Here is a 117383-nt window from a genome sequence, read left to right as displayed (position 1 = left end):
CTTTCCCTTATTTGAAAAAAGATGGATCTGAATCTAACTTTCTTTACTGATTTCAGCACATACAGAAGTATGATGTTCTGAGTACTCATATATTCAGATGTGAGTGTTCATAGATTCAGATACTTTTTTATGTGAACATTCTCTTAGCCGCAAACAACTCTATATGAGGATATAAGGATGACGAGACCTTTCTAGCTATCATACAGTAAAGGTATATGTACCTGCTAAAGTTTAGACTTGTTATCCAGGTTGAGTTTTCCTAAAGCATCCTTTTTCTGTAAGAGAAACCTCTTCAACTTTTCAGCTTGACCTGCACAATGGTATGTGACATTTTAAGTATGGTTTATATCTGACACACCTTTATTTGAGTTTTTGTGGATCCTGGATGAATTATGATAAATCATGGAAATCTTGGTCTGTTGCAACAGGAAAGTCATTGGCTGAATACTTGAAAAAGATTAGCTCTCTTGATCTGAGCATACCTAATATTATCTAAATTTTTTCAAAAGGTAATCAGGTGTGGGCCTGAATTGGAAACATTTATAAAAAAAAACCCGAAATAGGATAAATGAATGGGATGGGTGGTAATGAAGAGCAAGAATACAGAGGCTTCAGAAACAGGGCTCTAATGTGAACTGTTTGGTGCTTCAATAAAATATTGCGGTTGAAAGAAAGATAAACAAAACCATATGATACCTGGAAGATGAAAGGATGGTTACTAGACACTTCTCAGTTTCCACATAGCTCAGCATGGATTATGGGTCATATAAGGCTATTTTCACACAAAGAAAGAGAAGAAGAGTTGAAATGGTTTCACGGTCCTCATCTTGAATACTTGATAATCATCAAACAGCAGTTTTGGTAAGAAAGCACAGTAAAACACTTTGAGAGTTTTAAAGTTTCTCATCTGTAATGCTCTGCTCACTGGTCAGACTTGTCTCAATATGTAGCTCATTCTTGGAGTGTTCTGATCCCCAAGAATGGTACTGTCCACTTGCTGCTCCCTTTGAAGTGATTCTGTAACCCACTGTAGTGCCAGTGGTCCAGGCTTCATTAAGATCTTTGGTTTGATGGCAGGACTTCTGAATATGCAGTGCCTCCTCCTAGTACTCAGGTGAATAAATACATGCATAAACCCTATTACCTCTGGGATATTAACAGTAAAGGGAATCTAGGACCAACTGATCAGAAGAAGAAACAAATAACTTAATAGGGGAAAGGACAGAGCTAAATTAAACTGAGACAGGAGCAAGTGGACAGAGGGGGTCCAGGATCTGTTGCTGCAGCTGGTATCGTGCCAGCCCCGAGGCAACTCATCAGGCCGAGGGCCCAGAAGTAGGAACAGGGCCAGGGATACCACTCCTGCTGGCAGCTGGGCCAGAACTTGGGGAAAGGCAGAACCGAGAGTGGTTCCCTGGCCAAAGGAGCAGCACAGGCCCCCCTTACCTCCAGGGGAACAGCAGTGACCCCAAAGGCCTAGAGGCCCTCTCTGATCCCCACCCCTTTGCCTATTCTTAAATCCTTTCATCTCCATGTTAGCTATTTTTGGAAGGATGGGGGCCTCAGTTTCAGATTTAGTCCCAGATCCTCCAAATCTTCTGTGTGGCTCTATCATCACTGGGGAGATACAATTCCTACAGTGACAGAAAAACCCCTTCTGTCTCTGTAGCCTGTATCTACACTATCTGGTTATGGCAGCATAGCTATGGCACCATAGCCATGTTGCTGTAGCACCCTGTAGTGTAGACACGGCTAGAAATGCCAACAGGATTGGGCATGTAACAGCACAGAAATCATAATTCAATGGGAGCAGGATTGGGTCCAAACCTATATGCAACAAAAACATTAATAACTTCGTTTAATTTCAATTTACTTTCTCCAAAAATGGCCAGTACAAGATTTTACAAGGCAATTTCACTGTTTGGAAAGTTTGTAGGCAAAGTAACAAACCAATTTTGAGCTATTGGGAAAAGTTAAGCAAATATCAAAACTTCAAATCAGAGAAACATTTTACTGACCAATAACTCAAACACTGCATGCTTGGTTTTCTTCAAATTCTGCAGAATTATTCTCCTTTTCCATCAAATTTGGTAATTTTCATGCAAAACTGGTTTTCCAAGGCAAAGTTATGGGGGGGGGGGACGACGGACGGACGGACGGACGACGACGAAATCTGGACTTTATAATGAAAGTTGGTTGCAACCCTAACTATTAGAAAGGCTACTGCCTGTCTATAATCACCATATAGTAAATGAAGTGTAGAACAGATGAATGTTCTACCTACACCTAGGATGAAAGTGCTGCCATGGGAACAAGCAAACTGAAATGTTAATGCTTATCTCTACTTAATTTTAGACTTGGATTTTAATAGTCATGGAAAAGTACGTTCAGCTTCCTTAAATTTTCTTAGTTGGATTATGTATTTATTTGAGTGGCTTAATATTGTTGAATCTGAAAACAAATAATTCTTTTGAATTGTTCCTATAGGTCTTGGCAAAAACTGTTTCTCACTGCGTGTATGTATAACATAAACTGTGCATCCCTGATCTTGGTTGGGACCTCTAGGTATTAACCTCACGCTAATTAGTATTGAAGATATTTGAATGGTAAAAAAAAAAAACTGGGAAAAAAGTGATTTTTAAAACAAACAACCTTTCAGCCATTCTTTATTTAATATTAAAGTAACAAAAAAGGGCACAACCACAGCTATATAAACCCAGAAGTTTGAGGGTTTATTTCCCTTCCAAACCTCATGTATATACATATACACAACCCCAACTATTTTCGTTTACTGAACTCTTTTAACATATACAAAATTAAAAGGCTTCATTAAAGTAATCTTAAAACGGGTAAGAGTAAGTTAATTTGCATAGGTAAATTCTTTTTCTTCACTGTTTCAGTAACTATTAGTCAAATTATACACCACCCCCTGGGCACCTCCAAAAACTGATACTTCCCCTCCCTCTCACAATTACCTAATTTGCATAGATAAGTTCATTTTCTTTACTGTTTCAGTAACTATTAGTCAAAACCATATGGCTTGTATTGCTACTACATAAGTCTTTTCAGCAGCAATATATAAGGCTATTCCTAAACAATTTTACATGATACTCTAACATTCCCCAGTATAGTTGAAAAAAGTTGATAGTGAATATGTAGTGGAAAAGATTACATTAATTCTTCAAATGGTTTTAAAACTATCTAAAGCATTTAGATGGGTATCAATATAAAACCCTGAATTACAGAGTATAAAATCTGGAAGAGAACCAATGTGCCATGTCATGTATTGTGTATGTTTTAATAGCTGGTATGACTATTTGTATTTATATTCCATAAGTCTTATACTGAGTTTGGTTAGTTAATATAACATACATAGGGTTATATATACTCACACATTTAATTTAGCAGTTGGTATATATTTTATATGCAACAAAATGGTTTTGATGTTTGACTAGGCAATTTGTTTGAATTGATAAGTGGTAACTTCAGTTTAATGTGGAAACATCCAGTTCATATTTACAAATCTGTTTCAGATGTATCTAGTTCAATAAGTAATATTTGTGAATTAGTAGATTATAAATGTGGTTGAGAAAGCAATATATCAAAATCAGTGTACATCTAGGAGTAATACTCATTTCAATTCAATTACTTAAAATAACATTCCAGGCTATAGATGTGTCACAGTATTTTTTAATTTTAAGGAAATTATTCTTCCTCATGTAACCCTTTTGCTAGCTGGAATCAGCAGTAACAAAGGCTGGGTTCAACATTTAGGGGTTCTTTCAACAATACAACACAAATCTGGCTCAAGCCCCAACCCAGTCACCTGGGAAATTATATGCCACGCCCCTGGGCACCTCCAAAAACTGATACTTCCCCTCCTCTCGCAAGCCCAATGAGTGTAGAAAAAAAAATTAATAAAAGGAGGGAAGTAACTCAGTATTAATTTGGGAAAACAGCACAAGCAGGATTCATAAACATAAAACCATGAGCAAAACCCCCACTCCAGAGTATGTTGGGCAGTGTCCTTTGCCTCTCCTTTCTTTCTCCCCCACATCCCGCTCACAGTAGTTGTCCTTGGCTGGTGATGACCCAGAGTTCAGGGGTGCATCTGAGCAAATTCATCTCCCACCATGGCTATGGAGGAAGAAGGTACTCTGCTTGCCCCGCCGGCCATCACCACTGCGCCACTCACTGCCCACACCACCTGCGTTCTGTCAGCCACCCACCAGCCGTCCTGCTGCACACCATCGCCTTCTGCTACCACCTGCTTCTCCATTATGAGCTCTGCAGGTCAGTCTCTTGAGGTTCCACCCACCGCTCTGATTGTCAGTGCTCAGTGATTTCAGCTCTTAGCAATTGTTGGTGGGTGAACCTCAGTGTTGAAGCTGAGCAGGAGCACTGTCCTACAGTAGATGATTTCAGCTTTGGCAAGCACTTAACAAAAGATTCCTAATAGAATCTTAATAAGCTCTATCTTTGAACAGTGGGAGAAGAGATTAAACCATGCCTGGGGCTCTTAAAGCAGAGCCCACATTTTCAGACAGGAATACTTGTCCCCACTCCCTATCAACCTTTACAGGGGTCTGGCATCTGAGCCCCTTGCTTAGCCAGTTCCGTTCAGATCAGAACAGGCCTTTAAAGCACAGTTCTATTGCCCTTTGCTCATACCATAAAGAGAACATTTCATTACCCCCGCATTGAAAACTAGAGTGATTTGTAACCCAACACCAGCCAAAGGGATCATTTGGGCAAAGTAGTCCCATCATGCTGGGCACCTAAGCAGGTTGGGTGTGCTCATGCAAATACAGTCTGGCCCTGATGTCCTGTTCCCCTCCCCCCAGCCAGCTTGGCAGGGGAGAGCTCATTCAGACCTTGCTTACACTTACATTGCATTGAAAGAAACTCAATGTACTTTGAAGAAGTTCTCAGTTTTGTATTTGTCTTAGAGATATGGGCAATATTGACTCATCATGGAAACTGCTCCATAGAGCACTATGTGACAAAGTCAGACCTGACAGTTCTATGGGGGGGAGGGGGCGGGTGAAAGCAGGTATATCAGTGGTTGAATGATTAAAGCAGTTTTTCCTATGAACTGAAAAGAGGTTACCTCAGGTTAATTATGGACACCTGAGTCCAATTAAGGGCAACCAATGATCTTTAAAAAGCATCTGGGTTGAAGGCATGCAGAGACAGTGGTGCCCCTGGGTAACCAGTCCTACAGGATAAACTTTTGCCAGAGGAGCAGGTGTTACCTCAGGAGGATATTTTGGCTGCTGTTAACCTGTCATCCTCCTCAAACTTTGCATTTATTTAAGGATTCTCATGCTACCCTCCTCTCATGCAACACTTCATCCAGCTCCCAAAAGACAACAACATAGCCTCCAAATAGCAATAGTACTACAGGCAATCCTTTTATACCTCAAGGCAGCATGATTTTTCCAGGGGAAAACACAGGTGGAGGACCTCAATAGTTTGCTATATGTCAGATGCTATACCCGAGTTATGTAACCCTGAGGCTCTTTTCATCGTTATTGCACAGGCCATCACCCTAAAAGAAGCATCCACCACAGTAAGTTCAGACTGGAGTGATGCCATAGGCACAAAACAACTTTCCACCAGAAAGCCTTAAACTCCTCTCTTGCACATTCAGGAAGTTTGTCCGTAAACTTGGACATAGTATCCCTGTTCACAAAATCGTATTTAGCTAACAGTGACTGCCAGTTCACTATCCACATCCGGAAAGAGCAAGTGAAATAAATTTTTCTCTCCAACAAATAAAAAATCTTGGGCTCTTTTTTTTTGGGAGTTGATTTAAATCTCTGTTGACATGACCTTTCATTGGCAGCTGTAACTACTCGGAAGTTTGGGGAAGGATGGGAATAAAAGCACTTAAAGTCTTGCATCAGGACATGGTAAAATTTGTCCCTGCACTTAGCTGAAGGAGCTAAGTGGCTCCAAAAGGCCTTATTAATAGGGAAGGAGACCCTGCCAGGGGCCAGTGCCTGAAGAATGTCCAACAGCTCAGCTTGTATGCCCAAAGCCACAGCCATTCTCCTGAGCAGGTCCTCATAGGTTTTAAAATCCTCTGGTACCGGAGGAGCCTGAGGTCACAGAATTGTCAAGTCAACAGGATAGGCAATCCTTTTATGCTTCAAGACAGTATGATTTTTCCAGGAGAAAACACATCATCTGGGGACAGATTCTCTCACTTCCTCAGTGCTTGGGAAGCCATAATGATGAACAAGCAGGTTCTAAGCACTGTGAGATTGGGATACCATGTCCCTTTTCAGGGACTCATTTAATTAATCAGTTCTCCTTCAAGAAGTTTAGACTCTGCTTACTCTACAAGCTATAGAAGAAGTTCCCCTTCAACATTGTGATCTCCAGTCTAAGAGAGGTCTAAGACCCATACTGGACCTTTGGAAATGCAACAGTTAATCAAATACATGAGAATTTGAAGAGTTCCTTTTGCATCGATTCTTCCTTCCCTGGATCACAATGACTGATTTGCTGCCCTTGAGATTTGGGGCACATACTTCCATGTGGTAGTGTTGCCAAGTCACAGGAAGTTCATAGACCACCAATATCAGTACACAGTACTTCCTTTTGGCCTATAGGCCCGATGTATACTTACAAAATGCATGGCCATTGTGGTGGCTTTTTTGAGGAGTAAGAGACTTCATGTCTTCTCTTATCTGGATGATTGGCTGTTGTAAGGCAGATCCGAGCATCAGGTTATTTAATGTGTCCAGTTCGTGGTCAGACTCTTCAATCATCGGGGACTTATTTTAAAAAAGGAAATCAACTTTGGTTCCTGCACAGAGAATTGAGTTCATTGGGGTCCTACTCAGCTATACAAATTCGATGGCCTTATTGTATGAGCAAAGGGCAGCAGAACTGTGCTTAGCCTGTTCTGATTGAAGGATCACTGTCATCTGAACAGAAGTTAGAGACTAAGCAAGGGGCTCAGATGCCAGAGCCCTGTGAAGATTGATAGGGGCTAGAGACAGGTGTTCCTGCCTGGAAGTGTGGGCTCTGCCTAAAATCCCCAGGCATAGTTTAACCTCTCCATCCCATTGTTCAAAGATAGAGCTAATTAAGATTCCATTAGGAGTCTTTTGTTTTGTTAAATGCTTGCTATAACTGAAATCATCTACTGTGGGACAGCGCTCCTGCCCAGCTTTCCCACTGAAGTTCTTCCATGCTCACCTCAGAAATATTTATTGATTAACTCTCTAATCATAGGGATGTAAGAAAAATGTTTTCTGTAAGTCATAGCTGCTGAGAGATCATAACTTTCTTTTTCAGTATGCCATTTCAGTATGCTGCACATTTTCAAGGAATGGGGGCATAGCTGTCTCCTGAGTACAGCATATAGGTGAAAAATACGCTTTCTGAAAACTTTAATGCATGAGAAAAAGGAAATGGTGTTTGGGAGCCATTACAGATTCTGGTTTAAAGCTTTATCCTTGAATTACTGTTGTTTTATGATGATACTGTGGCATAGGAGAACTAAATTGAAGTCTGAAAGATAGCTCTTATGCCAGGATATTTTTCCTTAAAAACTATTTTTAATCCTTTGGGTCTTTTGGGGGGTTGAAGGGGTGGGTTAGTGTTGCCTGAATAGAATGTTCCCACTCACTTTTAGTTCATGAGTTTTTAGATCTTTGCCCCAGCCCAGACATACAGTCAGAGACTACATATTTTAAAACAGTAGGGCTTGACCTGGAGGAGGATATAGGTGAATATGAATGCTCAAACTTTTCTCGCCTCTGCCATTTGAAAAAAATAATTGCAACCCCAGTTAAAATAAATTCTGAGAAAAAGTAGGAGCATATAATCTTTTTTTCTTTCAGTCTAAGGACTAAGGAGATAGGAGTCCCAAATCTTGATTTATATCACTTATTATCCTTTTTTAGTCCAAAATTTGGCCCCAGTCATGCAGAGATATACACAAGTAGGCTTACTAACAATTAAAAAAATCTGAGATTTTCCTGCATTTATTTAGCAGGTCATAAAAGATTTCCTGACTCTGTCCCTTTAAAAACTCAGTGACCTTCCTTAGCAACCTGGTTGCTAAGATGGTCATTTTCATTATGCCAGACTGTTGACTGCAACTTTAGAAGTACTGCCTAGAAAACCCAGGTATGATTTAATTCCCTTTTGGATCTTTTTAAAATCCCTACATTCTCCATTTTTCATTAAAGAGGGGAATTTAAGAAACAGAAATCCTCAAAGTGACTCTTATAAAGGATTCTCAAGGTAATTAAGAGCAGTTAGTGATACTCCAGTGTGCTTCTACCTTCAGCTGTAAATTGTTTAGAGACAGACAACCCAATGCTACTGAAGAGCTTTTCATCTCTTGTATTCTAGTATAGATAAAGGCATTCAATTATGTGTTATAATTTTTTTTTAATTTCTGCTATGGCATTTAATTCCTCAAGAAATATTAGAAAACAGTTCTGGTAAGGACCTTTTTATATAAGATATTCCCCAGTCACTTGCACCTACACACTGAACTATTTGAATTTAGTTTTCTAAAGTGATATTTATGTGCTATATATTAAAATGCTATTACTTTTCAATGTAATATTAGTAGGCCTTGAAATATTATATGATGAGAGTGGTACAAAACAAAGAAGTTGCAGTTTTTAATTATGCTATTATGCTACTATAGAGGGAATTCATCTCTGATCTGGTGTTCAGGTTTATGCAGAGATGGAATGGGGTACAGTTTGCAACCATCTCTCATTTGGGTTTAAAAGTGCCTTAAACAGATTTAGCTGAAATTGATTCCTTGTTTGACATAAGCTAAAATTGGTATTAGGAGTTCGTAAACCAAAATAGTAGTCACCACACAAGAAGGTTGCACCCGTTTAGCTAAATCATTTTCTAAACAGTTTGAGTTAAATCACTACAACTTCATGGTGTATATAAATCCCTAGCCACATCTGTAAATTTCAGATTTGGCAAGAGTGAAATGCAAAATGAATCCAGCTGAGAAGAAAGGGGCGCCAGTCTTGCAACAGACTCTATATGGACCAACAATGGGCAATTTGTATTTGATTTACAATAGGCAACTTGCATACAATTTATATGTCAACTTGATTCACTCATAGGGAATTATTAAATAAACTTGCAGATATATTTTGAAGATCATGTGAATTGGCTACAAATAGCAGGAAATTATTCAGTTTTCAAAACAGTAAAACGGTTTTTGAAATGTTAAATACTTTAACATATCACTTTAAGTTAATATGATTCACACAGGTGCAAAGGTGTGCCTATGTGGAGTCTGTTGCATGACCAGTGCATAAATATAAAATGTGTACATCTAATTATAACTAATAATTCCTGTATTACTTATGACAGCCAGGTATCGATTGCTGCAAACATGAATTTCAGTGAAGAATCCCAGATGATGGCTATGGAGGTTAGTCTGGTTAGTTTAACTATTAAGGCAAAGATGGATTATGGGGCTTTTTTTTCTTCTAAAAATTATGATAGGGTTTTGTTCATATCACATTTTTGCCAATTACCCAATTGTAATATAAGGGTCTCTTAATATAGAAGTTCATTGTCCCTTAGGGTACATACAAGTGACTTTTATTCTAATTGATGGGGATTATACACAGCTATTAAGAAGAGAAAAAAATTCTGTGCAAATCATAAACATACACAGACAATATATTATAAACTTTGTAATGTATGCCAGTTTTTAATTATGTTGCTAAATCATTGAGCATAAGATGCCTATGCTTTTTATATTATTACATTATTAATTATTGTAGTGCCTGCTAAATGCCAAACATTTTCCAAACACTCAAAAAGGACAGTCCTGGCTCTGAGGAGCTCACAGTCTAAGAGCAAACAAGTACCATAGACAGGTTAAGGGAAATAGAACTGGAATAACAATATGCACATTATATACAAGTCAACTTGATTATTATAGGAAATACATGTGCTTATACATTTTGATCATGTTAGTTAATTACAAAACCAGGAAATTGTTTTCAAAACTGAAAAACGGTTTTTGAAGCATTAAATGACTATTTTATTATGTAATTTTTGGCGGTAATACTTCACAGTAATATGAGCGTTGTGAGGCTTTTGCAGAAGGTCAGATGGTTTGTGTGTTTGAATAAATTGCATGCAGCTATCTTTGCAAGCATAGGGCAGCACACCATGTCAATAAAATGTAAGCGCAAACATCTTGCTGAATAAAAGCTTCTTGAGGTCAGATTGATAACCAGACATATTCAATAGATGAAGCACAGCCCAGCTGGGCCCCGATCCTGCAGACACTTCTGGCCATGCACACTTAGGGCCACTGAGGCCCATGGGCCTAGACACATGAAACAGGGTTGGCGGGACTAGGGCCTACAAGTGGCATAAACGGAACGGGACCCGCGATGCCTTGTTTGGTTAAACCGCTGTAACGCTTCCTCTCTGGGGCAGGGGCAGGAACCGGCGGCGGAAGGCGAGGAGCACGCGCCAGTGGGGACGCTGAGCGCTCAGCGGCGGCGAAGACAGCAGCCAGTGAGTCCATGGCTAGGCAGGTTCTCGGGGCGGCTAACGCGCAGGTTGGCGGGCAGCCAGAGCTGGGCCCTTTGAACTCAGCACAAGCGCAGTCAGTGGGCTTCGTGCGGGGCACCACGCAGGTCCTCAAGCTGAGGGAAAGCCGAGCAGAACGAGTGCGCATGCGCACGCGGGGAGGCGAGCGAGGGGTGGTGCCGCTCGGCGGGGCGGGGCGGGGCGGGTTGCGAGGCTCGGGCGGGTGAAGCTCTGCTGGCGGCGAGGGGGTCCGTTAGGGATGCTGCGCCTGCGCAATGCAGCTTGAGTGCCGGCTGTTGGGGGGGGGTAGGCGCGGATTGCATCCGGGTCACGGGCGGAGGGGTTCCCCTCCCCGCGGTGTACTGTTGTCAGTCTCCTCTGGCCCTAATGTGCGGTTCCCTCCTCCCCCTCCTCTCCCCTAGCTGCTGGAGGCTGCTGGTGCCGCGGGGCTGCTGGCGGAGGAGAGCCAGGTGGAGATGGCGGCGCCTGCTGCCACTGCCCGGGCGCCGCGCAGTAAGTGTGTCCCCGTGACCCTGCTGCCGGCCTGAGGCGGGGTCCCGTCTGGCCTCACCCTCCCTCGCGCCCCCCTCCCTTCGCGTGAGTCTGGCTTTCAGGCGTCCCGGAGTCGCGAAGCAGCCCGCTGGGGCCAGCCGCACACACCGGCCCCCACGGCTGCGGCCGCGCAGCGCTGGTAGCCCGAGGCCCACGCTCCTCTTGGAGTGGGAGGACCGTGTCGGGGACAGCCCCTGTGACTGAGCTTATGCCGCCGCCGGCAGCGGGCGCCGTCCCAGCGCTTGCCAGGGTGCGAGCCGGCCTTGGGGCAGCTGCGCTGGGGATCCCTTAGCGGAGTTCCCGGGGTGGCAGGTTTTAAAATGTGTGAGGAAAAAAGTGACATTTAAAACTGACGCTTTACAAGCCAGCTTTCAGCTCAAAGACTGTTTAACTGGCTTTGCAGTACAGCTGCTGTCCGCCTCAGCCACTCTCACCCCGGTTCAAAATAAATAATTTCTGCTTCATCATATGAGTGCACATGTCCGTTCCTCTGCAGGTTTGTGTGTGTCCTGTGCCCCAAAGGCAGCAATTTTTCCTTCAGTGATACCCATCACTGTGTTGTTGGTGGCCTCTGCTGCCCAGTGGTATAAAGCCGTGTTTCTCAACCTTTTAAGTAGCAAGGACCCCCTAACTTCTGAAAATTTTAATAAGTACCCCAACACTCAATTTTCCACAGGATTTTATATTTACAGACTAATGCGAGCCATATGTTGGAAGAAGGGCTGAGTATATGAGGTCGTGATATGACAGATGTCAGATCTAGCGTGGGTAGGGTTACCACCTTTACACCAGGGCTGGAGAACTCAAGTATGTACCTGGGCTAGTGGTGATGTTGGCCAAAGCTAGGAGGCTTTGAGCCCCATGCCAATGCTGGGGAATATAAAGTGCCGCATCAAATTTTTTGCCATAGATTTGAGTGGAGGAAGGGGTGAGAGAGATACGGAAGGAGAGGGAGAGAGACAGGAAAAGAGGGTAACTGGTGAAATCTGGGGCTGTCATAGTTGTCAATTTCACTGCTCAGCTAGAGCACTGAAATTGACAAGATTTCTGGGCACTGGGCTTTGAGCCAGGGAAGGGAGCTGCCACCTGGGCAAGTTGCAGGTGGCTGCTGTCTGGCTGCCAGCCCAGGAGGTTGGTGACTGCCGCCCAATCCGAGCTGGGGCAGAGGAGACTTCCGCACCAGCTGGGACCCAGGGAGGTGGGCAGGCGGCTGCTGCCCATCTTCAAGGTGGGGCGCTGGAGGCTGTCCCTCAGCTCGGAGCCGGGTCGCAGGTGGCTGCCACCCAGCTGCAAGCCCAGTTCGTGAGACTCAGGAGGCTGCCACCGGGCTCCCTCCTGGGAGCTGAGACCTGGCGGGTAGGGGGGGCTGCTGCCGCCTGCCTCCCACTCAGTTTTTCCCCAGGTACCCCCTGCCTGTGTCTCACGTACCCTCAGGGGTACATGTACCACAGGTTGAGAAACTATGGTATAAAGGACAGAGCGGCCCCAGGACCCCTCTGTTCTACCTTACTGCCCATGATTGGTAGTCAGAGCGCATCATCTTGCTACTGTGAGGTTTTTTTCCTCCCTCCTCCCCTCCCTATCTCGAGAAATTATCTTTCTTATGGTAAATAACTTGTGGTATTAATTAGATTAATATAGGTGTTCTTTGTTTAAAAAAAAAAATCTATGCTGGTGAGTGACCTGCATTCCACCTGCCTAAACTGCCTCTGAGAGGATCGTGTTAGAGATTGCTGCCAGATTTGCAGAGACTTCAAGACCCCGACAGACAAAACAAAAGGGAGACTGCGCTGCATCCTCATGTAAACTGCCTTGTGTCCACCTTCTGACCTTGAAAGGTCTTCTAGTCCAGTCACCTGCACTCAAGGCAGGACCATGCATTATCTAGACCATCCCTGGCAGCTGTCTATCCAACCATCTCTTAAAAATCTCCAGTTTTGGAGATTCCACAACTGCCCTAGGCAATTTATTCCAGTACTTAACTACCCTGACAGGAAGTTTTTCCCAATCATAGAAGATTAGGGTTGGAAGGGACCTCAGGAGGTCATCTAGTCCAACCCCCTGTTCAAAGCAGGATCAACTCCAACTAAATCATCCGAGCCAGGCCTTTGTAAGCCGCACCTTAAAAACTTTTAAGGATGGAGATTCCACCACCTCCCTAGGTAACCCATTCCAGTGCTTCACTACCCTCCTAGTGTAAAAGCTTTTCTTAATATCCAACCTAAACCTCCCCCTCTTCAACTTGAGACCATTGCTCCTGGTTCTGTCATCAACTACCACTGAGAACAGCCTAGCTCCATCCTCCCTTTAGGTAGTTAAAGGCTGCTATCAAATCTCCCCTCACTCTTCTCTTCTGCAGACTAAACAAGCCTAGTTCCCTCAGTCTCTTCTCATAAGTCCTGTGCTCCAACCCCCTAATCATTTTTGTTGCCCTCTGAAGGACTCTCTCCAATTTGTCCACATCCTTTTTGTAGTGGGGGGCCCAAAACTGGACACAGTACTCCAAATGTGCCTCACCAGTGCCAGATAGAGGGGAATAATCACTTCCCTCGATCTGCTGGCAATGCTCCTACTAATGCCGCCCAATATGCCATTAGCCTTCTTGGCAATAAGAACACACTGTTGACTCATTCAGCTTCTTCTAACCCCCAGGTTCTTTTCTGCAGAACTGTTGCCTGCCGGTTGGTCCCCAGTCTGTAGCAGTGCATGGGATTCTTCCATTCTAAATGCAGCACTCTGCACTTATCCTTGTTAAATCTCATCAGATTTCTTTTGGCTTAATCCTCTAATTTGTCTCGGTCACTCTGTACCCATCCCTACCCTCTAGGGTATCTACCATTCCCCCCACCTTAGTGTCATCTGCAAACTTGCTTAGGGTGCAATCCACCCCATCCTCCAGATCAGTAATGAAGATATTGAACAAAACCAGCCCCAGCACCAACCCCTGGGGCACTCTGTTTGTTACCAGCTGCCAACTAGACATGGAGCCGTTGATCACTACCTGTTGAGCCTGATGATCTAGCGAGCTTTCTATCCATCCATTCATCCAACCCATACTTTAACTTGGTGATAAGAATAGTGTGGGAGACCATATCAAAAACTTTTCTAAAGTCAAGATATATCACGTTCCCCACATCCACAGAGCCAGTCATCTCAACATAGAAGGGAATCAGGTTGGTCAGACGTCACTTTCCCTTGGTGAATCCATGCTGACTGTTCCTGATCACCTTCCTAATGTCCAACCTAAACCACCCTTGCTGCAGTTTAAGCCCGTAGCTTGTCCTCTCCTCAGAAGTTAAAGAGAAAATTTTTCCTTCCTTCTCCTTGTAAGTCATTTATGTACTTGAAAACTGTTATCATGTCCCCCTTCAGTCTTCTCTTCTCCAGACTAAACAATCCCAGTTTTTTCAATCTTTCCTCATAGCTCATGTTTTCTAAATCTTTAATCTTTAATCTTTTTTTTTTTTTTTTCCTGGCTCTTCTCTAGATTCTCTTCAGTTCGTCCATATCTTTCCCGAAATGTGGTGCCAAGAACTGGACACAATGCTCCAGTTCTCCAGTTGAGCCTAGTCAGCATGGAGTAGAGCAGAAGAATTACTTCTCATGTCTTGCTTACAATGCTCCTTCTAATACATCCTAAAATTATGTTTGCTTTTTTTGCAGCAGCATTACACTGTTGACTCATATTTAGCTTGTGATCCACTATGACCCTCAGATTGCTTTCTACAGTACTCCTTCCTAGGCTGTCATTTCTCATTTTGTACGTGTGCGACTGATTGTTCCTTCCTAAGTTGAGTACTTTGGATTTGTCCTTATTGAATTTTATTCTCTTTACTTTAGACCATTTCTCCTGTTTGTCAGATCATTTTGAATTTTAATCCTGTCCTCCAAAGCATTTGCAACCCCTCCCAGCATGGTATCATTCGTAAACTTTATAAGTATATTCTTTATGCCGTTATCTAAATCATTGATGAAGATATTGAACAGCACCAGACCCAGAACTGTTTCCTGCGGGACCCCACTCAATATGCCCTTCCAACTTTACTGTGAATCACTGATAACTGCTCTCTTGGAACTCTTTTCCAACCAGTTATGCACCCATGTTATAGGATCTCCATCTACTCCATGTAGGTTGTATTTCCTTAGTTTGTTGAGAAGGTCATGCAAGACAGTATCAAAAAGTCATACTAAAGTCAAGGTATACCACATCTACTGCTTCCTCTGCATCCACAAGGCTTGTTACCCTGTCAGAGAAAGCTATTATGTTGGTTTGACATGATTTGTTTTTGACAAATACATGCTGACTGTTTCTTTTATTATTATCTTCTAGGTGTTTGCAAATTGATTGCTTTATTATTTGCTCCATTATCTTCTGGATACTGAAGTTAAACTGACTGGTCTGTAATTTCCCGAGTTGTCCTTATAGTGCCAGTCTATAGAAAGGGGAATATTTCCCCTTTTCCAGTTCTCTGGAATCTTTCCCATCTTCCATGACATTTTAAAGGTAATCACTAGCAGCTCAGATATCTCCTCAGTCAGCTCCTTGAGTATTTTAGGATGTATTTCATCAGCCCTGGTGAATTGAAGACATCTAACTTGTCTTAAGTAATTTTTAACTTTTTCTTTCCCTATTTTACCTTCTGATCCTATCTCATTTTCACTGGCATTCATTGATAGATGTGCATTTGCTACTAAATTTTGTGGTGAAAACTGAAACAAAAAAGTCTTTTAGCACTTCTGCCATATCCACATTTTCTGTTATTGTTTCCCTTCCTCCCCACCCCCCACTGAGTAATGGGCCTACCCTATCCTTGGTCTTCCTCTTGCATCTAATCCTCAATGGAGCCAAGACTTAGCTCTGCTAGGTGGTCGAGGTCCTCGCTGCTGTTCACCAGCTTAAGAGAACTGGGGAGGAAATACTCTGAAAAGACACTGCATGCTTCCATGAGGCTGCTGCCTGTGAGTGCCCTTGAGATGGGACGTCCTTTAGTCTGTGTCCACAGCAAGTCATAGGCAGTGGAGCACAAGTTGGTTACAGCTGCTGCTGGGTGATGGCGTGGAAATGTCAGCTGCTTAGAAGCTTTTCAGGCCTGTGTTCTAGATTTGCGGGGCCTTATGTTACCCTTCCCAGGGATGCCCCCTGCCAGCCAATCCGGATTTGTCTGGATGGGCAGCTTGGGAGGCTGCCAGGAGGTTAGGGGCATGACTTGGGATGCAGGCTTCTATGATTGCTTTTCTGGGCCGTAGCCTTCACAGTCTACAAGATACCAGAGGAAGCCATGTTTGATTTTTGAGTCCCATCTCTCATGGCCTTTAGATTCATTGTGTCCACGGATCCACATCGGGGGGGCAGTGGTTGAGCTGGGTGAGCAAAAGGGTTGTCGATGTAGGGTTTTAGCAAGCATATGTGACCCACATCCCTCAAAATGCACCCAGTGCACTGGATTGATTACCTGGCCAATGGAATATGGCCTTGTTCCGACAGGTTAGTGATCCCCCAGAGTCAATAATGAGTCAGTTAGGGAATAAATGAGTTTTATTATAAACACAGGAGTAATAGAGATTTTTAACTAGTTATACTAATCTAAACAAACAATTAACTATAAAATATAGACTAATATAAAAGAATATAAAAACAATTAAGCACAAAACATAAATTGATATAAGAAAGTATTAAACAGGCAACTAACTATAAAGACCTAAACTAATATTAAACAGACAGTGGTTCCCTGCCTGGGAATCAAACCCTGGTCTCTCAGGTAGCAGACAGGGACACTTACTACTATGCTACACAGACAATTAGTTAATTACAGGGCACAGAAGGGGGGTCACACAGAGGGTTAACTACAAGGCACAAGAGGCAGTTAACTACAAGACAGAGTGCTTTTACACAGACACACACAGATTTCACACAGACAGTTAACTGCAAGACACAAACGGGCAGTTAAACAGACAGCGTAGCTGTGAAATACAGACTGATAGTTAACTCCTCACCACACAGACGTAGGAGAACACACAGGCTAAAATCCACAGCATTATTCGATTCGGCCGGCAAAACACGTTTCCCGCTCGGGGGGAAGGGGGGACACGTGAGTGGGAGAGTCGGGGACCAGATGAACAGGCTGGTTACGATGAGGCTCTCAGCGGGGGCTTGGGAAAGACCCCTCTTTATGGACTAAATGGGACATGAAGGGTTAATTGATTGGTCAAGGAATATGATATGGGCTTCGTGCCAGCACTGGATTGTCCGGGGGACACTTGCAGTTTTCCTGGTTGCTGTGGAGTTTCGTCTCCCATGGTCAGTTACATTCCTCATATATGACGTGGGAGCCAAAGGTGCAGCCAATTCCATGGTAACGCCCTAATAAGGTCAGGTCGTGGGTTGACTGTTAGCCCGAATGGATGGGGGGGGTGAGGAGTGGCCATGTGCAGGAATTCGTCCAGCAACAGGCCTGAGGTATTGGGGGTCCAATTTACAACATGGCCAGTTGGTGTGGAGGTTTTGGGCAGAGAGCCACACTTTTTGTCTGACAGTGAATGCTGAGCTTTCCTGGTGCTGGCAGTCAGTATACTGCTTGTAGTCTTCCTTGGCCTTGTCCGTATGGGTCTTGAGTCCTCCTTGGACTTCATGGGTCTGCTGCATTGAGTCAGCAGCCATGGAATTGGTAGAGTTGACAGGTATGGCCAAGTGGAGATGGCAGTGGAAGCCACTGTTTGCTTAGAACAGACTCTGCATGGTGGAAACATGGTCGGTGTTGTAAGCAAACTGCTTGGGGTAGGAGGCTTGACAAGTCGTACTGCTTCACAAATTTCCACCAGAACAACATTTGATTCTAACATTTCATTTGTTTGTTCAAACTGACCATCAGTTTGTGGGTGATAGGTGGTGAATGTGTAAGTGTAGACCCCGAGCAATCATAGGGTTTTGCACCAAAACAATGATACAAACTGCGGACACTGAGTTGTGGGTCGCTGTGAGAGTCCATGGAGACATGGCATGAGTCACCAGGAGCTGGGCTGTTTCTTCTGCAGAGGGCAGGTGCGCAGTGGAGACGAACTGGGCCATTTTTATCAACTGGTCAACCGCAGCAAGGGGTACAGTATGCCCATTAGACACAGGGAGCTTGATTATGAAGTCCAGAGTAATGGCTGCTCAGGGACTAGACGGGGTCTTGTAAGGCACTGGGTTACTGAGCAGTTTCAACGATGGCATCTTGGTGTGGGTGCATGTCTCACAGGAATTAACATATGCATGGATTGTTGTTTGCGTTCAGGGCCAACAGAAGAAGCAGTGGCCAAATGGCGGGTCTTGAGATGCTCCAGATGCCCTGCTAATAGAGAGCTCTTACAGAGCCTTAGTACCTCTAACTGGTGAGTGGGGCTGTTTGGTGGAACATACAAGCAGCCGCTGACATAGAGCAAGCCATCCTGGGCCTGGTGTTGCCTGGGCTTGCTGTCTCAAGTTTCTTGGGAAGGGGATCCTTCGCTGTAGCTGTGCAGATTGGTAATATGAAGTATTGGGGAATCATGGCATCCAGGAAGTTTCAGGGCTTAAAAATATATGGGGGCTCCTGGCTGGCAAGATATTCCCCTTTTTGGAACAAGGCATCAGCAGTCTTGTTCTGGGCCTTGGGTGGGTTGTGATGGTGAAATTGAAGCATATGAAGAACAGGCCCGGCAAAGCTGCCTCTCATTCAGTGCTTTGGCTCAGCGAAGATAATCCACGTTTTTATGATCCATGTATACCAGTACTAGGTACTGAGCACCCTCCAGATAGAAATGCCACTCTCTGAAGTCCGCTTTTGATGCCTAGAAGCTAGTTATGTAGAATTGCATAATTCTGTTTGGCGGGAGTGAGATTCTGTGAATAGTAGGCACAAGGGTGAAGGTGCTGTTGGAGACTGCGTTTTTGAAAGAATGTGGCCCCTGTTGCCACATTGGAGGCATCAATCTCAACGATGAAGAGCATGCTGAGTTGGGATGGACTAGAATCGGAGCACTGGTAAAGATCATTTTGAGCCTGTCCAATGCCTGTTGGGCTTCTGGGGAGCTGGTGAAGGTGGTAATTTTGTGGAGAAGCGCTGTCAGTGGGGCAATTTGGCCAGAAAACTAAGATAAGAAGATCCTATAAAAGTTAGCAAACCCCAGGAAGAAGAGTTGTAGCTCCTTGATATTTTGGGGGTCCACCCAGGTTTGAACTGCCTCCACCTTCTGAGGTCAATTTGGAGGCCATTAAGGGAAAGGATGTAGCCCAGCAACTCATTGAAGCACTGGTCAAAGCTGCACTTTTCCAGCAGACAACTTCATAGATGCTGATATGGCCCAAGCCCTGGGTATTCTAGTTCAACCAAAGACTGTCCCCAGCCTAGTGGAAACTATATATGGCTCACTCCTGTCATTGGGGCAAGTGACACAGGAGGTGGTGCCTGTGGAGTTGCCATTTGGGTACCAAATTTGAGTACCATAGGGAGTCCTTCAGTTTGGAACTTACCCGTAATCCTTGGCATTTTCTGGCTGGTAGCTTATGGTACTTTGGCATGAGCACCAATTTAGCTTCTGCTCTAAGTTCTATCAGCAAGTCTGCCTACGCACACTGTCTGACAAACCCAAAACTAAGACATGCCCAGCCTGGATCCTGGCTGTGGATCAGGTGGAATCTCCACCAGAGTTAACTCCAGCACTACCCCCCAATACAACAAGTAGGGTGACGTCTTTAAGAAGAATGCTGACACCCTACCATCACACTAGGATTATGACTGTCCAATCAAGCTGCATCCGGGGGCTCGGTGTCACCTGGCCATATTGATGCGAGTAGGAACCTGAGCTGACTGCCCTGTGTTCCTCTTGGCCTCTAATTGAGGGTAAAATATGTCCCTGAAATTAGAAGTTAGTTAACTATTCTTTTGGTGATGCATGAGCAGAATAGAATCCGTCCTACTCTCATAATTGTACTGGATCAATAGTGCTCAGAGTTAAAAATACCATGCTAGAAACTAATTTATCACTAAAGCAAGCATATGATTAAATGCACAAAGAAATCATCTCTATCAAGTAAAAAGATGGTATTTTCTTCTAGTCACTGTTCTGACCAGACCTGAACTTTAAATTTATTCTGAATTTTTTAGGCCCTAATCCTGCAAAAGGTTTTGCAAGTGTTTATGCATGGAAGTGCTATGGCCTGTGGTCATACAGGTCAGACTACATGATCACAATGGTCTCTTGTGACCTTATAATCTAGGAATTGACATCAGTGGTACTACTTGATCACTTAAAGTTAAGCATGTGTGCAAGTGTCTGCAGGATCTTGACCTTACTGTTGAACATATTCTGCTGCAGTGCAAATAAGGAAAATAACACAACATAAAGGTCTTGAAGCTGTGAAGAAGCCAACAAGAGATTGTCTGAAAAAACCAGAACTGTGATTAGCAAATACAATGGTTATCAGCTGTTAAATTTGATTTAAAAGGCTGAAGGTGAGTGTACTAGTGGGCCTCACTCCTGGAGCGCCACCTGGTGTACCATTGCAATTATGTCTCTGCCTCGGTTTCCCCCAGTGGGCTTCAATAAGTCCAATCAATTTTATATTAATTTAATTTTGGAAGACAGATCTAGCTGGGCTAAAGAAGTTCAACTGCTAGCTTACAAGGTTTGAAACAGGGAAACCAAGATTTATTTTTCATTGTCAAAATCAAGTATGTGTATCTTTTAATGTTTTTTCAGTTGGAGGTCATTCTATTGGAAACTGAAATTTCCACAACCTGTGAATATTTTGAATAGCTTTTATACAATTTTAGATTCTCCCACCAAAAAACACTAATTCTAGATTGATTGTGATTTTTCTGTTTCAGGCTTGCCTCCTGTTCCTTCTATCTCAAGAACAAGCTATGCAGAATTTTCCATTAGGGAACGGATGAGAGAAAAATTAAAAGCTGCAAGGGTGAGAATACATTTATAAAAGATTTTATTTTATTTGATTGATTATATTCTCACAAATCCTACCTTCCTTGTTTTGTGCTGCATATGATTGAATGAATTAAATTTGTCTTTGTAACTCTCTTAATATAATATTTTATATTTGTACAGATTAGTTCCTAGTAGCTGATTTCTCTGTTATTTTCTAAATAGTTAATTTGATTCTTGTTTGTAAAATAAAAAATGTAATTGTTGGAAAATCTAACCATTTTAATTGCGGGGCCAGATCCTGCCACTTTTATGTTGAGTAAGTACTACTTTCCATGCTGGGGTTTTGTTGAAATAATTGGGGCTATTTGTAGAATAATATTACTGTACAGTGTAATAAAGGGAAGCCAAATCTGTCTCATTTTAATAATTTAAAATGATTATACAGTTAAAGAATTTTTCCTTAATATTAAAATACAGTAAGACCTTGAATTTCTAGGAATTATTATAACATTACTCATATATTGTATAATGAAAATTTTTTTTTGGTTTTTCTTAGTCTAAAGCAGAAAGTGCTTTACTGCAAGATTTCCCCAGTCCACGACCAAGGCGCTTAAAAAGCCTGAGACAGAGGGAATCAGAAACCAGATGGGATAAAGAGGTGAGAAATACAGTGTGTACATGTGCATGCTCTGTATGCTGTAATTTAACAAGAAAGTAAAGGTACTAAAACTGTCAGCTGTTTGAAAGCCATTATGTAAGATCCTCTTTATTGCTCTTTTTGATATTGTCCGCTACATAGAAAGACAGACATCCCTCATTTTTAAAGAATTAGATAGTTAACAGGAACCTTTCCAATTAATGCATGTACATGCTATACATACAATATAAAATTTTCTTTCATTATAGCATAGACTTCAAGTGAAGCTTCTATCATCTACAGATTAGCCCTTTTACGTTCTGTGATCCAGTTATTTACCATGTTTTAAGATACATAAGATACTGCTATAATTGAACCCAAAAGAGTATTTTATGTATAAATGGTGTGCTTTTATTGTATTTCGGTGGGAGGTCACACAGATAAAGTTACTGCTTTACATAAAGGTACAAAGCTATAACAGCTAAAGAACTCTATCACTTTTTCATTGTATTTCTTTGTTAGTATTTTGCATCCTTTTTGATTCCTAACCCCTTTAGGATCACTTGATAAAGGGGCCGGGCTAACTACGGAATAATTGGTCTTAAAAAGCCAGTTCCTAATCCACCAGAGGAGGTAGCAAGCAGGGGAGTTTTGCGAGGCAGTTCTCCAGGTGAAGGAGGAGAGGCTATGTGATCCTTGGGGTAAATTTGTCTGTTAGTTTGTTGTCTGTTAGTATGTTTCTGCTTGCTTGCCATTTTCTTGCTTGATTAAATATTATAGTGTGGTGTGTTGTGGGGGCTGCATGTTGAGCCTAGTGGCATGCTCGACTAGGCTGAGAGCTCGCTAACGAGACTCTAATATCCTTTGATCCCTAACATATTTAGAATCACTTGACAAGCAGATGGGGTTAACTCAGGGAGAACTGAAGTTTAAAAAGCCAGCTCCTAAACTACCAGAGGAGCTAGCAAACAGGGAGTTTTGAGAAGGAGTGTGAGAGGCAGATACACCTAACTAACATACTCTAAACTTAGACCACTAACACCCACCCAAAAAAACCACCCTGCCCTAAAAGTGATGCAGGCAGTAGTGCAGCATCAGAATGTTTTGTAATAGTGACAATAATGTAAGTAAACTTAACTTCCTTGTAGGGGGAAAAACGCCAAAGAAGCCCACCACAGTAGCATTTCACTTCAGAAAGGAGAACTACACAAAAATGAGGAAGCTAGTTAAGGTTTCCTTTGGGAGGGCATTTGCCCCAATAACAATTATGTGGGTGAAACCAGACAATCACTGCATTCTTGAATGAACTCGCACAAGAAAATGATAAGACTAAACCACAATATTATCGGCAGGTGAACACTTTTTACAAAGTGAACACTATATCTGACCTATCAGTGCTCACTTTCAAAAGACAAGCCTGGAAGCTTAAATTCATAACTTTGCTAGACACTTAGCTCTAATCTACATTACAGAGTTAGGTTGATATAAAGCAGTTTGTCAACCTAAGTATAGGGGTGTCTGTACTATAATCTTCCTCCTGCTGCTGTAACTCGCCCGCTATGCCAACTCAATAAATCCACCTGAACAAGATGCATAGCACTTAGGTCAATGTAAGCAATGCAGTGTCTACACTGACACTGCATCACCCTAATTATGTCAACCCAAGTGGCCTCCAGGAGGTGTCCCACAATGCCCCACCATGGCTGCTCTGGTCACCATTTTGAACTCTTCTGCCAGGTGGCCAGGTACACAAGTGCACGCCCCTACCTTTTAAAGACCTGGGAACTTTTGAACTTGCTCTTCCTGTTTTCTCGGCGTGGAAAGCTAACATAGCAACTGCCCAGCTGACCATGCCAGCTCCATGCAGCAAACGCACTCTGCTCACCCTCCTTTGGCGCCTGCTTAAGTGCCTATTTTGACTAGTTGATCTAGATCAATGTTCCAGTTCTCTTTCTTCCTCCCTTGTTGTCTCCCTGTTCTTTTGGGGACAGGCTGGTCTGCTTTTACAATGCCTGGGTCTCAATAATGTCCAACAGTTGGGTCCTAGACGCTGTCCGATCGAGCTGTGCCATCCAATTCCTCTCCATGCCCCCTCCTCATCCCTCTTCAGGGACCCCTCTCATAAGACACTGCTCTTCGAGCAGGTCAGCTCTCTGCTAGCGTTGGGAGCAGTGGAGACAGATTTACAAGAACACTGGGGTTGTGGGTTTTACTCCCAGTATTTCCTGATACAAAATCCAAAGGTGGAATGAGGCCCATCCTCGACCTCCATGGACTCAACAAGTTAATCAAGTATATAATGTTATGCATGGTCACTATAACAGCTATCTTCCCTTCTTTGTCTGCTGCTCTGGACTGTCAAGACGCCTACTTCCATGTGGCCATTCTACCGAGTCACAGGAAGTATCTTTGCTTTATGGTAGGAGACTACCACTTTCTACCGTTCTCCCATTCGGCCTCTCTTCTGCCCCCTGGGTCTTCACCAAATGATGAAGGTCATGGCATACCTAAGGAGGAGGGGAATCCATATCTTTCCCCTATCTTGATGACTAGTTGCTGAAGGGCAGCTGGAGGGCGGCTCCAGAGATGAGGTTCTTGCCCACATTGACACCATGCTACACTTACTCAACCATTTGGGACTCATTCTGAAATCCACTTGGGCCCTCACTCAGCAAATAGAATTCTTTGGGGCCCTGTTAGATTCCACAAAGTCTATGGCATTCCTGTCGACTGACCACTTCTAGGTGATTTGACAGCTGTGCCTCAGTTTGCAGTCACTGCCATGCAGGACAGTCCACGTGTGCCTGAGCCTGTTGAGCCACATGTCTACTTGCACCCAGATGGTCCAACTCACCAGTTTGTGCCTTTGCCCTCTTCAGATGTGGCTCAGCACAATTTACAGCCCTGCCCTGCATTTTTTGGACAGGTTGGTTCACCTTCCTGTATTAGTCCTGGGATCCTTGCGCTGGTGAGAGTCCCCGCGCAATGTGTCAAGGGATCCCTTTCTGATGAAGTCAGTGGTTACAGATGTGTCCTTTCTGGGTTGGGGAGCACGTCTGGACTTGTTGAAGGTGCAGGGTCTGTAGTCAGAACAGGAGGCATTTCCTCGTGTCCTGGTCCTTCCCTAGGTCATCGCCAAGCTCAAGGCGGATTGAGCCAGATTCATCCTGATTCTCCTGACATGGCCAAGGCAGCAGTGGTTCTAGGACCTTCTTGCTTTGTCGGTTCAGCCTCCCATGCCACTTCTTCTCCTTCCCAACCTCCTTGCAGAGGACTGTGGCCACACCTTGCATCTAGTGACCAGCTCCCTGCACCTTACAGCATGGCTGCTGCATGGCTGAACGAGGAGGAAGGGAATTGCTCAGAGGCTATCCAACAGGTCATACTTATCAGGAGTAGCTATGCTGGCCCCACACAGTGTCCTGATTGGTAAACAAAGCGGGATAGCTGCCACTACCACAGGTGAATACTGTCTCTTTCTTCTTCAAGTTCCCAGAGGTCCTTGGTCTATTTTCTGAGTCCCTCATAGTGGGTCTTGGCTACCCCAAAGCTCTCTGGTCTTTGATCCCTTGTAGCAGGGTCTAGGTTACCTCGAGGCCCTCTGATCTCCCATCCCTCTTCTCTCCGACAGTATCACCAGCCTTCTTGGATATATGCTTGTATATAGAGATATAAATAAGAAAAGCTAGATATCACATGATCTTCCTAGTACTTATAGTCTCGTCTCAAAGAAGTCACATGTCCCCAAAATATGCTGTGCCATCATATTATCTGGCATATTACAATTAATTCATAATTTGGGAGGGGGCTACAGGGATTGGTTTATATTTATCTTTCATTAACTATTCCCAAGCACCTGATGTCACGTCATTCTATAGGTTCAGTTGATCCAAGTCAGCTAGCCCCAGATTCACCATTACACGCCTCCGCGTGTACACATCAGGCGAACTGGCCATTGGCTGACAGTGACCATTGGTCTTCCACATCAGCACAGCTGCTTTCACAGGGCCTGGACAAATATACACAGCTCCTGTCGATGCCAAGTGCGAATTTGGCCTTTTCAGTGAGTTTCCACTTTGTAGTGCTAAGAGACTCTGCACCCAGAATCCTCTAGCACTCAGGCTCACCAAACTTGTCCATTGTAATACACCTACCTCTCAGTTCCCTGAGAGTGCATTTGACAGCAATATCGGCATTTCCTCCACCTATCCAAGGGAAATCACTTTTTTCCAATGCCCAATGACAAGATTTCTGAAAAAACTTCTCCACCTGCATCCTCCAGTCAGGTACCCTTGTGGGACCTGGTTTTAAGGGATCTAATGTGGTCTCCATTTGAGTCCCTTACTTCCTGTCCACTGTCCCTCCTCTCTCAGAAAACTACATTCTTGTTAGCCGTTACTTCTGCCAGGAGGATGTGAGAGGTGGCTGGGCCTCCTTACATGCAGTTCTCCAGGGACAAGGTTATGCTTTGACTACATTCAAAGTTTGTATCCAAGGTGGTCTCTCAGTTTCATTTGAACCAGGTGGTGTATTTGCTTGTATTTTTCCCCAAGCCCTCATTCCTTCATGGAGGAATGATGCTTCCATACGCCTGATGTTAGACCAGAGGTCCCCAAATTGTGTGGTGTACCCCCCTAGGGGGGTTTGGAGGAACATTTGGGGGGTCATGGTGGGGTCTGAACCAGCCCTGCTCTGCCCCAGTTGTGGCCCTGTCCCTGCCCCCATCTGCAGCCCTGATCTCAGCCCTGGCTACCGCCCATTGTGACTCTGCTCCTGGCTCTGGCCCCAGCCACCCCAAGCCTCCGCCTGTGGCCCAGCCGTGATTCCTCTTCCGGCTCCCACCCGTGGCCTCTGCCTCCTGGCCCAGCCACAGCCCTGCTCCCAATCTTGGTCCCAACTGTGGCCCCTCTTCCAGCCGCGGCCCTGGCTCCTGGACCCAGCCCAGCTATGGTTCTGCTCCCGGCCACGGCACCTGCCTTGGTCCCGATCGTGGCCTGGTCACAGTTCCGCTTCCAGCCCCACTCCCAGCCCCAGACTCCCCTGGCCACAGCTGTGGCTCCAGCCTTAGCCCTGACCTCACCCCCTCTCTTCGCTACCAGCTGTGGCCCCAAACCTGCTCTGGCCCTGGCTGTGGCTGTGCTCCGAGCCCGGGCTCCTGGGGGGGCATAGCTAGAAATAAGGGGGGAGCACAAGATAAAAGGTTTGGGGACCACTGTGTTAGACACTGTCTAACCTTCTATCTGAACAGGACTGAACAGTTTTGTGCTTTGCCTTGCCTGTTCGTATCATGTGCGGATTGTATGAAGGATCAAGCAGTCTCTGCACAAACCATCTCTAGATGGATAATGTCTTGCATCAAGACTGTGTAAGAGATCGCATCGGCTATGCCTCCTCAGCAGATACAGGCATGTTTGATGAGAGTACAGGCAACGTTGGTGGCGTTCTTCAATGACATCTACATATTGGTTATTTGTAGAGTGGCCACATGGTCATCCATCCATACATTTACGGACCGTTACATGATCACTGCTTCTTCCAGAGCAGATGCTAATGTCAGAAGAGTCGTCCTCCAATCCTTATTGAGGTAGACTCCAAGCCCTGCCTCTGCATGGGGGATCTGTTTGCCAATCACCTACTCGAACTACACATCTGCATCGACATGAAGAAAAAGAAGAAACGGTTACTTATTATAACTGTGGTTCTTCGAGATGTGATGCAGATGTGTATTGCACGACCCATTCTCCATCCCCTCTGCATTGGAATCTTTCCCTGAACGTTCGGTGTGAAGGAACTAAGAGGGATCGGGGAAGTGCTGTCTCATATAGCCAGGGGAGGGACTACAGGCACAAGGCGTGAGCACCGTCCCGCAACGGCAGTGGTTCTCAACCTGTGGGCTGTGGGCCTCCTGCGGTCCAGTCAGCGCACAGCTGCAGCCTATGTGACAGCCTTTTCGGCCATACAAGTAGTATATATATTGGTGTGGATGAGGCCCACATAACACAGGGAGAGCTGCATATGCAGCCCATAATGGTAAATAGGCTGAGAATCACTGCACTACAGGTAGTGCTAGGCAAATGTCTCCAGCTCCAGCGAGAGTACACACCTACTTGGAATATATGTCTGCATCACATCTTGAAGTTACAGTACGTGACCATTTCATCTGAATAGGGCAGTTGAACTCAATAAACTCAGCTCATGTGTGTAAAGTTATGCATGTTTGTAAGAGTTTGCAGGATCAGGGCTAAGAATAGTATGAAATCATGAATAACATGTAACAACATGATCTTTGTTTTTCCAAATGGGAGTCTTGCCAGTGACTTCAGTGGAACCAGGATTTTACTCTTTGTTTTTTCATGTATGTGTTTCACTCATTTTTCTTTATTTTGAAAATAGCCAGTTGAGGAAAGATATGAAGCTGTTAGAAGTTTTGGTTTTCAAGTTACTATACAAAAATAGCCATTTTTATGAAAGCATGTGGTTTATGTTTTCACAATAGGTTATTGTAGAGAAAATGAGTCAAAAATGGATTTCCACTCTCCTGGTGATAAGAGATGTCAGAATGAAATAATCTTCCCATGAATGCTCAGGACCTGATTCAGCACTGTTACTCCAGTCTTACACTGATGTAACTCCATTGATTTAATAAAATGGGTAATATAGTGGAGAATAAGGCCCTTTGCACAAAGAACATTTGGACCTCTCACACCTCAGGGACGCTGGAACCGGGAGAGGGCCATGGCCCTCCCACTTTTTAACATGCGTATAATAGCCTCGGGCAGGTGCTAGAGTGCATGCCTAGAGGCAGGGGAGCTGATAAGGTGATCAGCTCCCCGCTGCAAAGCACAACCGGTGCTAGTGGTGCCAGCCTCTTCCTTTGGGAGTGGGGGCAGAGGTGGTTCTTTGCCCTGCTCTTCCTTTTCCCCCCGAGGACCCACCCCCTGGCCAGACTGGAAGCTGAAGCCAGCCTGTAGTAAGAGCTGCCCAGGGAGCCTGGATTGCTCTGAGGAGCCCCAGACTCTCCACCTGCCTTGGGTGGCATGCCCTGGTGGTGGGGTTGTGGGCAGGAGGCTACTTTTGGGTACCCCTGCCCAGGGCACATGGAGGGTCTGGGGCTCCCCACAGTGGCCTGGGCTCCCTGAGCAGCTCTTATCACTGCCCAGCTCCTGCTTATGGCCCAGCAAAGGGGCAGGGCCTTGGGGGGAAGAGAAGGAGCTGGACCACAGTTCAGCACACCGGTGGCCCCCCATTTTCCTCCCATTTGTTAATCTGCCACTGGTAAGGCCCTTAGTTTCTTTTTCTGTAAATCTTCTGTTTGAGGTTAGCTTTTAACAGGGTAACTCAGAAGTATTCAAGACCTGATTCTCCACTTCTTTGTATGGTGTAGGCCAGGTCCTTAGATAATATAAATCAGTATAACTGTGGTCAATGGAGCTATATCAGTTCAAACCACCTTAAAATCCGTTCCTCTATAAACATTTACACCTGTGCAAAGAGAGTGTATAATGCTACCGTTCTGATTTGGTAGCATTTTCCACCCACTTTACATCAACATAAACAACTACGCAAGATGGTGGAGAATATAAGACTTTCTACCTTTATATCCCAAAGTGGGCCATTCCTTTTTAAGTATAGAAACCTTGAATGTAGTATCCACTTATGGTATCATAAAATGTTGTTCTATCCCTGCTTTCATAATCAGTATAACACAAGTTTCATTAAATGGTTTGAGTAGTTTTGGTATGTTTTAGAAGAGAAAAAAGCTAACTGTAACTAGCAAATGCACCCACTTTCTAATGAACATTTGATCAGAATAAAATTTTACTGTGAACATGCAACAGTTAATCTGTACATTAACTACTCACCACCTTCATTTTAATGTGCATGTAAATAATCTGTATGATAACTTTAAAGATGTTTTTTATGCAGTCTGATAAAGATGACTCAAGACACATGCAAGAGGATGAATTCCAGATATCTTCTAGAGTCAAGTTTCGTGATTCTGTCAAAAAACTCAAAAATAAGTCACATGTAAGAATCATTTTCCTTCATTACAGTAACTTTTACTGACCTCAGTGGGACTCTGTGAGGCTGCAGGATTTTCACTGTGTGGAGCAGCTGGCAGGATTGGGACCTTAATTTGCATCATGCTCTCCCAATTGTCAGGGTGTTTAGGAGCTTAACAAACAATTAAAATATGATCTTCTTCATAAATACCCATAGCAAATCTGCAGACAGATATTAAAAATAACCACAAAAAAATCTCTGATTCAAAATAAAACTTGAATTGTGAAATGAGAGCCATGTGGTTGCTGGGACTGGGGCCCATAGGAGCTCTCACTTCTTATTAGACATTCCTCTCATCAATTAACAGCCACAGTAATACTCCTAAATATTATATGTGTATTATATTATATGGCAACAAATACTGTTATTAATTGTGGTCACTGGGTATAAATTTTAAAGATTAGTTCTGCCTATTAGGAGCAGATTCTGACTCTGTGCAGGGGCAGGAGAGTCCCATAACTTGTGCTTCTTGAGTGCAGGCACATGTGGCATCGTATCACAGCCAGCTGTGTTACATAAGGCAGAACAGGACAGTTTCTGCCCCCTACCTCCCCAATACTGTCTGGAATACTCTGGGGCCTTCAGCAGGGAAGACATAGAAGTCACTTTTCATTGTGCTCCTCTTAACTCCTCAAGGGCATTGTTCCTGCCTGTGTCTTCTGTGTGCAAAATATCTCTAGAAACTGCTGTTTGCATAATGCCCTTCTACCTCCCCCACATGTGAGACTTTGGTTTTCACAGCCACAACATAATCCAGGTCTCTATAATTTCCCAAGTATGTTTGTATTTAAAAAGATGAGTAAGTTAAAACTGAAGCAGCTGATATTTAAAAGTCTTACAATAAATGTTATTAAGTAGTAAATGTATTAATGATAAAAGAGTTTGATGTATAAACTATTTAACAGATGCATGATTTCAGTGTTTCAGTGTTTGTGTGATATATTTTTTTGAAATGATTCATAAACGTTGTTGTTACTCATGGAAATATATTTTTAGTTGTTTTACTTGTACTAAACAATATTGTAAACATGATTTTAAACAAATGATACCCTCTTATCTTATGTCCAGGCTGATTTTCCTTCTGCTGAAGAAACATATAATTTTTTTACTTTCAATTTTGATCCTGAGTCAGAGAACATAAAGGATGAAATTAAGAGCAAGACAAAGAGTGATTCAAATCAGGAGGAAGAGGAAGGGGAAGAACAAGAATCTATAATAAGCCATCAGCAAGAACAAACAGAGGATGAAATGGTACAAATCATAGACATAATTTTTAATATTTTATTCAGACTTTTTATGCTAACTTTTGTGTATCCATTTAATAAAAACTAACTTTTTTTTATAATTTATTAAAAAATAACTTTGGATTGCATTTTCAAAACACTGATATAAGGTAGATGTTAATTTCTTTACACTTGGTCCTTTTTCTTTAGTAGTGAAGTACTTCTTGCTTAACAATTATATAACAAATAATTTACACTCTTGATGCAGAAACCACAGGCTTCACAGGCATATATGAGAAAATAAGTTTCATAATAAACTTTGAACAAATCAGTAGACTTTGTATTAGAAGGTGTGAATTTTATCTGAGGCTGATATTGCATGTTCGTTAAAGAGAGAGGCTACTTTTTCCAAGACAATATGAAAGCAGGATGACAAGACATAAAGGAAAAGTGATTGTAGTTAATAATCCAAGGTGGTAACTGCAGGCCTGAGTCTTCCACTCTTTCTCACATTGAGCAGCATCTTCCTCCTCAAGTTGTCCCATTCATTCCAGTGGGATTACTTGCAGAGCAGTAAACTAGTCAATGTCAGTAAGGTGGTAGAATCGGTCCCAATTAACATATTTGTTAGTAAGCTGTACATCTTGTTAAAATGAAATGGAGTTTCTATTTCTAATACTCTAACATAACTTTCTGACATCTTGAGTAAACTGTGTTTATATTGATTTTGATCATTCCAGTGTATGAGTAAGAATAACTAGCTATACTAAATACAGTACAACCTCGCTGTAATGCCTTCATACAATCATAGAAGATTAGGGTTGGAAGGAACCTCAGGAGGTCATCAAGTCCAAACCCCTGTTCAAAGCAGGACCAACCCCAACTAAATCATCCCAGCCAGGGCTTTGTCAAGCTGGACCTTAAAAATGGCTAAGAATGGAGATTCCATCACCTCCGTAGGTAACCCATGCCAGTACTTCACCACTGTCCCAGTGAAAAAGTTTTTCCTAATATCCAAACCTAGACCTCCCCCACTGCAATTTGAGACCATTGCTCCTTGTTTTATCATATGGCACCACTGAGACCAGCCTAGCTCCATCCTCTTTGGAACCTCCCTTCAGGTAGATGAAAGCTGCTATCAAATCACTTCTCATTTTTCTCTTCTACAGACTAAATAAGCCCAGTTCTCTCAGCCTCTCCTCATAAGTCATATGCCAAAGCCCCCTACTCATTTTTGTTGCCTTCCGCTGCACTCTCTCCAATTTGTCCACATCCTTCCTGTGGTGGGGAATGCAAAACTGGACACAATACTCCAAATGTGGCCTCACCAGTACCAAATAGAAGGGAATAATCACTTTCCTCAGTCTGCTGTTAATGCTCCTACTAATGCAGCCCAAAATACCATTAGCTTTCTTGGCAATAAGGGCACACTGTCAACTCATGCAGCTTCTTGTCCACTGTAACCCCAGGTCCTTTTCCCCAGAACTGCTGCCTAGCCAGTCGGTCCCCAGTCTGTAGCAGTGCCTGGGATTCTTTCATTCTAAGTGCAGGACTCTGCACTTGTACTTGTTGAACCTCATCAGATCTCTCTGGGCCCAGTCCTCCAATTTGTCTAGGTCACTCTGAATCCTATCCCTACCTTCCAGCATATCTACCACTCCCCCCATCTTAGTGTCATCTGCGAACTTGCTGAGGGTGCAATCCATCCCATCATCCAGCTCATGAACAAAAGTGGCCCCAGGGGCACTCTGTTTGATACCGGCTGCTAACTAGCCATTGATCACTACCCGTTCAGCCCAACAATCTAGCCAGCTTTCTATCTTCCTTATAGTCCATTCATCCAACCCATACTTCTGTAACTTGCTGGCGAGAATACTATGGGAGATCGTATCAAAAGCTTTGCTAAGGTCAAGGTATATCACATCCATTGCTTTCCCCACATCCATAGAGCCAGTCATCTCATCATAGAAGGCAATCAGGTTGGTCAGGCATGACTTGCCCTTGGTGAATCCATGCTGACTGTTCCCAGTCACCTTCCTCTCCTCCCAGTGCTTCAAAATGGATTCCTTCATAACAATGAATCTTTGAACCTGGTCCCTGGATCCCACCTCGAACCCCACTGCTGTGACGGGCTGATATCTCCTTCTGCCCCTGCCGCAGCCCCAGGGATAGAGGAGCTGTCACTTCCTCTCTCCCCTGGTGAGTCTCTGTGCTATAGCGAGCCCTTGGCTATAATGAACAAATGGCTTGGATCCCAAGGGGTTCATTATAGCGAGGATATAACATATAGCATAATTTAAATAGAACACATTTTTCTGTTTGCATGCAAAATTGTGAGATTAATGTCATCCAGACCAGAATTTAATACTAAATAAAAGAACTAATAATTTTTTTACATATAAAATATAGGATGAAGAAGACCACCTTGTTAATGATAAAGAAGATTTATTCATTATTGATCAGATGGCCCACGATTTTCTAGTAATCAAACCTGCAGATTACGAAAGCTGCTCTGAGCGACTACAGAAGGAAAGAGAAATTTTGTTCACTCCCAGTATCCGAACAGGTATGAAATGCATTTTTCTTTTTTTGTTTGATTTAACGGTAATATAACATACTCTAACCTCTAATAGCACCTGTTAGCTGAGGATCTCTGTAGGTACAGCCAGAGGAATCAATGCCCAATCCCTGCTGTCTATCAGTAGCCAGACAGGTCTGTGCCTAAGGAGGGCTTGAAGCACAGAGACCTAACTAAGTTGTCTCATATGGTAGGCTTTTCATGTTGAGAGTCACTCTAAGCAACCTTCTAGGAGCTTGCTAACTTAGTGGTCTTGTTTCCCAAAATCCAGTGTTGAGGCTCCACTCACTAGGCCTGCTAAATCCTCAAAAGCTTTTGCTTGCCAGCCTCATTCTGCCTTCTCAAATTTGAGGAGGAGGAAGAAGAAATTGAACCATCAGTTTTTCAACTCTTCTTAAACCCAGTACTGGTATGTGCTAGCATTGCTATCTGGACCTTTCTCAATGTCAACATCTTTGACGTTGGTTTTCTCTTGTTCTCTGTTCTGGGTGCTTTGTGTCTGACTGGTTCAGCTTCCAGTGCCACAGTGTTGGCTACTTTATTCTTGATTTAGTAACGAAAACAGAATGATAATTGGACCTGTACTTCTTATATATACCCTGATATATATATCCCATTATATAGAAAGGTAAGGTGTGAGGACGTAGTTAGCGTGCACGTACAGCTACAGTGGGTGCTGCTATCTAGAAAGTTTTGAGCTGATGCCTCAGAGTGCATGCATCAGCTATACTGGGAAATAATGCAGGCAACCCTCAAAAACAAACAAACAACCCGAAAACAACACCACCAAAGCCAAGAAACACTTATTAATTAGCATAGTAATTATTTTCATGTTATTCATTAAAACTAAGTTACTTTAAGTATAAGTAATGAAATCTTTAGAGTAAATACCTAAAAAACATGTAGAATGTTGTCATAAATCTATATTATAGATTTGTCCTTATTATGGAAATAAGAGTTCCTTTGGTTACATATATAATCGATATTAGTTATTGCCATCGGGCACATTTCACAGACAGCATTTTTAGGGTATGCCTTTGCAGCAACAAAACATCAAAGTCGTTTTTAAAAGGCAGCATAGGTCCTTATAAAGCTGATCAATTATAGCTCCAGTTATAAAATATATTGAATATTTGTTTGCTCTTTAGTGCCTACGTCTCAGAAGGTACGTGAAAACATGCAGCCACGGTACCTAGAAGATGAGGGACTCTACACAGGAGAAAGGCCCACTGTGTCATTATCTAATCAAAACATTCTTGAAAACAGAATACTGAGACAGGAGCAGGTAAGTCACCACTACATTATTACTGGTGTTTGTTTCGTTTGAATACTCTTTTTACATCCCAAACAGGAGTGTTCAAAATTCAGACCCTTTGCTTATGATGTTATTAATGTTTTATTTGGTTACCCTTCAGGTGAAGCATTAATAATCAGGCTAGCAGATGGCCTATGTATATTTAAAAATCCAGTCTGAGAGCAGTATCAGAATTTTGGAAGGTTTTTATTAGAAAGTAAGCACCTTTTTGGGAATTGACAGTGCTTCAAGCCAGGTACCTCTCACTTAAACTGTATTTTTCAACAGAGAACAAAAATGTGCTTTTTTTTGTCTCTGAGAATGTTCTGATGGTATTAGTGCAATAACAGATTAAATCCACAATTATCTTAAAGAAAGCAATGTTAGTCAATGTGGCGTAGCAGATGGAGCATGGGACTCAGAAGATCTGGGTTCCATTCCCAGCTCTGCTAATATTGCCTGCTGGGCAACCTTGAGCAAGCCACTTTGTTGCTCTGTGCCTCAGTTTTACCATCTGTGAAATGGGGATAATGATAATGAACTCTTTTATAAAGTGTTTTGTGATCTGCTGATGAAAAGTGTTCTGTAAGAGCTGGTTATTGTTATTATTTATTAGAAAATTTAAGTAAATCAAAAGTGAGCAATATAACATATGTAATTTAAGATTTGCATAACATCTTGGTTAGACAGATTAAGAACATAAGAACGGTCATACTGGATAAGACCAATAGTCCATGTAGCCCAGTATCCTGTGTTCCAATAGTGGCCAATGCCAGGTGCTTCAGAGGGAATGAACAGAACAGGTAATCATCAAGTGGTCCATCCGCTGTGATCCACTCCCAGCTTCTGGCGCTCAGAGGTTGGGGACTCCCAGAGCACAGGATTGGATCCCTGACCATCTTGGCTAATAGCTACTGATGGATCTATCCATTAAATTTCTTGTCATTAAAATAAGCATGCAGTTTGCATCCTATGTCTTATCTACACTAGCATTTTTCTTAAAATGTGCAATGCTGGGAGATTAAGAAAAATGGTAGCGTAGGAAGGGTTCAGGCAGAGTCCTTAAATGTATTTCCTTTAGGTCTTGGACTTGTCAGTGGACTACAGTATGCTCAGAATTTTCTGTTTGAATCAGCTAAAACACATGGGGGACATCAGTCACAAGTTACTCATACTTAAATTGTTTTGCTTGTTTGCTTGCTTAAAGAAAAAGAATTAAAAGCTAAGCATCTACTGAAATGTGGGGTCTTATATTCTGGAATAATAGTATTTATGCACATCATTCCCAATAAAAATTACTGAAAACATTATCTCATTTTATTATGTATAGGGGAAAAGATGGTTTGGAGATGATGGCAAACTCTTAGCATTGCCTAGTCCAATTAAACAGTCCTCTACGAGACCTCCAATATTCTCATTGGAGGAAGGCATTGAACCAGAACTTGAAACATTGTATAGAAAGGTAGGTTGCATTTCATATATGTTCATATATGGCACAATTTAGTATTGGTTACTATACACTCAGGAATCCTTAATAATGAAATTTCATGATTAATTCAAAGATTTGTCTACAATGGGTGTCTTATACTGTTGTAGTTACACCAGCCCAAACCCCTAAATGTGGTGCCGTCAACTTGCAACTTGCACTGGGGTAAGCTGTACCACTTCAAGTGTCTTTTTACATTGGTGCAGCATTGGTGTAGCTACACTTGAGCAAAGAAAAAAATAATCTAGTGTGGACAGATTCAAATAAGCTTTGTTTCACTGTAATGACTCTCATTTCTTAAAGCTCTCCACCTTCTTTGGAGAAACCATGATACATTAGCATATAACAAGGCTACCTCTTTTTTTAGATGAAAATTCTTCCAACTGCTTCTGCGTTACCAGTCTGAAAGTTGCTTATCACCTGGTCCTAGTGACATTTACAAATACGTAATTCTCCATCACATCCAGTTCCACAGATCTATTAATGGGCCTGCACTGCAGAAAGAGGCAGAACTAAATCTATACTTCATTGGCAGGGCAAGACTAACCACACTCATCTGGAGATCTTTCCCAGTTTCATCTTTCCCTCCACAGTGCAAGCATACTGACTGGGGTAAAATTGCAAAAACATCTACTACTACTTCGAGTGCTTGCTCATGTCCATTCAACTATAGGTGTGTGCGCACGGTTACCCAGAACCTTTTTCCTCTTAGCAGATCCCATAGGGCCGGCTCCAGTGCCCCCTGGAGCCCCACGCACATGCCGTGGTATATGAGGCGCTGCCGGACCTACACCCCCTCAGTTTCTTCTTTCCACCCGTGACGGTTGCTGGAACTAGCCTTGCTCTCAGCAAGTACTATTCCCCTTGTTTGGACTTGTTTGATATTCTAAGGTAGTTTTTAGTTAGTTAAGTAGTTGTTAAGTGTTGTTAAGAGTAGTTAGAGATAAGGCAAGTACCTGCGGGGACTTCTCCGGTGCCTGCATCTCTGCTCAGGGAGCCTCCCCTGACTTCTGGGAGTGGGAGAGTGCCCCTGCCGGCGCCATCGACCCTGAAGGCTTTTTAGGTGGCAAGAGCCTTGTTGGCCTTGCCTATGCCACCTCCGCGCTCCCTCTGCCGAGGAAGAAGGGGTCAGTGTCACGGGGTAAACCTGCATTCAGTCCCCTTGAATGGCAGTGGAAATCCAAGGTACGGGGAGGAAGATCTGTTGCTGGACAGTCTCTGAGGGTAGAGCAGAGTCGCTCCCCCAGTAGTCGCTCCAGGTCAGTGTCATCAAGCTGACCTGCTCCGGCACAGGACATGGAGTCTCCCTCTTGGCGCCGACGTCAATCCCTGGCACCAGAGGCAGCACATGCCAGGAGGCAGCACTGATCGAGGTCTGCCAGGTGGCGCTCGGACAGCTCCCATTCCAGAGCCCCTGGCACTGAGGAGTTTGCAGAACCCAGTCGCCGTTGGAGGACCCGGCACTGAGGAGTTCGCGGTGCGGAACCCGGTCACCGGAGGAAGACCTGGCACCACGCAGTCCATGACGCGGAACCAGGTCGCTGGAGTCCAGCTCGGCACCAAGGAGTTCGGAGCGGTGCCGACCTTGGTCACTGAAGGTGTCTGCAGGGCCGCAAGGCAACAGTGGTAGGGGGATGCGAGGTCCAAAACACAGTCCCTAATGTCCTACCTTTGAAGAACTCATTTCACAGATCTCACTGGGCCTGACTAACATGTATTCCCCTGCAGCATTGTGGGGAAGCAAAGTCACTTTTTCACCACTCCTGGTCATACCAATATAACTAGAGGAAAAGCCACTCCTCCAGAAAAAAGTAGAGTACAACCCAAACCAATTGGCCAGGAAGAGATTTGGTGGATTTTCCTGTTCCCAATTCCCGCTCCTCCATATGGCTCCTTCAGTGCCCAGTCTGAACAAAATCTCCAGTTCAGAGTCAGACTACTTCATTTTTCAGGCTGCTAGCTATTGGCATCACAGGTTCATCCTTGAACCCAAAGAGAATTCCTTGGTGCTTCCTCTCCTGCCTGAAGCTATTCTTCCTCCCAAAGAGAGGCTGGCAAGCACTTGATATTAGCCATATCGAGTTGTTTAGGAAATCTAAGCCCCTCTTTGTGTTATGTCACTCAGCATCAAAGGGGTAGAAGCCTGTATCAGGATAGATCCTCTGGGCTGTTTTGGAGGCCCAGAGAGTAAAGTCTGCCTCTTCCATCTAATATCTGGGCTCATTTCCTAAGTGTCATGGCAGCTTCCTGGGCTGAATATTCCTTATGAGGAAATGTGTAAAGCAGCAAATTGGTTTTCCCTGTGTATGTTCACTGAGATCTATATACTGGTTCTGTGGACCTACATTTGAAGGCGAATAGGTAAGCCCCTACTTGAATTGCAGGATGATTGTGAAATAATTGCGGCTGAGTTGCAGGCAAGCCATGGAAAATTGTGGAAACATAATAGCAGAACTCATTATTTGTGGTAATAAAGCCCATTATTACTTTTCCGCTGTCAGCTGCCCGGGGCTGAAAATGGAGGCTCCCACTGCTGGCTGCCTGGGATTGAGAGCAGGGACTTGGGGCTGACAGTGGCTGCCCAGGGCTTCTGTTGTCAGCCCCGCACACATTGGGGCTCCCCCTGTCAAAATTGCAGTGAAAGCCTAATATTGTAGAATCAGCAATTTCTGCAATATCGCAAGTTAAGTGGGGCCTTATGAATAGGAAATTTTCAGCAAGCAAGAAAAATCCTCCTTTCTTCAAGAATCCAGTCCACATATTCATTCTACCCTACATTGATTGGGATGCAATTAAAATGTATTCGTATGTTTCTATTTAACTAGTTTGGCTGTGCCTACTTGCTCTGCACTAGGTTTATTGAATACTGTTTTTCTATGGTAATATTTATCATGGAACTTTTAATTAAGGGTAATTTAAGTTTTTGAGCAGGATCTTCAGGTGGATTTGGTTAGCCTGACCTTGCTATTGATGGACAAGTCCGGTTCTGCCTCTTTGTTTTACAGGACAGGGTAAAAGATCTGTTGGTTGATGTATGGATCTGGAGTCTCAAAGAAAGGAATTTTTTGGTTAAACAAGATACATTTTCCTGTTGCAAAAACTCAGGTACAGGTACATTATGGTTAGACACAGACAAGTGGGTTATTGCCTGTCACATGACCATCTTCACAAGCTCCAGTCCACCCATCAGTATAGTGTTACATCATGCATTTCACTTTTCTCTTTTCTTCATTTCAGGCAATAAAACCTATGCATGCCAACCAATATATTGTTGGATCTGGGGACCCTCATGGACAGTTTCAACTGGACATTGATATTTCTGGATTAATATTCACCCATCATCCCTGTTTTAGCCGTGAACATGTTCTGGCAGCCAAACTGGCTCAGTTGTATGATCAATATCTAGCAAGAAGACAGCGAAACCTTACTAAACTCCTTACAGATAAGGTATTTTCTAGCTTGCTGAGATACTCAGTAGCTAGTTTAAGGTTAAAACTGAATTTGAGTCTTCAAAATGTAGCAATGTAACTTCTAGCTTTGTGCCATGAATAATACTTTTGGTTGAAAATAATCCTGTTTTTCTAAAAAGTTTTAACTTCCCTGCTCCAAAATATTTGTTGTTCTTTGAGTTCTTGCTCATGTCCATTTCGTGCTAGGTGTGTATGCACGCCACATACACCAGTGCTGGAGATTTTTCCCTCCGTGGTATCCGTAGGGCTGGCTCTAGTGCCCTCTGCAGTGGTGTGTGTATGCACTGGTATAAGGGTGCTGCTGGCTCCCCTCCCACTCACTTTTTACCACCAGTGACAGTGCTGAAACATCCTTGCCTTGGCAAGCCTTTACCAGTGGTTTTCATCTGTAGTTTAGTGTAAATAGTTGTTAGTTAAATTTAAATAGTTAGAATTTAGTAATTTAGGTTAGTTGTATTTAGTTCGCAGATACTTAGCCGCAGGGACGGGACATGCCCTGGTCCCCAGACTTCAAACCATGTGCTTCTTGTAAAAAGCCCATGCCCGAGAATGACCCTCAACAGAGCTGCTTGAAGTGCCTGGCTGAGACCCATTTTCGGGACAAGTGCAGGATCTGCAGGAACTTTAGACCCCACACAAAAAAGGACTGGACATCAGGCTAAGAGCGCTCCTGATGGAGTTGGCCCTCAGACCAAACTTTGAGCCGGGCCGCTCAGATTCAGCACCCAGTACATTGGTGTGAAGCGCACACACACACCCCCCCTCCCCCCAGTACTGAGTTCATCCCGACACCAATCTCCATCCCTGGTGCCGAAGAAACGGCACAAGAAGCTACACAGCAGGAGAGGGCACTCTCTGGCCCTTAACAAGGACAAACAGGAAGTGGGGGGTGAGCCAAAACCCGTGGTGGGCCGATCATCCTCCCTGTAACTTGGGTTGGTTGTGGCCTCATCCAGCAGAGCTCTCAGTCCACCCCAGGACCCGCCTCTGGCCGCAGGCAGCAGTAGGAGTACCTGGCACCTTGCGGTACCATGTACGCCCAAGTCCTTTCAAGCAGCCAAGGACCTGTCCTCAGAGCACTGACGACGACAGCTGGACTCCCTGTACTGAGTCACAGAACCTTGACATAGGGCACCAGGGTCCTGGCACCAATCCCCGGAGCCACAACATCAGTCAGCAGAGCACTAGTACTGGTCACCAGAGTATCATCGACGACCTAGGGATGCTTGGCACTGATGGGCAGAACCCCAGCACTGCTCCCTGGCAACCCAGAACCACACCCACCAGTGCTCTGAGGAGCTGGAAACAAGGTCAGCACTGCCATGGTCTCCAGAGGAAGACCCCTCGGATTCAGAGGGAGAGGAGGTTGCCTTGCCTATGGTCCAGCAGTACCAGTTCTCCCCACTACCCCCACCCTACCACCACCACCAATGCAATGGCCGGACCATGGCAATTCTGGAACCCATGGGGATTCCCTACTGTCCCAGGGTCACAGCATGAGCGATGGGTCTTGGGAACCTCTGAGTGTGATGCCTGCCTCCGGACTTGGACAAAGAACCAGACCAAGCAAGGGGGGGGCTTCAGTGATTCTCCTTGAGGAGGCGACCCCAGCTATGGAGAAACGGTCGCCCACTCCTTCTTTGCCTGCCTGACTGACACCTGATGAGGCAGTAGCGGGTCCTTCTGCCGCAGTCCCACAAGATGCCTTTAGGGTCCACCAAGAGATGCTCAAAAGGTAGCTGCGAATCTGGGTCTGGAAGAAGAGGAGCTGAAGGAGCCGGCTGACACACTTTTTGATATTCTGGCAGCGGCAACCCATTCCAGAGTGGCCCTTCCTGTCCACGAGGGAGTTGTCAAGCTGGTCAAGGCCCGATGGCAAACCCCCTCCTCTCTGTCCCCTACATCTAAAAGGGCAGAGAAAAAATATCATGTGGTCCCCAAGGGGTTTGAGTATCCTCTACTCTCTCCTATCCCTAGGGTCGCTGGTGGTGTCAGCTGCCAATGAAAAAGATAGATGAGGGCAGTCAAGCTCACCCTCTAAAAACAAAGAGGCAAAAAAACCTGGATTTCTTTGGAAGAAAAATGTATTAATATATTATTTATTTTCTCTAGCTCCACATATCTAGACAGCAAGCCCTACTGGGGAGATATGACTTTAATATATGGCATTCCATGGCTAAATTTGCTGACTCCTTACCCCAGGAGTCTAAGCAGGAGTTTGTGGCTATCCTGGAGGAGGGCAAATCAATGGACCGAGCTTCTCTCCAAGCGGCCCTAACACAGCCAACTTAGCAGCCAGAACAATAGCATCAGAGGTCTTTATGCAGAAAGCCTCATGATTATAGTCATCTGACCTATCGGCGGAGGTTCAACAGTCTATCCAGGATCTCCTCTTTGATAGTGCGCACTGTTTTTCGACCAAATGGACGCCAGGCTGCACGGCCTAAAGGATTCTAGAGCCACATTCTGCTCCTTGGGACTGTACACCCCACCGGCTTCCAGGAATTATTTCAGGCCCCAACAACAGCAGCAGTTCGCAGGCTGGGTCAGGCCAGGAACGAGCCCTATAAGAAAAAACAAGGGCTATAAACGCCATCAGGGTCAACCAACTACCAGTGCTCCTCAGTCAAGGTCAGGCTGCTACTCACCAGGTGGAAGACAGGCCTTTTGAGGGGGCACCCGGGGGCAACCTAACAGTCTTAACCCCTTCTTTCTTTTCAAACCACCTTTCCCCCTTCCTTCCTACATGGATGACTATAACATCAGACAAGTGGATACGAAACACCACCGCAGTGGGGTACACCTTCCTGTTCATTTTGATTCCTCCTCAGCCCCCATCTCATTACTTCTAATCCCAAAGGCCAACGGGGGCCTGTGGCCCATATTAGACCTGAGTCACCTAAACAAATATCTCAAGAAGTTAAAATTCCATGTGGTCTCCCTAGCCTCTGTCATTCCATCCTTGGATCCGGGAGACTGGAATGCCGCCCTCGACCTGAATGACGCATACTTCCATATCTCCATATTCCATGTTCCACATTCCAAAATGCATGGAGGTGGTCGCAGCCTACCTCAGATGTTGAGGAATTCAGATGTACCTTTACTTCGATGATTGGCTCATCAAGGGTCGCTTGGATGCTCAGGTCCGGCACAATATCACGGTACTGTGAACAACCTGCCGAAATCTGGACCTGTTGGTAAAAGAGCAGAAATCTATGTTAGTATCTGTGCAAAGGATAGGGTTTGTCGGGCCAGTCCTTGACTCTATCCAGGGCAGAGCATTCCTATCTCAAGCTGGATGCCAAGCCTTGTCAGACTTGATCAACTAAGTCACAGCTCACTCACTCACCAAAGCGAGGGTTTGCCTCAGTTTACTGGGGCACATAGCAGCATGTACCTATGTGATGCAATATGCAAGGCTACGTCTCAGACCCCTTCAAACGTGTGGCTAGCATCAGTCCACTCCCTGACGAGACGCAGTTTGGACATGATCCTCATGATCCCTTCTGAATTACTGGCCTCAGAGGCTTTGTGGACAATTCCTGAACACGTAGGAGGAGGGATTCCCTTCGCAGCCCCACACCCAATGCTTTCCTTGGTTTCGGATGCCTCAGACTTAGGATAGGGGGCCCACCTCATTCCCTCAAGACCCAAGGCCTCTGATCTGCAGAGGAACTAGCATTACACATGAATGTCAGAGAGCTCAGGGCAATCTATCTAGCCTGTGAAGTATTCCTTCCCCAGATGTTGGGAAAGATGATGTACAGTGCTGATAGACAAAACAGCAGCTATTCACTATGTCAACAAGCATGGGGGAGCAAGATCCTCAGCCCTGTGACTAGAGGCGCTCACTCTGTGGGACTTTTGTGTAGGACATGCGATCCACCTAGAAAACGTGCATATCCTGGAGGTCAAGAACACACTAGTAGATCACTTCAGCAGGTCTTTCTCTTCTCGCCACGAGTGGTCCCTGCACCCGGAAGTGGTCAAATTTATCTTCCAGAAGTGGGGAACTCTCCAGGTTGACCTGTTCGCAACCAAACAGAACAGAAAATGTCACCACTTCTGTTCCCAGTCGGAACTTGACAGTGGCTCGCTTCTCAATGCTGTTCTCTTTGAGTGATTGGAAGGCCTGATATATGTCTTCCTGCTGATTCCTCTCATCCACAAAGATCAAGAGGGACAAGGTGAGGGTCATAATGATCGCTCCAGCATGGCCTTGCCTACACTAGTTCGTCATGCTGTTGGATCTGGCAGTGACAGCCTCTAGGACATTCCTGGTCCCTCCAGATTTGATTTCACAGGATCACGGTCGGCTTTTACACCGAGACCTTGCCTTTCAGATCTGGCAGCGTGGATGCTGCATGGCTGAACCCTGAGGAGCAAGCTAGCTTCACCCAGGTCCAGAAAGTCCTGTTAGAGATCAGAAAGCCCTCTACTAGAGCATCTTACCTGGCAAAATGGAAACGCTTCTCCTGCTGGGCAGTGGAACATAACCCTCCCCACTTCCCTACATTTTATTCTGGAATACTTACTCTACCTGAAACATCAAGGCCTGGCGTTACTGTAGATCAGGGTATACCTTGTGGCCATCTCAACTTTTCACCCATATATCCAGGGCAGATCAGTCTTCTCCCATGAAATGACAGCCAGACTCCTGAAAGTCTTGGAAAAGTCTCTCCACAGGTCAGAGACACAGTTCTTCCATGGGACCTCAACTTAGTTCTGTCCAGACTCACTGGGCCCCCTTTGAATCCATGGCGATCTACTCCCTTCTCCACTTGTCGTGGAAAGTTGTCTTTCTGGTGGCAATTACATCAGTGAGACATGTCTCTGAAATCAAGGCCCTAACATTGGAGCCTCCCTATACTATATTTTACAAGGATGAGGTCAGTTGTGCCTTCACCCTGCATTTCTACTAAAGGTGGTGTCACAATTTCATGTCAACCAAGACATCTTCCTGCTAGTCCTCTTTCCAAAGCCACACAGCTCTAGTGACGAGAAATGCCTTCACACCCTGAATGTCAAGTGAGTGCTGACCTTTTACATCAAGAGAACCTTCTGGAAATCCACTAAGGTCTTCATAGCGGTGGCCAAACGAATGAAAGTTCTGCCAGTCTCATCACAAAGGACTACTTCTTTTTCCTCCTGCATCCGTATTTGTTATGAGCAGGCAAAGGTTGCACCTCCTGCCACTCTGACAGCCCGTTCCACAAGAGCACAGGCCTTCATTGGTGTCTTTTGTAGTGCAGGTCCCAATATAGGACATTTATAGGGCTGCGACTTGGTCTTCGGTTCACACCTTCGTCACATTACACCATCATGCAACAGGCCCGAGACAATACGGGCTTTAACAGAGCAGTATTGCAATCGTTATGTCTGTGAACTCCTGGCCCACTTCCAGACGTACTGCTTGTGAGTCTCCTAGCATGGAATGGACATGAGCAAGTGTTCAAAGAAGAAAAGATGATTATTAGCCTTCTGTAAGTCTTGTTCTTCAAGATGTGTTGCTCATGTCCATTCCATGACCCGCTCTCCTTCCCGTCTGTTGGCATTCCAGCAAGAAGGAACTTAGAGGAAGGGGGTCCCGGCAGCACCCTTATACTGGCACATACATGCGCCACTGCAGAGGGACTAGAGCCAGTTGTACGGATACCACTGAAGGAAAATCTCTGGCACCAGTGCATTTGGCGCACAGACACACCTAGCATGGAATGGACACAAGCAACACTTCTCGATGAACAAAAGTTACGGAAGGTTAATAACCATCTTTTCTTTAACATCAGATCAAATGAATTTCAATTGAAAGCTGATTAAAACATGTCCAACAAGCATAATGAAACATTACTCCATGTTCAGTGCAGACCTACCTGTTTAAGGTTACTTATTTGAAATAAGATCTCTTAAAGGGATCCGAGGCCTTGTCTACACTAGGAAAAGAAGTTGACATAATATATGTCGACTTTCAGCCACCACTGTAGTTACTGTGGTGACTGATGCACACATTGCTTTCCTTAGGTCAATGGAGTGTGTCCTCACTAGAAGCACTTCCTCTGACCTAAGGGGCAATGTGGGGAACTGAGAAACCCATCTCTCAGCTCCCTGCCAGGAGCCCACAGGCTCCCTGTGGGCTGCCCCTCCCTGCCCCCTAATCCCTTGTCCCTCCCAGTCCCAGTTCAGAAGCGGGGCAGCAGCTGCCAATGTCCCACCCAGTCCCAGTTTCCAGCTGGGAGGCAGGAAGTGGGAAGGCAGGTGGCAGCCAGCCACTTTCAACCTGGTCCCAGCTGGGAGGCGGGCGGCAACTGCTGGTGTTTTGGGAAGCCGGGCAGCAGCCTCCAGCACCCTGGGTGGGAGCCTGGCGGCAGCCTCCTACACTCTGCAAGCCAAGGGGGAGCTGCCTGCATCCTTGCTCACAGCCAGGCTCCTGAGGTCGCAGCCAGGCAGTAGCCACCCACAGCTTACCCGACTCCTGGGCTCGCAGAGGGGCGGCAGCCACCCGTGCCCTGGCTTGCAGCCGGAAGGCGGCCTCCCGCACTGATTCGGAGCCCCTGCGCCCCAGGTTCGCCGGCAGCAGCCTCCTGCACCCCAGCTTGCAGCCCCCCTTGTCCCGAGCCCAGCTGCTTGCCTGGTCCCAGCTTGCAATCGGGAGCTGGGCTCAGCACCCGCTTACTTGTCAATTTCACTGCTCTAGGGGACACAACCCTTCCACTGCTCTAACACTGACTGCACTGACACTGTGTTGCCCTAGCTCTGCTGACAAAAAGCCTTATGCCTCTCGTCGAGGGGGTTTTATTTCGTCGGAAACATGGGGCAGTTTTGTCGGCGTGGAGGTGACTGTAGTGTGTACCCCAGCACTGTTTTGTCGACAAAAGCTGACTTTTGTCGACAAAATTCTCTAGTGTAGACCAGGCACAAGTCAGTATAATTGTTATAATACAGTAGAATTTACATAGTATCCTTTATTCAGCATATCAAAAATGTTTTGCAGTGAGTGGTAGATTAAAGTTATGGCTTTTCCGAGTTGTGTACAGAGACTCATACAGACAGAAAGGGAAAAGCAGCGTACAAAGATGGAGAGAGGTGAGTGAAGCTTAGTCTCAGTTCTAGGTGAAAAAGAATAAAATTATTATTTGTTTCCATTGTATTGACAAAAATTCCTTACCTTGGCATTTTCAAGAAAAACAGTCATATTATAAAAACTTGGTTCTATTAAAATAAAATTCCAGTTTCCAGCTTTATAGCTGTGATTAATATACTGATTTTATTTATATATTGTCATACTTAATATATTATCACCAAAAGCTGACGGTGTAATAAATGAAGACGTTATGGTATGAGAAGTTACCCCAGACATGAGAATGAGAAAATTTAAGATCAAGCATGAGGAATTTAAGGCACAGGATAATGATTTGAGAAAGTTACAATCAACTGAAAATAGGAAGTGCTTGTCCCATTCTTGTTTAGTACAATATCTGAAATTATCAAACTGATGCTTACTGTAGTTTTTTTCTGTTTCACCCATTGTGAAGGTTAGGGTGAAAGAAATCACCAGATAAAATTAATTTATTTGAGAGGAAGAACAGTCTTGTAGTTAAGACACTAGATGGGTATTCAGATTTAGTTCAGTCTGCCAAAACATATTTGAGTGACACTGAGGAAGTCATTTAATCTCTCTGTGCCTCAGATTCCTTTCTGTAAAATAGGGATAACAATAGTTCCCCATCCAGTATGGGTGTTGTGAAGAAAAATTAATCTTTGCAAGGTGCTTAGATACAAGCACAGTGGAGGCAAGGTAAGTAGATAATGGGTGTATGTCTTCACTTACAGCAGCAAATTCGGCTCCGCCAGATCGATTCTCCAGGATCGATTGAGCGGAAGTGAAGATTGATTCAATTGAAATTGATTCAATAAATCCACCCCCAGAAAAACAGTAACGCTGCATCACTGGGAGGGCATTTCCTGTCAGCGCAGCATAATGGGGATGCTGCACTAATTAGAATTTAGGAAGTCCAACGGGAGATATGCAAGCTACTCTACATAGCTTGCGTATCTCCTGTCAACGCCGAATTTCACGGTAAGTATAGACCAGGCCACTTTTGCATTTCTGCTGAGTATGAACAGATTTTTCATAAAGTGCATTTATTTATCATGTTGATATATTTAGCCTGTGCTATTTAAAGTGCATCCTTTGCTTTCAGTTGAGTAGTGAACATAGAACATTTTATCCATCAAGGAGATGTACGGTAGACAAAATGTTTACAAGAAGTTAAGTGATTAAGTTTCATCAGTGCATAAATGAGTGAAAGTGATCCTCTTTTGGATTGCAGTTCTATTGCCCTTGTTTCACAAGTTCATTCTTTTATCATGATTGTTGAACCATGAATACTGGTCTGTGAGGTTTCTAGTTTTTAATTTCACTCAATCTCTGAAATCATCATTTTGAGGGGATACAAAGTGGGTACAGAAACTAAATTCTTCATCTGTCTCCATTTACCTAGTTGGAGTATCAGTTTCCTGTCATATGGTAGCTAACTGGTTCATTTCAGGTTACATGGTGCGCATTACAGTTTCTGCCATACATTTTGAAACCATCTATGAATTGTTGGTTTGTTTTTGTTTAAGCTGCATGCTTTGAGGAACGCTGTACAGAATAGTTTGGACATCCATGGAACCAATGTCCCTAACCCTGTAGCACAACAGAGCGTAACTGAATATAAATTTGAAATCAGGTAGGTAGAGATTCACTGGATCACTTTTTTCCAGAATTTTACTCCTTTTGCTTTATTTTTGCACATGTATAGAACTACAAAACCATGCCAAACTTGACATTTTATTGTAAAGTATTAATGCGTGTGAAGTAAACAGCCCAGGCTACTAATAAAGAAATATATATACAAAATTATATTGTGCATTGTTTCACATTACATTCCAAAAATCTTTTTAATTTCATGATTTGATTTGATTTCTGGTTATTCTATTATTAATAGTAGTCCTATAAACCCAAGCAATGAAATTATTGTTTTTCTGTTTTTTCACTGTTAACTTTACTGTGCTCTTGTAAAAAAATTAATAGCCACAAACAACAGACACTACAGTTGTCAGCTATGCTACTACTATGCAGTGTGGAGAAATTCAGATTTCTTCCACTTGTGGAGAATCTCAGTTTATAGTAGTAAGGATGAAATCTTGGCCCCATTGAAGTCAGTGGGAGTTTTACTCTAATAATTTTTCTTCTTGGAAGGCCAACTACTAGAGGGCAGAATAATTAAAAACATGATCAAATCTGATTTCAGCCAACAGAGGCTGGTGTTAGATGTAGTTAGTACATTACATCCCAGTGAGATAAAGCTCATCGTGGAGTATGTGTGGTTTCTAAGGGCTGGTCTACACTACACAGTTAGGTTGACATAAGGCAGCTTAGGTAGACCTAATTTATGTCAGTGTCTACATTACAGCCCACCTCCCACCTATGTAAGTGTCCTTCTACAGTGTTTCTCAACGACCAGTCCATGGACCAGCACCAGTCCCTGAGATCTCCCTGACATAGGAATCCGGTCCCTGGTATCAAAAAAGTTGAGAAACACTGCCCTATTACACTGACATCATAACTCCACCTCCATGAGAGATGTAAGGCTCATGTCGGTGTAGGTAGGGCAACTCAGTGTCTGTGCAGACACTGCATCCTTTACATCAGCTGTCTTGTCAGTTTCACACCACAGCCAGGGGGCTTCTGCTACCTGCTCCCAGCTGGGAGCCTGGAAAAGAAACCTAGGTGGCTTCTTCCCCCCCACCTCCACTGAGAGGCTAGGAGCAGGGGGGGAACAGCCTGGGCAGTGGAACCTGACTCCCTCCTGTGCTCCCTCTGCCTGTGCTCCTAGCTGGAGCTGGGGTGGTTTTGGACCTCATCAGAAGCAAGACAGCCGTGTCAATTTCATGGCACAGTAATTACTGCTGTGACTAAGTTAACCTAACATAGGTCTACTTAGGGCTGTAGTGTAGACATGCCCTAGGAGTCTAAACCTGAATCAGAGACCAGTTTGTACTAAATCGTACAGGCCTCGTAGACATCCGCTAAACTGCACTAAAGTCTTATAATGTTGGTCACTCTTAATTGCCTTTATGTGATGAATTTGGGGAGGTCTGAGAGAAACATGCACTGATGTCACTAGTCCTTTGTGGATAAAAAGAAAGCTGTCTATAAGCCTGTCAATTTGGCATTTTTTATGAAGAGTCAAATAGACTAGCACTTTTCATGTGTATTAAATTGAATTAATTTTTTTGCACGTTGTACACTTTTGTGGGGACTTGGATTAATTTTAGATGTAATTGGTTTCAGTCTCCAATTTTACATGTAAAATTTACATAATTTTTATTTAGTTTGTGATAATGCAAAGTTAAATGGTAAATTTTCCTTCTGCTTGTTGTAAAGAATGATTTTTAAAATGTGTATTTGTGAAATTTGAGCATGTTTTATTGCTCCCAAAGGAGCAGTGTATTTCTGGAAAAGGTTTTGGAACATTTTTAGTTTTCTGACAGAATTGTCAATATATGAGCAGTATCTGTCATCAGTTGAGAACAGCTGTTATTCCCTCCTGCTGGGCCTAATTGTGGCAAGTTCAATTTTAATTCAATTCAAAAGGGAGAATTTTATCTTACATAGTTGGAGTCATTGCTAACTAAAGGGCCTGTTCAGCACTCCCTTCTCAGGGCCTTAAGCATTTATTAAGTACATTTTTGTGTTTAAATCAGTGTGCATTTGTGCAGATGAAAGAGCCTGCCTGCAGGGAGCTTGTAGAAGGATGAAAGCTTAGGCCCTCATCCTGCATAAGAATGCATCCCTCTCCCCACAAAAAACCCTGTTGAAGTCATTGGGGCTGCATCTGGGTACAGGGGTGCACTTGCATGTAGTGAATTGCAAGATTGATTCTTAATGTCTGTTTTGCACGTGGAAAATTTGCTTGCTGGCTATGAAAAGAAACACTAGAATATCAGCGTGGCTGTGTAATCCCCAGGTCTAGTTTATGTGCTAAAGTCTCTTAAATTATACTCCTTTTAATTAAAATATTTAACCCTGTAGTTTTAATTACATAATGATTAGCTCACAATAAAAGATTCCTAGGATTTCTGAATCTATTGAATACATTAAAAGAAATAGAGAGTGTACCATGGTCACCATTAAATAGTTCACATTTGCCAACAGTTACCATACTATTGTACCTGAGAGACTACAGTATTTCCTTCTACTTGTAATTAGGATTTAATGATGGTATCATAGATATCACAGTCTTGGTAATTGTTGACTTTTTAATGGTGATCACTATATTATATCTACTGGTTAAACTCAAAGTACTGGATGAAAATTGATTTCATACTGAAATGCTCACTCATTGTGAAACTGTCGGGAAAATTATTTGACCTCTGTCTCAGTCATCCTGGCTGTAAAACTGGATAAATTCAAGGTCTCATCTGGTTTTCAGTACCACATTAGACTTTATTTACTATGAACAAATACATTGCAGGGGGAAAAATCCCTTTGGCCATGGAATCCAATTTGTATTTGTGTCTTCTGTGGAAAAACAAATGTGCATGAAGGCATTTATTTAATGACTCTTTTTAGTCCCCCTGTATTATTTCACAGGAAAGAGTCATTGCAAATACTGGTCCTTGGTAACCACATAAATTAGATAAATTAACTGTTGCATGAACTCCAGTTTGTCCCTTGGATGCTTGTTCTTACTTAGAAGCATGTTGGTTTTTTACATCAGTAGATGACCAATAGTATCCTTCACTGAATGATAGAAAAGAGGACTTCCTTTTCGATTAGAAAAGTGTATTGTTCTGTCTGTCTCTAGGAAGCTAAGTGATTGCTGAAATACTTGCTATCAGTTAAGCTCTTAGAACTTTTCAATTTTGGTTGATGTCAGTGGACTCATTGAGTATGCTCTGGTTAGTTTCTCATATGTCACTGTTACTGCAGACCATATTAGATCATAGGACTATAAAGTGTAGTTTTATGCTGCAATAAGAGGTGTTTACTTTATGTCACAGGACCTTTCTACTTTTAAGTGTTGAATCATATTTAGCTTTTACATATACCCATATCAAGAGAATAATACAAAGGCAATGGTTAAATTAAAACTAAGCAGATTTTTTAATTGAATCATCCGTATAACTTAAACATTTTATTAAAGAAATATTGAAATGAAACTTAGGATACATCTATGCAGCATAAAAAGCCCGTGGCAGTGAGTCTCAGAGCGTGGGTTAACTGACTTGAACTCTCAGGGCTCAAGCTATGTGGCCAAAAATAGCAATGTAGACGTTCCCACTTGGGCATGTTAACAAATGCATTAAAAACAATCTAAGTTAAATAGGAAACTAGCCCAAAAAAATCCAAGAGATTGTGGAAAACAAATAAAAACACCAACAGCAACTCAGCTTCAACAAACAACACAGTAATAAACATAAACTAAAAAGGAAGATACATTTTGGTTCTTGACTGGAAACATGCCACAGACTTCTGGCGAACTGTGAGAGGAATACCACTGGAGTGTGGCAAGCCTTGATAGTTAGCAGTTCCAGTCCCAGTGAGCTCATTTGCCATATTAGTAAATAGGGCCTCTTGTGTAAGACATTGAATCATACTTATTATACAGAGCTTAAAGAAAGCCACATCCTGTCATCTTCAAGTTTGAGTTCGTTATACTATCTTGGATTTAAAACAGTGAAGTCATCAATCAGATTGAAAACGACACCATGTGGTTTTTCAGTATTATACGTTCTTGCTATATTGTTCCACCTAGTTATGCAAGTTTAAGTTTGTACATGTGTATATTTGTAGGCAAACCAGAAGACTTCGTGATGCTGAGCAAGAAAAAGATAGAACATTGCTGAAGACTATTATAAAAGTTTGGAAAGAAATTAAATCCCTGCGCGACTTTCAGAAGTTTACTAACACACCCATGAAACTCTATTTGAGAAAGTATGTTTTGATAACACTTTTGTTACTTCATGTGCCAACAGTGGGATTTTATTGCGCATTGCCATGTTTGTGAGTTCACAAGTAACATGCAAAAGGCACAAATATAAGCTTTAAGGTGATAACTGAACCTGCCACTATTCTTTTTTTTTTTTTTTTTTTTTTTTTTTAAACAACAAGTAATTACAATAATAGAAATTACCAGAGTATAATGTCTAAAGTCAGAATTGTTTAGTTCGTTATGTATAGTTACCATCTGCTATCAATTAGCATCTATCACAAATCTTAAAACTAACCTCACTCCTCACACCATTTTGAAGTCTTAGCACTAAATACTAGATGTAAATTGTTCTCAGAATATCTCACACATTTTATGCACTCAGTTAACTAGCTCTGTGTTCATTACAAAAAATATTATAACTTGCAAGTTAAAGACAGCAAAGGAAAGAGATTTGCTAATTACTGCTGACTATTAAATTGTCATAAGGAATAATGTTATGTCCTTCATTTATTAATGGTCATGGTCATTAATTAATCTAATTAATTAATTAATTTTTTTATTAATGGTCATGGTCCAGGACCCCATAGGGTTTGTTATTTCCTAATAAGTTCATTAGGATTCCGAAGACCTGCTTTGTCTTTAGAGCTTCAGAAATTCCAAAACTATAACTTAGTAATACTGCTGTATCCTATATGCTGAAAAATGTTTGAAAACCTACCTGTACATGAAAGAATAGGCTAAATGTGAATGTATTTATCAACAGAATACATTTTTGCTATAATGAAAGGAGCCAACAGTAGTGTACAATATATTTGTAAATTATAATTAACTGTTTTGAAGGGAAGAGGTTGACCAGAGATCAGATAAAAAAATCTATGAAACAGAGATTCAGGCTGAAATAAATGAACTATTAGAAGAATACATGGAGGAGTATGAAAGAAAAATGGAAGAATACAAGACTGAGCTACAAGAGTGGAAATCCTGGAAAAAGGCACAGGTTTGTGTAAACAACACAGCGTATAAAATTGCATTATTGGCAAGTGTATTTTTAAGATATCTCTTGTTACAGGAGAAATAGCTTAAAGATCAGTTTAGCCATCACAAATTAAGTGGAATTCAGTTGGATAAATTATTCATGTTTAGGATTATTACTAAATTAACTTATTAAATAAATGGTATTTAAGTTCACTAGCTGTACTGGAGGAGAGCAAGTTAAACTTTCTCTAAGAAATTTCTGCCTGATGTTGGTTTTCCAATTTCTTTGCTTACATTTCAGCATTTAAAAAGTTTAATTAGATTAGATTGAACAATTTTGCTGCATGCATGTTAAATTCATGTCCCCTGAGATTGCGAGTGTTTTTCTTTGTCACTTCAGGAGTTAGAATGAATATATTTCTCATAGTTAGCAATGAAGCAACAAGATGTTTCTGGTGAACTAGCAGTCAGTACTAAATGATGTGTAGTTACATCAAATAACTTTTTTAAACTAACAAACGCACTGAACTAGTGTATTAGTTTTTCACTTCTTCAGAGCTTTATTAATATTTGTCTTAAATACAAATTAAGGGCTCAGTTGTTTCTTGAAGATACAGCTGTGTAGGGGGGAGAGGGAGGGGGGATTCCAAGGTGCACAGAACCAACTGTGATAGCCAGAGATGATATGTCTAGAGCAGCCACAATACTTCCCAGAGCTTCCGGGCAGTGCAGCCACATTATTATTCTTTTAAAGAGAGCAATGTGTGCTCTTTGCAAGCTTGACCAGCTACGGTGCCAGAATAGGAAATGTCATGGCCTGCAGCGGGAGGGGTGGTCCAGCACCTGCTGCGACTGACAGCTCTGGGTCCCCCTGCTCCCCATGGCTGGTGGCTCGGAGCCCCGGAGCCAGTGTGACCCCCCCGCTGCCTGCCCTCAGAGCAGTGGGGGCTGCTACCCCAGGGCTGAAGCGGAAAATGTCATGGAGATCTCTGAAAGTCACAGAATCCATGAGTTACGTGACCTCCATGAGAATCTTATCCTTAATCATGTTATACCTGTCTCTGCTAGATAGAAGAACCCATTATCAAACATTTGTTCCCTATGTAGGTACTTACACTGTAATCAAGACACTCCTACATTTCTCTTTAAGCTACATAGATTGAGCTTCCTGAATCTTTCATTATAAAGCATATTTTCTAATCCTTTAATAATTCTCATGGCTCTTCTTTGAACCATCTCCAATTTAACAACATTCATCTTGAATTGGGGACACCAAAACTGGACATAGTATTCCAGCAGAGATCACACCGGTATCAAATACAGAGGTAAAATAACTTCCCTATTCCTACTCAATATTCCCTTGTTCATGCATCCAAGGATTGTGTTAGCCCTTTTGGCCATAGTATCCCACTGGAAGCTCATTTTCAGCTGATTAACCACCAGGACCCCCAAATCTTTTTCAGAGTCACTGCTTCACAGGATAAATTCTCCATGTTGTAAATCTGAGTGCTTCTGATAGCAGCAGAAATGATGGAGCACTGGGACAATCAGTAAGAACAAAGCTGAAAAATGATTGCACTTACTAGCAAAGGAGAAAAGAGAATGAAGAGCAGCCCATTGTATACATGATATCTAATAATAATAGTAATCACTTTTAAAATAGAAAAAATTGCTGGCTCAATGGCTTAGTGAAATACAGTTGCTCTGTGGAGATCTGGGTTCTGTTTCTTGTACTTAAGAACTGCAGTAGTAATTATGTCAGTCAAACAGCCAAATATGATCCTGGAAATGGCTGTCAGCCCTAACAGAGGATGAACTTGGTGGCTCAGGCTAAAGAGAAAGTCGAATGCCTCACAATGGCCGCTCAGGCAAAAATTCAGAATTTCTAAGTCTATTCTTTGAGGTGGTCAAGCTAAGCCTGTTGTTTATCTACATGAAAGGAGAAAACTACTAGCTGCAGAATAAATGAAGTAGGACCCAAGGGTGGGAAGACTTTACTTTTTAATATTCTTAAAGGATGACATCATTTCCAACTAACCGTTTGCTATGTGTGTAAGGAAAGTAGAACAGTCAGAAATAACTAAACTGTGTATATTTTGATCAAAACAAATGCAAGTAGAACACTTTGGAAGAAAACTCTGTATTTTCTATATGCAGAAGACCAAGAAGAAAAAGAAAACAAAACAAAGTCAAGACCAAGAGGAAGACAAAGCAGACGAGTCTGAGTATGGTGAGGAACCATTAAAACCCATCCACCCTAAACTGGCTGATAGGCTGGAGGTAGAGCAACAAGTTAGAGAAAAAACCATCAACATCAGGAGGAAACCTGGAGAACCTGTTTTAATTCCTGAGTTGAGCCTGACAGGAAGTGTAACTCCTAATGATCTGTGTCCCAGGTAAGATTGCTCAGATATTTATGGTGCTCTAAAAATTAGTTTGTCATTTATTATTTTACGTAGCTGAGGTAATATATTTTATTAGACCAACTTCTGTTGGTGAAAGAGACAATCTTCCATGCTTCACAGAGCTTTTCCTCAGGTCTGTGAAGCTTGAAAGCTTGTCTCTTCCACTAACAGAAGTTGATCCAATAAAAGATATTACCTCATTTACCTTGTCTGTCTCATATCCTGGGATTAACACAGCTGCAACACTGAAACACTTATTATTTTGTCATTGTCAATCTTCTGTTATATTTTTAATTTGAATAGTATTTATTTATATTTAATTTAAAGTAATTCAACTTTAGAAATACATGCTGAATACCAGCTTAGCCTAGCTATTGGAATGTTCAGCATCTTCTTTCTGAAGTTGAAATAATTTTAAGTTCCTTTGTAGATCACATTTACGATCATGCATATATTTTAATGTTGGGCAAAATCCTGAAGGCCTCCTCAAGGAGGACCCTACATGCAGTATAAGAATTGCAGTACCACTGGCACTAGTAAGAATAGGTGCAAAGTGGAGAGGCCATTCACTGAACTTTGGTAGCCCTTTACGTACCCTGGAGTCAAACTCTGTGACAGCTCCCTGTGGGAGTGAGGATGAGTATCTGTAGAGAGGCTGAGGAAGTGTCAAGTAAATGTAGTGTGTCAAATTGCACAGATCCACTGGCCATGAATCCTTTAGACAGGGTGGCACCATGGGCCATGATCACCTGCACAACTGTGAGCTGTTGTGATATATGTGGCCTACCTGCACATGTGAAAAACTTCACACATTCACATATCCCAAAACCCTATACAAAATCCCTTTGTCTCAGGCTCTGGACAAGATACCTAGGGACTGGTAGGGACAGATTCCTTTTCACCACCCAAAGTTAAAGGGCAAGGTGCAGCTGCATCTGTACTTCATGGAATGTAGCAGATGCCAGGGTATCCCATTCCATGGGAAGTGTGTAGATAGTCTTCACAGATTGTTGACCCTTTGGTTAGGTCGCGAACTCCTCCCCTCATATTTTCTTGTTCCTACCACAGCCCAATACTGCAGCTTTGTGTGGGGTTTTGGGAGGTTGTTTGGGACGGACAGCCAAACCAAAGGCAGAGTATGGTCAGCTGTGCAGCTGGGAGGTAGCCATTATTTTAGACGAAGGACTATACTGTAGTAACTGCATCTCCCTACTGCCAATTGAGTTTTGTGGCCAGTAGATACTTGCAGGCAATATCTCCTATTCCCTTGCTTGCCCACAAACTCCCACCACGTCCCTATGCATTCGTCTTCCCAGTCTCACTCATGCAGTGCAGCTACAGAGGTTAGTTTGCAATTTTGGGACTTTCACAGCCATTGAGGAGGTTGAAGAATTTCACCAAATATGAATGTTTTTTGTTTCCTTCACATCAGTTATGTATATAAACTACCATTTTTGCAGTTGATAGATGTTAAACTAAGGCTGCCTCCCTTCTCCATGGTTTAGGCCACCATGAGCGCATTACACTTGAGCCCCGGTCGCTCTATAGGTTCCCAGGAAGCTTTGAAAAGGGCTTTCCATCATAAGAATGACATGTACAACATTGACACTGCCTTCTGCCCAAAAACCTCCAGTCAATAAGTAAACAAAAAATTACCCTGAAAGACACCAACCTTTTTAAAAATTAATTAAATCTTAAAAATATATATAAATAATTTAAAAACAAGCAGACTTTTTACACCAAAAAGGGAGAAGTGTCAGAGACTCCAAGAAATCCACTAGGGAGTTCACGGTCACTATCAATTTTATGTGGAAGGTGCTCAGACACTATGTGATGGGCAGTAGGTAGAAAGAGAAGAAATTTACACACTTGTCAGTATTTCACAGTTTAACACAGATTATTTAATGGGTGTCAGTACCTTAATACTGTTCCATATCAAGATTATGCGGAAAATAGCTTTAACATAAACCATTCCTTTTGCTGTTCAGCTTTCATACTGCCAGGAGATTTCAGAATCCTGACTGCTTTTGATATAGTTAATAATTTGTTGGGAAAAGAATTCTCACTAGATAAATGTTTTCCCCTTACTGTCATATGCAGAAGCCTCAAATAGAGATAAAATCTAACCTGTTCATTATAAAATCTTTTTGCATGCATGAGAAATCAAAGTAACTGTAGAGTTCACAAGCCATTTTCTGTGTAGTGATGTTTCTATAGAGTGATCAACTAGCATATTTTTGGTTTCATCTCCTGCTTTCTTTTCAGTAATCAGACTCCTATAAAATACCCAAAAGAGTGAAGATACTTTGCACAAAATCTCTCTTTGGTACAATTTATGTTTAACATGTTCACAGGGCAGAAGTTTTAAGACGAGAAGATGTAAAGAAACGTTCAGTATTTTTAAAAGTTCTTTTCAACACGAAAGAAGTGTCGAGGACCGTCTCCCGGCAAATAAGCTCAGACTTCAGAGTTCACTTTGGACAAATTTTCAATTTGCAAATATTCAACTGGCCAGAGAGTTTGAAACTTCAGGTACAATTCTTTTGCAAAATTGCACTACATAACAAATATTAAAAAGACAATTTCAATCACTTGCTTTTACTCTCTCTTGTTTATAATCACAGCTAGAAGATTGTAAAGTGTAGGTCATCCAGGGCTTGAATTGTTCCCCCACCTCAGCTCTAAATGACAAAGATCCAACTTTGTCATTGCATTTTTAGCCATGGGCATGTGTTGGGAGGGGAGGGGACCAAGATTTGTCCATTATCTCTGGTCTGGCCTCTGTGAATTTAAGACTCAGAAGAAATCAAAACATCTTTTAAAAAATACATTTAAATTAATAGGTTCTGGCTGGATTCTAGGTTTTAAAAGGGAAATCAATAAACAATCAAATTGTATGTTTCAGTAGGGTAGTGGAGTAATCCTTTTACTTTCAGAGAAAGCTTTGGTTTATACCACAGATAAAACAAATATGATGAACTGCTCTACTCAGGAAACTTGTCCACACAATAAAACTACTGTACAATTTTAAAAATTTAATACTCGATCAAGTTGTTAACTTGAGTTATAGGGAAGAATGCACTCTGAATTCTGAATACTGCTTTCATTCACGCAGAAAATAGGATAATTCAATAATGTAAAGAAACAGATAACACACTTTTAAAATAACCCATTGTTAAAATGCTATTTCTAGGGGGGGCCTAATGCAACATTTATCATTCAGGTTGTCTTTTGATGGTACAGTTAAAGGTACACACTAGCCTCCTTTCTTCCATGCCCACTTGTGCCACCCACACTCTTGCACAGTGACAAGGTATAGCTGCAATCCCTGCTCTCAGTGTAGTGCTGAAACTGATCCTCCTAATACCTGTTTTGGTGCAAACCACCCCAAGGGGAGGCAGGGCCATTGCTTTGTCCTCACACATTGTTGGGATGATTTAGTTGGGGTTGGTCCTGCTTTGAGTAGGGGGTTGGACTAGATGATCTCCTGAGGTCCCTTCCAACCCTAATCTTCTATGATTCTATGGACCTGTGCAGCTGGCCAGGCACATTGAGGAAAATAGACTGCACTATCCTAAGGGCTGATGTAGTGTACATGTTCTCATTTGCTGGTAGCTCAGCAGAGAGTTGTATCTTATGAGACACAGTCACTCCAATAGCTTCCCTGGTGTGGGTGTCTCTGCCATCACCAATTTGATCAGTAGTTTCATATTGTGTAGCAAGGTAGTAAGGGATTTTCATTAACGGCTAAATTTTGCCCTAATGCCACCAGACACATTGGATGTCTTGTGAAAGGGACACTCAGCAGTCAAAGTTACCAAAAGGATTTTGTCTGAGTCAGCAAGGATTCCTCCTGGATATTTCCTTAGACTGTTATCATGTTCACTACTTAGCCATGTACATGTTTAAACATTTAAATTTTTAATTATCAGTCTTTTCCTCTACCTCTTAATCATGTTAGCTGCTTTTTTCTGCACACTCTCCAAGTTGCTTGTATCTTTTTAGTAATGAGGCCCACAGAATTGAATGTAGTCTTTTACTATTTGCTTATTTCAGATATATGAAACAATGGGACTCAGCAGCACTAACCTGTTAGCAGAAATGTTTATACCTATCCCTGAGACTACAGTTCTCACTGGTAGAGCTGTTACAGAAGAAATAGAGTTTAGTAGCAACCAGCGTGTGACATTGGACCACGAAGGAGTTGGGAGTGGTATGGATTCTTTCTTACTCTGTGATTCTTGGTTAGAATGTTTTACTCTTAAATTGATCCCACACTTTTACATGGTTTTAGCCAAGTAAATAAAATATATTTCCATCTGTTAAGAATGTTCTGCTAATCTCAGGGATAAAGCATAATTCAATCAAGAACATACAGAACCTCTGAAACTGAGTTATATAAAACTGTCCCAGTTCACGTTATTAGCTAACTTTGTGGTTGGATTTTTCTTTGACCTACTTTGTAAAATACTTTGTTTTTATATAATTAAAAATTATTTAAAAATATTTAAAAAGGAGCTCTATTTGTTACTTTTCACTATTTAAAAATAGAATCCACTCCAAAGCTTTGACTATAAGAAATATATGTAGTGGGGTAGTGTGAGCTGGTATAAATCGGCATAGCTCAACTGATGTCAATGATTTACACCAGCTGAGAACCTGGCCCTGTAAAATACATTTGTGTTTATTAAATTTTTACTCTTCCTAGTTAGTTTGCTTACATACTGTCAAAATGCTTTCTTTATCACTTTTCTTGACTTTCAACAATGTTAAATCCCAATACCTCCTTTCTCAGTTGGTTCCCAAAGTCCCAGCACTTCAGACTCCACCATTTCATTTTAATGAACATTTAGATTTTCCCATAACTTGGTGTTTTACAGATTATTTAGAGATTAACAAATGATTTTAGCCATGCACCAAGGAGTTTACAATCTTAAATTAGACAAACGTAACACATGAAGATAAAAGAGAGGAGTAGAAAAAGGGGGAATGAAGGTAAAAATAATATTGAGAGTCATATTGTGAAGTGAGTGACTCATAAGCTGCAGTATTTTGCAGTGGAGGCTAGGGTAGGGCAAGAGAACAGGAGCAGACTGTACTGGAGTGAAAGTCAATGGTGGAAGTCAAGGTGAAAGATGTGGGGTCTGAGGAGAAGAGAGTGAGTGGATTGAAGGCTACTGAGCATGCTGGATATACGTAAGAATGTACATCATGGTTCCTAGGGGCTGACCTTTCAACCTTATGTCTTTTGATTACCTTTCAGGAATGAAACCACCATTTGGAAAACTGAGAGCTTTCTAATAGTGATTCAGTGTTCAGTTAGGAAAACAATTTCTTCCAAAAGCAGGTGTTGGTGCTAGTTGGTGTTAATAAGCACATTCTTCTCACAGATCCTGAATTAGTGTTTCATAAATAATAATTGGATACTGCAGTTTTGAAACTTACAGGAAAGATCATTGTATATGTTGGTTTTTCTCCTTGATGCAGGTGTGCCATTTTCATTTGAAGCTGATGGTGGTAATAAAATTACTTTAATGACCTCTGGCAAAGTGTCCCATAGTGTTTCCTGGGCAGTTGGAGAAAATGGAGTACCCTTAATGCCTCTAGTTTCCCAGCAGAGCACAGGGATTCCAAGGTAATACGCTGCTGTGACTTGTTGAAAAACTTAATATATTATGGTATTTAAAAGTATTTAGAAAAGAATAAATGCCAGCTTCCCATACTGCCCAACTCGTGTGCTTCAAACCTGATCTGGAGAGATTACCTCTAGGAGTGAGAGGATATTTTTGGCTGTATATCCAGTCAGTGCTTGACCTCTGCTGAGACTTTGAAAAAGAAAGGCCAATTGTGGTGTGGGGGAGCGGGTCCCATTAAATTTGGGATGTCATAACTTTGCTCCTGAAAATATCAGCTTGCAGTGGAGCCAAAATATCTTATGGTCTTTCTGTATTGTATAGTCTGGAATGCTGTGGATATTTTTGTCTGAACTGGATGCTTAAAGAATATCAGAGTTTGTTTTTCCCACTGATGCCCAGTGTAGTAGGGTCAGCTGCCTCCTATGCACCCCTTGTGGCCAGTGGGATGTCTGCAGTAGCCTGTTAATTTCTCCCCTCTTCAAGGTTATCCCATTATGCTCCCACCAAATAAGCAGTCTCCATGGGACTTCTGGTCAGGCTTTAGTCTCCAGGCCCTTCTGGCCAGGCTTTTATTCCTTTTCCATTTTCCCAGTACATAAACCAACACTGAAAACAACAACATAATGAATACCTTGACAGTCTTGAGCTCTGTCCTCAGGGGTTTCTTTCTCAGCTTCCTGCCTAGCTTCCTGCCTCTGTCAGTCTCAATAACTCTCAAAACCTCCCTTTATTACAACTTCTCTGTCCCTCTTTCATTGCAGTTTCTTACTGCTGTTTTAGAGAGGAACCACCTGACTGAGACCAGGTGTGGCTCCTTCATAATCAGGGCTCACTAGCCCTTAGGCCAACCAGCCATTAAAGATAAAACACTCCATTGCACCAGGGTATGCTATGAAGATGCCCATACATACATTTAACTTCCATTTGTGCTACCTTGTTTCTTGTTGCACAGAGGATCTATGATTCCAAAAGGTAAAATATATTTAATTCCAAAGACTTTCATAAACCACCATTTTGAAAATTCAAAAACTTGATTAATTCCATAACAAAAAAACTTCATGGTATTGTCCTGGTAATTAATTTTACTGTCCCTTTCATAAAAGAAAATATTGTCTGTCCTTTTATAGATCATAAATATTTGTATTAAAAAAACACCTCATGTCACAAAGAGAAAAATGCCAAAAGCTTGCTTGCTCTCTTATTGCAAGTGTGCAATCAAATTTCATATTTTCAAGTGGCGAAATTAACAGTCCAAGTATTTTTTTCAAAAGATTATTCTTTGTTTGTTATATTGCACTGACAAAAAATACATCTGTTTTTTAAAATCAGAATCCTTTTGTATCAACTCTGTCATTTCAGTGCTTTAAAAAATATTGATGCCATTGCATCCATTGGCACATCAGGCTTAACTGACATGAAGAAACTAGCCAAGTGGGCAGCAGAAACAAAGCTGGATCCAAATGACCCAAAAAATGCAGATCTGATGCAGTTGATAATGGTGAGAAGGCTTTAATGAAACCATTGTGTTGAAATCTGGATTTTGCAAAAATTGTAATGACTTTTTAAAGGAAGTGAAGAAAATAATCCTGCTTTAAACACAAAAAGTAACAGCTGAATTTTACATGTAGTTGATTTGCAATTCTGTTTCTTATGTTTAACATGACATATTGGGTATTCCTAGCTAAATTTTCCATAAATTTAACAATAGTCACTAAATTAGTGGATTTTAGAATCCTTAAAAAAAATGTAAATCTTTTTTGTATCCTAAGCATTAAAACATAGATTTATTCAGTTACTTTAATTTGTATAACATTTTCATCCTAACTCTGCCCCTAAATGCTTAATGTAATTATATTAGTCTTGCTGAAAGCCGTATTTTGCTCCCATTGAAGTCTGTGGGAATTTTGCCATTCACTTCAAAGAAAATAGAATTGGGCTCTAAATGGCCATAACAACATACTCTTGTGTTTGTTTAGAGGTATGAGGTCATCAGCTTCATAATCAAAACCAGGGTGAAAGTAAACCTTTTCGTTCTTTTTAGATCTGTTTTAGTTTCCCCTCTTGGTCTTCATTGTTGGATTGTTTAGCTATGACTAATAAATCAGTGGTACTCTTCACCTTTCTCTTTCATTTAGAAAATAATCTCCCAATTGAGTTTTGTTTGTTTGTTTGTAGAACAGTCAAACATGACAGATCCCACATGTCATGACATTAGGAAGCATACATGTACATCTAGAGCCGCCTGGTCACTGCTAGAAAAAATGCCTAAGCTCTAGTTTTGTAGAGTTCAAGCCAGTCTGGCTGGCTCCTATGTAATCTGGATGAAGAGATGAGAGGAGAATCAAGCCTTTAAAATGTGTGGTTAGTTTTTACACCTCATCTTCAGTAGGAAGGTTCTTCAAGTTATGGTGTAGGGCTGACATTCTGTCTGCTTTATGGAGATTCTGAGTTAGTTGAGTTTCCCTGTGCAGGAGAATTAATTTTCCTTTATTCAATAAGATTTGCCAGGCTGGCTGTTTTCCCAGAACAGATCAATAGTTTGGTTAAAGAGATTTATCTTTAAACCATTGAACAGTAAATCACAATCTTGAAAATTTGATGACATAATTTGTGATTTTTTTTTAGACATTGATTTTCAAAAGTCAGGCACAATAATGTGCATGCAGTTGTGTGCCTTTGAAAATCAAGTGCTTAAAGCTGACATAATTTACCTTACACTTTTTAAAAATTTTGATGGCGTTAAATTAACAGTGACATTAATTATTTTTTTAAAAATAAAAGAATTTACCTCAGCACAATTTTGAAATGCATTCAGATGCTGAGCTGCATCTGATCAGACTGACCTTGCAGAAAGTATAATTGGAATTGCAACTCTCATGAAAAGAGAAAACAAAACCATTCATGAGAATGGAAAATATGAAACAGGATATTTCTAATAAATAATACCATCATGAATTTAATATTGGGCACTTGATTTTGAAATGTTAAGCTACTTTTGCATTGATGTAACCCATTGATTTCAGTGGAGTTACACTGATATGAAACTGATGTAATGGAAAAGGAAATCTGACCATATTTTTAAATTATATAAGTATTTATGTAGGACCAAATTGTGAACCCCTTCAACTCCTGGGGAGCAGTTGTTTACCTACATAGTCCTATTGGAGTGGATGACACTACTCAAGTGAGTAGTGGTTTATTAAAGGGAATGAAAGCTCTTAGCTACCTAAGGCCTCAGTCCTGCAAAGACTTAAATATATGCATAACTTTATCCATGTGAGTAATTTCAGTGATTTGGAGGACCTGGGATCTTTTTAAACATTGACTTCAATGAGACTACTCACTTTACTAAAGTTATGCATATGGCTATGTCTTTGCAAGATTGGGACTTAACTTATACTGTACCATAGTTTTCCTTTATATTTTGCTATACGTATAGCTTCAGTTGCCACTCTAACATTTTTTACAATTTTTTTTATTATATTTAAATTATGAATGAATTAAATTCCACTATTTTCTTACTAAACACTAAGAATTATTACAAGCCTTATTTTAAAATATAAAATATTTTGTTTACATTTTGGCATAGTCAGGCTGCAGTGAGGTTAGATGCAGGTTACAGTGAGGGTCTTGTCAATATATAAGTGAAACTAATGGAATTAGTCAACCCATTGAAAAATTATTTTATGGACATTTTTCACTCAGAATTGAACTTTAATATTAACCTTTCTTATTTAGGTTGCCACTAGCGGAGATGCTTGTATTCCTGGTTTCTTCAGACTGGAGCAATTGCAGCAAGAATTTAATTTTGTTTCAGATGAGGAACTTAACAGATCAAAAAGATTCCGACTCCTACAACTCAGAAACAGAGAGGTGGCTGAGTTCCGTAATTATAAGCAAGTCCCTTTACATGAAAGAGAAATAAATGAAAAACTCTTTGAGGTAGGAAGTTATCTGAAATTATTTAAATTATGGTCCTTTAATAAAATATTTATCAGTTTTACCTTCAGTAATATTTGGCTTGATAAAATCAGTTCCTCATCACTTTGAGGGCCAAATTCAATCCCATTTACTCCAAAAGGATTACACAGAGTGTAAATCAAAAAAGCACTTCACTTTAAATGTACCTCCTGTTACCTTAATCTGGAATTTGATTGTCTCTTTCCAAAGAAATAGTTGCAGGATCAGACTCTGGAGGAAAAATTTAAGTGGCGCTCCACTGCAACAATCTCCCCTGTCCACAAGTCTATTTGGAATCCTCTTTTAAAGGAGAATTCCAAATATGGAAGGTCAAGAGAGGTTGTGCAAAAGTTAATGCAGGCACAGATTTGATTAACATTTGTCCGACTTTTCGGTGGGGATTAAAGAAAACAATGCTATTGAATCAAATATTGGGGGAACAATCAAGCCTATAGTGGGGGGGTTTTCATGTTTTTTTTTAAACCATCTTTCTTCTTTGATACTAGTTTGATTCTCTGATGTCGTTTAAGGTTCTTTAGGTGGCCTCTGCACCTTCCCACTCATGGGATGCGCTGGTGGTGTAAATGACAGTGGAATATTTCGGAGCAGTGCCTGTTGGAGCGTTCTCCTTGCCCCTCTTTTTACTTTTCCTGAACCTTCTGACAATGAGGCTATAAAAGAGTTTGTGGCACTCCAGCCACCTCAGTTCCTTCCAAATGTGTTAGCAGGCAGACCAGGAACCTCTCTGGGCTGATCCAGCCTGGATCTAACCTCTTCAAAGACACTGTGCCTTAGTTAGATTTCTTAGTTAATTAGCATTAGTGTTAGAAATTTTAGCTTTGTTTATTTTAATTATAAAAGTTATTTATTTTATTAGTTCCCGTACCTCAGTTCTGGCTCACAGATCCTATGGTGGATCTGAAGAGGAAGATGCCAATATTTTAAGAGGTGCGCTTGTCCCGCTGTATTCCCCACTTCAGACTGGCAAACAAGGTTTGCTTGGTTGGGGGAAGGACATCCTTCACAGTTCATGAACTGCAGCATGCATCTTCGCCCAAGAGCTTTCAAGGAGCATTAGAACCAGCTCCAAACCTTATTATTTCAGGAGGTGCTAATGGCCAAACCCTCCAGTTCTGTAGCCACCAGTTTCATGAGAAGCCTGCAGTAGACCCTAACCCCTCAGGGAATAAAGAAAAGCTCAAGATCTCGAGGGTACTGTTGTCTATCCCTGGAGTGAAAACAAAACTTTTGGTATCTATTTCCAGACACAGTGAAACACTGCAGGTGTTGGCCTCTATTAGCATAGCCAATCCTAGTGAGAGCACCTCTTCAGATCTATCATCTCTCCTTCTGGATAAAGGTGTGAGATACAGCTCCTGTTAGCAGGGCCAAGGACTATTTTGGGTTCCTTTTAGTTCCCTCAAGATTGAGTCTGAAAATGCCCTCAGAATCTAGGTCAAAAGTTAAGGTCACAGCACAGGGTAAATCCCTTAAAAAAAGGGCTCATGTCCTTGATGTATTGAACATAGCTGTTCCAGATGTTGGTTCCAACTCCTTAGTGCTGTCAGCATTTGCTATAACGGTAGTTGCCCAGGTACATCATTTGGATCTGCAGTTATATGCAGATCTAAAGATTGTGCAGATACCTGCAATCCTCCAGGCAGATTGATAAGGGGAATAAAAGAAAAGCTGCGGGGTACTTCCTGCTCCAACTTTCCTGATGGACAGGAGACAAAAGGTCACAAAAGAGCAGATTCAGATTTTCCCAGATCTTTCACTCCTCCTTCCTACAACACCTGTGGGGTCACCAAGGAGATGTCTCCAACTTTTCAATTTTAAGAAAGCCAAGGCCACTAGTTTTCCCTTTACTTACTACCTCTGATCCAAGATTGAATCTACAATCTGACAGTGAATTGATGGGTAGGTTAATATACCACCTTATTTCTCATCATGTAAAAAGAAAGGGTACCAAAGCAAACACTATACAGATGCTCCACAAAGTTCAGAGACATAGACTCTACTCTTACCGCAGTAGGTATTGTGGTAAGGTATCCTGATACAGAATATTGGCAAGGATTTACCTCTTTACTGGCCCTCACCTAGATATTATGGGTATGTTGAACACACTTGTCCTTATGCAGATCCATCCACTCCGAGGGCTCAAGGAAATCCTCATATCAGAAGCAGTGCTCTTGGATCTATCTACATCACTGGGATATAAAGAGCACTCCCAGATGGTAGGCCCAGATACACTCTGTGAGTATGTCTACACTAAAATTAAAAACCCACGGCTGGCCTTTGCCAGCAGACTCTGGCTTGGCTGGCTTGAGCTGTGGGGCTGTTTAATTGTGGTGAAGATGCTTGGGCTGGGGCTGGAGTCCAGGCTCTAGGACCCGGTGAAGTGGGAGGGTCCCAGAGCTCAGGCTGCAGCCCGAATTCAAATGTCTACACTGCAATTAAACAGCCCCTTTGTCCAAGCCCTGTGAGCCTGAGTCAGCTGGCGCAGGCCAGCCGCAGGTGTCTAATTACAGTGTAGACGTACCCTTAGTGTCTCTGTGATTTCGTTCCCTAATCTATATGATGGGGATAACAGTACTGCCCTATCTCACATGGGTGCTGGGAGGATCAATACATTAAAGAGTGAGGTGATCTGAGGATACAGGAAGCATGTTTCTATTTCGCTTCACATCACAAAAACCTTCACTTCCTTGTGGGGAAAGATCAGTATTGGTATATGGTCCTTTCCTTTTGCCTTTCTGCAGCTCCTCATATATTTACAAATTGTCTGTGGTGGCAGCACATCTAAGATGGCAAAGTATATACATATATCCTTTTTTAGGTGACTGGCTCATAGGGGCATTATCACAAGAAGGCCTGACCAGGGCTATGATATACATGACTCAGAATAAATTGGAAAAAAATCACACTTACTCCCTACACAAAGATTCCCTTTCATTGGAGCAGTTTTGGACAAGCAGATAAAGATTCCTGAAAAGTCAATCAGCTATACTGAGACTTCAAGAGAACGCCAACGAAACAGTAGTGGTGTTTCTCAGATTGATGGGCCACCTGGCCTCAGCTACATATGTATAATTCCTTTGCTTGGCTCATGATGAGAGCTTTGCAGCATTGGCTATCAAAACGTTATCTGTCAAGCTCAGACAGCATGATCTTGAAATCCATTCTCCCAAGAGAAGTGCTCCTATCCCTTTCATGATGGACATAGCATCACAACATTCTGAAAGATGATAGCATTCAGCCCCCCCAATTCCATCAGCAACTGTGTCACCTCCCATGCTTCCAGTTTGGGATGGAGAACCCATTTCAACAACCTAACAGTTCACTGTCATTAGAACCATTTGGAGAAGAAGCTACATATTGGTATACTAGAATGGAAGGAAATTTGCTGGGCTCTTGAATCTTTTCTTCCTCACTTGCAAGATGAGGTTGTTCTAGTTGTTTATGTGAAAAGCAAGGAGGAGGTCATTCCACTCAGCTGTGCAAGCAAGTTGTAGCACTATGTGGCTGGTGCATCCATCACAGCATTTAACCATAATCCTCCATCTGGCAGGCAAAGACACCTTTTAGCAGATCAAGGGACAGGGACAGATGAGAATTGCACAAATGGTCTCTAAAGACATCAGTGATGGATGAGATCTTTGCTTTCTATGAAATAGATTTGTTTGCAGCAAGGCAGAATGCCAAATGCCTGAGGTTCTGCTTGAGATCAGGTGCAGACAGTCCATCTAGTTCAGCTGCAATCCTATTTGACTGGGGAACAGGCCTCCTATACACCTTTCCTCACCTCTCCTCTGATCCAAAGAGGAATAAGAAAGATGAATCCAAAATAATTTTGATTGCCCCAGCAAGGGTGGGACAGCAGTGGTTTCCAGACAGCCTTCATCTCTCCAGAGGAGGATGTCAACTTCTCCATGTGAGCACAAACCCATTGTCTCAACACAACAAGATTTATCATCTTTTACTCATTTACTGCATCTGACAGCATGGGCCATAAGATTCTGACCAATGTAGGGGGTGCAACATGTCTTGATAAATTCCAGAAAACAATCCTCTTGCAAGTACTATAACTTCAAGTGGAAAAGGTTTCAAATTTGGGCCTCCAATAACAATATAATCCTGACTTGAGCTTCAATACAATATATGTGTTACAAATACTAAGTGGGTTAAATTATGTATTGAAGAGAGATACAGATTAATCTCTTTCCCTCTCATATTAGGGTTAAATCACAAAGATAAAGGTGGTTGTCACAGTTCCCAAAGTAACTGCACTTCTGACTCCTTCGTGGCCTCCTTGAGGACACCCCACATAGGTTATAGATCTTTAGCTGTCACCTTTCTCAGGGTGGGATCCTATGATCCTGTCCCTCCAGCTGGGGAATTTTATGTTGCATATTTCTGTAATTCACTGTGATTATCTCAACAGCTCTGATCTTAGTTCAAAACTTGCAGTCCTATTCTCTCAGGGGCAGTGATAGGGTTAACCAATGACCAGCCAACTCTCATAAAGCTGTACATTGAGAACAAAAGCTCTGCAGAGAAAACATAAAAAAACACAACAGCTTATTTGTAAGTCTAGGTTACAAGGCACTTACCCATCTTCCACAAGGAGGTGCTGGTAATGTTAAAGTTCTTCTGGCCCTTTCCACAGTGTCTGTATCTCTTGGTCACAGTTTCATGTCAGTTTTTGGATCGGGTGAAAATGACCACTCTCCCCACAACAGGCTGGCCACTTTACACAGTTTACAGTTCTGTGTTTGCCAGGCATCTTAAACCAGATCAAATAGAATATGCAATTACCCCCAGGGCTGAAACTTCCCCAGGCTTGTTACCTGCCTTAGGGATTTGCATTCATTACCTCCTAGTTGTTTTAGTTCCTGCAAAAAACCCTGTAATTCCCCATGTAGCCAGGAATACAACCACAAATTAGCCCATAGTGATACATGTACCATAAAAATACTATAATAATCTTTGAATACTTCATGTGTTCATACCTGTGTCACAGTAGCCTCCTTGGCATGCCTTAGGCATATTCCCAGTGTAGAAATTTGCAATGCTGTTAAATGGAGCTCTGTTCATGCATTTACAAAACATTATGCACTAGATCTCGCATCCCAGTTGGGTTAATTAGATCTCCATGTCCCACCCTCCTCAGATGACAGCATTGCTCATCAAGCTATCCCATGAGTGGGTAGTGCAAAGGCCACTCATAGAAGAAATGAAGATTACTTACCTGTAACCGATATTCTTTGAGATGGACTCTGCACATTTACATTCTCTACCCACCTTCCCATCTTCCTCTGAGTCCTAATTACAATTCGGACCTGAAGATGCTGGGGAAGGAACTGAGGCAGCTGGAGCACCAAGCCCCCCTTTATAGCCTCGCCCTTGGAAAGAGAGGGGCAGGAGAGGTGTCAGAACGCTCTGACAGGCACTGCTATGAAACAATCCATTGTCAGAGCTGCACTGTTGGTACCTCCCCATAAGTGTTATGCAGAGTCCATCTTGTGGGTGAGTAACCTTCATTTCTATATTTCCCTGATTCCATATATCACAAATGTTTTATTAGGCCTTAATGCCATTCTGTGTATTTCTCTTTCTTTCCCTATTGTTACGTTTATTGATTTTTTTCAAAAACAGAATAAAAAATCTGAATAATTTTCTCAAAAAAAATGTGCAACCAGTGTAGTTACTTCCAGTCCATGGGATCTACATAAACTCCTTTGACTGAAACACATAAAACTTTGAATACATTTAGTTCGTGCACTTCTTCCCAGGAAGGCCTGTTGCATCACCAGTATGATGATACAGGTCTGCCCCTACTGTAACTGCCAAACCTGGCAATTCAGACAAGCCCACAACTACATTTTTCCACTTCAGATGAAATTTCAGTTTACACCAACAAATCAAAGTTTAACTCTGTATAGGAAAGGATAATAGAAAATTTTCAAAGCTATCCATTGTAGTTTGTCACATGACTGCTGTCTATATTACTGGCCTGTGCAACTGAATTGCTACATACAGCCTTAAAAATGTACCTCCTAACATCTGAAATGTGTTGGTTTACTTCGAGCCTATATGTTTATATTAATAAAATGGTTTCCATTTCCTTATGTGACACAAAATACTAGAAGGGACATCAAATCACAAACTAAATTTTCTTTATTTACTCTTAGAACTATGAGAAAAGGCTCCGTGAGAGGGATGTAATTGACAGCCAAGATCACCTAGATGCACACAGAGCATTAGTTGCCAAGTATCTCCAGAAGGTGAGAAATGCAGAAAAAGTCAGTATTGATCTTTCTTACTAATTTGTTTGTTACGACTCTATTTAAGGATTTTTAAAGTAAAATCCAAACACCACATTTTTTACTGCATTTTATAAGTCAAAAGTTGCAGATGTAATCACAAATTATATTTAAAAAATTGATATAAAGCGGAGTCCTCTGAATAGCTATAGTTTCAGCCCAGCAAGAGTTCTATTGGCATAATTCAAAACTTTTGAAAATAATAGAAATGGGGAGACATGTTTTATGAAACTATTTAGTATTGTATTAATACTATAAAGCAGTTACTATAATACAAAGGTATAAGGACCTTGGCAGGAAGGAATTAGGTGTAAAATTATAGTAAGAAAATAGTAGGACTCAGTATTGCAGACTCCATCACATAATTAATTATTAAGATAGTTCTTTAAGATGCAAATTCTACTAATTAGAGTGTGTGTCTCTCTCTCTGAACTCCCCAAGAAAACACCATCCATTCTTCTGCTTCAGTCTGCTAGCACAGGATTGTTTGTTCCACTGGAAACTGAAAGAATTAAGGAGTTTTAAAATATTTATTTTCTTGCAGATATAGTGCTTGAAAAAGGGCCTCATTGACAGGAGGTCAATGGAATCTGGAACCTGAAATCTGAAGTACTCTATTTAGCCAGAGAATTGATATAGCATAGATAGCAGTAGTGCAAGCTTCTTCACACTGTTTGATCGATGTGTTTCAACTCTCGCTTTAACTTTTTGTTAAGATATCCAAAAAAATGTCAATTTAGTGCCAGTTTTGTTTAATTTGTAGTGTGGACTCTTCTCCACTGCAATCTGGTGAGAGAGGACTTCTCTGAATATATGCCCTCTCATATTCTTCCATTTTCCCTGTCCAGATATACTGATCGAGGCCCATTAGTCTGGGATGCCTACCAAGACTGCTTCTAGAAGAGTAAAATTACTCCTAGAATGGAGTAGTACTTTGTGCTCAGGAAGTATATAGAGAAAGGGAATCAAGAATCCCTGAACATGCCCCTTCCTTTTATGATGGGGTTAAGAAAAATAGCCCTTGTTTTTAATAAATTGAACCACATGTATTTTCAGTGATTTTGGATAAGACATATTGGTTTTGTTTCCAGGTTAGAGAATCAGTGATAAACCGCTTCCTAATAGCAAAGCACCATTTTCTTCTTTCTGACCTGGTAAATGAAGAGGAGGTTCCTAATCTGGGGTAAGAGGAACATTTTTTTATCATATCTAAATTAAAATAACTAATTTTAAACTGTCCATGTTTCTAAGCTTACAATTATTTCTTTCCCACACAATTTTTAATGTTGTACTCCCTGTTTATTAATGTTATAAATTTAATGTAATGCTATATGATTCTGTAAGCACCTAGGCTTATCTGTGCCAAAATGCACAAGTGTCTAAATAACTGTATTAAAACTGTGCATCATAAATGTTTTAAAGGCCTGGACTATAGTGCCGGTGATATTCAGCGGCAGTTGACGGGAGATACACAAGCTATGCAGAGTAGCTTGCATATCTGCTGTCGACTTCCTCACTTCTTCTTACCGCGGCATTCCTACTATGCTGCACCAACAGGAAATGCCCTCCCGTCGACACAGTGTTACTCTTTTTGTGGGGGTGGATTAATGGCGTCGACTTCCGGATCGATTGAGCAGGTCTCCATTGCCGCTCAGTTGATCCCACAGAATCGATCCAACAGCACTGACAGTGCTGCCATTAGTATAGACATAACCAGAGTAATATACTATTTTCAGTAGAAGTATTCATTCACAGTGTCCCTTATTTATATGCTGCCATGTTACTTTAGGCTGTGACCAAATCTGACCTCATAAGCTTAAGGAGAGTACATCTTAGTATGCACCTGAATGATTGACTCCAGATAAAACCCAAGTATGGTAGCTTTCGTGGTTCAACAGACAGCACTCTTCCCACTGAATCAATGCTGAGCAAATGTCTCAGCATGGTGCTAAGGGGTCACTGTGAGGTTGGAATTGCATTGTTTCAGATCAGACCTAAATCTGTTTATCTGTATCATGGGAATTGGTTGAGCACCATCACCACAGTTTCTAATTGCTAAATCCACTAAATTAGATTCACTTAATGTTCTCCATAGAAAACCTCATAATGAATTCTCCTCTTCACCTCTCACAGGAAAGCTATATATATATAAAACCACAATCCTGATTATTTGTAGAGTAGACATTTTCAACCCCAGTGTAGTTTCTGCTGGCTATTATGTTCATTACTGCCCATTGTACACTGGTGTGTAATTTTGTTTTGAAGTATTGAACAGCTGCCACGTTTCATCCAGATGTAGCTTTACTGTGCTGATGGATTAAATAGTTCCTATTCTATGTGCATGTTGTATGTGTCTGTGGGAACATCTATGAAAGGCATATCTGAGTATGTATGTGTAAGTGTGTGCATAATATATGTATATAATTTTGATATTCATTTAACAGCTCCCCAAAATACGCTATGCAATTTTCACTATCCTGTCCACTCCACCGCTGATGGCCCGCCTTGACGCTCCTTTCATCTCCTTTCTTAAGATTATCTCACTCTCTTTGTCTGTGCTGATTCCAATGCTTGGAATTGTCCTCCCTAGCCCTGTTCACTGCCCTACCTTCCTCATTTTATTTGGTTCTCTCCTAAAAAAATCACTTCAGTCCTCATATCTACAAGAAATGTGAGGGGGAAAGAAAGGTAACAAAAAACTAAACAAATAAATAAAAAGAAATACCACATCATGTTAGTATTGTCCCCTGCATGCTTCGTATCTACGTCAGCCCCCTTTAATACAGTTATGATCCTCACATATTATGTCATGTTTATGTTGCTCTTTGGGGCTGGGGCCCAATTTTTATTTATTTTGTGAAGAAGCTAGCACGTTGTAGTGTTCTTGAATAACAATAATAAATAGGCATCTATATATGCATATATAAATATAGATACTAAGTTGTTTCTGGATGAAAGAAAGTATTAATATAAGTTATCATAATGTTCTTATGATCTTGATCTTAGAATTAAAGTTTGAAACACAGACAAGTAAAAAAACTGATCTTGAAAAAGGTGCTGTTTGGCCCTCTAACCTGTCTTGCTGCATATAAGGCATTTTGAGAAAAGAGTGAGCAGACCAGGGGGAAAAGAGAGGGGTGGAGGAGGATGTGCAGGGATAGACTGGAGAAAAGATGCAAGGAGATGCCCTGCAGATAGTGTGAAATCATTTTTAAAAGTGCATTTTTATTTACCTTGTGCCTTACATATCTCTCACCTTGTTGCTGTGCACCCTCATATGTCTCTTTACTTCTGCTCAACCACATTTTTGTCTCTGAAATCTCTTCTCTTTTCTTGCCAGAATATTATGTATGTATTTGTTTATCTTGTGACTGATTTTTTTTTACCATGTTTCCTTGCCTCCTGTATTTCAAGTCTTTCTCTGCATCACCAGCACATAAATGACGTTCATTAGCATTTGTTTGTTTTAAGTCTGTTTAAGCAGACAGGTAATGAATGACAATTGCGTTTCTTTGCTACTAGAAAATTTTGTTTACTACAGCATTGTGGCCTTAAGATATGATTTTAACTTTTGATTCAACAATGTAAACGTAAATAGTCCCATCTGCTGGCAGTACAGAGATTTGCTACCTTTCAACAAAGAAACAATTATTTTTGGTGCAGTATTTTCATGTTGCAAAATGAGAAACAACATAAACAAGATGGCGCACACACATTGATAATTAATTTCCCAGTTCGTTTAAAATGAAATTAGCTAAACTGATATAGATTCCCATATGATTAATACTGATTAGTACTGAGCATTGTTTTCAAATCAGATTATATTTTTAATAGATTCAAAAAATGCGCAATACTCTGCAACATGAAGAATATGTTGAGTGAATTTTCTTATGTAAAAAAAGTAATTCACCTTTTTATACTGTCTTTTTACAAGAATGATGCACTTTTTTAGTTGCATATTATGAGAAGTTGACCTTGGCTAGCAGTTACTTTTTAACATTGGTTCTGGAATACTTTCTATTATTAAAATATGATTGTAGAGTTAGTATCACTAAAGTATGTTTTCATACAAATCTGTTTTTATTCTTTTTCTGTTTTTTCTTTTTGTACTGCTTTGCCTTGTGTTGAAAGTTCTGAGGGCCCAGGGTATGTCATGGCACATTAATATCTGTTTCCCCTTTGTAGCCTACTGTTTGTCTTAGATAGTTCTGAACTTAGATGTTTTCTGATGTATTACATACATTGGATAATATCATCTAATAGACACCTTGTTGATATAGTTATAGTAGGTTACATCCATACTGAAGTTTTTTAATTAATTTTATTTCATATTCTCACCTAGTTATGATGTAATCCTTCTATACATTTGATTTAAAATTTATAAAAAACAAAATACAAAATGTTTCTGTGCTAATTAACAGTTAAACATATTTTGCAGTAAATGATACTGAGAGAATAAATTTCTCTGTGTCAAGGGAGTGTTAGAACTCCAAATCCTGTGTAGAAAAAATTAAAACTCTGTTTTATGATTTCTAGTATTTTAGGACTCAGTCTTTTTAAACTGGCGGAGCCAAAGCGACCATTAAAGCCAAGAAGAAAGGAGAGGAAGAAAGTTACAGCACAGAATCTATCAGATGGAGACATAAAACTTTTAGTGAACATTGTTAGAGCTTACGATATTCCAATAAGAAAACCTGTTTTAAGGTATGAACCTTTTAAATGACCTTTAGTTGGAAATGTTCTCTCTCTTTATAGCAGCTCTTTAATTATCTGTTTTAAAATCTTTTTCATACTGGAGGCTAAATTTTTTAATTTGGCTATATAAATTGCTCCTTGAAATTTGCATGCAGAAGCTGTGTTTAAATCACTGTTTTGTGCATGTGTCAGTAAATTATTTTAGCACAATTAAATAGCCAGTTTTGAACATTTGGCTTCATACGTGTTAAATGATATGATTGTTGTTATCCTCATGATAATAACACAAAGAGAGAAATTTACAAATACATTGGTGATGTTGTTTAATAGTACAGATATTGCTATTTTGCAAGCTCCTTAGAATCATGATACCTAGCAATACCTGCTAAGATCAAGAAAATCTGATTTATTGTGCATATTAGGCTGTCTGAGAAAAAATAATTGGAAGATAATTTGTGATTTTGAGAATATAAATAGCCAGGTAATATCAAACATACAATCCCTAAAACAAGTATAAATATCATGCCTTTTAATTATATCCAGTACTTATATCCCTTGTATTTATATTAAATAAGATTATATAAATTAGATTCATAAAAGAGATTCCAGATAATCTTTTCTACATACTATTAGTTATTATATGCACAGTAGAACCCCTGTGTTACAAACTAATTGGGGATTAAGAAGTTCATAAAATCAAAAAGTTCATAAAATTTAACATTTCAAAATCACAGTAGGTAAGGTGCATAAATTGCACTTCATAATAATCGGAGGTATAAGACATCCATCTAATCTGAACATAAAACAAAAGAAAATAATGCCTGCTCAAAAGCCTAACTGAACAGCAAGCCTTACATTGTGCTTGAAAACTTGCAAAAATCTCTCAGAGACAGATTGGAGTAATTTCCAAGTAAGACAAAAAATTTTAACTGCACCCAGAGCTAATTAGTGTTAATCAGTAACTGAACATGCAGCTTTGCTGTAACTGCAGCATTGCAGTAACTGAACATGTTGCCCTTCTGCTACTCTACCTACTTATCATAACTTATGTTTTATTGGTCTTTCATAAATTCTCTTTTATGAATAAGTGTAAAGTATAACTTCATGATTATGATATGGTAAAAGTTTGAGAAGGTTTTTGATGAGAAGGAAGAGAGAGGCTTATTTTAAGCTAGTTATCCACTTAATCTGTTTAATGTGCATTAAAGTGACTCTTCCACTTAGTTCTCTTCCACTTTGGAACTTACAACGTCTTCGAGTGCTGGTCCCTATGTGGATTCCATATGTGGGTGTGCATGTGCACAATGCGCCGGAGACTGGAACTTTTTGGAGCAGTCTCCACCAACCTGCGTGTGCGTTGTGCATCGGCCATAGGGTGCATCCGAGGTCTTATGAGACCACACAGGTCGACGCGCTCTCAGCTACCTCTTAATGCCACATGACCAGAGCTGGAACCCCTTTCCTCCTCGTTTTTTAACTGTATAGCAAAAAAAAAAAGTTTTATTGTTGTATAAAGTTCTTTTAGTAGTTGATAGTTAGCAGTAATAGTATCGTTAGCTTCCCGTCGTTCTACCACCTGGGGCATCCTACTCGCTGTGGGGAACTATGCCCAGACAAGCCAGTTTTAAGAACTATGCTTTGTGCCCGTGCTCCTTCTCAGTGAATAATGAGCAGCAACGTTGTCTTTACTGTCTCGGGGAGACCCACATTATTGCCCACTGCTCCATCTGCTGCTCCTTCCCATCACGAAGCCATGAGACCCAAGAACTCAGACTGCATAAGTACCTCCTGGATGAGGTGTGCACACTCAGATGTGGCACCGATGAACCCACCGGAGCTCACAGCCTCACCGCCATTGAGCACTTCACCCGCTAGGGTGGCACTGACGGTACCTACAGCACTGACAAAAACCCATGATGCTCATAAGAAACACAGCCATGGGCATAAGGGCAAATTCCTGAGAGGGACCGCCTCCGAATTCAGCGTTCTTCTTCGAGTGATTGTTCATGTCAATTCCAGTTAGGTGTGTGCGCGCCTTGTGCATAGTTGTTGGAAGGTTTTTCTACTAGTAGTACCCATAGGGTTGTCTCTGGAGCCCCCTGGAATCTCTCTGCTGACTCTCCGCCTTCTCAGTTTCTTCGTTCCACCTGTGATGGTTGGCTGGGATATGTTGCCTCTTGCTCAGCAAAGGTCCTTCCTTCAGTGTTGTCCTCTCTTTTGTCTGTAAATAGTTAAAGTAGTAGTAAAAATAATGTTAGTCATTAGTAAGTAGTTAAAATAGTTGTATTAGTAGGATCTCCTTAAGGGATCATTGCCTCCCCTCCAGGGGCTGGGACATGCCTCGGTTCCCTGGATTTAAACCGTGAGGGGCTTGTAAGAAGCCCATGCTTAAGAGTGACCCGCATACCACATGTCTTAAGTGTCTTGGGGAGACATACCAAAGGGATTGCTGCAAAATTTGCAGAGACTTTCATCCCTGCACATAGAAGGAAAGGAGACAAAGGCTAAAGTTCCTCCTGATGGAGGTGGCTCTACCTCCATCCCTGAGTCCATTGGAGCCAGGACCCATCAGACATTTTCTTCATCCCCTGATCGGGGCATATGTTCTGCACCTTTCCCCTGATATCTCAGGTGCACAATGTCCTTCCGAAGGTCAGGAAGGACAAGTCAACAATGATCTTGAGAAACCACAGGGCACCATCATGCCCCCAGCACCGCTGGAACCACTGATTCCAGCCGGAGCCTTGTCATCCCCAGATGAGGCACTCATCCCTCCCGTCCCTCCTCCCCCGGATGACCGTGGTCAGTATCAGGACCTCCTCTGTCACATGGCGACAGCCCACAACCTTACAGCTTAGGACATAAAAGGACAAATTCCTGGACATTCTACCATCAGTGAGTCCTTTACGCACTGCACTCCCTATCCACAGTGCACTAATCCAAGCAGCCCAGGCCGTCTGGCATGGCCCAGCATCATGTACCATGACACCTAAACGAGCTGACAGACGTTACTTTGTCCCAGCCAAGGGCACTGACTTCCTTTTCAAACACTCACAACCCAATTCTCTCGTAGTACAAGCGGCAACAGAATGCTCCCAACAGCAGCAGTTTAAGACCACTCCTCTAGATCAAGCGGCCAAAAAGCTTGACTTGATTGGGAGCAAAGTTTAATTGTTGGCAGGCCTGCAATTCCATATTGCCAGCTACCAAGCTATACTGGCAGAGTATGACTTCAGATCGTACTCTAAATTGGCGGAATTTCAAGCTTCAATTCCTGAGGATAAACAAACAGAATTTAAGTCCCTCGTTGATGAGAGTAAATTAGTGGCCAAGGTCTCCCTCCAGGCAACAGTCAATGCAACAGATGTGGCATCACGCTCCCTGGCATAAGATGTGGTTCTTTGCATAAACTCCTGGCTCCAGACTTCTTGTTTCCCTAAGGAGGTCCAAACCACCCTTGAGGACCTCCCTTTTGACAATCAGAAACTCTTCAGTGATAAGACCGACGAGAGTCTTCTCTTGTTCAAAGACTCTCATGCCATGGGCTTCTATACCCTGGCTTCAACTCGCTGCCAAAGCTGGGCTTCTTTCCAACCCTGATATTCCACCCGACCCACCCACCAACCCTACCCTCCACACCAGCAAGAACAGCCCTGCCGCTGCCAATGCTTCCAACAACCCAGATTTTCCACCGCCTCCACCTCTACCTCCTCCAACTTCTCAGTGTCCCTCCAGACAACCCTTTTGACTCTTCCCTTGAGAACTGCGAACCCCTCCCCACTCCTCCTCTGGTCTCCCCAGTTGTCTTCAGGGGCCGTTTTGCTCGCTTTGCCCACAATTGGAGCAGGATTAACACCGATCGATGGGTATTAGACATCATCCACTGGGGTACCTCATACAGTTTTTCACCTTCCCCCCTCATCACCCTCCCCATGGGGGCCATGTAGACCCATCTAAACACAACCTTCTCCAGAAGAAGGCTTACATCCTCCTCCAAAAGGGTGCCATAGAACATGTCCCTTGCTACTATTGTGGCCATGACTTCTGCTCCCCTTATTTCTTTATATCAAAAATAGGAGGGTGCCTTTGCCCCATTCTGGATCTACACATGTTAAAACAGTGTATCTGCATGTTCCGTTTCCGAATGCTCACTCTTCCCCAAATCATCACTCCCCTCCCCCATGGGGCCTGGTTCGCCACTCTTGATATGAAGAATGCGTACATCCACGTGGACATCCATCCTGCCCATCACAAATTCCTACACTTCATGGTGAGACATTCCCATTATCAATCCTGTGTTCTCCTTTTCAGTATTGCCACCATCTCCTTCACGTTCACAAAGATCTTTGCAGTAGTTGTGTCCTATATGTGACGCCTGGGCCCCACCCCCACTCTCTGTTCCCATACCTGGAAGACTGCTCATAGTAGCATCATCCTGCAAACACCTCCTTATTACCAACTGTAAACTGTTTGAGCTCTTCACCAGTCTAGGTAGCTGCATCAGCGAAGACAAGTGTACCCTAGTGGCTACCAGAGAGCTCATTTTTATAGGAGTGCTTGGACTCCATTGTGGGATGAGCCTTCCTTCTGACGGACAGCTTCACTGTTCTCACCTCCTTCATTACAAAATTACAACACTGTCCCCAAACACACCTCCGACAATGTCTTACACTTCTGGAACACATGGCGATGTGCACCTCCGTCATTCCATATGCCCGCCTCCACATGAGATGTCTTCAACTGTGGCTTCGCTCAGTGTATGATCCATAGAAGGATCACCTCGACAACGGATTCTCTTCCCACCCTCAGTGGTGACTTCTCTTTCATGGTGGTGTGACCCTCCAAGGTCATGGCGGGCACCCCCTTCAGCCTTCCTATGCCCCACACCACCCTCACCACAGATGCATCACTCGTGAGCTGGAGCGCTCACATACAGGGCCATACGGCCCAAGGCCTCCGGTCCCCCAGAGAAGCAAGGATGCACATCAACATCCTAGAACTACGAGCGGTCCAGCACACATGCCAAACACTTCTTCCTCTTATCCACTCAAGACATGTGCAACTCCTCTCAGACAACATGACAGTGGTTGTATATGTAAACAAACAAGGCAGAGCCAGATCTCCGACCCTCTGTCTGGAGGCAGTCCACCTGTGGAACTGGTGCCTACGATATGACATCACACTTCGTGCAATCCATCTACTGCTCTGGGGTCCACCACAAGTGACATGTTTGCCTCTCAAATGAACAGAAAGTGCAACATAGACTGCTTTAGAGGAGCCCTAGGATGTCACTGTCAGGATGATACTCTCCTTCCATGGTCAAACCATCTGAACCATGCTTTCCTTAGTATTCCTACTTTGGGTCTTACAGAAAATTCATCAGGACAAGGCACGAGTCATTCTCACCCCACTCCCCCCAACTGGCCCAGACAGTTTTGATTCTTGGGTTTCCTACCTACGTCATCTCAGTCACCAATCAACATTCAGTCCTTTTCCAATCTCCTGACCCAGGAGGAAAGGCAGAATCAAGCTTCCCAACCCCCAAGCACTCCGTCTCAGGGCATGGTTTTTGAATGGGCGACAACTCTAGAATGTTCATGCTCTGAAGCTGTGCAAAGCATCCTTACTAATAGAAAAGATTCTCCTACAAAATGCTACTTAGCTAAGTGGAAGCATTTCTCTGTCTGGAAGCAACAAAAACTTACATCCCCAGAAGCTCTGGATATTCCCCATATTCTGGACTGTCTTCTTTTCCTCAAAACACCAGGTCTTTCAATCCATTCTTTACGGATTGACCTGGCAGCAATTGGTGTGTATCACCCACCTTCAGATGATTACTCAGTTTTTGCTCACCCACTGTCTAACAGATTCTGGAAAGGTCTACACAGAACCTTTCTGCTGGTAAGGAAACCTACTCCACAGTGGGACTTACACCTTATTGTTTTTGTGCTCACTAAGCTTCCCTTCAAATCACTAACTACATGTTCCATGTCTCTTCTATCCATGAAGGTTGCATTGCTGGTAGCCATCACCTGAGCCAGGAGGGTGGATGAGTTCAGAGCACTGGTGGTGGATCCAATTTACACCATGTTTCATAGAGGCAAAGTTTCATTGTGTTTACGTCCCAGGTTCACCCCAAGAATAGCTTCAGAGTTTCACCTGAACCAGTCAATCCACTTATCTTTGTTTTTTCTGAAACCAAATGCATCTGAAGAAGAGAGGAGACTTCATTCCTTCGACGTGCGACAAACCTTAGCCTTTTTTCTGCAAAGCCAATCTGAAAATCTCCCAGACTGTTTGTTGCTGTAACAGAAAGAGTTCAAGTTCAAGCTGTATGCTCTCAGAGAATCTCTTAGTGGATCTAGTGCTCTCTCTTATTTGTTCAGCTGTCTAATCTTCCACTCCTTTATGAGGTTGAGAGCTCATTCTACTAAAGAACAAGTGACACCAGTGGCATAATGTCAAGCAGTACCTCTACTTGACATGTGCAAAGCAGCTACATGAAATTCCTCCCACACATTTGTGAGACATTATGCTTTAGTGCAGAACTCGTCCACTGACACAGCCTTTGAGACAATGGTCCTTCAGTTGACTCTGCCGCCTGCATCTTCGCACCCTCCTTCTACTTGAGAACTGCTAGTCAGTCACTCACAGTGGAATATATATAGGGAGCAGTTCTCGAAGAAGAAGAAGTTACTTACCTTGTAGTAACTGGAAGTTCTTCGAGATGTGTGGTCCCTATCTGTATTCAACTACCTGCCCTTCTTCCTTTCTGCTTCAGATCATTGTTGGATTCGCAGTAGAGAAAGAACTGGGGAGGTGATTGGTATGCTCTGCCCTTTATCTCCTCTGCTGGAGGCATGAGGAGAATGAGGATGCACGCACAGATCTGTGGACACTGCTTTCAAGAATTCTCTGACTCTGGGCACATGGAGTGCACACACATCCACACTGGAATACACATAGGGATCACACATCTTGAAGAACCTCCAGTTATTACAAAGATAAGTAATTTTCTCTTGCGTATTCTCTGTCACAGTTATATTTTTTCTTTCCTAGCAAACTTCAACAGCCATCCAGATCTTCAAGGTCTTTTAATGAGATGTTTGCAGCAGCTCCATCAGCTCAGAGCCCAACCCACAGCATTGATTGGGCTTTCAACCAGGTACAGTATAATATTGACATATTTTGAATGGTAATGAGTTCATATGGGGTTGTAATAGTTTCCCTTTCTTGACTGTTCAGATAGTATTATCAGTGAGGTTGAAATTGAGACTGAATTTTCCATGGCCATTGAGAACCAAATTTAGTATCCTCAAGAGAGGATGGAGATTCACTGTTCTTATATCTGTTTTTGTTTTGATTTTACATTTTTCATCTTTTTTAGAAACACTATAATGTCCTGATTTTTTTTTTCTTTTAAGTTTTGTGTCACACTTTTAGACAGTAGATAAATACCTCTTTCAGGCATTTTTAAAATCATATTAGGTTTTATTATTTCTAGTCCAAAATTAATTTAACTGTAACAGATAGCAAGAAGGGCCAGATGCATAGAGAACTGTGATAGTATCAACAAGTTGAGTTCTTTGAGTCAGATTGTAAGACAAAAATGCGTATCTTTCAATTGGCTGATTGGGTCACATACTCTGTTTTAATTAGCTTGTTCAGGTAACTAGTAGACTTTGCCTGTTGCTAAATTTGAAGTTGTCTGATAGATCCTTTTAATTCAGGTTTCATCCCACACAAAAAATGTAAGGTGAAATTTAAGACTGTGGACGCATATCAGTGATTTGACTATAATTCTTTTCCAGAATGTTAGAGTTACAAAAAAATCAACCCCCTTAAATGTTAGAAGCACGTGAAATGCAGAATTAAGGTTGTGTTTGTCAAAGAAGGTGCCAGACTAACTTCTTTTATATTGTATTATCTTTTTATTACTTACTTTGAAAACTGACAATTTACAAATGTTCTACTAAATTATAGTCTGTTTTTATTTTCACTTTAATTGTATTTTGAAGGTTTTAGTCCGCCCTTTTGTAGAAGTTTCTTTTCAGCGAACAGTTTGCAGGACAACAACAGCGGAGGGGCCAAACCCCAACTGGAATGAGGAACTTGAACTTCCATTTAGGTATGAGTAAATGAAAACAAATTACTGGTTTTAAGCTTCACAGTATGTTCTTGAGTAACATTCTTGTTAGCATGTGTAAATTAATGTATAGTTTAATATAGTTCCATTTTGCTGTATTCTTTATAAATCACTAATATTTTATTTTGATAGCGCTCCTAATGGTGACTACAGCACCACAAGTTTGCAATCAGTGAAGGATGAAGTGTTCATTAATATTTTTGATGAAGTACTCTATGATGTCTTAGAGGTGAGCTCGAAGTCTGAATGACCATTTTGATATTAATGTCAGTGTCTTTGATATTAAATACATCACTGAATATTATGGCTGGTTCTCCTGAATGTGGGGGAAATAATCACAAGAGTAACCAATAAGATATATATATTTTTCCTGAATGGAGGGAAAAAATCCCATAACAAAAGTGATGTTAATGAAGAACAAGTCTACATCCATTCACATTCCGATACCTTCAGTGAATTTGAAATTGCTTTGAAGTGGTTTGAAAGTAAACATACTGCACCATGCTGCAATTTATACATTATATCTATTGTAATTTTGAGATGTCCAGTTGTATGAACTTTTTGATTTTATGAATTCCTCCATCCAGTTAGTTCATAAATAGGGGTTACTGTAAGTCTGTATCATGAACTTTCACTGTTACATCCTTCATCCTCCCATGCTTCTTTCCTTTTCCTGTTGTTGTCATTTCTAGCTATATTATGTCCAATCTAGATTGTAAGATCCTTGTTTCATTTTATTGTCACACCTCCCAAACAAAGCAGGGCTATGCACAGCTCAGGTACTCAGCCTGTTTTCTGCTGCCTAAGGTTTGCGCTTGTGTGTGTAGTCAATCATATGTGCTGACTTCAGTGACAAAAAATAAGGATTTTACTGCTTTTTAATCCTGGTAGCAGTGTCGAGCCAACATAGCTAATGGAGATTAAGGTGGATTTTATTCCTTAGTGTTCATTATCAGAATTGTTTGCTAAATTCCAATTCCAAGTTACACTTGTCCAAAACCATGGAAGGGAATGGATTCCCCACATCTGTTACTTTGTTGTGTTTTGTCTGATTCTAGATTGCAAGGTCTTTGGGGCAGGAGCTATGTCTTTCTATTTGTTTTGCATTATGCTTGTCATTTTTAGGCACTAGATAAATAATAAGTAGTAATAGTAATTAATGTGGAATTTACAAAAGAACTCAGCAGTGGCCTAACTTTGCTTCTGTTTAAATCTGTGAGAGTTTTACCATTGAATTCAATGGGAAAAGAATCATAGAAGATTAGGGTTGGAAGGGACCTCAAGAGGTCACCTAGTCCCAACCTCCTGCTCAAAGCAGAACCAACCCCAACTAAATCATCCTAGCCGGGTTTTATCAAGCTGGTCCTTAAAGACCTCTAAAGATGGAGATTCCACCACCTCCCTAGGTAACCCATTCCAGTGCTTCACCACCCTCCTAGTGAAAAAGTTTTTCCTAATATCCAACCTAGACCACCCCACTGCAACTTGAGACCGTTGCTACTTGTTCTGTCATCTGCCACCCCTGAAAACAGCCTAGCTCCATCCTCCCTGGAACCCCACTTCAGGTAGTTGAATGCTCAAATCCCCACTCACTCTTCTCTTCTGCAAACTAAACAAGCCTAGTTCCCCCAGCCTGAAAGCTGGGAGAGAAAAGCAGCGGTAGGAACAGACCCAGAGAGGGTAACTCAGAGGGCACCTTTGGGGGCCAGATACTGTTGACTCTCTTATGGCCCTGGGTTACAGTCTGGTTAAATGAATGGGCCAAGGCTTCCCTATCACTGCCCCCTTTCAGCCCCAGATAAGATTAAAAGAAAAATGAAAGAGTCAAACTATCAGTGCCAACCAGGCTCAGCATATAGTCTCATGTCCCTAAGGGAGGCTTCTCTGGCACCCTTGTCTGTCCTCGTCCCTGGCCATGCCCCTGCTGAGCTGGGTTTCTCCCTTTTCAGTCCCTTCTTCATCTGAAGCATGTTCTGCAGGGTTGGAAGGATGGGGCTACTGGGGCCCAGTACTGTCCTTTAACCTAGTGGTCCCCAAACTATGGCCCCACCCACAATCCCAGCCCTGCTCCTGGCCTGGATGCAGCTCTAGCCCTGGCTCATAGGGGTGCATAGAACAAAAAAGTTTGGGGAGCAGTGCTTTATCCCTGTCTGGCCCAATGTGGGATTTGTATACCCTATCACAGCTAGATTTTCAATTGAGCAGGTCTTCACTGACAGCTCAATCGATCCAGAAAGGTCAATCTGATGGCGGTGACTTTGCCACTGTCAGTGTAGACATACACCGAAGTAGGCAAGGGCATTTAAATGTCCACAGCACAGGCGAGCACACACAAATCCACAGTTTGGGTGCATGGAGATAGCTAATTATACATAACTATTAATATACAGTACTTTTGCCTGGTTTTGTACAAGCAAAAATGTGTTCTTCCATAGAAGTTGGAAATCAAGGCCAAAATTAACATGCTTGATCTTCAAGTAAAAAAGTATGCATGTAGCCTCCTGATTCAATAGATGCACTGTACTAAACTCTTCTTGGACATGATTTTGAGTTATAGTCAAGGGAGGCACTGATCACCTGCAGCAGCACCCTGCCTCAGCACTGCAATGCTAATCCTGGCCTGGTGCAGAGGGGAAGCCATAGGAAAAGGTGTGTGCTGGATAGTGAGCTCGCCCCACGCTCACCCTGTAGTGGCAGTTCCTGTCCTGCGGAGCTGGGCCAGGCTGCCAGCTCCAGGTATTGTGACCTAGTGCACAAGGTTGCAGTGCCACTCAGATTTGGCCCAACTGTCCCTCTGTCACGTGAGCAGAGAAGCTGCGCCAAATTGTGGCAGTGTGACCTGGCACACAGGGTCACAACACTACTCAGGTTTGGCACCCTTGGCTTCTTTTTTTTTTGTAGGTGCTGATAAACCCACACTAAAACATCTCTGGCATGTATACTTTGCAAACAGAGTTGTGCGTGCATGCACAGATCTGTACCTCCTTTGTACCCATTCATCCTGATATCCACCTACAAATAAATCTTTTATAAGCACAAACAGGGCTAGTTATTTTTCTCTCTAGACAAAGGAAACATGAACATACACATGGAAATTCACATCTAGCATGTTCCTGAAAAATCTGAACCAAGATGTCAATGTGCAATTCCACAAAGCAATATCTCGTCATCTCCTCTACTCATTTTTCTGTTTTATTATTCGCATCTCTTATGAACCGGTCAATCCAGAAAGCTGCTTTAATACTAAGTGAATCTTTTTCATTACAGGACTGTGGCTTAGTATGCTTTGCTTAGGCAACCCCCCTAAAGATAATAGACTTCTGTGCAGGCACAGGGGTTCTCTTGTACAGAGCTCATTGCAAGTCTAGGGCCTTAGAACATAAGCTCATTGTAGCAAGGACCATTTCTTCTTTGGTGTTTGCATAGTATCTAGCACATTTGGATGCTTCAAGAAACAAATAATAATAATAACTTAACCAGTATTTGTGACAAATTTAATTTAAAAAACCCATTACTAATTAGACATTTTAATAACTTGATTAAGCCATTGAGACAGTTTAAGCTAGTTAAAAGGGAATGAAGGCTACTTGTAAAGCTGTGTACACTGTGTTGTTCATAGAGTATCTATTTTGCAACTTTTTTCTAGGATGATCGTGAAAGAGGAAGTGGAATCCACACTCGTGTTGAGAGACATTGGCTGGGATGTGTTCGGATTCCATATTCTACCATATACTTTCAAACAAGAGTAAGCATCAGTAAACTGGAGTACAAATCTTAAAAATACAGAATTATAGGTTTGGAAGATGCCTGTAGTGGAACATAATATCTGTCTGCTGTATTTTTGACAACTATGATGTCATTATCCCGTAACTATACCTGTTATATGGGAGTCTTATCTTGCATTGAATATCTCCAGGGAGCTACCATTTAAGTCCTGACAAGACAGTACTACAGCTATGTCAACCCTATGTGAACAAACAAAGTGGAACAAAGTGCCTCTCTGTTAGGAGGCAGTTCATCTGTGAGATTGGTGTTACTCAGCAACAGGTTTCTCCATAGCAGTACACTTACCAGCATTCAGGACAACCCAGCAGACCATCTCAGCAGGAAGTGGGCTGTCAATCATGAATGGGCTCTCAGCGATTCTGTCTTCCAACAAATCTTACTCAGGTGGTACTTCCCACTGAAGACCTTGTTCTTGCTGGTAGCACAGAAGTGCCAACTGTTTTGGTCCAGTGGAAGCATGAGTCTGGGTTTCCTTCTGGATGCATTCCTGAATTCTTGGAAGGGAGACCTAATATATGCTTTTCCACTGATCCCACTACTCCCCAGAGTCCTCAGAAAAGTGAGACGGAACAAAACCTTACTAATACTGATAGCAACAGAATGGGTTTGACAGTTTTGGTACATGGAGCTGACGCACTTGTCAACACAGCCTCCAAATCACACTTTCAAACCTTCCAGGCATTATTTCCCAGAATCAGGGGCAGGTCCTTCACATGGATCCTTCATCCCCACATCAGACAGCAGGGATGTTAGTTGCCTGAGCATTATGGTCAGAAGATGCTTCTCTGAAGTGCAGGACATTCTGGTTTAAACCAGGAAGGCTTCTACAAGGCTGACATATAGATCCAAGTGAAAAAGATTTTCTTTCTGGGCTGTTCAACATGACTTACCAACAGAGACCTCTATTGCTAGTATTCTGGACTATCTACTAGCCTTGATAGTCAGGGCTCTCAATCAGCTCTTAGGGTCCACTTAATTATGATATCAGCCTATCACCCTGTGGTTCTGTATCACATTATATTTTCACACCCAACAATAACTACATTCCTGAAAGGTCTGGTCTGTGTTTTTCCCCCACTTATGGATATTAACCTCATCCTGTTGGCTGTCATGGAGCCCCAATTTGAGCTGTTAGTAGCTTGCTTCCGATACTGCCTTTGAGATAGCATATTTTTAGTAGTTATTATCTCTGCTTGATATCATCCGTGTACTTGCAAGTGTACTCTCTATGCCATTATCCAAATAACTTATGAAGATACTGAATAGAATCGGACCCAGGACAGATCCCTGCAGAACCCCACTCGATATGGCTTTCTAGCTCGATTGTGAACCATTGATAACTACTCTCTGAGTATGGTTTTCCAATCAGTTGTGCACCCACCTTATAGTAGGTTCATCCAGGCTATATTTCTCTAGTTTGTTTATGAGAAAATCATGTGAGATAGTATTAAAAATCTGACTAAAGTCAAGATATATCACATATCTTGACTTCAGTAAGGTTTTGCTTCCCCACCTCCAAAAGACTTGTTATCTGGTGAAAGGAGGATATTAAATAGGTTTGACATGATTTCTTCTTTACAAATCCATGTTGACTGTTACTTTATACCTTATTTTCTTCTAGGTGCTTATCAATGGATTGTTTGATTATTTGCTCCATTATCTTTCCAAGTACTGAAGTTAAGCTGACTGGTGTATAATTCCCAGGGTTATCCTTATTCCTCTTTTTATAGATAGGTACTATATTTGCTCTATTCCAGTACTCAGAGTTCTCGAAGATAATCTCTAATGGCTTAGAGATCTCTTCAGCCAGTTCTTTAAGTATTCTAGGAGGTATTTCATCAGGCCCTGCTGACTTGAAGACATCTAACTTTTCTAAGTAATTCTTAACTTGTTCTTTTCTTATTTTAGCCTCAGATTCTACCCCATTTAAACTAAAGTTCACTATGTTAGTCATCCAGTCACTGCTAACATTTTTGGTGAAAACTGAAACTTAACACTTCAGCCATTGATGTATTTTCTGTTAATGTCTTTCCCTCCTCATTGAATAATGGGTCTACTTTGTCTTTGGTCATCTTTTAGCTTCTCATGTATTTGTAAAATGTTTTCTTGTTACCTTTTATACCCCAGTTAGTTTAATCTTGTTTTGTTCATTGGCCTTTCTAATTTTGTCCCTACATGCTTGTATTGTTTTTCATGTGCATCCTTTGTAATTTGACATCGTTTCTACTTTTTGTTTGACTCTTGTTTGAGTTTCAGGTCATTGAAGATCTCTTGGTTAAACTAGGGCACCATCTTACTATACTTTTTAGCGTAACATTCCTATGCATTGGTATAGTTTGCTCTTGTGTGCCTTTAATAAGGTCTCTTTAAAAAACTGCCAATTCTCCTGAACTCTTTTTTCCCCATAGACTTGCTTCCCATGGGATCTTACCTACCATTTCTTGGAGTTTGCTAAAGTCTGCCTTCTTGAAGTCCATTGTCTTTATTCTGCTGTTTTCCCGCCTACCATTCCTCCAAATCTTGAACTGTACCATTTCATGATCACTTTTATGCAAGCTGCCTTCCACCTTCAGATTCTCAACTAGTTCCTCCTTGCTTATCACAATCAAATCCAGAATAGTCTCTCCCCAATCGGTTCTCTACCTTCTGTAAAAAAACGTTCTCTCCATTGCATTCCAAGTACTTCTTGGAACATCTGTGCCCTGCTGTATTCTTTTCCTAGTGGATGTCTGGGTAATTGAAGTCCCCCATCACCACCACATCCTGTGTTTTGGATGATTCTGTTAGTTGTTTAAAAAAAAAGCCTCATTCACCTCATCTTTCTGGTTAGGTGGTCTATGGAAGACGCCAACCATGACATCACCCTCGTTTGCTGACCCCTTTTATTGCTATCCAGATACTTTCAACAGGTCTGCCTCCCACTTCTATCTCAACCTCAGTGCAAGTGTATATATCTTTGATGTACAAGGTAATGCCCCCTCCATTTTTCCCTGCCTGTCCTTCCTGAGTAAACTGTACCTAAGACAGGGTGCTGGGCAAGGACTGCAAGTCAGACCCCTGTCACAACAGCTCCCATTCAGGGAAGTAAATTGGAGCTGACTGGAGAAAACCAGCAACTAATTAGAGAACCAGAGGCAGCTGCTAGCCCAATTAGCCTTGGGCTGTATAAAGGGCTGAGAGGAAGGAAGCCAGGGGGAGGGAGCCAGGGAGTGAAAGCAGAGCAGTGGCTCTTCCCTCCTGGGTATAGATGCTAAGGGGCAAGCTCTGTATGGGAAAAGTTGGTGGGAGCACAACTTGTATATAAATCTGCACCAGTGGTTACTGAACCAACTAACTTTGTGAATGCAGTAGAAATGGAAGCAAGGCAGGCTCAGTAGTGCCCTGCTACAGTACCCTTCTATTCCAATATTCCAGTCATGTGAATTATCTCACCAAGTTTCTGTGATGCCAATTACTTCGTAATTGTGATTATTTACTAGTGTATCTAATTCTTCCTCCTTATTCCCCATACTTCTTGCATTAGTATACAGACATCTAAGATGTTTACTGTATTTCCCCTCTATACTCCTTCTTGTCTTTGTGCCTGCTCTGATTGCCTATGTTCCCCCCCCCCCAACACACACACACACACACACACACACACACACAGATTCTGACCCTTCACCCAGATCTGCATGTTTCGGACTTACTGTAGGTTTTTGTCTCCTGCCACCATCAACCTACTTTAAAGTCTGCCTCTCTAGGTTAGACAGTGTGTCCAAAGATACTCTTCTCCTTCCATAATAGGTGGACCCTATCTCTACTCAGCAGTCCTCCTCAGAACAGAATCCCCTGGTTGAGGAAGCTGAAGCCCTCTTGTTGACACCATCCATTCAGCCGTATATTTACCTCCAGGATGTGTCTGTCTCAGCCTGAGCCCCTACCCTTGACTGGAAAGATCGATGAGAATACCACCTGTGCTCCCAACTCCTTTACCCTTCCAGAGTCCAGTAATCACTTCTGATCTGCTCAGGGTCATGCCTCGCAGTATCACTAGTGCCCACATGGAGGAGCAGCATGGGGCAGTAGTCAGAGGGCTGGATGATCCTCATCAGTCCTTTTATAATGTCTTGGATATGGGTCCCTGGCAGGCAGCACATCGGGATGCCAGGTCAGGCCTGCAAATAGATGCCTTTGTCCCTGTCATGGGGTACAGCCCTCATCGCCAGACTGGTGCCTCCTCCTGGTCATGCTGGAGATTAGCTTGAGACTAATGCCCACACCTGCAGTCTGCACCGGCACGGTCTCTGCTCCCACCTACAGTTCCTTTCTCAACTCCCAGGACCGCAGTGTCCTCTTCTCAATTCAGCTCTCTGATTAGGCCATCCTCTGTATATCCCACTTCCAGGGGTGGTATCTCTAGGAGTCCAGCCACTTCTCCCAGTGGTGATTGGGGAGGACCCGAAGCCACCCACTACTCCGTGCCCCAACCCAGGGACCCTATAAATAGCACTTCCTACTGCTCCTCTGTAACCTCTGTCAATGCTGCTCTATTTTCCTAGGCCACTTCCCCATGGCACTAGCACTTTCTTCACCCTTATCTCAGGGCCTTAGCTACTCAGTCCCAGGAACCAGCCATTGTTCTGCCTAAGGTGCTTGTAGTTCTTTCAGTCCTCTTCTATGCCCTCTTTTATATGGACCTGCTGGGTCCTGATGGATTGTTCCTTATAGCCCCTCTCCTATTGGCTGTTTCTTGTGCAGCCTCCCGAGTGCTCTGTTAACCTGTTTCATGCCAGTGTGGGACAGATGCCCCATCACACATCCTCCGCCTCAAGACCAGCTGCCCAAAAGGTGTGCGAGGTATTACCTCCCTGGTTTCCCAAGCAGCAGCACCCACAGGGCATCCTTCTACTGCCTTATCCCTTTCAATAGGAAACATACATTTTCTTTCTCCTCTTTGGCATACTGGGCCTGGTGTCTCTGGAACTAAGTTCCCCTCCACTATTTGCAGGACCTCCTCAGCAGCTGCCATTTTCTCCTGCAATTCCTTCCCCTGCCTCTTGGGGTCCCCCAGTCCCTTTTCCATCAAGGTATGAGACCTCACAGTAGCCTACTGTGCCACTGGGTTCACCCCTACCTCCCTCTCGGTCTTCCCTGTCCCAATCTTTTTGTCAATTAGCTCTTTCTTCCACACTGTCAAGTGTGTGGGTGGAGCCTCTAACCTTTCTTTGGTTCCCCCAACTTTCTCTATACTCCCAGCATGGGCTTCCTATCTCCCTTCCTGGGAACCTTTCCCCTCCTGGGCCATTCCTCATCTTCCTATGGAGGCACTTCGTTCTATGTGCCCCAACTCCCCAGATGAAAAACCTGGTCCCTCCCCCACCTACTCTCTCAGCAGGTTGGCCTCGTTTGGGAGCCCTTGCCACTCGCACTTCCTGGGGAGCTTCCTTATTACAACTCAAATAGAGGCACTGCTTTTTTTAGGTGTCGTTGTCCACAGAAGTAACAGAACTTGGACGGACTTCTGCTCTTCAGGCCTTGGGTCTTCCCCCTGTTCCCAACCCTTACGGCGTTTCCCTTTTTTCTCCTTTTGGTACCTAAATAAGTACCACTTCTGCACCATGATGTCTAGCAAGTACTCCTGCAGGTCTCGCGTAGTCTTTGCTGATTTTCCAGCACCTCCATCAGTAAGGCCTGGATCCACCCTGGCTGCTTGTCTATCTCCTTTCTAGGAGGTGGCAAGTCCGAGGCACAGCCTGGGAAGATTTTGCTACCGTCTGCAGTGAGTGCCTCTGCCCAAAGCAACTCCATAGTCTTTTCTCTTCCCCCCCTTCCCTCAGGGGTGTCTGTCCTACACTGCGTCACACTCTTCCCTTTGTCAGGGTTGTCCGTGCTATATAGTCTCTCTTTCCTTGAACTCAACTATCTCATGCAATCCTTCACCACCGCGGTGCTCAGTCCTCCACACCGTCCCCTTACCTCACGGACAACTGAATGCCTGCATTCTCCACCACCTTATCACAGGGTGCAGTCATCACCAGACTGGCTCCTCCTCCAGATCGCACTGGGGATATGCCCACGTCCGCAGTTTGCACACTGGCACTCTGTCTCTGTTCCCGCCTACGGCTCCACTCTCAGCTCCCAGGACCACAGCATTCTCTTCTTAATTCAGCCGTCTGGCTAAGTCATCATCTTCCACGGGAGGTAGCTCTACCCAACAGTCCAGCCACTTCCTCAGTGGTGAGAGGGAGGACCCGCTGCCACCCACTGCCCATTACTCAGGGACCCAACCCAGGCACCCTGTAAATAGCAGCCTCCTGCTGCTCCTCAGTCAATGCTGCCCTGGGCTACTTCCCAATCACCCCAGCACCTTCTTCGCCATTATCTCAGGACCTCAGCTGCTCACTCCCAGGAGCCAGCCACTGCTCTGTTCAAGGTGCTTACAGTTTTCTCAGCCCTCCAGGGACACAGCCTTTATTCCCTGGGCTCCCAGCAGCAACTGAACTACTCCGCCCTGCAGCTCCCTTTTATAAGGATCTGCTGGGTCCTGATTGGATGTTCCTCACAGTTCCTCTCCTATTGGGTGTTTCTCACACAGCCTCTCTAGTACTCTGTTAACCCTTGCTTGCCAGTGTGGGGTGGACACCCCATCACAGTCCCCCTTTGAAGAGAGTCACCAATCATTACCACTCTGTTTCCTTTTGGGAGTGGTGTCCATGATTCTCCCTGCCTTGGGGATACATAGCTTCTCCTCCTCTGCCTTTGGGGTGATTCCTCATCCCTTGTTGCCAGGGCAGCACACTGTTTTTTAATCTCTGTGGAAAGTGGGTTGGAAGCAGGGATGGAGCACTGCCTGCTGCCATAAGTAACAAGCAGCAAGTGCCTCCTTGTGAAGGAGCAGTTTCCTCTTCCCCTGCTAGTGCTATCTCAGTCCTTTCCAGCTGGATTTCTTCCTCAGATTGGAGGTCTCCATATGCATGTTTTCAATGAATTCTTCCTGTGCATGGGTGCTCCTCAGCCTCCTCCTGTAGCTCTCCCATCTGCTTCTTCAGAGATTCTACCAGTAGGCACCTATCCCACTGGATGGTCTCCCCAGCCTGATTTTATGTGACAAGGAAATTGCAACAGTCTCTGCAAATTCACACCAGAACCTGGGTAGAGGCATCCATGATCAGGTTCTCTGTCTAGATGCAGGTGGAGGAGCCGTGTTGGCATTTCTGAATGCTAAAACTTGAGGAAGCGTTAGTTTTTTGAGTTTGAGAATCATTGTTATTCTTGGTCATGAATGATTGACGTGTATTGATTAATATTTCTCTATTTCATAGATTGATGGTACATTTAAGATAGATATTCCTCCAGTACTCCTTGGCTACAGTAAAGAAAAGAACCTAGGAAATGAGAGAGGTTATGATTCTGTCCGAAGTCTGAGTGAGGGGTCCTACATTACACTGTTTATTACTATTGAACCACAGCTTATTCCTGGAGATCCAGTTCGAGAAAAGGTAACTCATTCCTTTCAAATTTTGTTTTTGGCAGCATGATTCTTGATATGAATGTGAATAAGTAACTGTAATATGGTATATAACTTGGATACAGATGTTGACTGTTTTACTTTGACAGTGTAACTAAATTTCCTGTACTTGAATTAAACTTGATTCAACAACATTTTAACTGACCAGTAGTAGATAGTGTTTCTGAGGACTTGCAAGTATTTTTTATATTTTAAAAGTAATGCTAAAACAACTTTGTTTTTAAATTGGGATGAAATCTTTGCTTTCTGATTTGTCTTTAATAGAATTTGATTATTTTTAAAATGGATATTCAAACATTCAGGCAACTTTGGAAATGCATTAGTAGATCTGAGTGTATAATTTGTGATGTATAATTTAGTTAATAAATTTAATCTCTTATTTTCTTCACAGGCTATGTGCATGTATTTATTCATGATTAAATGACATTTTTTGCAGGTGTAATAATGTTTCTGGCTTCTAAGTCATAGTTTGAACTGTCTTGTTTAGTTGTGATTGAGCATATGATTTAGATGATTTTTTATGTTTTCCTCATCGGAATGAGCATAACTCTTATTAGGTTTCTGGTTAGAATGGTCATTAAAAATAAGTTTAATTTTCACATTCCATAAGTACTTGAACCTACAAACTTAACATTTGTTTCCCCAAGCATTCTGGCTCATAAAACTTGATCACACAACTATTTGGGGAAAGTGAATACAAAAGGGATGCAAAGTGAATTAATTCAGAACCTGGAATGAATATTCTTGGAACATTTTTATTGCATTATTCACTGTTCACTAGTTATTATATTATGTCATTCATATGTAGTATTTATTGTCATCTCCTATCCTGTAAATCTTTTGAAAGTAATATTTCTAAGTAGGAGCTTTTCTCATTCTTTACTTAGTTATTTTACCTCTTTCACCAAACTAAAAGGACATGATTGTGCAACAACACCAAAAAGAGTCTGTGTTTTTAAGACACAAACAACGCCTCCCCCCAAAAAAAATGTCTGGTTACTTCTTGTAACCCTATGCCATTAATTCTGAGGGTATAGCTACACAGCAAAAGCTAGCCTATCCGGACCTATCCAAGCTGGGTAACAATAGCAGTAAAGACAGCACAGCACAGGCTTCAGAGTGGGCTAGTGAGCAGACTACATACCCAATGTGCATATGAGCATATACTGCCCACAATGTGCTGTCTTCACTGCTATTGTTGTTCACTTTAGCTGGATTCCATCTAGCTTGGGTAAGCTATTTTGTGCACAGCTTTTGCTGTGTAGACATACTCTGCAATACAGTCAATCAGGACTTACCCATGTTGCTTCAGCACAAACAGCAGCTGCTCATATTTTGCTTTGCACTTAACTGCTCCAGTACTAGTTTATGTGAAGATGAAGAGGAGTTGGGGACAGGATCAGATCTACATATTATACAAAATTAAAACTAAGCAAATTTTGAACTCTGGAAGTATAATTTCTTTTCTAGAGGACTGATAGTTGCATAAACAACTAAAGCAAGCTTTGTTCTCCCTCTTATGGAATTATAGTCTTATAACTCATAATTTCATAGTTTGTACAGTACTGGTCATATTCCAGTCTGCTATGAGAATTGTTGCAATATAGTGCCATGGAAAACAAAAGGAAACATGATTTGTAATTTTGTTCTTTCATGGGTAAATTCAAGGTTAATTAGCCTAGTGATATGGCAAATTAGCAGTAATACATGAAGTTGTAAAGACTTACACAGCAGCCTTGAAGCATCATTAATATACCAGGTCACTTCCACAGTCCTAGTCTATGTACAATAATTGCAGAGAGAAATGCAGTAAGCTTTGAGAGAAAATGGACCTATATATCTATATAGAGATTTGGTACCATTTTTTTAGAGTGACATATTTACAATTCAAATAAATTCATATCTTAAAGTATTTCTTTATAAATGAAATTCAGAATTCATTGTGAAATATCACAGACTATATAATTATGAATTTTAATATTGCTTTTGTTAAAAGAAATTGTGACCAAGTTTTCATAATTGTGTGCACATATTTATTAATTTGCATGACCAATTACCAAAATGAGACATATTATTATGATGGTAATGTATGAAATTCTGAAAGGTTGGCCCTGTGTTTATAACATTGGTATAGACCAAACTGCACACTTTAAGTAATAGAACAGTTTACATTTTTGTTAAGTCCTTTAGATCTCACTGACTTCATTTGTTTTCTTTGATTACAGAGATAGTATTAGCTAGTTGTCCCTTGCCAGAATTCCAGAAGTAAGAGCTAGAAAGGGAATGAAATATCATCTACTGTGAAGATGCAACAAAGACTTTATCAGGCATAAAGAACAGTAGATAGAATGTGAGACTCCTTTTCTCAATGTCAGAGAACACTAGTTTTCAAAACTGAATTGTAGAATAATTACTCTGTGCCACTAAATTGTATTGTAACTAATAATAGAAGAGAGAAATGCTACTGAGGTAAGGAAACTATCAGTATAGATTTTCTATTTGCTAACATTTGAAGAATTAAGTTTATAGGAGAAAAAGAGAGGATGAGTGTCACAAATGGTTCAGTAATTTCTTGTACCAGTATTTTTACTGTACTATGGGGTAACATTCTGGCCCCACTGAAGTCAGTGGGAGTTTTGCCATTGACTTCAATGGTGCCAAACTTTAATCAACTGCATGAGCATTTGACTCTACTTAATAGCTAAGATGATTTAAGAATTGTAACTAATATCAAGTGAACTAAAGCTTTTATATTTATAATGTTATTTAATTTAGACACTGAGTCAAACTAGATTATTACTTTAACAACCATTCTGTATCGTTTCATATAATCCAGTTTTAGGAGAGTGGGATAGTAAATGGAAAACAGTAAAATAATCTACAGTGTTGGAAGAGGCTCAGGAGGAAAGGACCAAATTAAATAGCAGATTATTCTATAGCATGCAGTGCTTATTTGGCATTAAATTTTATTTACAACAATGTATGCCAGGTTCATAAATGTTCATGTGCTTGTCTTCTAACTTTCTTGACCAAATAAAATAACCACAATTGCATTTTGTATTGAAAGTGACTCCCAAAACTTTGTGCAATTTCTACATGTTTTGAACGTTTGATATACACAACATGTGTGTGGGAGGGCTAGATAGCTCAAAATACTGCAAATGGGATGTAGGGCCTGCTCAGGTGCTCAATGACTTCAATGGACATTGGGTCAAACCCTAGAGATTATCATTACAAGTCCAGTTCAGTTTAGCAGTGGGGGAAAAAAATTACCAATGGCTGTTTGGTGATCTGTATGAACTGAGTGGAGTCCAGTGCCTTGTGAACAGGTATCCACACCACATATCACCAGCCTAATTGGCACTTTTGTCAATCTCAGCAGAGAGAGAGCAAGGCTTGAAGGGTCAGGTCTGATGTAGTCCCTCTAAGTCCCTCTAGGTCATAGTTGAAACTCATTTGTGGGGTAGCATGAAAAACTTGCACTAGAATTCCCTGTGCTGTTCCCATTTTTTGTGGTTCAGTTGGAGACGTGAGTCTCCAAGACTCAGTTATCAGTACCTTTCTCATGAACACTAAATTCATTTATGCAAATTGAACCTATACAGCATGTAAGAAAGAAATCTGCTTCACTACAAAAGTGGTGTAGATTTTTCCTTTTCTTGCTTTCAGCAATGGCTATTTAAAAGCTGCACCTTGGTTGCATACATACACTGGGATGTAAACAATCCCCATCTCTTTTGTTTCTTTTATACCTCTTTAATATAGAAATTTTTTAGAATAAAATGGAAAAGCACTTGAATATTTCCCGTCCTTTGTTAATGTTTCTAAGCTTTCCTGCTGTCGCTAAGTATTTTGAAATGTCTATAGATTGCTTTAAGCTTCTCAATTTGATTTTTAATACATTTCCCCCCCTCTTTTATTGATCTTTTCCCTTCTTTTTGGCCTTCCTAAATCTCTCTATAGATGACTGAAATGCTTAAGAAGGTACAACATATGTGATTTTTAAATTAATCAACAGATATTGCTGTTTACTGTTTGATTCATTTTGTCTTTCCCTGCACCTTTCCCACTACCTTTAATAGCAGCAGTCCCTCATCTGTGTTTGACCATATATGTACTGTATGTAGCATGCAAAGTCCTTTATGCTGACATAGTATCTTAGATCAGTGGTACTGTTTAATTAATATATTTTGCAAGAGATGATTATTTTATAATTAAAAATTTGAAACTATAGTGATCACTACACAAATTCCATATTGTGGCCACCATTTTTGGTTGAGAAGGATTATCATAAGAGATGACTTCATTATTGGCTTGGATGGCTGGTTACTGAGCAATGCCTGGCAATCCCAACTCTAGGAGGCTTGGGGAGCAGGATAATAAAGTGGCGGGGTGGTTGATTTTTAAACTATGCATTATTTTGAGTTAAAGTCCTGAATTCTCAGGAACATTCAGGTGCCTTAAATTAATGTAAAATATTTATATCTACTTTAAGGCCTCTTTACGTCGCCAGAGTGGAGTAAAGCGGCCTTAGTGAAAAAAAAGAAGAAAAAAACATAAAATGATATGTACCTGAGACTAATCTACAAATCAACAATATTTAATTACAGATGAAGAGTAGGATTTTAAAAAAATACCAAAGTGATTTAAAAGCATATGTTCCCTTTGCTTTCAGATCTTTAACTACTAGGCAAGCCTGAACTATAAGGGTAACTTGTTTTTATATATTTGTCTTAGTCCATTTGTGTATACATTTTTGGCATTGCACAGTGGTTTAGCCATATGATTCCCATTAATGTCAATGGGAGCTGTCCATCTTAAATCCTACAAACATTTTGAGAATTTACCATGATTGTTGTTCTAATGCAGTTATTGTTTTGCAAGCATAAATAAGAATCAGTTCCTTGAAGTGTCTGATAATAGTTACTCACAGTTGACTGACTAGGTGATATGTGTCCATTCCAACAGTCCTTACTTAGACAAAATTTTCACTGAACTTTCAATGCCTGAGTAAAGACTGTACAATCAGGCTTAGTATGTACAGTGTGTGTCTGTGTGCGCGTGCACACATATAAGTCAACACAAAAAGTCTGATTCTCCATTACCTTAAAACTTCTGAAAATTTACACCTGTGCAAAAAGAGTGCAAGGTAAGTTTTTGAAATGGTATCAGATCAGAATTTTACATCCACTTTGCATTTACTTTGTATAGGTGAAAATAAACTTCACAGGTTACAAGGTAGTGGAGAATTTAGCCCAAATTATATATATATATAACTGTATTTTTATATAAGTTGTACTATCTTTTGAAGTTTGATACCCAAGAAGATGAGAAGTTGCTCCAAGCAGCAGAGAAGTATCAGGCTGAATGTGCATTGAAGTTTCCAAGCCGCCAAAGCCTGACAACTGTAGTTGACATAAATGGGAAAACAGTTTTTATTACCAGATACATCAAACCTCTGAACCCGCCACAAGAGCTTCTTAATAGTCACCCTAATAATTCTCAGGCAGCAGCAGTAAGTATTTTATTTGAAAAAGACAAGTCGAATCACAAGACAAAACCTTTAATACTGTGTGTGGGGGGGTGTATGTTATTTTTTGTTTGTACAAAAACTTAGATTGCAAGTGAGGAAATCCATAGGTACAAAGTAAAGAAATCTTGAATACCCATCGTACAAAGTAAATGAATGATAAAATATTAAACATTACTGTTAGAAACGGCTAAAATAAAAACCTATTTCAAAATCTGGCAAATGTAAATTTGCTTGTAAATAAGTACTATAAGAATTAAAAGACAAAGACCAAAAGAAAATGGAAGAGAGGCAAATAGAAAGTGAAAGAATAGAGAGAGACCAATAAAGCACCATCTTTAACACACTGAAAGAAAGTTACAGTACAAATATTAGGTATATAGCTCAGGTGAATTAGTGAGGATGTACAGTTAAACAATGGCAATTCTGCAGTGAATAGGAAATGAAGTCATAGCAGGCAGGAGAGAGATGTCTGGATGAAAAAAACTAAACAAATATTAGTCAAAAGGGGGGAATACGGAACAGAAATGTAAACCTACCGTATTGTAAGGTACAGTACCATAAGGTACTGATTTGGCAAAGCCCTTAAACATGTGCGTAACTTAAGAATGTCAGAGTCCTGGGGAAGTTATTGCTTGATTGTGGCCTAATGGAAGATCTGAGAACTCTCAGATCCTTTTCTGCATAAACAAAAAATAGTTGCCAATTTGCAAACTAAAGGTGAAGCTTTTGTCTCTTGAGTTGTTAGCCTTTCCATAATCTGTATGTTCCAAATTTTCTTGAACCATGGTGTCCAGTTATATTTAACAATTTAATACACATTTTAAAACTTTGTGACAGTCATGTACTAGATATACACAAGACATCAAAATGGTCATATCAAACCCTATATTATATCAAACGCTATATTTCAAGGCATGTTATAAGCCATTCTGTCCAAAACAAGGCAATTCAGAGTAAAGACTATCACTTTTTAAATGTATGTGAAATCAGTGTATGAGGTGGGGTGATACCAAATATACTTCAGCTACAAAATTTTGAGTTAAAAACAATGTTAAAGTCTTAAAACAATAAGATCAGATATATTCTGAAATAAATTAGAACTTTAGCTTTCGTTTTATTTTTTGCATTTTAATAAGAATTGCCAGTTAGTGCTTTTCTATGAACTTTGCATTTTTTATTAATTACAAAAATGAGCGAAATGCTTTTTTTTTTTTTTTTAAGCTCTGTGGCAACATACATCATGCACCTTAAGACCTTTTCTTCCCTAAGAAAAAGGTGTACATTTACACATTAGCTAATGTGTTAAAAACACCGATTTCCTGTTGTGGACATGGCCTAAGATTTGAATCTCATCCAAAGCTTAGAGATGGTTTAATAGTGGAACTTGGGGGAACAGTCTTCAAAATTGTTGTTCTCTGTGTTAGAAACCTTGAATTTGTGAATGAGTATGTAACAGCGACCATTCAAATGAATGGCAAAAGAGGAATATCACAGTTAGCAAAATAAGCAACAGCTATATATCTCTATGTAATTGTGAATATAACTTATGCCTCAGAAGAATTAATTTGTCAGCCTAATTATTAGGGCCCTACCAATTTCATGGCCGTGAAAAACGTGTCACAGACATTGAAATCCATCTCTCCAGTGCTGAGAGCTTGGGGACTTGGGGCTTCTGCTGCCACAGCTCCTGCCACCAGGGCATGGGGCACCCCAGCTTGGGGCTTCAGCCCTGTAGCTCCTGCCACTGGGGCTTTGGGCACCCCAGCTTCGGCGCTACAACAGCTGCAACTCTTGATGCCGGAGCTTGGGGCACCCTGGCTCAGGCTTCCACCACTGCAGCTCCTACCCAGGGTCTGGGCTCGGTGCACCCATTTTTCCAGGCCCACCAAATTGGCCAGGGCCCCTCTGCAGTGGCTGGGACTAGCACTTATGAGCAAACCCTTTTTGGGTCAGGACCCCCATGAAATTTCAGATGTAACCATCTGAAATCGTGAAATTGACCAATTTTAAAACTCTCTGGCCATGAAATTGACTGAAATAGACCATGAATTTGGTAGGGCCCTACTAATGAGCTGTCAGTATTAGAAATAAATGTTCAGTACTTTAAAGAAACAAAAATCTGAGCAAAGCTTTAATGGGACTGATCTGACTTCCAGTGAAGTCAAAAAAGTCAGCTCAGTTCTTTACGAAAGTTCCAAAAAGAGACCTGCTCCTGCGGTTTTGAAGTCAATGGGTGTTTTACCATTGACTGTAGTGGGAGCAGCAGTATGTTTCAAATCTAGTTAGGACTAACCAACATGATTCCATTCTCTTTCCACATAGTAAATGAGACGGTGATTGTGCTCTTTTCTTTATTTTTGTTTGTAGGAGTTGGTGGCTCGATATGTTGCTTTGATTCCTTTCTTGCCAGATAGTGTGTCATTTGCTGGAATCTGTGACTTATGGAGTACATCAGATGTAAGTAAAGGCTTAGAATTTCTCATTCTTCTTCTTTTTAGGGTTATTTTTCCTTCTAGTCATTTACATTTTCAATATTGTCAATGATTTCAGAGAATGAAATGTTTCCTTATCATTGATCTAAGGACAAGTGTTTAAAAAAATCACTTGTCCTGAAATAATTTGTACAGGTCAGCCAAAATTTTTCTAACCTTGGTAGGCTGCAAACTATAGAACCTAAGAACACCCGAAGCAGTTCCTGCTTCTATATTCAGGAGGAATTAAAGTGCCCACTGAAATTAAATAAAGAAAATATCAGATTTGGGGGGAAACATGATATAGTCCAGAATTTTCTTCACTTAACTCAGCTGGACCATCATATTTCTTGAATGTGGAAAGAGGCACTGCCTGTAATGTCAGCTGTAATATTAGATTCAACCAGCCTCTCATACTTTGTTGGGAGAGAATACGACAGTTACAAATACGAACTTTTCTTAAAAGTTTTGTGAGACAATTTCAATTTTACCTAATCAATACTCAACAGTAATATATCAGAATCAATAATTTAGGTAACACTCATTCATTAATATCATAGATATTTGTCTAACCTGTTCTTTAAAACCTCCAGTGACAGCGATTCCACAACTTTCTTGGAAGTGTATTCTAATACTTAACTATACTTCTAGTTAGAAAGATTTATCCTAATATCTAACTTAAATTAAGTCTCCTTCCAGTGGACATGAAGAACAATTAATCACTGTTCTGTTTATAACAGCCCCTTAACATATTTGAAGACTGTTATCAGGTCCTGTTCCCCCAGTTTTCTTTTCTCAAGACTAAACATGCCCAGTTTTTTTTACCTTTCCTCACAGGTCAGGTATTCTGATCCTTTTATCATTTCTGTAGCTCTCCTCTGGACTCTCTCCAATTTGTCCACATTTCTTAAAGTGTGCCGCCCAAAACTGGACACAGTATTCCAGGTGAAGCCTCAGCAGTGCCAAGTAGAGCAGAACAATTACTTTCTGTGTCTTACATACAACACTTCTTTGTTAATAGACCCTAAATGATATTAGCCTTTTTTGCAACTGCATCACATTGTTGGCTCATATTTAATTTGTGATCCAGCTCCCAGATCATTTTCAGCAGTACTGCTATCTAGCTAGCTATTTATTCCCTATTTTGTAGTTTGTCATATGATTTTTCCTTCTTAGGTCTAGTACCCGCTTTTTATGACTATTGTTAGGTTTTCCACACTGCTCTCCCTTCAGTTCAGTCCTAACCTTAATAGCCAACATGCTTATGAAGCCCACGAGTCAGAGTTTAATGTTTTTTGCAATTTGAATGTTGGGATGCTTTGTTTTGGAAGAATGGAGTAAAATGTATGTATTTTGTTGACCTCATAGTGTGAACTTTCCAAAGATACATTGCAACTTGGAAATGTAAAATGGTTGAATGCCAGCTTGTCATTAAAATTCATTTTTAATTATAGTTCGCACTTGAGTAGTGCTGAACTATAGTTATACATTTAAAATACCTTTCAAACTTTCACAATGTGGTATATAGGAAAGGTCAGCTTTCTTTGAAATAACATGAAAATTATTGGAGGAAGATTAGGTCTGTCACAATTGAAAATGGCTGGCTCATTAGACTACATTCATTGGTTTATGGACCCAGAATTCTCCTGGAAATGTGTTATGTTCATATGGTATCCTTGTGTGCTGGCTTTGTGTAGGGATTTAGCTAACGGATGTATACAAACCACTCCCTACTGGCTACACATCTGAGGAACTGCAAGCCTCAAGGCCAGAAAAGTTTACGTTTAAGATTCATGTTATCAGATTATAACACGAATACCATGTTTTCCCCATTTTTTAAAGCAAACCTTATCTTCATTGGGCATTCGCCATCACAAACACACATACATGGATCTGGAGGACAATAGAATACCTGTGGATCATAGATTAGCCATACAGTATATTGATAGCATCTCAAAACATTTTCTGAAAATCTGGTGTGATTCACTTGACAGAATTTGACGATTATGGTGAAATTCTCTAATTTCCACTGCATATTCTTCACTCATTCTGCATGTGAAATAATGGTGATCTGAGAGGAGAATTTTGGCAGCAAAGTATTAGGAAAGATTCTTAAATGTTTCAGGGTCGGAACAGAATTATTAACTATATCCCAATGTATTTGTAAACAGTAAAGTTTGTTTGTTTCTCCATCAGCAATTTCTGGATCTTCTAGCTGGTGATGAGGAGGAGCATGCTGTGCTTTTGTGTAATTACTTTCTTGCTATGGGCAAAAAAGCCTGGCTTATAATTGGAAATGCTATTCCTGAGGTAAGACAGTAGTTCTTGTTTGATTTGAATGTGAACATAATATCCGAGTGCTTACCTAAATAGAGCATAAACAAGCAAAAAATGATTATGTTCCAAGAAATGGATGGAATTTTCTCTTGCAGCCATGATTTTAAAGTAATCATGGTGAGGGTTTAAAAATTGGTGCCACTGGAACCCTATTCTAACGTCAAGCATTCTTATTTCTCCAATAGTTAAATATAAATCTAATAGATCCGCACTCCTGGATCCATGCCTCTATGTGTGAGTAATAGGAACTATCGTACTTATTTTCTATTTTCCACCATCTGTAAATCCTCTTAGTATTCACTTTGCACAGAAGTAAATGATTCCACCAGATGAAAGGCTCTGGAGAATCAGGCCCTCTAATTCTAAAGCAGTTAAAACTCCTTCAGCAGCATGGGTCATGTTTGTCCTACTGAAGTGCTCAGATTTCTAAGCAACCAATACTACTTCCAGGTTTCTGACAGGTTTGAAAGCCATTGGCCAAACTGTCTATAACTAGAGGCCTCCCTGAAGGAAGATTACAAGCATTCTACCCTCAGATACATGGGTCCTCAACATAATCAAGCAGACCTTCAAAACTGGGTTTGGGGAAATCCATTCCCAGAATTTGACTCCTTTAGTTTGTTCTCACATACAGCAGGATTAGGAAGAGAGATTCAAAATCGAATTAATCTTGTCAAAACATGATGATGACAGCCCCAACAGGACATTTAGCTCACGTTACCAGGGAAAGGGCCTGAAACCCAGAAAGTCCAGGTAGGGTTCATGGGTGATGGGGAAAGTGGAAGAATGCTTGGGGCAACGAGCTGTGTATGAGGGATTGCTGTTGGGGTAAGTGAAAGAGATATGTAAGGCAGCTCTGTGTGAGAGAGATGGGTGCTGGAAAGGTAAGTAAGTGAGGAGGTGCCTGGGGGAACAGACAATGGATATGAGTGCATGCCTGGGGATGGGGGTTTGTGTTAAAGCAGAGGGATGCCCTCGTGTTTGTGAGGCCAGTGCTCTCATCCTGCCTTGCTTTTTGTCCTGTTGATGCTGTCAGCACCTCCTCATTCTTGCTGACTGTTAATCTGGCTGGGATCCAGCAGAAGCAGGGAGTAGTAAGAGAGGAGGTAAAGAGGCCACCAAGTAGTGGTGCGGAGGTATTGCATAGAAGTCACTTTAGCTCAGCTGGAATTCATGCAATCCCAGAAGGGCTATGGGAGGATATGGGGCTGCCAAATGGGTGTGTCTTGCAATATGCAGCACAGCTGTCCTGCTACTTAGTCTTTCATACAGTCCTACTTTTTACATACAGGAGAAACATTTTTTTCAAATAACTTATACAAAGATGTTTACTGACCCTCACCTGACACTGTCTCTGTAAAAGGTACTACAAGCAGAGTCTCTCAGTTAAAATTAATGCCAAAATGTCTCTGATAATTTACCCTTCCCTGTTGTGCCAAGGGTATTATACAGTAGCAGGGGTATCACCCCTAAAAGTTGGTGACTTTATAGACTGGAGTATTCATGCTATAAAGCTTAGTTTTAGCCTCAGCTCTGCACTTTCTTTGTGTAAGACTCATTGAAATGAGGACCAAAGTGGTAGTTATCAAAAATCATTACCCCTTTGAAGGCTGATTAGTACCCTAAGTGTGTGGAATCAGTTGGTGGTCTCACACCAGTTCCTAGGGAACTAATAAAACTCTTTGTGATAGTCTCAGCAAGGAGGGTAGGGATTTGAGTGAATACGGACACAACTAGTTCCTCACTCTCAGACATCCAGCGCACAGACTGGGCAGTTTGCAAAAGTATGCCCTTACCACGATTGTTCTGTAGGTAAATAGAGAACATCAGGCTGTTACGCTGTCAATAATGACAACTTTAATCAGCACTAAATTTACTTGAAAATTTAGAGGAAAGTGTCTTTACTTAGTTTTTAAAGTGCTGGAGTAGAAGGGTTATTTGTGCAATCCTAATGTAAGCCAGAGGAAATCTACACAACACTTCAGGTCTTAGAGTTTACTTGAACATTGGTTAAGGTGCTTGAACCAGCTAGAGGAAAAATAGTTCAGTTGTGCAATTTGTCTGACCTCGATAATAAAGTGGGTATTGACCTGTAAAATAAAATAGCACAACTTTTAAAAATTGGTTTTCAAAGATATGTATCTTTTTCTTTCTAGGGGCCAACTGCATATGTATTAACCTGGGAGCAAAATCAGTATGTGATTTGGAATCCCAGTAGTGGACGTTGTTATGGACAGTTTGATACTTTCTGTCCATTGCAAAGTGTGGGCTGTTTGATTAGCTTTGATAATGTAAGTGTTCCTCATCTCTCTCTCTCTTTCTCACATACACACGCACACACACACAAAATAGTGCTCCCTTTATCATCTTCTCCATTAACATCTCATTTCCTAGTGGATCAGGAATGCCTCTATCAATACCAGTACACTTCATATTAGTGAGTCATGTTATCAAATAGTGATTTTATACCATTCTTGGATTAGGTTCCCAGCTACTTAGAAAGTGCTGTATTAACTGTTGTATAAAACAGATTTTTACTATAGATTTTACTATGTAAACAGATCATAACTTGTAAAATCTTATGTAAATATAGCATACAGAAGCAAAAAAACCCCAAGCAACCAACTAAAAAACTGCATTGTAGAATTTAATTTACCTACTCTTGCTTAATATATGTGTTTTAACATTGTGTCAGCAGAATTCAGGACTTCTTGACACTTACTATAAAATGTGCCACAACCCCAGACTCCTGGCACCAGTGGGTCATTCCAGAGGGGTCATGCTAACAAGATACTGGCTGAGAAATGTTGGAAGCATAAAGCTATATCCCACTCATGTAAATGGGCACAGCTCCTTCAACTTCATTAGAGTTGTGCCATGGACACCAGTTGAGGATCTGGCCCAGTATCTTTTGAGAACAACAAACAATAAGTTCTTTATTAACAGCAGTGAATAACATAATTAATTAATTATTATTCACAGTTTGTACTGTAACCTTTATGTATTCAGGATTCAAAATATGCTTAAAAAGTAAACAGTTATGGTACAAGATTGGTCTTTTTAAGCCTTATGTTTCTATAGGAGCTCAGCAGGATTTCCATTTGAAGGATGTATAGTTTATTTTAAAGAATCGGGTCATAAAAACAATCTTCAGGCTTGTTTTCGTTTAATTCATCAGGCTGTTTTAAGAAAACGTTACATCTGTTACAGCAATAGTAATAATTAATATGATTAAACAACTGTCCTCTGTCACTGGACTGCTAGGGAATTAAAGGAGCAATTAGGGAGCATAAGAAAACTGCAGAGCAAATGTATTTCTTTGCATCAGTCTTCCCTGAAAAAAAAAAAAACTACACAGGATTTACTCTTTTCAGTTTGTAAAGATGAAGTATTATCAGAAACTGTGGTGTCAAAAGAGGAGATGCTGGAACAAACTGAAACATTACAGAGCAAAATTAGGACCAGATGGTGTACATGCAAGAATTTTTAAGGAAACTTAAGAATAGAGTGGCTGGGCTGCAGCCAAGATGCAATCATTAAACTCAGGTGCTAGAGCACTAGAAAGTTGTAGGTGTTGTATGTGTATTTTTAAAAGTACTATGAATTATCCTGGGAACTGCAGACTCCTAATTCAAAGTGCTTGAAGTGATCATTAAAAATATAAAATAGTGGGAAGAACAGCATATGATATAGATAAACCGGCATATTCTGCAGAGCAAAACTGACTTGTAAGCTACTAAATTTTTTAAACATGTTAACACAATAATGGATAAGAGAGAACAGAACAACAATTCATTTGGTCTTTCAAAAAGCTTTTGACAAAGTCTGTCACAAGAAGCTTTTGAGGACACTGACTAGTCATGAGATGAGAGATAAGTACCTGTAGTAAATTGGAAATTGGCTGAAAAATTGACAAAGAATTTTCAACATTGCAAAAAGTTAACCGGGGGAGCCCTATGGTTCCAAATAGGGATAATGTTTAATATAGTTATTGCGTTTTTTCAATGTGAACAGTGAGGTGGCAAAATTGGCAGATGACACAAAATGATTTAGGTTAGTCAAGACTAGTGAAAACTGAGGAATTTCAGAAAGACCTAACAAAGCTAGAGGATTGTGCAGCACTTTGGCAGATTACATTCACTGCTGACAACTGTACGGTAATGCACGCTGGAAGAGCATTGTCTGGGACAGCTCAGTGAGAACCTCCACTCAGTGTGCAACTGTGGTCAAACGACAAATACAATAATAGGATACATAAGGACTGTGATAGAAAATTATATTGAAAAACAATGCCGTTATGTAAATAGATAGTCTGACTAGTATCAGGTGCTCTTATCTTTTCTGCTAATATAAACACAAGGGACTGGTCAATGAAATTGAAAAGCAACAAATTAAAAACTGATAAAAGGAAATAGTTGTTTTATACAGTTTATAATTAACTTGTGGAATACATTGCTACAGTACAGCACGGAGGCCAAGACTGGATAATCTTTTCTGAATCAACACCCACAACTATAGTAGATACGACAAAAAAGATAAGGATATAAACCTTCCTGCTTCACTTATGGGCAGGTTACTCCACAATTTTCCATTACAGCACTTTTTGCACCTACATTAAAGTATCTGGTGCTGGACACATTGGAGAGCAGATACTGGATTAGAGGAAACACTGATTGTCTGGCAATTCATATGTTCCTAGGTGTAAAAAGTCCCTATAATATTGCTTCTGCACATACTTAAAACATCATTAAAGTGCAAAATCTAAAATACATACATGCAGACAATCCAAAACATACATTTTCCAGATATTATTGTAGAAGTTTATCAGAAGTCAACTGTTTGAAGTGTTGTGTATTACATTATACTGGCTCTTCAATTTTAACCTTTTTAATTTTAAAAGCAAAGGGTGAATGACTGATTACATCCAGAGAATTTAAGGTTCTATATATAATCCAAATTATATCCCAGTGATACCGTTCTGAAAGTTACATCAAAATACAGGGCTTTCAATGAAAGATGTATTTCGTGATAAACATTTGTCATTTTTCATTGTGCAGCCTTATTCAGCTGTAATATAGTGCACTTACATGCAGTACATTAACATATCAGATTCTTTATACATAGACTTGAGGTGAAAATGACTATACAGAATGTCTCATTTCACGTGAATTTTTGTGGGTAACTCCTACTATAGCTCTGAAATATAAAGATTATGTTTGTCAATCCCCTTTGCATTGAAAAAATGTGATACATGTTACATATAGATGTTGCTTCTAATGAAGTTCCTCTCTTTTAGATCTGGTTTAATATCCAACAGTATGATTCCCCAGTAAGGATAAACTTTGACATCAGCAAACCCAAATTATGGAAACCTTTCTTTTCACAAAGCTTTCCATACCCTGGCCTCTCCAGTGTTCAGGTATTATTGCATCTACTTAGACTCATTTTGTAGTTTAAAACATTTACTAGAATATTTTAGGGGATGGAAAACGTAATTTGAAATCTTCATTCACTATATGCAGTTTGCCTCTGAGTGTAAGTATTTATCTCTCACTTTAAGGATAAACTTGTTATTATGTTAAGTACAGCAGGCCTAATCACACTTTTGTAATAGCTAGGTCTTTACAGTACAATATACCAAGTGACAGGACTCTCTCGTCCTGAAAACACCCACATAAGGTCTGAAGCCATATAAAATTTGTGACATTCCTGTTAGCTAAGTCACAAGTGAAATCCAAACAATATAACCTTTGACATTTTCCTTGGATTTCAAATTCATCTTTAAAATGTGAAGAGGTCAGGTTCATTACAAGTCTGACCACAGGTGCTCTCCCTAAATCTAATCGAGCATACAAACATGAGTGGTTGAAACCTGCTCTATTAACAGACAGAATAACTTTGTGTACAAAACTCTAACTCCTAAATATTGTGTTTTTCAGTCTTCGAGTAATTCAATTTTCTGACCTCATGTAATATGTGGTGAAACATTACAGGCCTAATTTTGATCTCATTAACACCTGTGTAAAACTCCCATAGAGATACACTGCTGTGAAACCATGAGAGAAAATGAGGTCATGTGTTTTCGTCTCTGATACCAAGGCTTACATTCCAAGTGATGTTTTAATCAATTCTTTTTTTATTAGCCTGAAGAATTAATTTACCAGTGTACAGACAAGGCTGCTGCATTAGAACTGCAGGGCAGGTAACTTTGCCTCTATTAATACCTACATAAATCCATTAAAAACTGTGAGCAGCAGCTCCACAGCCTGATTCACCAGCAAAGAATGGAATATTCAGTGACCTTCCTCATCCAATCTAGATTGTAAAGATCTGCCATCGGAAAAGTGCAGCTACTTCCTGGTGTCTTTTTGATATCATAGGCGGGGTGGACTCTCCCTTTGTTGAATCTATGTATTGTTTCAATAAGAATTAAAAGATCAAGTGCCACTAAAAGAGAGAGGGAAACATAGATCTTAAAAATCAGTCTTGCAGGATGTGATTTTTGGAGGGTTTCTTTTAAACCAGAAAACAGTGGCTTTACTGCTGTTGTGTTTATCTTTGAACTGCTTTAGGAGCTGTGGAGAACTTAAGATCTCCAGTGCTGTCGTCAACCTGGGTAGTGTGTCTAGAAAAATAATGTTGAGTTCTGTTTTTTAAGTGACTCATCCAAAATTGTGAAGTCAGACTCACACCCTGAACAGTCAACTGGTAGGGTAATTATAACAAGTAGCTGTATTTTACTGCAGGATTGAAAAGATACTGAAAGAGAAGATTATGGAGTGGCGGTCAAGGCACTTAACTCGTTGGAACAGATACTGTACCTCCACACTTCGGCATTTTCTACCTCTGCTGGAACAGATCCAAGGAAAAGCTGTAGAAGATGACCACCAGGCAGAACTGCAAAAACAGTTGGGAGATTACAGGGTACTATAATGAATGCCCATATAGGACTTGTGTAATGAAACCAGTAGATGTAATATTGGATTGTGAGAAACTTTAAATCAAATGTTTAATTATCAGAAAGTCACTTAATATCAGAAGAATTGCCCTTTATTGCCATTAATACAAGGCCAGTATATACTGTCACCAGCAGCCACTAGTAAATGCTTCAGAAGTCATGAAAAAAACTAACCTAACCACCCATAATGAATTTAGACAATTCTGTTCTCTTAGAGCTGGAGTGGAGATTCTTTCAACCTCTTTGGAAACCTGCAGGGGGAACAGTGATGATGAATGTGTGACTATACCCCAGCACCCACCCTTCCAAAATCCTCCAAGCTCTGAACGCTCTGGCAAAGGAACTTGTGTACAGTACCAGCAAATGGGCATAAATGCTGCAGACACAGCATTCCCACCCTGTCCAGTTGGTGCTCCTCAGCTCAGAATCACCCTATCTATGTGCACTCTGTTTGTGGAGGAAATCATCTGTCCCCACGATTATAAATTCAGATAAAAGATAACCAGTTGCTAAATTATTTTCAGTTGTAAAGGTTTGTGACACCAACCTGGTTCAGGTTTCTTGTTGGTGCTTGGCTCACTTGGTTGCAAACATGCACTGTTACTTGCAACCAATCAAATTGTACTTTCTCCCCATATTTGGTTGGCAGTTATTGAGGTGGCATATTTAATAGACATTGACCCTTCAGCTGGGGATGCTGTTGCTGAGTGTAGCAGAACAGAACCTGCCAGTTAGCAGCAGACAGGTCCTAGGCTCAGGGGCAAGCCATTGCCAATAACTGATTGGTGCACTGGAACACAACAGGGGGCCACGGCGAAGAGGCAGTGGGCCTGTTGGCGTAGGGCCAAAAGGGGTAACAGGAATTCAACATCCATTGAGGAAGCTGTGCATTGCTTAAATACCTGCCCTGATTATCTGAAACAGTTTGAAGTGGTGGGGGCATTCATTTTAATGTGAAGGGACTTGGTTATTCAGCATGTAATAATCTTGCTTCCATCCAGTTATAAGTGCTCTTAAAAGAAAAGGTGAACTTGCATCCATAACAAAATTACATGTAATAGCCCTCGGTGCTCTAGCTTTTTTACCTTCCCTAGCTGGTGTCATTCTCGCTGTAGTTGACTCAGTACCTCAGCTACTGACAGATGGTGAAAAATGACTACATGGGCCTGTTTATCTAAATCTCTAATGATTTTTTTTTTTAAACTCCCCCAGGTCTCTGGATTTCCTATTCATATGCCGTTTTCTGAAGTGAGACCTTTAATAGAAGCTGTACATAGTACTGGAGTCCATACCATCGATGTCTCAAATGCAGAATTTGCCCTAGCAGTGTATGTCCATGCTTATCCCAAAAATGTTCTCTCGGTGTGGATTTACATTGCTTCGCTTGTACGAAATAGATAAAAAAATGTATTGGACTAAAAATCACTCAAACAGGAACTTCCTGTTAGAGAAATGCTTTGGGCTATGCACAGCTGCGAAGAGTGAAGATGAAAGTATTCTGGATGTTGCCTTTGTAGATAGTCCTTGGTGGGTGCCTATAAGAGATTGTGTACCGTTGTCTTTGGTCACTCTGCACTATGAACTATATAGGTATGGGGCTGTTGTTTTCTCCTGCTTGTATATAGCTGTGAGGGGAAAATGCCAGTAGACTCTGGCAACCTGTAGACACTAGCCCCCTCCTAGCACTGGTACTTTCAGAGTTGCTGTTACAGTGGATTTCCTCCCCCAAAATTGTAGCACCTCCCTCTCGCATCCACACATGGCCTCAGTAGGTTGGGTAGGACAAGTAAAGGAGGAACTCTGCCTACCCCTCTTCAGCTGAAACGAACCTGTTTGCATCTTATGTTGGTGGCTCTAAAACTGTCCAGTAAAATTCAGTTAGACTAGTGAACATTTGGGACCTGTGCTTCCTCCTTACACTACAATGACTACAGTCACTTAATGGAATTATTTACAAGTTGTGAAGGAATCAGGCCTTTTTGGCACCTGAAGAATTGTCTGAAACTAGCAAAGAGCCAATGTTTGTCCTTTAGTTTTGTACACAGAAGCTACTGATCAGAGAATGACGACATCTTTCACACAAAAAATGGAAACTGAAGAGACTAATTCTGGTGTAACTTCATAGATGGGGAGATCTGTCCTTTTGTACTATAACAAATGCTACCTCTTTCACGAATGATGTGTATATATATTATCTGTATCTATACTACTTTGTCTTCTAGTCTGCTTATTTTAATTTTCTGTAGCTTTGTAGTTTTAAGATGTTTGATAATGACAGCTAATTGAACAGTATTTCTGCAAACATTCCTTGCTTTTTAATAGTCACTTTACCCATGAGCAAATATGAAGTCTTATCTGTCAGTGGATATAAGATATAAAAATGATGGAAAATGTAAGGCTGTTACAAAAAACTTGTCTCATTTCCCCACCTCCATCCCTACATGGATTTGTTAATGCCAACACCACCATTATAAAATGAAGGTTACTTTCCTGTAACCAGAGTTCTTAGAGATGGCTCTGCATATTCCCATTTATGGGATAGTGTGTAGTGCCTTGCAGTAGAACCTTCTAGCAGTCAGCTAGAGCACTTTCATGGCCCCATCCTTCACCATCTTAGTGTCTTCAACAGCAAAGCCAGAGACACAGAACAAGCAGTAGTCTCAGTGGGGAAGGCAGGTGGGAAGTGGGACTATGCAAGCTCCATCTTTGAGAGTTCCACTTATAGGCACGTAAACTTGAATTTCTTGAGTGGTTCTGCATATTCTCACTTATGGAACACTGATAAGCACTGCTAAAAACTCATGTGAAGGCAGGAACAGAGCCCTTGATACTGGAATACCACATTGCCAAACCAGTAGCCATCCCTGAAGTCAAATCCAGAGCCTAGTGTTTAGTGAAGGTATGCACTGAAATCCAGGTTGCAACTCTAGTTGGCACCTGCCAAAGACAGGCAATGGAAATAGCCACACCTCTGATGGAATGTGTATGAATCTCAGCAAGTACAGGAACTTTTGCTTGCCTGTAACATTCAGCAATACATAGTTTAATTCACTGCATAACAGTTTGGGCAGAAACCATATAACCTATGTTCTTAGCATAAGATCCAAACAGTCTAAATGATTTACAATTAACTTAGTTCTGTCCAAATAGGCAAGAGCCCTTTGGCATCCAATTTATGACAGATTCCCCTCTATTATAGTGCCATTTAGGGAGAAAAACAATGAAAAATTCTGAATTAGAGACTTCAGATTTTTAAGTATTTCTGCTAAACTAGCTATAGTGAACCACAGAGAAACCAGTAATTAAACCTACAGAAGAAAGGGAGTGAGGGTGGAACTTAGACACAGACTAAAATGAGTACAGAGAACGAGAACGTACAGAAAGAAGCCAGGGCAGCCAAGAAGCTAAGTATAGCAAATTTATCTGAAGATATCATCAAATCTAAAGGAAAGGGATGTGATAGTCCATCTCCCTGCCAACACAAGCTTTTTTCCTAGTATTTTAGGAACACAGGAATCACTATGCTGTCCAATATCCTCCAATAGCAACTGGTAAATGGATGCTTCAGCAGAGGCACAAGAATCTCCACTAATGAACAATTTACAGAATAAGCTAGCTGTTGAGAAAGTTTCTTCCTCAGTCCAGGGAACTACTGGTTTTTGTCCCATGTGAAAAAGCAATGGGCTTTCTATCATTTCCCTGGAGGAAAGTATTCCATAAGTCTGCAGTTCTTGTTAAAAATATTTTGTGATATTTATAGCCTAAATTTTCCCTTTCATTTATTATCAGTACCTTAGTAACACTAAGGAGTCTTCTATAGTTTAGTGCACAGCAAGCTGAGGTATAAAGCTATGATGGTCTAGCGTGCTGCACACTAACTAGCAGTTTGGACCCTACTGCC

At 41.4% G+C, this 117383-nt stretch overlaps 1 protein-coding gene across 4 annotated transcripts; it reads left to right on the top strand.

Annotated features, from left to right (window-relative positions):
• The first annotated feature begins 8087 nt into the window (after positions 1–8087).
• Positions 8088–116066, top strand: CC2D2A (coiled-coil and C2 domain containing 2A). 4 transcript variants are annotated; one of them, XM_067530369.1, is made up of 37 exons: positions 8088–8148; positions 9376–9436; positions 10462–10542; positions 10980–11070; positions 20958–21046; positions 21569–21670; positions 29576–29677; positions 30782–30964; positions 33346–33502; positions 34663–34799; positions 36139–36270; positions 39532–39741; positions 48387–48493; positions 52606–52746; positions 53585–53741; positions 55877–56115; positions 58479–58656; positions 60181–60337; positions 61612–61759; positions 63120–63258; positions 65499–65702; positions 71915–72007; positions 73138–73229; positions 76583–76750; positions 83801–83906; positions 84760–84869; positions 85020–85116; positions 88534–88632; positions 95978–96154; positions 101495–101698; positions 104084–104173; positions 106384–106497; positions 108681–108815; positions 111821–111943; positions 112668–112726; positions 113271–113448; positions 114695–116066. In XM_067530369.1, the coding sequence occupies exons 2-37, from the start codon at positions 9398–9400 to the stop codon at positions 114881–114883; spliced, it is 4827 nt and encodes a 1608-aa protein (XP_067386470.1). In that variant the 5' UTR covers positions 8088–8148; positions 9376–9397; the 3' UTR covers positions 114884–116066. The 4 variants fall into 4 exon arrangements, with proteins under 4 accessions (XP_067386470.1, XP_067386471.1, XP_067386468.1 ...); XM_067530370.1 differs by lacking the exon at positions 8088–8148 and adding an exon at positions 8230–8265; XM_067530367.1 differs by lacking the exon at positions 8088–8148 and having other exon boundaries at positions 9085–9436.
• Positions 116067–117383: the final 1317 nt, after the last annotated feature.

This window comes from Emydura macquarii, unplaced genomic scaffold, assembly GCF_026122565.2.
Source record: "Emydura macquarii macquarii isolate MOO-44397 ecotype Brisbane River unplaced genomic scaffold, CSIRO-AGI_Emac_v2 contig_3062, whole genome shotgun sequence".
Taxonomy (NCBI): domain Eukaryota; kingdom Metazoa; phylum Chordata; order Testudines; family Chelidae; genus Emydura; species Emydura macquarii.
This window is presented reverse-complemented; position numbering and strand designations above follow the sequence as displayed.

Excerpts from the sequence above, each read along its gene's own strand:
- CC2D2A (XM_067530367.1), top strand. The coding sequence starts at position 9,290 with ATGTGGAGTCTGTTGCATGACCAGTGCATAAATATAAAATGTGTACAT. Across the intron at positions 30,965-33,345 it reads AACAAACAGAGGATGAAATG|GATGAAGAAGACCACCTTGT; the intron begins GTACAAATCATA and ends TATAAAATATAG. Across the intron at positions 112,727-113,270 it reads GCATTAGAACTGCAGGGCAG|GATTGAAAAGATACTGAAAG; the intron begins GTAACTTTGCCT and ends ATTTTACTGCAG.